The sequence below is a fragment of the Scyliorhinus canicula genome, chromosome 3 (assembly GCF_902713615.1).
Source record: "Scyliorhinus canicula chromosome 3, sScyCan1.1, whole genome shotgun sequence".
In the NCBI taxonomy this organism is placed as follows: domain Eukaryota; kingdom Metazoa; phylum Chordata; class Chondrichthyes; order Carcharhiniformes; family Scyliorhinidae; genus Scyliorhinus; species Scyliorhinus canicula.
The window spans coordinates 145,116,355-145,260,533 of NC_052148.1; positions in this window are offsets into that span (position 1 = coordinate 145,116,355).

Here is a 144,179-nt window from a genome sequence, read left to right on the forward strand (position 1 = left end):
CTGTATTTGGTCAACAGTTATCCAGTTTGATGAAATGTCATTAATCTAAAATGTTGGGTGGAATTTAATGCAATTCACCGTAATGGGTTTCTGACTGGGACGGATAAGTAGGATTCCCAAAAGCAGGCATTGATGGTCGAATTGGACTGGTGCAAATACATCAATGTGGTCAACCCACATCAACGGGGAAGCCGATTTAGACAGCGAAGAAAATTGTTCCATTAATTTGCATGCTGCTGAATGGTAACAGATGTATCTTTGTTGATTAAGCAAGTGGTGATTGGAGATCACGAGCCATTAGATCTCTTCCAAGCGAAAGCTGCTGGTGTTAAAGAGGGGCATGATCGGCCAACTACTTCATTGGGGCCTTCCACAGGAGGATGGAAGGAGCTCTCAAAATTTCAGTCAGAGGTGGAGTGCTAGATAGAACAGTCTGAGGGGCACAGACAAGAGGGGCAATAGCATATGGAATAGTTTAAAGGGCACAGTTAAGAGGGGGAATGCTTGATGAAACAGTCTAAAGGTCAAAGACTGGAGCATCACATCTGGGGGAAGTACCCAGACGCATTCTTTTTTCAACTTAACCTCAGTACAACACAATTTATTTCACGTTGGAGCCGAGGTTGATTCACATTGATTCAGAGAAGCTTGATAAGCCCTCCAAGGCCAGAGCTCCTGGTGTTTCCACCCACCTTCAACACAGGCCTGAGGATTAATGGTATCGGGTTGGAGGGGTGGGTGTTACTTTGCATGGACAGGAGGGTTGAAGGGAGGGAGGGCAGGTTCTGGGGGGGAGGGGGGCCCATGTCAGCAGCGGTGCATCTTTACTGCGTCATCAGTGTGGGAGGTGAGAGGAACATACTGTGCTATTCTCACACTTCACAGGGATGAAGTGCTATGTGCACAGGGGTTTGCGGAGCATAGTGCAATGAAATGACAGCATTAGAATCTGGCTGAGTGAACAAAGTGATGTTCAATACAAAAGCGATATCACAACAGTGATTTATCTCTACTCGTGCCAAGGTTCACTCATGCCAACTGAGGTGTCTATAGTTTCTGACCCTTGCTCACTCCTCCGCTACATTGGGTGCATCCGCAGGATCCACAGATGAGGTTGAGGTGCCCTGCTGCCCACCCTGTTGCCTGAGATGACCTCGGTGGGTCTCCCCTGGGGGCCTGAAACTTGAGGGTCTGGGCCTACTTTTGGGCAGCACCGGTATTGTGGTTCTGCCCTGCTCGGTGTGCAGGACTGGTGGTACTTCACTGACAGGAAGGGGTGTGTCAGATGGGCTGGACATTCCCAGGATTTCCTAAGTGTAGGGCCTTGCGCTGCACTCTTGCTGAACTTCATCCATTCGGGTGTCCATAAGACCAGAAGACATTAGGCCACTCGGCCCATCGAGTCTGCTCTGCTATTCAATCATTGCTGATATTTTTCTCATCCCCATTTTCCTGCCTTCTCCCCATAACCCCTGATCCCCTTATTGATCAAAAACATAGCTATCTCTGTCTTAAAGACACTCAGTGATTTGGCCTCCACAGCCTTCTGCAGCAAAGAGTTCCACAGATGCACCATCCTTTGGCTGAAGGAATTCCTCGTCATCTCTGTTTTAAAGAATCTTCTCTTTAGTCTGATATTGTGTCCTCTGCTTCTAGCTTTTCCTACAAGTGAAAACATCCTCTCCACGTCCACTTTATCCAGGCCACGCAGTATCCTGTAAGTTTCAATAAGATCCTCCCTCATCCTTCTAAACTCCAACGAGTACAGGCTCAGAGTCCTCAACCGTTCCTCATACGACAAATTCTTCATTCCAGGGATCATTCTTGTGAACCTCCTCTTCACCCTTTCTAAGGCCAGCACGTCCTTCCTGACATACGGGGCCCAAAACTGCTCGCAATACTCCAAATGGGGTCCGACCTTATATAGCCTCAAAAGTACATCCCTGATCTTGTATTCTAGTCCTCTCAACATGAATGCTAACATTGCATTCGCCTTCCTAACTGTCGACTGAACCTGCACATTAACCTTAAGAGAATCGTGAACAAGAACTCCCAAGTCCCTTTATGCTTCTGATTTCCTAAGCATCTTCCAATTTAGAAAATAGTCTATGCCTCCATTTCTCCTTCCAAAGTGCATAACCTCACACTTTTCCACATGGTATTCCATCTGCCACTTCTTTGCCCACTCTCCGAGCCTGTCCAAGTCCTTCTGCAGACCGCCTGCTTCCCCAATGCTACCTGCCCCTCTACAGATCTTTGTATCATCTGCAAACTTAGCAACAGTGCCTTCAGTTCCTTCTTCCAGATCATTAATTCATATTGTGAAAAGTTGTGGTCCCAGCACCGACCCATGAGGTACAGCACCATTAACTGGCTGCCATCCTGAAAAAGACCCATTTATCCCCACTCTCTGCCTTCTGCCAGTTAGCCAATCCTCTATCCATGCCAGGATCTTACCCTTAACATCATGGGCTCTTAACTTATTTAACAGTCTCCTATGTGGCACCTTGTCAAAGGCCTTCTGGAAATCTAAATAAATCACGTTCACTGGTTCTTCTTTGTCTAATTTCTTTGTTCCTTCCTCAAAGAACTCCAACAGATTTGTCAGACATGACCTCCCCTTGACGAAGCCGTGCTGACTCAGTCCTATTTTATTATGCACTTCCAAGTACTCCGTGATCTCATCTTTAATAATGGACTCTAAAATCTTACCAATGACCGAAGTCAGGCTAATAGGCCTATAATTTCCTGTCTTCTGCCTCCCTCCTTTCTTAAACAGGGGTGTTACATTAGCCAGTTTCCAGTCCTCTGGGACCCTTCCTTCCTCCAGTGATTCCTGAAAGATCATCACCAATGCCTCCAAAGGGCAGCACGGTCGTCGCACTGCAGCCTCATGGTGCTGTGGTCCTAGGTTCGATCCCGGCTCTGGGTCACTGTCCCTGTGGAGTTTGCACATTCTCCCTGTGTTTGCGTGGGTTTCGCCCCCACAACCCAAAAGATGTGCAGGGTAGGTGGATTGGCCACACTAAATTGCCCCTTAATCGGAAAAATGAATTGGATACTCTGAATTTATATTTTAAAAAAACAATGCCTCCACAATTTCCTGAGCTATCTCTTTTAGAACCCTGAGGTGTAGTCCATCTGGTCCAGGTGATTTATCCACCTTCAGACCGTTCAGTTTCCCCAGAACCTTCCCCTTTGTAATGGTCACTGCACTTACCTCTGGCCTCTGGTTCTCCTAGAGATCTGGCATTCCACTGGGGTCCTGCACCATGAAGACTGATATTCCCCGCCATCCTAAAAATTCAGGCCATTATGTTGAGTCATGTGCAGCCAGCCAACGAGCAACTGGCTGACAGGAATGACAACTGATTAACATAGTGCGGGTGCTTCTTTGGAAAATGGAGTGCCTAAGAAAGGACGTCTGATGGGAAAAGGGCAAGGCGATAAACCAGAAGTCAGTCCCTACCACCAATTTAAAGGCAGGCTGCCCTCTCACTCTGTCCTTAACTTTCTGTCAGCCTTCGGGACTTCAACTGATCAAATATATTAACAGCCAAATGCTGTTACCTTCAACAGCAGCCTTTGATGCTTAGGCACCCTGGACCTGTTTTCAGGCCTTCTCATGTACTTTTATGCCACTCCTGCATACCGGGCATAGCTCACTCCCAACGTTTTCCCGTGTGTCTCCTGTAAAATGGAATAGGTTATGACAAATGACCATCTAATAGGTTTTTAGCTAGTTTAATAGTTCGTTCATTGATCTTCCTGTGAAGGTGGACAGGCTTCCAATACCAGAGCTCGCTCAGCTTTCACATTGTTCGGGAATAGCACAATGACATTAGATTGCCGACCCAATGTCATCAGATCAAATTTTGCATACCGAATTTTACATTGAATATAAATATAAGTCACTAATAAATCCAATGGGAATTTCAAGAGAAACATTTATCCACAGAATGGTTAGCGTGTAGACTCATTACCACAAGAAGTAGTTGAGGCAACTGGCATTTATTAACTTAAGGGAAATTAAATAAATACATGGGGGAGAAATTAATGAAAAGATATTTTGATGGGATGAGATGAAAAAGCGGTGGCTCAAATCAAGCAGAAACACTGGCATGGAATAGCTTGGCCAAAGGGTCTGTTGCTTTACAGTCATTGCAATGTAAAACTATGCAATACAATGTAATCTTTCTTTAATAACACAGAATCCATTGAATCCATATTCATGATGAGAAGTGATTTGAATCATCGTTTTTAGATTAATTTCAGTTGCTTTCAATATTTATGTGTTTCAATGTTTTATTTATAGTGCCTATTTTTGGTCTCCCCAGCAACTATCAAACCCTTTAATAATCTTAAAGACCTCTATCAGGTCACCCCTCAGTCTTCTCTCTTCCAGAGGAAAGAACCCAGCCTGTTTAATCTTTCTTGATGAGTGTAATATCTCTGTTCTGGCATTCTTCTAGTCAAGCTTTCTCGCACCTTCTCCAATGGATCTATATCCTTTTTATACTGTGGAGACCAGAACTGTTCAAAGCATTGAGCAATGTGCCTGACTGTACTATGATAGGCTTTGCTTATGAATTTTATATTAAAGATATATGACATGATTTGTATTTCTATTGCCTATTTCACATCAGAATGCTCCAAAGCATTCTACAATCAATGAAGGGCTTTTGAAGTGTAGTCTCTGTGGGTATACAAGAAATGTGACAGTTAATTTGTGCACATCAAGGTCTCATATGCAGTAATGAAATAATACTCAAATAATCAACTTTAATCATTTTTGTTGAGAGCTATTGGCCGAGACACTGTGGAGGCTCCCCAGAATTTTTTCAGTTGTGTTTTGTAACCATTTGTCGCCGCATGAGATGGCTGATTGGACAGTTTAGCATTTCATCAAGATGGCAGCTTTTCCAAGACTTAGCCCTCTCTCAAAAATAAACTGAAGGGTTAGCCTAGGTTATGCACTCAGCAGTCTCCGAAGTGCATGCTGATTATTTACCACCATTTTGGTAAATTTTGTATCACAGTGTGCAGTTCTCAGGGCTGAAACAGGTGTTGGACACTTTGCGTACGAGGAACCTAATTGTTGCTTGGATCCCCCGACTGCCGGATTAGTTTGACTGACAGCTGAAGTCTGGTAAATTAGGCCTACATGAGAGTTAACAGTTCCTTAAAGGATCAACTGTTGGCCACACCAACTTGGTAAGATTTTAAATATGCTTCCCTGAATATTGGAGGAGATAAGCAGAAGATTTTTTAAAACTCATTCTTGCGTTTAGTTGTGCTTGTGGTATTCATTGACCATCCCTAATTGCCCTTGAAAAGGTGTTGGTGAGCTGACTTCTTGAACTGCTGCAGTCCATGTGGTTCAGCAGCACCCACAGTGCTGTAAGGATTTTGTTCCAGGATTTTGACCGACAGTGAAGGAACGGTGACATAGTTCCAAATCAGAATGATGTGTGGCTCGGTGGGGAACTTGCAGGTGGTGGTGTTCCCATGGGTACGCTGCCCTTGGCCTTCTAGGCGGTAGAGGCAGCAGGTTTAGAAGGTGCTTTCAAAGGAATCTTGAGGAGTTGCTACAGTTGCTGCATAAATGGTACATATTGCTGCCACTGTGTGTCGGTGGTACAGCGAGGTGGTGAATGGGGTTCCAATCAAACAGGTTGCTTTCTCCTGGGCGGTTTTGTGCTTCTTGAGTGTTATTTGAGTTGCATTTATCCAGCCAAATGCAGAGTATTCCATCACACTCTTGATTTGTACCATGTAGATGGTGGACTTCTCCACCCATCCTGTGATTCAAAGAAAGTAGACACTGATTACTTCAAAAGTGACCACAGACACTGCACCCTTATCATCACTACCGTTTTCAGGTCATTACTACCTTGCAGCTCCTATAGCAGTCCTTCCCAGTTGCCATCCTTCTTGACTTATTGGAGAGCCGCTGCAAAGTGACTAGCAGCCAAAGCCTCCATTGTATTTTGCCAGCAGGTTGCCCATTGTTCTCTGCAGCTGACCAGCTCAATGGGAATGAGGCCTTATTTTGTAGGCCGCAAACAAGTTAGTAAAAAGAAAACTGGGTTTATTGCTAATATACATCAGATCCCAGCCACTTCTGCCCTGATTTCGATTTTTATTGTGAACGTGCACCGAGGTATAGGGAAAAGTATTGTTCTGTGCCCGCTTTCCCAAGGAAGCGGGAGGTGTCGACAGAGTCAATGGATGGGAGGCGGGTTCATGTGATGGACTGGGCTGTGTTCGCGACTCTCTTTAGTTTCTTATGGTCTTGGGCTGAGCAATTGCTGTACCAGGCAGTGATGCAGCCAGATAGGATGTTTTCTATGGTGCATCTGTTAAAGTTGGTAAGAGTCAATGTGGACATGCCGAATTTGCTTAGTTTCCAGAAGAAGAATAGGCGCTGTTGTGTTTTCTTGGTCATAGTGCTGATGTGGGTGGACCAGGACTGATTGTTGGTGATGTGTACACCTAGGAATTTGAAGCTGTCAACCATCTCCACCTCAGCACAATTGATGCAGACAGGCTTGTGTACAACACTTCGCTTCCTGAAGTCAATGTCCAGCTCCTTAGTTTTGCTGACATTGAGGGAGAGATTATGGTTATTGCACCATGCCACTAGGTTCTCTATCTCCCGCCTATACTCTGACTCATGTTGTTTGAGATCCAACCCACTGTGCTCGTGTCATCAGCAAACTTGTAGATGGAGTTGGAACTACATTTTGCCACACAGTGATGTGTGTATAAGGAGTATAACAGGGGCTAAGTATGCAGCCTTGCAGTGCCTCAGTATTGAGGACTATTGTGGAGGAGGTGTCATTGTTTATCCTTACTGATTGTGGTCTATGGGCCAGGAAGTCGAGGATCCAGTTGCAGAGGGAGGAGCCAAGTCCTAAGGACGCGATTCTCCGCAAAGGCGGAGAGTCGTGAGGGCTGCCACGAAACCGGCCTCCGCGCCCCCTCCCGGGACCCGATTCTGCTCCCTGGTCGGGGCTAGCATCGCGGCCCCGTGAACTCTGGCATCGCGGGCTTAACAAATTTCGCTAAGCCCGCACGCCAAAGTTAGCGACGGCTGACGCATATGATGACGTCAGCCGCGCATGCACGGATTGGACGACTCCAACCCGCGCATGCGCGGATGACGTCATCCGCGCATATGCGTCAGACCCGCGCATGCGCGGTCCGTAATGCCTCTCAGGACTTATCCTGCGGGGCGGCGGAGGGAGAAAGAGTGCGCGGGAATCGGACCCGCTGCCCGCGATCGGTGCCCACCGATCGCGGGCCCATGCCACCCTTGGCACGGCCGTGGTGCGGCCATGCCAATCGGTGGCATGGTTGTACAGAACGGCACTTTGCGGCCGTTTTCACGAACTGGTATAGCAGGTGTATTAAAAATCGTGAAAACGGCCGTAAAGGCCTTGGAAATCGGCCCATCGGCCAGGGGAGAATCGCTGCTCGCCGTAAAAAAACGGCGAGCAGCGATTCGTGTCGGGAGGCGGGCGTGGGGGGGGGGGGGGGGAGAATAGCGGGAGGGCGTCGGACCAGCGTCGCCGTAAAAATTTGCGCCGCCGCTATTCTCCGCCCCGTCGTGAGTGCGGAGAATCGCGCCCTAAGTTTTGGAGTTTGGATATGAGCTTGTCTGAGATCATGTTGTTGAAGGCGGAGCTGTAGCCAATGAGTCTTATGTCAGAGTCCTTGTTGTCAAGATGTGCCAGGTATGAGTGTAGGGCCAGGGAGGTAGTGTCTGCTGTGGACCAGTTGTGGTGGTATGTGAATTACAGTGGATCAAAGCATTCTGGAAGTATGGAGTTGATGTGTCTCCTGACCGACCTCTCAAAGCACTTCATAATGATAGATGTCAAGCCCACCGGGCAGTCCATACCTAGCTGACTTTATATAAATCTCAGTCATGAATGTCTTCGGGATCCCCGCATGCCCCACCCCGCCGCCCCGAGCAGGGGAGCTTGTATTTGGCGAGACTCATGGAGTCTCATGATTGCTCCAACCCCATGAGTCTCCCGGTTTGCCGAACAAATTCCTTTGAGTAGCCATGTTATTTACGCCGCAGACCAAGTGATCCTGCAGCATTTCAGAAAGAGTAGTTCCGTATTCACAATATTCGGATAGTTTTTGTAGCCTCGTCAGAAACTTGGTTATGAACTATCCTGGGATTCTCCCTGCCATGTTAAAACAGTATCTCTGCACTAAAGCGGACAGTTCAGGGTTGAAGTATTGTTCCACTCGGGTTACCAGTTCTTCAAAAGTCCAGGTGTCTGAAGCTGCTGGATATGTAAGACTTTCTATCACTCTATAAGTATGAGCTCCACTATCTGTCGATCATCACCTGTGATAGAGTTCACCTGGACAAAGTAACGCATGCGTTCCGCATACTGTGTCCAATACTCTGTGCTCGCGTTGAACACCCCTAATCTTCTGAAGGCACTGTTGCAATAGTAAAAAAAAGTTACTCCAACCTTAGTGCAGCAATGAAAATGAGGTGGTTTCTCGTCCGACCGTGTAGCAGCTTTGACAGTAATCCAGTTTCACCCTCATCACCAGTATTGTCGGTCACAAATGAGTCCAAATCAAGTTGGTAAAAAGAAAACTAGGTTTATTGCAAAGCAATTATAGAACATAGAACATAGACCATACAGTGCAGAAGGAGGGCATTCAGCCGATTTAGTCTGCACCGACCCACTTAAGCCCTCACTTCCACCCTATCCCCATAACCCAATAACCACCCTAACCTTTTTGGTCACTAAGGGCAATTTATCATGGCCAATCCACCTAACCTGCACATCTTTGGACTGTGGGAGGAAACCGGAGCACCCGGAGGAAACCCATGCAGACACAGGGAGAACGTGCAGACTCCGCACAGATAGTGACTCAGTGGGGAATCGAACCTGCGACCCTGGCGCTGTGAAGCCACAGTGCTATCCACTGTGCTACCGTGCTGCCCACAATTATGTTTACAATATACATCAGATCCCAGCCGGATCTCCTCTGCCGGTTCCATACCTGGCTGCGTTTATGTGGAACTCAATCATAAATCCCCTTGGGATCCCACCCCCTCTCAGCAGGGCTGCTTGTCTTCGGCGAGATTCACGGGGAGACTGATTGCTCCAAACCTGTAGGTCTCGTAAGGGTTATAACACCACGATTCCAATATTGTGAGTACTTTGTGCCACAATCATTCAGACACAGATATCAATCCCTGAGCTCCATGCAGGTGGGTGTATCCCAATTTTACACCTTTACTATGTATATAAAATTCTGATTTGGAATCAAATACAGCTCTTTTCCATTGCAGAATTCATCATTAACTGCATTCATATAGTCATGCACAGTGGAAGACAAATCCATTCCCTCAGGGGTATGTTTGATTTTGCTGCAGTACAGGTCCTGCTATCTCCTATCATTGATTCGTGGGCAATGACAAACAACTGGAGCAATCTGCATCATCATACTCTTGGTTGTTACCTTATACATTGAGTTGTGACAATAATGCATCCATCCCATGACAATTACTCAGCACTGCGTTCACACTCGCTATCTAATTGTCAAAAGGCAACACTAACGTTTGACAGAAACAATCTCCATCAGAATCATTTCACCCTCTGACCTTCAATTTCTGTTCTTTATGTCACCCTTGCTTATACAAACATCGGATTAACCCTTTTCCTAATAAGAAAGGGATGTTTTTTTGAATACATTTTGGCTTTCCAGGAAGTATCACAGCATGTATTCCATTATGTTCTTTGCCTTAGTTCTTTCCGTGTGGCGACTACATATTAACTAATTTAAAATGGGAAGCAGAATGTTTGCTTCTCTATTGGAGTGCTTATTCTAGTTGTGGAGACATAAGTCACTCAGCTCTATTTACCGGTGTCTAGAGTGAACTTTGGTAGATTTTAACCAAGCTATTTGCTCATTGATGTTTTGTATCTGGAAACAATTAAATTGCCCTGGGCTTATTTGGGGGATCAGCAAAAAATATTTTAAAAACAGGTACCTAATCTACCTGGGCTACAGGAGAGGTATCTAAGTGGCAGGAAGTATGGAGAGGTTGGATGACTAATTAAAATATTTATGTTGCGCTAATTGGAATTAGGGTACCTGACAGTGACATGGAGGCAGAAGCTGCTTGCTTCCCAAAGTAAGCATCACTTTCAGCACCTCAGATCAGAAGGACATTGGACAGTTCCCCCCAGGCCCCTAGAGAAAGCCCTTCTCTCCCCAGGCACAATTGGAAGTCTTTCAATCCTTCCAGCACCAATCTCTAGTTTGCCACAGGTCTCACAACTCCATATATGCCACTCACTCTCAATTACAGGTATTCTCCGCACCCAACATCTCCTGATCACACTACCCACCCAACCTTCATGTTCCTTATCGAAGGCCCATCTCCCGATCTCACAGGCCCCCCTCTCTCTATCCCCACCTCCTGAACACCTGATCACAGGCCTCCATCCTCTCTGCCTTTTGAAGTCCTGATCACATGTTTACCCTCTCTTCCTGTCCCCTGATCACAAAGGGGCTGGTTTAGCACAGGGCTAAATCGCTGGCTTTGAAAGCAGACCAAGGCAGGCCAGCAGCACGATTCAATTCCCGTACCAGTCACCCTGAACAGGCGCCGGAATGTGGCGACTAGGGGCTTTTCACAGCAACTTCATTTGAAGCCTACTCGTGACAATAAGCGATTTTCATTTCATTTCATTTCAAGTCTCACCCTTCCACATCTCCTGATCACATGCCATTCTCTCCTGCCCACCTGGTCACAGGTCTCCCCACACAGCACAATTGTAGATCTTCCATATCTTCCTGATTGCAATCCCATGTTTCTGATATCCAACCAGGATGCGCATTTGGAAGCTAGGTAACGGCCAACAGAGCTACAAGGTATTAATGCAGTCCTGTCATTTAAATCAATTTCTTTTCTCATTGCCTGCCATGTTCAGCTTCACCCACACCTCCCAATTAATATTGAGTCTTTGTCTCTGTCACCTCAAGGAGTTCACAATTATTCTAATGGGGAAGAGAGCAAAGCTTGGGTGGGAGGGGTCTCTGATAATGCTGTCTGCCTTCCTGAGGCAGCGGGAGGTGTATACAGAATCAATGTGGGGGTGGCAAGTTTGTGTGACGCATTGGGCTGAGTTGAGAAGTTTGTGAGAGTCAATGCAGTGTCTGCGTGGGTTTCCTTGGGTGCTCCAGTTTCCTCCCACAAGTCCCGAAATGATAGGTGATTTGGAGATTCTGAATTCTCCGTCTGTGTACCCGAACAGGCGCCAGAATGTGGCGACGAGGGGATTTCCATAGTAACTTCATTGCTCTGTTAATATAAGCCTATTTGTGACAATAAAGAATATTATTATAAAGATTATGGGTGGGATTCTCCGACCCCCCGCCGGGTCAGAGAATCGCCGGGGAGACGGCGTGAATCCTGCCCCCGCCGTCCGCCGAATTCTCCGGCACCAGAGATTCGGTGGAGGCGGGAATCACGCCCCGCCGGTCGGCGGACGCTCGCAGCGCCCCCCTCCCCCCCGGCTGGTTCTTTGCCAGTCCCGCCAGCGTAAATTAGACTAGGTCCCTTACCAACGGGACCTGGCAGCACCGGCGGGCTCCGGGGTCCTGGGGGAACCTGGGCGGCGCAGGGCGATCTGGCCAGAGGGGGTGCACCCACGGTGGCCTGGCCCGCAATTGGTGCGGGCCTCTGCTGTGGGGGCACTCCTTTCCTATGCGTCAGCCATGTCAGTCTCCGTAATGGCTGACGCGTAGGTGAACCCCCCCTGCGCATGGACGGGGATGATGTCAGCAGCCGCTGATGCTCCCGCGCATGTACGGACTCGCGTCGGTCGGCGGAGTCCCTTTGGTCCCGGCTGGTGTGGCACCAAAGGCCTTCCACACCGGCCGGCGGGGCGCAAACCACTCCGGCGCCGGTCTAGCCCCTGAAGATGCCGTGGATTCCGCAACTTTGGGGCGGGCCGACGCAGGAGTGGTTCACGCCACTCCGTCCAGCCGGACCCTCCGTCCTACTATACCAATTTCCAGGGCTATATTCAACAACTTGACATCATTACCTCTTTTTAACCTGGCACAAAGTAATCCTAAAGGCTATCATGTAGTCAGTGGAGATCGATCCACGCTGCTCAACCTCCCAGTTAAGTAAAGGCATTATTTTTATATAATCAAACAAAAACAGGAAATAGAACTTAGAACAGAGAAGGAACCCACATTGTACAGTTTAATTCAGTTAGATAAAAGCAAAATGCTGTGGATGCTGGAAATCTGAAATAAAATATGAAATGCTGGAAAAGCTCAGCAGGTCTAGCGGCATCTGTGGACGGAGAAACAAAGTTAACATATTCAGTCCATATGATTCTTCAGAGCTCAAGAGAGAGAGAGAGAAATGGGATAGATTATATACTGTATAAGAGAGGCTGGGGCAGCTGTAGAAGGTCAGTGATAGGTAGGGACTAGGAGAGATTGCAATAAAGATGTGCAAGACAAGAGCCAACTAATGCCTAAATCCCAATTTAACTTGCCCCCACCCTCTACACGCATACACACACATACATATACATACGTACATACACACGACAGAGAAACATAGAGGGGTGAAAAGAGCTAAAATCAGAAATAAAAGGGAAAAGATTATTTGTTTTAGATGATGCTTTCCACACACTTTTCTTCACAGTCAGCTTGCAGATGAAAATGTTTTGTTTGCAGCCTGTAATGATCTCTGTAAATTCATTAATTCAGATTCTTTGTTGTTTAGAATCATAGAATTTATAGTGTGGAAGGAGACCATTCGGCACATCGAGTCTGCATGGTTCTTGGAAAGAACACCCCACCCCACCACACTATACCCGCAACCCAGCAACCTCACCCAACCTTTTTGGACACCAAGGGCAATTTAGCATGGTCAATCCACCTAATCTGCACATCTTTGCACTGTGGGAGGAAACCGGAGCACCTGGAGGAAACCCATGCAGACACAGGGAGAACGTGTAGACTCTGCATAGACAGTGACCCAAGCCGGGAATTGAACCTGGGACCCTGAAGCTGTGAAGTAACTGTGCTAAACACTGTGTTACCGTGCCACCCATTAGAAATGCAGTACTGATTACTATCCTGGAGAGACACATTACTTCTCTTCAAACCCTGCTTTCAGTTTGTGGTTTGTATTCAGGCCCATCTAGTTTCTGGAAAACAGCCCCCACAGGCTTTCTGGAGAGAGATAGCACTCACACAGCGCCCCAAAAGAAGTTAGGTGGATCTTTTCTCCATGCTACCAGAATCAAAACTGATACCTTGGAACTCTGAAAAGCATACCAGTGGGATAAGATATGAATACCACCTGTTACCGGACAGAGCACAGCCTTTTGAATCAATTCGTTGGCCACCAGCCAATCAATCAAATCGAGTCCCAACCCCATCTCTTGCAGTTGTACCTAAATATATGCAGCTCCATTTTAAATCAGCAAGTGAGCTCTCCTTAAACTTATGGAATCTTCTTCTTGAATTAAAGACACAGGCTGCTTGCCTTAAAGCGACATTCATTGCCCAAAATAAGAATGGGAAAACAAAATAAAGGGGAAATAAGGGGAACAAACAGGAAGAACCCTTATATACTTCCCTCCCTAAAGGAATTAAACTTCAGCCTACGAACGTATCATTATGAGTTAGGCAAGACATAAATCACAAACACACATTGATCCAAATCATCCCCATGATTCAAGTTCCCTTCCTGGTCTCTGCATGGGTAACTAGTCAGCCCTTAAATGTGTGACAAAACATATTCATTGACATTATCCTCCCTGGGAAAACTGAACTGTTTTAACATCGAATTGTTGTAACAATAAACTCCAATGGAATAACCTTACATTCCGTGTAGGCTTCCTTTTCAATGGTGGAATAATTCATTGGCACAGACTTAGATTTTTCTGAAAAATATCCCCATGGCCTCTCTATTCCTGCATCATTATCTTTTCGCAGCACTGCCCCTACCCACAAGACACTGGCATCTGTGGCCATTTTAAATAGTCTGAAGAAGTCAGGGATAGCCAGCCCTGCTTTGCCTACTAACATGGCCTTCAATCTGTGAAAGTCTACTTGGCGTTCTGTGGATCAGAATGTTTTGGCTGATCACAACATGCCCAACATTCACTATATTTCAGTCTCCAACTAAACCAGTCTCTATGATTGTATAAGACAGATGTGGATGTATTGTTTCAGAGTTTCTTATGTCTACATCATTATTTATTTATCTTTTCTATTTAAGGGCCAATTTAACGTGGCCAATCCACCTACTCTACATCTTTGGGTTGTGGGAGTGAGACGCACACAGACACGGGGAGAATGTGCAAACTCCACACGGACAGTGACCCGGGGCCGGGATCGAACCCGTTTCCTTAGCGCCGTGAGACAGCAGTGTTAACCACTGCGCCACCATTCCACTCTTCAACATCATGATTAGTTACAATAGTGCCCCCTGGGGTTCCCCTACATCTCTATCTATGCACTTTCAATATCATTATAATATCTGTCTCATTCTGTGTCTCGTGTAATGCAGTTAGTCTTTCCTGATTGTCCAATGTCTGTTTATCCAAATTTCGAGGGTTTTCTTCAGCCAAACAACAAGCAGTATTGTCAATGCTGAGAGAAATATTTGGCTTATTTTTAATCAATAAACACTCTATGGGCGGCATAGTAGCACAGTGGTTATCATTGTTGTTTCACAGTGCCAGGGTCCCAGATTCGATTCCCGGCTTGGTTCACTGTCTATGCGGAGTCTGTATGTTCTCCCCGTGTCAGCTGTGGGTTTCCACCAGGTACTCCAGTTTCCTCCCGTGAGTCTCAAAATATATGCTGTTAGGTCATTTGGACATTCTGAATTCTCCCTCTATGTACCCGAGCAGGTGCTGGAATGTGGCAACTGAGGGCTTTTCACAGTAACTTCATTGTAGTGTTAATGTAAGCCTACTTGTGACAATAGTAAAGATGACTTTTATTCAATCCCCCAGCTTTACGTTCTCTTGTCTTTCACATGGTTGACTTCAGCAACAGGTGCAGCTGAGGGTTCGATCGTCTCAGAGATGATTGGCTTTATAAGCACCATTCTTTGTGTTACAGTTTTTACCTCCTCATCGGAGTTTTCACAATCACAGCCCTGAGCTCTATTTAGTAATATGGACAGAAACAATTTTTGCTTTTCAGATTTCAATTGCTCTATACTTTCAGAATCAGAGGATGGCACCATGAATATGAATTGGCTCCATCCACCTTCCTCTTGGTTTTAAAAGGAATTGATTACTGATTATTTCACATCGCTTGCTATTTGTTTCTTTTACCTTGAAGAGGCACTGTGGACCTTTATAAGGGCAGTGGGATAATTTGTTATTTGCTTGGTGTCACTTCTCAATGCTTACTTTCCTCATCCTGATTAACTGATGCCATACTATCATGTATATTTTCCTTCAAAGCAGGTATGCTCTGAGACATATTTGCACCTGAAATGATTGGTTTACTGCAAGAGGCTGTTACAAGTTATTTTTTAGAAAAATCCAAGTCATTTTCTTCTTCTTATTTGCTGTCTTTTTTCCTAACTTTGGAAGAATTACATACCATTTGTTTGAGATCAGTTAGTGCCGGGTCTGTTTGTTTTGGTTATCTCTCATTACTTCATAATCAGAACCAAAATCAGATTCAGAACATCATTGCTGTTATTACTATTAGATTCAAACTCAAATTTCTTATGGTCACCTGGCTCTCTACTAGATTTTATCTTTGACAAATCTCTGTGAGGAATCAATCTCACAGAGTTACTTTCATCAGTAGCCAAATCAGATTCACTACCTTGTTATGTGAGTAATGACGCTTAATGTTTCTTTCTTTGAGTCATTCAATGCCCAATGAGTTTTCCTAATTCCCACATGCCCTACCATTAGTATTTCATGTGCTGACTGCAGTACTTACATCACAGTCTCTGTAATCATGGGTGAAGCGACCGCATTCACTCCTGCCAAATCATTGAAAGCAGGCAGCATAATCAAAGACCCCTCCCACCCGGCTTACTCACTCTTCCAACTTCTTCCATCGGGCAGGAAATACAAAAGTCTGAGAACACGCATGAACAGACTCAAAACAGTTTCTTCCCCGCTGTTACCAGATTCCTAAATGACCCTCTTATGCACTGATCTCATTAACACAATACTGTACCCTGTATGCTTCATCCGATGCCGTTGCTTATGTAGTTACATTGTATATGTTGTGTTGCCCTATTATGTATTTTCTTTTATTCCCTTTTCTTCTCATGTACTTAATGATCTGTTGAGCTGCTCTCAGAAAAATACTTTTCACCGTACCTCGGTACAAGTGACAATAAACACATACAATACAATACAATTGTACTTTATACAATGGAATTGGGATATAATCTCCATCTATCCCATTCACTAATACCTTGGGTGAAATTCTCCCATCGGGAGACTAAGTAAATTACGTCACCCGCGTATGTGCAGGTTGGCCGGCGCCAACCCGCGCATTCGCAGTTGCCGTCCCCCCGCGGGCGCCCCGCAAGACATGGAGGATTGATCTTGCGGGGCGGCGGAGGAAAAGAGTGCATCCTTTAGAGACGCCGGCCCGCCAATCGGTGGGCACCGATCGTGGGCCAGACCCCTACTGAGCGCCCCCCTGGTGCTCGATCCTCCCCCCCCAACAGACCGCACAAGCAGCGTTCACGCGCTGTTCACACCGGCAGCTACCAGGTGTGGTTGGCGCCAGCATGAACCCGTCAAATTGGGCAGGCCGCTCGGCCCATCCGGGCCGGAGAATCGCTGCTCGCCTGTTGCAAACGGCGAGTGGCAATTCTCCGAGCGGCCTGTTGTGAAACGCGGCACGCTGTTTTGGGGGGGGGGCAGAATCGCGTGTGGGTGCCAGGGCAGCATGATGGGAATCGCCCAGCATTCCCGCGATTCTCCCACCCGGCATGGGGGTCGGAGAATTTCGCCCCTTAGCTTTCATTGAGCTCTCTGGAGGGAAAACCAAATCTTTCTCCAGTAAGAGAGTTTAAGTAGCACCTTTATCCCTTAAGATAATTAGGGTTTGACTACCTCAGCTGAGGAAAATGGGGTGATCTTCCCCTTAGACAAAAACACAGCATATTTCTCATCTACCTCATTCCCCACATCACCTCCCACAGCAGTGTTTATGAGCGGTTGGCTGTGCTGTTGAATCTCCTGCGGCAGGTCCCACCATGGGGGGTTGGAAAATGCCGGTCACTGTTGCAATGTAGGAAATACAGAAACCAATTTGTGCACAGCAAAGTCTCACGAACCAATAGCTTAATGGTTATCATTACTGATAATAATGCTTTATTCTGGTTTCATTTGTTTTTGTGTTAAATTGAAGTCAAATTCACAGACTACCATGGTGATCTGTAGTCATGACACAATGTTACTAGTACCTCAATCATTATATTATTGCATTCAACTTGAATTCACTGCCTCTTGACTCAGAAACAAGAGTCAGAGACAACTAAATCAAGATGCTCATAGTGAGGTATCAGTGCCTCTATATTTCGAGAAAGGGTTTTATATGCAGATTCAATGGGCGAGATTCTCTCACCCTGGGGCCGGGCCGGGTGCGCCGGTCGGGGGCCGCTCTACTAGGCCCTGCCGGCGATTCTCGGTCCGGGATGGGCCGAGCGGCCATGCTAAAAAAGCCGAGTTCCGCTGGCGCTGTCCACGCGTGCTCTTAGCCGGCGGGTCTTTCAGCGTGGATGCATCTGGGGACGGCCTGGTGGGGGTGCGGGAGGGGGTGGGGGGGGTGACATCAGGGGGGGTCTCCGCTGTGGCCTGGCCCGCGATCGGGGCCTACCAATTGGCAGGCCGGCCTCTTGGGCTGGGGGCCTCTTTTGTTCCGCGCCGGCCCCTGTAGCCCTACGCCATGTTGCATAAGGGCCGGCGCGAAGAAGGGAGCCCCATGCATGCGCGGCAATCGCGCCGGTCCCACTGCGCATACACGGATCGGTGCCTGTCCCGCCGCGCATGCACGGATCCCGCGGCACCCATCTGACGCCGGGATTGACAGCTGGGGCAGCATGGGTCACTCCAGTGTCATGATGGCCCCCTGTAGGGGTCAGAATTGCTGCTCCTGAGGCCATGTTGATGTCAACACAGCCTCCGGATCAGAGAATCCCACCCAATATGTTTTATATGAATGTAGGAAGGAATTGAAGAAAATTACCATTAGCAAAAAATTGTGAATGATGCTCAAAATAATTATCCTAACCAATGACTCACAGACCTAGTCAATCCTCTTTGACATAATGCCCAAATCGCAGATTTTTGCAGTCTTGTTGCTTTCTGGCAAGTTCTGGGATCATGGCAGAAAATGCCATGATACCGAGTGACATCTTTAACTGTAAGTGAGCAAAGATGCTCACTTTGCACGAGTGAGGTTAAACGTGGGTTTCCATGGTGACAGACACTTAAACCCACTAACTGCATGAATGATGAGTTTTGTCTTGTCCGAGTCAGGCTTCTTGGTGCTAATAGGCACATATCCATCTGCTAAAGCCTGCCCTAAGTGCATCTCCTGTCCCCTGAACCATGGTGCTGAAAGGAAATTATAAGAGTGAATGGGCAACAAATTCACACAGGAAGACGGGTCAGTAATCTTGTGTTGAAGTGAATCATTGCAGCCACTAGCTTGAAATCCTTCAGTTCCTTTTCAGCCTGTAACTAGGGTGAAAAGTTCAGACAAAACTGATAGGTTCACAGACTCAAAAGCATGCAAGATGAAAATAAATGAAAGAAAAAGATTGTGAGGTTTATGTGATCATGTCAAGATTTTCATTTCCCCGCTCCCAAATTAAGTAGAATTTTTTAACACCTGGAACATTGACTGGTAGAATTAGCTCAATGACTAATTACATGAATAAACAAATACATGTCAAGATTTTCATTTCCCCGCTCCCAAATTAAGTAGAATTTTTTAACACCTGGAACATTGACTGGTAGAATTAGCTCAATGACTAATTACATGAATAAACAAATACGCACCAAAACAGAGCAACATATCCATTACTTTCATTGTGGATCACAACTGCTGTGACTACCTTTTCTTTAAATAAGATTCATCGGTCTCATTTCTTTCCCTTTATGTCAATGAATTACCTTTCTGGAATCAGAAACACAATACTCCAAGGAAAATGAAGCATTCTAATCACTGGAGAATGAAATAGAATGGTGCCTGAGGAGTTGTTAGAAAATGGTTATCAGGTAGATACAAAAATAGATTACGATCAGTAAATTAATATTAAAAAACCTTCGGCAGGATTCTCCGTTCCTGAGACTAAGGGCTCCGATCGGTGACACCGAAATCGTATATGGTGATCGGCTGGAGAATGCCTTTTTACATTGGAATTGGGGGCGGCGCCATTTTTCTGATGCTCCGCCCCCAACATCACCTAAGACCCTCTCCCAGTGCTCTGCACCCTATGGGCCGAGTCCCCGACGGCGCGGGGCATGTGCCCTCACAACTTTCGGGGACCTTGCGTGGCAGCTGCCGACAGTATCACAGTTGGGGGGGGGGGGGAAAGCCATTCTGCTGGGAGGAGGGGCTTCAGTGTAGGCTGAGGGACTATGGGGGGTGGCCCAGGGGTGGCAAGGGGAGGTTACTGGGGCCAGTTTTTGGCAGTCCGGGTCCACGGGCGGCCGGAGCCATGTCGTACGGCACGGTCGCCACACGCTGCAGCCGTGCAGGTGCGCAGCCATGGACCCGGCCTTCTGCGGCCGTATCCGCCAGGGGCTTAATGTGATGTGGCTGCTGCCCCCCCCCCCACCGGACGGAGGATCAGTGGATCAGTGCAGGGATGGTGCCGACTTTTTGGTCGTAAGACCAGACGGACCCTATGGATATAGCCGCAGAATCGGAGTATCTAGCCCAAAGCGTTGATGCCGGGACAGGATAAGTGGAGTTCTGCAACGGCTGAACAGGTGCCGCACCTGGACCGATTCCCTGACCGTTAAGGGGCTAGCATCGCGCCACATGGAACAAGACGACTTCCAATGAGAAGCGGTGTCTGATTCGGCAGGTTTAGGATTGGAGGCTGCCAAGCTGCAGCCACATACACACTGCGGTCCAACCCCAGGGACTAGCTGCTGTCCAGATGGGTTTCAGGATTCTGGAACGGATGGCCACATCAATTGTGGAGAAGCAGTTGCAGAGCCTGAGACTGCATGAGGGGATGTTGCGAGCATCCAGCATCTGCAGGTGCAGTTGGGGGATTTGAACTGTGTGCAGGAGCAGGAAGTGCCGATCATGCATGCCACCCAGGCCAACACCGCATGGGTGACATCCACGTTGGTGGCCTTTGGGGCAAAGGTCTCAGTCATGGGTCAACATGTCTGAGGCTGTGGCCGAGGCCCAGGACAGTGCTGCCCTATTACAGGCAGCCATGTACACGGGCCACCTGGATATTGCAGCAGTGCTCCAGAGTGTGACCCAGTCATAGCGGACCATAGCTGAGAGCGTCGGCAGGATTGCCCAGGCACTGGCTGACGTGGCACAGAACCAGAAAGAGGTGGTCTAGTCCCAGAGAGGGATGGCAGTCATTGGTGATGTTGCACAGACCCAGAAGGTGATGGCACAGTTGCAGCGTGATGTGGTGCATTCCCAGATGGAGGTAGTCCACTCTCTTAGTCTAGCACTGTGCTGCATGGCCGTGAGCATGCAGACCCTAGTCAAGACGAGAGTGGGCCTCCATAACTGGCAGCACCAGGTGTGGGGAGAGACTCAGGGGTTAGCTCTGCTCACAACCGTATCCCATGGAGTAGCCCAGGGACCATCGGGGGCACCAAGGGAGGAGGATGTAAGGATCTACCCAGGATCCCCATAGGATAATACCACCCTCGACACTCAGTTCTGCTCTTTTTGTGAGGTCGGGCTTTGTGCCATCAGAGGGGTGTCCTTAGATACCGCCATTCAGGATCATGGCTGGGATTCTCCGAAATCCCGGCCGAGTGTTGACGCCGGCATAAACACCGGAGTGGTGGATGCCGGTGTCAACGGACCTCCTGACCCAGTGAATCAGCGGCCCTCAGGGGGCCAGCACAGTGCCGGGGTGCTGCGCGCTGCTCCTGTGTTGTTCCTCGTGTCTTAATAAAGCTCGTAGTCTCAAATGTGGAGAAGATGCTTTATTGTGAATTTGCTCTCTCTTCAGAGCTTAACTTACGGCTACCTCCAATGCTGCCTGTCTGTGTCCTGCTATGAGTTCTGCCTTCCGTGAAGTGTGTCCTCACTTCCTGTCCCGGTGTATTTATAGCTCTCCCGTGCTCCCTCTAGTGTTTGCTCAGTTGTATTGCATCTAGTCAATTCTACGATCACCACAGCTCCGGCATCAAACGGCGGCCTTGCACTGCCGGCGCGAGTGTGCGCATGCGCGTGGCGGCCGTCTCCGCGCCGGCGCATGCGCGTGTTGGCCGTTTCCGCGCCGGCGCCAAATAACATGGCAGAGCCCTACAGTGGGCCCGCGCAGAAGGAGGCAAGCCCCCTCCAGATCGCGGGTGCCTGCTGATCGGTAGCCCCCGATCACTGGCCTGGATGATGTGGAGCCACCCCCTGAAGTCTGATGCCCCCCACACACCCCTCCCCCCCCACCACGATGGCCACCGCGGCTGTGAGTGCAAGCTCCCGCCGGGTGGTACTAGGTTGGAACCACGCCGGTAGGACTCGGCGGCAATTCGGCAGGGCGACCGCGGAGAATCGCCACAGGGGCCCCTTTCAACGGCCCCTGATCGTTCTCACGGGCACAATTGGCGCCGATTCTCCGGTCACCGGAGAATCGTGTCCCGGTGTCAGAGCGGTGTGGCATGAATTTCCCACATCACCGTCGATTCTCTGACACGGAGCGGACTGAGATCATTCGGGCCTATGTGTCACTTGGACAATGCAGAGCTCTTCTGCGTCCAAACCTTAATCTATTTTGCAGATATCAGCATGGTTTCTAAAACATTTAAGGTCATGGTAGCCTCTTCCAATGCCGGCAAAGGAGTTAGGCATGTGGGCAGCAAGAGGGGACTCAAGGCATCTGCATTGGCTATTCATGCTCCAAGGCCATGCTTGACAGTATTCAAATGCTGCCAATAACAAGGCCCAAAATTGGATCCAACATTAGGAGAGGAGTTGCCCAATTCTCTTTCAACTGGCCCAGCAAGATTTTATGGTCTATCACTGTCACAAAATGTTGGCCATAGACATACTTGTGGAATTATTTTACACCTAAAATAACTGCCAAACCCTCCTTCTCAAATTGTGAATAGCATGCTCTGCAGGGTCCTGGACATACAGGCAATGAGTCTTCCCATGCCATCTTCCCAATGATGCAAGAGGACTGCTCCCACCTCATAATGAGAGGTGTTGCATGTCAGTAATAGCTCCTTCTTGGAGTCCAATTGGGCTAGTATATTTGATGACAGCAGTTGCCACTTTACTTTTGTGGAGGCTTCATCCTGTAGAACCTGCCACAACCACTGCAGGTGTCTTTTTTAGCAGCAAACATGGTGTGACAGTAGACAGGCCAAATTTGGGGTGAAATTCCCTGAATAATTTATCAATTCCAGTAAGGATTCCAGTTCTGTCGCATTCCATGGGGTAGGTGTCACCTGAATGGCCTTGACTTTGTCCTCAATTTGGTGTAGGACTTTCTTGTCCATCCAGTACGCTAGGTAAGTTACGTTTCTCATCTGGAATACACATTTTTCACATTTGAGGTATATTCCTATATTTGAAAACCGCCTCAAGACCGCCACCAGGTTTGCGAGATGCTCCTGCTCTGTAGCCCTTGTAATTTATGCATCATCAATGTATACTGCCACCTCAGGTACTCCTTGGAGGATATTCTCCATGACACTCTGGCATGATAAAATATGGCACATGCCAAAAGGCAGCCGTGTATACTTGCATAGGCTCTTATGTGTGTTAATCGTGATATATTCATGGGACGGTTCATCAAGTTTGAGCTGGAGGTAGGCATTGGTCATGTCTAGTTTTGTGAAGGTCTGGCCACCTGTTATTTGCGAAGCATGGTGTAGTGGTCCAGTTTTGAGACCCTGTTGACTGTGAATTTATAATGCCCTCAAAGGCGGTCTAACTTGTTGAGTTTGAAGACAGGCCCCTCCGCAAACTGCACTGGTCTTATTACCCTGACATTTTCCAACCTCTCAAGCTCAGCCTCCACCTTCTTGAGTAATGAGTATGGAACTGGTCACGCTCTGAAATATTTCAGCATGATGTGGAGATGTCGGCGTTGGAATGGGGTGAGCACAGTAAGAAGTCTTACACCACCAGGTTAAAGTCCAACATGTTTGTTTCAAACACTAGCTTTCGGAGCACTGCTCCTTCCTCAGGTGAATGCATGGCATTTAACATTTTTGGCTAAAACTTCAATAGCCCTGTTTTTGATCATTAACATTATAATTTGCTAGAATCTTCTGTCCAGTTCTGTTAGGGTGGGGGTATTAGGAAAATAAAAGTAGTTTTAAGGAATTTGTATTTGTATTGGTAAACATTAGAAATGAGATATAAGGGACAATTTTCTGGCCCCGTTTGCCACATACGGAAATCCCATAACGGCCGCTAACTCTCACGAGAGGGCTATAATGGGATTTGTGCTGGGGAGATCTCAGAATGAGCTCTTCCCACCCCCCAACCAGCGACATCATCAGGTCCACACCCAGTAAGGCCATGAACCTGATTACCATGAATTTAAATAGATTTAAATATGCCAAAATGGTATAACCTCTTCCACCTTCCACTGGTGTGGTGTTACTACTGCTCTGCAGCGGTCAGAATGACTACACCAGGGGATGCAGAAGCCAGTGTAGCCTGCAGTCAGGGCATGGCAGGTAAGTGCCACTTGGTGCACAGGTTAGCATCTCCAGTTTGACACTGCCGGGGGGGGGGGTAGATGCAGAGGGCACGATAGGGGATTACTAATGTGGGGATTGCGGTGATGATGAATGGGGTGGGAGAAGGGGGTATGGGGGGGGGGGGGTGGGGTGGGGGGAGCTGCTGTTGGTTGGTCCTGGTGTCTATGGGAGTGAAGAGGGGGCCAATCTCTCAACTTTGAGATTTGGGAGGCCCTTTAAAAACTGCACACTGGTTTCTGTGAAGCTCTGCTAAGTGTCAGTGGATCTGGAAAGCAAACTTGGCCGCATGCCCGTTTTCACTCAACATCTTTGATATTTTGGGGGAAAATTCCACCCGTAGTTTTAAGTGTGTTTACTTTAATGTTTCTGTGCCTGGCAGGATAAAACTGATAGTTAGATTCATGTTGGACAAAGATGATATTATGTGTGGGAGTTGGTTTCAATTCCAACATGTGATTCTATTGTAATTAGGGAGGGCTACAATGTGAAGAGTAAATAAACGAGCAGTTGTTGCTTAGCAACTGGGGCTTGATAGGTAGAGAAGCTTTTAAGTTTTAATTTGGCTAATTTGATTGCAGTTGGAGATAGGTAGTGAGAGATAAGGCAGCTCTCACAGCTATGTTGGTTGGTTTTAGAAAACGGAGCATCTCTCTCAGTCTTGCTGGAATAAAAGCCACTTTATGGAGTATTGGTGAAGAAAATAGATGCTGGAAATCTAAAGTGCAGTTAGTTAAGGAAACTAGAGCAATGAAGAGAAGTGTCCAAGAAGTCTGGAGGTAATGGAACAGAGGAAACTGGGAACCAGAACAGATTACTATTCAGTAAAGTCACAGAGAGTTGATAGTGGTATTTTCACTGGACTGGTGATCCATGGACCCAGGGTAAAATTTTGAGGACGCGGGTTTGAATCCCATCATGGCACATGGTGGACATTGAATCCAATAAATATCTTGAATTAAAAGTTTAATGATGACCATAAAACCATTGTCGATTGTCGCGCAGTGGTATACGGTTGGGAGGGAGTTGTCCCAGGAGTCCTCAACATAGACTCCAGAAATCTCATGGCTTCAGGTCAAATGTGGGGAAGGGAACTTCCTGCCGATTAGCATGTACAGCTGTTGAGGCACCGGAGTATGGCATTCCGGCGGGCACCTGGTGCCGTGCGCAATTTTGACCTCTCCACTGATTCTCTGCCCATCAACTGACAGAGAATACCCGATTGGCTGCTGAACACTAAAGTTGAATTTTGATTTTGTTTTTTAACCCAGGTCCAATCTATACTGAGTGTGATTCTCCCAATCGCAAAAGAAGTGCTCCCTCCAGCCGGAAAAGCAAAGTGCTTCCTGTAATGATATGTATATGGGTATGCCAGTGAAGGGTTAATTACTACGTCTCAATGTAATTCAAACACTAGAGGGCAACACCAGTTCTCAGTATAAATATCATACCTCAGGGAATGTTGCACAGTTAGCAAAGGAGAGAGACTGATCACAGCACGAGGAGTAGTTTAGATTAGAGAGAGGATGTCATTAGTGACTACTAGATTATAGATTTTTGCTAGACAGATTCAACATTACTTTATTACTAGTTATAACTCAGTAGCATGTGCGAACTTCATTTAATTAATCGTTCTCCTCTAAATTAGTTTTGATTCAATCTAAAGATTGGTGGTTTCTTTGTCATTCAACTCAATGGACCATTCTGGATCACAAAAAAGGCAAAGAACAATGACATATTACCACCAAAGGTAATATAACACTTCCTGCTGGCACCTGGAGTGCTAGTGAGGCGCGATTCACAGCATGCAAGTAGGCAATCACTCTGCCCACGTGAATCTTGCCAGATTCCCGAGCTAAGTGCTTAACTGGAGGCAGGAAAAAGCTTGTTAGCAGGACAAGCTGGAGCAGCTTTTATACACTACCCTCAGCACAGACTCCCATTTCAACCAAAAATATGGCTCACTGTGGACAAGAGGAGGGACATTGTATTCCCCAAGGCGGGCCAAAGACATTAGGCCAATGTCATGAACCAAGCCTGAGATGAGGTGGCAGGTGCAGCAAGTGCAGGCAGCTTGACCAAGAGGACCAGCATGCAAGATCGAAAGAAGATGAATGACTCCTTCGAGCTGCCAGGGTGAGTACACACCTGTGTCCCCCTGACATCATAGAACATAGAACATAGAACGATACAGCGCAGTACAGGCCCTTCGGCTCTCGATGTTGCACCGACATGGAAAAAAACTAAAGGCCATCTAACCTGCACTATGCCCTTATCATCCATATGCTTATCCAATAAATTTTTTAATGCCCTCAATGTTGGCGAGTTAACTACTGTTGCAGGTAGGGCATTCCACGGCCTCACCACTCTTTGCGTAAAAAACCCACCTCTGACCTCTGTCCTATATCTATTACCCCTCAATTTAAGGCTATGTCCCCTCGTGATAGCCACCTCCATCCGCGGGAGAAGGCTCTCGCTGTCCACCCTATCTAACCCTCTGATCATTTTGTATGCTTCTATTAAGTCACCTCTTAACCTTCTTCTCTCTAACGAAAACAACCTCAAGTCCATCAGCCTTTCCTCATAAGATTTTCCCGCCATACCAGGCAACATCCTGGTAAATCTCCTCTGCACCCGTTCCAAAGCTTCCACGTCCTTCCTATAATGAGGCGACCAGAACTGTACGCAATACTCCAAATGCGGCCGTACTAGAGTTTTGTACAACTGCAACATGACCTCATGGCTCCGGAACTCAATCCCTCTACCAATAAAGGCCAACGCACCATAGGCCTTCTTCACAACCCTATCAACCTGGGTGGCAACTTTCAGGGATCTATGTACATGGACACCGAGATCCCTCTGCTCATCCACACTGCCAAGAATTTTACCATTAGCCAAATAGTCCGCATTCCTGTTATTCTTTCCAAAGTGAATCACCTCACACTTCTCCACATTAAACTCCATTTGCCACCTCTCAGCCCAGCTCTGCAGCTTATCTATGTCCCTCTGTAACCTGCAACATCCTTCCGCACTGTCTACAACTCCACCGACTTTAGTGTCGTCTGCAAATTTACTCACCCATCCTTCTGCGCCCTCCTCTAGGTCATTTATAAAAATGACAAACAGCAACGGCCCCAGAATAGATCCTTGTGGTACGCCACTCATAACTGAACTCCATTCTGAACATTTCCCATCAACTACCACTCTCTGTCTTCTTTCAACTAGCCAATTCCTGATCCACATCTCTAAATCACCCTCAATCCCCAGCCTCCGTATTTTCTGCAATAGCCGACCGTGGGGAACCTTATCAAACGCTTTACTGAAATCCATATACACCACATCAACTGCTCTACCCTCGTCTACCTGTTCAGTCACCTTCTCAAAGAACTCGATAAGGTTTGTGAGGCATGACCTACCCTTCACAAAACCATGCTGACTATCCCTAATCATATTATTCCTATCTAGATGATTATAAATCGTATCTTTTATAATCCTCTCCAAGACTTTACCCACCACAGACGTTAGGCTCACCGGCCTATAGTTACCGGGGTTATCTCTACTCCCCTTCTTGAACAAAGGGACCACATTTGCTATCCTCCAGTCCTCTGGCACTATTCCTGTAGCCAATAATGACCTAAAAATCAAAGCCAAAGGCTCAGCAATCTCTCCCCTGGCTTCCCAGAGAATCCTAGGATAAATCCCATCCGGCCCCGGGGACTTATCTATTTTCACCTTGTCCAAAATTGCCAACACTTCTTCCCTACGCACCTCAATGCCATCTATTCTAATAGCCTGAGTCTCAGCATTCTCTTCCACAATATTATCTTTTTCTTGAGTGAATACTGACGAAAAGTATTCATTTAGTATCTCGCTTATCTCCTCAGCCTCCACACACAACTTCCCACCACTGTCCTTGACTGGCCCTACTCTTACCCTAGTCATTCTTTTATTCCTGACATACCTATAGAAAGCTTTTGGGTTTTCCTTGATCCTACCTGCCAAAGACTTCTCATGTCCCCTCCTTGCTCGTCTCAGCTCTCTCTTTAGATCCTTCCTCGCTTCCTTGTAACTATCAAGCGCCCCAACTGAAACTTCACGCCTCATCTTCACATAGGCCTCCTTCTTCCTCTTAACAAGAGATTCCACTTCTTTGGGAAACCACGGTTCCCTCGCTCGACCCCTTCCTCCCTGCCTGACTGGTACGTACTTATCAAGAACATGCAATAGCTGTTCCTTGAACAAGCTCCACATATCCAGTGTGCCCAACGCTTGCAGCCTACTTCTCCAACCAACACATCCTAAGTCATGTCTAATGGCATCATAATTGCCCTTCCCCCAGCTATAACTCTTGCCCTGCGGGGTATACTTATCCCTTTCCATCACTAATGTAAAGGTCAACGAATTGTGGTCACTGTTTCCAAAGTGCTCACCTACCTCCAGATCTAACACCTGGCCTGGTTCATTACCCAAAACCAAATCCAATGTGGCCTCGCCTCTTGTTGGCCTGTCAACATATTGTGTCAGGAAACCCTCCTGCACACATTGTACAAAGAATGACCCATCTAATGTACTCAAACTATATCTTTTCCAGTCAATATTTGGAAAGTTAAAGTCTCCCATAACAACTACCCTGTTACTTTCGCTCTTTTCCAGAATCATCTTCGCCATCCTTTCCTCTACATCCCTCGAACTATTAGGTGGCCTATAGAAAACTCCCAACAGGGTGACCTCTCCTTTCCTGTTTCTAACCTCAGCCCATACTACCTCAGAAGAAGAGTCCCCATCTAGCATCCTTTCCGCCACCGTAATACTGTCCTTGACTAGCAGCGCCACACCTCCCCCTCTTTTGCCCCCTTCTCTGAGCTTACTAAAACACCTAAACCCCGGAACCTGCAACAACCATTCCTGTCCCTGCTCTATCCATGTCTCTGAAATGGCCACAACATCGAAGTCCCAGGTACCAACCCATGCTGCCAGTTCCCCTACCTTATTTCGTATACTCCTGGCATTAAAGTAGACACACTTCAAACCACCTACCTGAACACTGGCACCCTCCTGCGAAGTCAAATCTGTGCTCCTGACCTCTATACTCTCAATCTCCCGTACCCCAAAACTACAATCCAGGTTCCCATGCCCCTACTGAATTATTTTAAACCCCCCCAAAGAGCACTAACAAATCTCCCCCCCAGGATATTGGTGCCCCTCAGGTTCAGATGTAGACCATCCTGTCTATAGAGGTCCCACCTTCCCCAGAAAGAGCCCCAGTTATCCAGAAATCTGAATCCCTCCGGCCTGCACCATCCCTGTAGCCACGTGTTTAATTGCTCTCTCTCCCTATTCCTCGTCTCACTATCACGTGGCACGGGCAACAACCCAGAGATAATAACTCTGTTTGTTCTCGCTCTGAGCTTCCATCCTAGATCCCTAAAGGCCTGCCTGACATCCTTGTCCTCTTTCCTACCTATGTCGTTAGTGCCAATGTGGACTACGACTTGGGGCTGCTCCCCCTCCCCCTTAAGGACCCGGAAAACACGATCCGAGACATCACGTACCCTTGCACCTGGGAGGCAACATACCAAACGTGAGTCTCTCTCGCTCCCACAAAATCTCCTATCTGTGCCCCTGACTATTGAGTCCCCAATTACTAATGTTCTACTCCTTTCCCCCCTTCCCTTCTGAGCAACAGGGACAGACTCCGTGCCAGAGGCCCGTACCCCATGGCTTACCCCCGGTAAGTCGTCCCCCCCACAAGTATCCAAAACGGTATACTTGTTACTCAGGGGAATGACCCTAACCTCTGATAGAAGACCCTAAACCCTTACAACCCTTTAAACCTAACCGCATCTCCCTTAGACCCCCCCCGGGGCCAGGAAACTCCACTGGTTGAATGTATCCCTTATTTGGCAAAAATAGTCAAATGATTAAATGTTGAAATTACAGAGTAATATTAATAACCTCACTGTATAATCTTTAATGATTTCTTTCACCGGAATTATGGTTGAATAAAGATATCTGTACAAATGTTAAATCCCACCTCAATCGTACTTCTCATAACTGTCGTGAAAAACAAGAAAATCTTCTTTGATTTTGATGAATATTGGCAGTTAAGAGCCCAAGCATTTCATTTCATTTCCGATCAAAGAATTTCTGTAAATGAGGAGCTAATGGCTTAAAGAAAGGAAACTGAAAGACGCTTGTTGTATTTGAGAAGCATAGCTGTATAGGGTGCAATGGAAATGTAAGGAAGTGGAGAATGGTGTAAGCTGCCGGGGAAATTAAATAACATGCCCTTTGTTGCTTTTGAAACCAAAATCTCCACAATCTTTGATGACGTGAACAGATTAACACTTTCCTCTTTCAGACTCAATAACAGAACCAGCACATCCTGTAAATGGCAAATGAATTGGTGTCTTTTTGAAAAAAGCCTTATTATGGTCAGCTCCTAGAGGCAGTAATCTTCCTATTCTTGGAAAGAAAACTTTATTTGAATATTTCAGATACAATCTTCATTGTTAGAATGACCAGCCTGAGTACTTAATTTCTTATAAAGAAAGGAAGCGCCCTGATACTCGCAGACAATAAAACAAGCCATTCACTGAAAATTACCCTGAAAACTAAAGTGACTGACTCTGACCCTTTAAATTATTATAAAACACAAAGGAGAATGATTTTTTAATGCTTTACTAAAAAGCTCATTCTCCACATAAGAAACTGGCCTCATTCTCTGTTGAATTACTTCCCATATATTCTCCATGAGTGGCAGGTTGGTAGAACCATAGAATTTACAGTGCAGAAGGAGGCCATTCGGCACATCAAGTCTGCACCAGCCCTTGGAAAGAGCACCCTACCCAAGAGCATGTCTCCACCCCATCTCTGTAACCCAGTAAACCCACCTAACCTTTTAGACATAAAGGGGCAATTAAACATGGCCAATCCACCTAACCTGCACATCTCTGAACTGTGGGAGGAAACCGGAGCACCCGGAGGAAACCCACGCAGATAAGGGGAGAACGTGCAGGCTCCACACAGACAGTCACCTGAGTCCGGAATTTAACCCGGGACCCTGGAGCTGTGAGACAGCTGTGCTAACCACTGTATCACTGTGATCCCCGTAGGATGTCAACTGAGCAGGATGGCAGGTGGATGGAATGACAGGTGAGGTGATGAAAGCTGGGCATTGGTAAATGGGTAGAATAGCAGCTGGGTAGGGTGACAGGTGGAAGGGTGGAAGATGGGTTGGGTGGTAGCTTGATAGGGTGGTTGGTAGGTGGGATGTGTGAGCACGTAAGTGGGTTGAGGCTAGTTAGGTCTTGTTGTGGGTAGTTGGGACGATAGCAGGGAATAGGGTTTGTGGATGCTAGTTGCGGTAAATTGTGGTAGTTGGGAGATCGGGGGTGAGTTAGCCGGCAAGGTGATGAGTTTGAGGGGTTGGGAAGCGTAGTGGGCAGGTGAAGGGGGTTGGTCAGGAGGGTTGAGGTGTAAGTTGAAGTGTCTGTTTTATAGTTACCCAGGAGTTAGACTCGGAAATGCTCTGGTATTTTCCTGGATAATTATTGAGGTGAGAAGCGCAGAACTGTCCGAAGCTTTCAGGTGGAATTCTCCATTTTCTGACACTAAGTGTGGTGGCAGGCGACTCCCACAATGCCTTTCTGATTGGCCAGAATGGCGGGATCTCAGATTCTGCACTTGGAACCTCATTACCTTTGTAAAGGCGTTGGGCGGCACAGTGGTGCAGTGGTTAGCACTGTCGTCGCACAGCGCTGAGGACCTGGGTTCAATCCTGACTCCGGGTCACTGTCTGTGTGGAGTTTTGCACTTTCTCCTCGTGCTTGCATGGGTCTCACACCCCACAACCCAAAGATATGCAGGCTAAATGGATTGACCACGCTAAATTGCCCCTTAATTGGTAAATAAAATAATTAGGTAATTTAAATTTGTTAAAAATAATTATGCAGAGGCATGTTCCGCTCCGAACCTCCTGGCGGGTCAGCAGCTGATTTGTCTGCCCACCTTATGGATGGTACCGGTGCCATATTTAAGCACCAGTCCAGCACACACATTTCACGCCCCCTAGCTCACCTGTCCTCACCAGACTGTGCAGGATGTCAGCAACCCAGGGGGAAAAGGCTAGCAGCCTCAAGAAAAAGTATTTTCTTTGTTTCAAACACCCTCCCCCCCCCACCCCACCCCACCCGAACCCATCACCTGCGAGGTGCCCATGCCCCCCTTGGGCATCTACTCACCACATCTGGAGTCTTTGTGCATCCCTTTCCAGTAGACAATGTGGTATTTCTTTGATCCCCTGATTTGTGATCTTTTTATGCAGCCATGTCAGGGCACAGCTTCCCTCCATCGGCCTTTCCTCTAGATTCCATTGTTTGTTTCTTTATTCACCTCCTTGCTCCTCTTCCTACTCTTGTGAGCCCCTATGTTGCCCAGTTTGACACTGGTGTGGGGCACCAGGGGGGGAGTAAGCACCTGTACTCCCCAATCCCAGGTGCTGTATTGGTCTGACTCGGCGACACATGGTCCATGGGTGCAGCAGTACGATGCTGTCCATGAAGACCAGTTCAGCATGGTTCAGGAGATGGAGAGAATGAACCGGTCTGGCTCAGCGGAGTGATATACAGTGCATCAGGAACAGTACAGCACTATGGCAGAAAAACTTTGTTGCATTCACCTTGAAGTCTCTTGTGAACTGAGATGTAAACCACACTTCAGCAATTGGTTTTTATTTGATGTAATTTCAAGCTGGCATGATGCATGATTGGAAGATCTGACAGGACATCGGCAGACAGCTGTTTTAATGAGCATTCATGGGATGCAAATGGATGTCAATGGCATTAACACCACTAGCCAGCGGGAAGACTGACCTGCGCTGAACTCACCATGGGAAGATTTGTGACATGATTTTACTCCAGTTTGTTTTTGACATTTCTCCCACTAGACGCTCCGCTTCCATCCACTACCAAACCTGCCACAGGCGGGATTGGAGAATTCCACCCTTCAAACCTAACTCAGAGTGAGAAAGCAGTGAATCTCTACATCAAGTCCACACCAACTCTCCAAAAGAGCACCCTACCCAGGACCACTCCCCTGCCCTATCCCTCTAACTCCATAATCCCACCCAACCTTTGGACACTAAGGGGCAATTTATCATGGCCAATTCACCTAGTCAGCACATCTTTGGACTGTGGGAGGAAACCGGAGCACTCGGAGGAAACCCACGCACACACGGGGAGAACATGCAGACACCACACAGACAGTGACCCAAAGCTGGGATTGAACCTAGGTTAGGTCGCTGACGCTGTGAGGCAACCGTGCTAACCACTGTGCCACCATGCCATGAAGTTCACAATTTCTGTGAAATTCCCACTCAGCCACTGTGTTGGGGCTTTCACTGGGTTCACATCTTGGAGAGTGAATTCAGTCTCCAATGATCCGAAGAAGGGAAGATCTGAACAATGTATTATCGCACAATAGGTCACGGATTTTCCATTAGATTGGATGGAAAAGTTCCCAGATTGGAGAATGCATTAATCATCAGAGTTCTAAGCATTATTTTAACATGTTTACTAATCAAATAAAGTTGGAGATCGACACTTTATTAGATTGTATTAATTACTGTTTGCATCTGCTGCTTTTCATGTATGCAGACACCTTAGGATCTTAACCATTGAGGCGCAACAAAAATGGTGTAAAGGAAGGTGATGGTTTTCAGTACATGAAGTAATGCAGTAAATCTGTTCCATTTCATTGTCACTTCTCGCAGAAATTGATCAAAAAGTACGTCAAACTAAACGAGTGTTGCAAAACAAAACATCTGCAAGCTTCAAGTTGGGGAATGAGTGGAGAGTTTTGAGAAATAGTTTTAGAGGAGTACAAAATAGAAATATATTTTTAAAATGCCTTGCAACTAAGGTTTGATTAGCCTTTAAAGATTAAGACACTTTACTCAGTAAAACTGACATTTGAAATATAATCGATCTTAGAAATCTTTCCATCTATGTAATGGAGATTGGGATCCTGAACCGTATGCTGCGTTTACAAACGGTCTTGACCTCCATTCTGCATCATATTTTCTCGACAATCACTGACCCAGGAACCAGTGATATGAAATGAAGGTTAGCAACCATCGGAAACTGACTTTGTGGTTTCAGGATCTCGATATTCACTAAAAATGGGAAGATCTTACAAGTGGATCACATTTCAAATGTAATTTTTGTCAAATAAGATGCTGAATGATAAGTTTCACAGGTACCTAAACCTCTGTCAGGAAGTCATCATTTTCATTATAAAACTCTTTCCTCTTTCTATGCATGTACTCGGATCTGCTATTCCTTTCTCTTCCAGTGATTGAGAACCAAACCCTTGCATTCCTATATTTAGATGGCGAATATTTATTGAATCAATATGTGTTGATAGGAATTATGAGTAGAGTAGGTTCACTCTCCATGACATCAGATTCATCATTTAGATTTACAATTTTTTGAAAATATTTTAATTGGAATTTTAACACTTAATATAAAAACTTTGCAGAACAATATAAAAACAACACAAGTGTCACAAGTTGCCACTGCATCTGTGACAATAGTTCCAGTAATATCATTCCAGTATTTACATTAGTGTGCATCGTACATGCTGAGGAAAAGAGAACATATTATTTACATAGCAGAGAGAGTCACATGGAAAATCCAATTACCAAATGCAGGGAATGAAGAAGGTGATTTGTTTCCCCAGTTCTTCACGTGTGGAAGGGGGCCTGTGCCCCTTCAGGTATCCAAGTGAAGGCCTGTTCCCCCTTTGCTCCTCTGTGTTGCGTGTGTTCCTCCACCGCATCTTCCTTTCTATCCGCCATCCCCCTCCCCAACACACCCCAGCCGCTGGTCTTCAAAGAGGCTGGTAAACGTTTTCCATCTGTAGTGGAATCTCTCCTCGGATCCCCTGAATATGAATTTTATTTTTTCTAGCTTCAAGAATTCCACCAGGTCGGAGAACCAGTCCCAGGCTGTAGGTTGTGCCACCTAATTCCACCCTAGCAGAATTCTTTGCCGAGCAATCAGAGAGGCAAACTGTAGGGCGTCCGCCGCTCTGCCTGTGAGGAGCTCTGGGTGGGCTGACACCCCGAAGACCACCACTACCCTGTATATGGCCTCGAAGAAGGCTGCCCCAGAACTTATTGAGTCAGGGGCAGGGCCAGAACTTGTGGGTATGGTTGGCTGGGCCCCGCTGACACACATGTCCTCCACCTCCGGGAAGAATCCACTCATCCATGTCTTGGTTGGGTGCATCGTCTGCACCACCTTCAGTTGCATAAGGCTGCACAAGAGGAGGTGGAGTTTATCCTGTGCAGCGCCTTGATCCAGAGTCCTCCCCCTATCTCCACGCCCAACTCTTCCCCTCATTTCTATCGCATTTCATCCAGTGGGGTTCTGACCTTTTCTCGAAGTTGTTGGTTTGTGTCGCCACATTTTTCACACCCCCCAACCAACTTGGTACTAGCATCAGGTCTAAAAGGGTGTGTCCGGATAGATTGGGAACGTCTTGGTCTCTTTGGAGAGAAAATCTCACAGCTGCAGGTATTGGCACCATTCCCTTTCGGGAGCAGAAATTCCTCCAATAGTTCCCCAGGGTCACTACCCCACATCCACATACATGCCCTCACCGTCAGTGTCCCTCTATCCTTTTTCCATGTCTTGAATGTGGTGTCAATCCTGTGACCGATGAGGGGCTCGCAGAACACGCTGGTTAAAACCACCGGCTCCCATAGTATAAACAGCTGGAGAATGGCTGGGTCCATGGCCATGCGTGAGCACGGTGATGACTTGCAGCTGTCGCGCAATAATACATGGCGCTGGCCTTGTGTAGACCTGCCCTGCCAAATACTGGCCACCCCTGGCCACTTCCCACCAGCCCCCCCCCCCCCCCCCCCCCCCCCCCCCTCCCCCCAGCACTCACAGAAGCTCCCCCCGGCCAGCTGCACGGCTCCCGCCCGACTGTGGCGGTGCTGGACTCCCACAGGGGAGGTACCATAACACCGTAGCATCTCGGACTCCCCCCTCCAGTCCCGGTACATCTGGTGGGCAGTGGGCAGTGGGCAGAACATGGCTGCACCACGCCACCTGGGACACCCAAGAATCATCCCGACCCATCCAGCCTCAATCGCCCCAGAAGATACCCGCAAACGGAGACCGAGGTCGCAGTGCGGGAATCACAGCAATCTGCCTCCACTCCTGCTGTACCATCTGAGGAACTACCAAAACATAGCATTAGGTCCTGTGAGGTCAGAAAGTTAGACATCGTTCAAATTGGCACGGGTACAGGGCACAATTTAATTATGGGGCTAGGGCACATATCCTTATGTACGTTGTCACTGTTACATATGGCCGTGTCACTCTTCATGGGAGGGGGGTGTCACCCATAAGGCCGTGTCACTCTGCAGAACCAGGGAGCAAAGTGGGTGTTATTAGGGTGCGTAGTAAGATGGCTGCCTTGCACGCCGCGGCAATGGTGGTCTGTGATTGGACAATTTCCATTATACATGGTTGAGGATCTCATCACAACTAGGAGGTCAGAAGATCTACCTCTTATGTTAATTTGTAAACTCTATTGTTACTCAGATCCTTTCAATTTAAAAGAGAGCTGGCACTTATACAAAAGAAAATTAGTGCAGCTGGTGGAAATCTGAAACAAAGAGAGAATGTTTTAGAATTGTTCAGCTCGGGCAGCACCTATGGAGGGAATAAGAGAGATAACGGCTGGATTCTCTGCCCAACGACGCTGAAATCGCGTTTGGCGATGGGGAGGAGAATCCGTTTTGGCGCACAAAATCATGAGTGGCGCTGGTTCTTCAATTCTCCGCCCCCGAAAATCGGCGTATTTGTGGAGTACGCCGCGCTGGGTATACACCACCTCAGGCCATTGCCTGAGGCCTGCCCCGCGATGCTCCGTCTCCGACCAGCCAAATTCCCGACGGTGTGGGATTTGTGTGATCCCACCATCCGTGATCCGTGCGTGGCAGCTGCGGGGGGCCGCCACAGTTGGGGGAGGGCCGATCGGCGGGCAGGGGGTTGGGGGGGGGGGGGGGGGGGGGGGCAATGTGTGCGGACGGTCCAGGCCGCACGAGTGGCTACTGCGGGGCACTATTTTGCTGGTCTGGGTCTGCGGGCTGAGTCCGCCATGGAGCAGGGCAAGGCTGCTGGAGGCCGCCGGCGTGTGCATGCACGGCCTCTGACTCGGAAGTACGGGGGGCCGTATCAGCAGCTAGAGCTGTAAGCTTTACGACAGCTGCCTGCTAGCCCACAGCAAAACAGGGAATCTGTGGCCTTGTGACGCCAGTTTTCCTAGTGTAAAAGATCACAGATTTCCCGACGACATGGGGACTTCGTCCCACAAATGGAGAATCCAGCCCACCATTTCAAAATGGTGACCTATCATCAGAACTGCAAAAAGTTAGAGATATAAGAGTTTCTGAGTAAATACATTGGCATGGACTCATGGAAGGAAGGGAAAAAACACACGATGAAAGGTCTGTTTCAGGTTGGAAGGCAGGAGTGATTAAACGACAAAAAGAGATGATGTTGCAAGGCTTTGTGCTGCTAATTTAAGGTTTGAAACAATGCAGAAAAAATAAGGGACGGGATTCTCCAATAATGAGGCTATGTCCCCATGCCCGTGAAAAAATGCACAAATCACTCTGGACCTACCTAGAGAAAGTCCAGGGTGATTCTCTGAATTGTAGGGGGCGAGTAGGGCCCCGGAGTGCTCCTCGCAGCTCATGGTGCTGACTCGGGGCCCTGCACTTCCGGTCGGGGGTCCGAACATGCGCACGGCGGCGGCCACCCCGCGCGGAATGGCCGATCCACACCGCGGACCGGCACCAAAAACATAGGACCCTGCCCAGATCACGCTGGCCCGCGGATCGGTGGCCCCCGATCGGTAGCCTGGCCGTCCTGAATGATCTCCCCACCCCTCACCAGGGCGGCCGCGGACTGAGTCCGCAGCTACCATGCTGAGTTCCCGCTGGGTGGAACCATGGGAGAACTACCTCGTCGAGAACTCAGCCAGCTGCACTCGGTGAATCGCCATGGGGGCCTTTATCAATGGCCCTGACTGGCGCAGCTCTAGCGCGCACACGTGATTGCTGAGATTCTCTGGGGACCGGAGAATTGCGGGACCGGAGGTTGCACCGAATCTCGGGTTTGATGCCCATTCTCCGCCACCGCGCAGATCGCAATTTCAGTGCAGAGGCTCGGAGAATCCCGCCCAAGGTGTACATAATTGGAAATGTTTGTATAGCAGCCACCTATACATAGAACATAGAACATAGAACAGTACAGCACTTCGGCCCTCGATGTTGTGCCGAGCCATGATCACCCTGCTCAAACCCACGTATCCACCCTATACCCGTAACCCAACAACCCTCCCCTTAACCTTACTTTTTAGGACACTACGGGCAATTTAGCATGGCCAATCCACCTAACCCGCACATCTTTGGACTGTGGGAGGAAACCGGAGCACCCGGAGGAAACCCACGCACACACGGGGAGGACGTGCAGACTCCGCACAGACAGTGACCCAGCCAGGAATCGAAACTGGGACCCTGGAGCTGTGAAGTATTTATGCTAACCACCATGCTACCGTGCTGCCCCTTACTCTCCTTTCTTACTTTCTTACATGAAAGACTGGTTTACAATTGTATTATATACAGTCAATAATATTTAAAATCTATATTAGATTAATTCCTTCATCCAAAGTTTTACATAAAAACATTCTTGGTTGTTCAAATTTATAGTCACAGGATCCACATTTGAATTATTTTTGTAGCTGTGTACAGGAAGCATGGAAGCGTAGAGAAATTCTCACAAGCTTTCAATGTTAAAAAAGCATGAGTTACTCCAATTGTTCCAAATAAAAATCTGACTAATTTTAGTTCACTTTTGATGCTCACAAGTTCATATGAGGCTGTAAACATCCCAATGCTAATATACAGAAACTCTGAGATTGTATACTGTGCGACATTTCAAACAATTTAAGGTCACGTGTACATTTTCCAATATTGCAGCATCATCTCCAAGCAAGATATTAAAGAACCTCTTCAGGAACAGAGGTACTATACTTTGATAAATTATCTTATTTTCTGTAATACTCAGTTTCAGTCAGGCATGTCATGTTGACTGCATCAAATGTGTTTTGTAAATATGATTAGTTGATTTGCGTCAAATATGATTAGTCATAAATTCTGATTGGTTGTCAATTACAGAATATGACTGGTGAGATTACCAAATTCGAAAATGGTCAATTATAATGTAGAACAACTATAGACCTATTGTATATCATAATATGGTAATGTAATAGTTACAATATTGCGCTATAATTCAAAATGGAATCAAATTCTATAAATCTTATAATTTGTGGATTGGTAACAGAAACATTGAGGAAACGTCAGGTTCTGATTAAATCACAAATAGTTTACAAATGTTTTTCCGAGATAGGAATTTGCCATTGCTTCTTTTTCCGGTCCGCATGGAATTCCAGATGAACACTATTTGGCTGATTCTTAATGCTTTCTGAAGTTATCTTGTAAATCACATAGTTGTAAAAACAATTATTGTTAAAGATGACTCAACTTTTCAGGACATCCAGAGGTGGCCAATAAAAGTGACCTTGTCCAGTACCATTCTTATCCAAATACAAGCAATAAAAGAGAGCAAATATTACGTTATGATCCCAGCTGGTGTTACTATTGGACAGTCTGGTCCTAGAGCAGAACCTGGTTTGATAAATCATGGGTTGGATTCTGCATCAGCCGACACCGGAATCAGGAAATGTGATTGGGCAGAGCATCGGTTCTGGCACTGAAATCGCAGCGGGCGTCGATTTCACGCCAAATCACAATTCTTCATCACCCCGACAATGGTCAATGCATTCCAGAACGCACATACAGTAAACACCTTGGCATATCATTAGCAGGCCTGACCCGGTATTCTCCGAGGCACAATGGGCCGAATTCCCAACGGCGCAGTTGACTTGTGCTTTTAAAAATCGTGCAACAGGCGCCATGGCTGCTGAGGGAGAGAGGGGTGTTAGGAAAGTTCCAACATCACCATAGTTTGCTGACAGTCTTGCCGCTGGATAGGGGGCTTCTGCCAGGGCCGGTGGGAGTAGCAGGGGATAGCCAAGGCGTGGGCTGAGTGGTCGGGGTGGACGGGCACGGAACACCATTGCAGCAGCTGGAAAGGTAGCCATGCAGCTGTGCACACCACTGCCTACTATAAACTTAGGGCCATGGGTCAGATGGGTGCCCCCCCCCCCCAGACCAGCCCCCTGGGTGCCCTCTGGCCCCAGCTGACCCAACAGCTGTATGGGCGCGCTCCAGCGCAACCAGTGCCATCTTGTTGGCTGGGATGGTGTGTGTGGGGGAGTGAAATTTGTATATACGGCTGCAGCATGTCGGCCTCCTGAGTGTCAATCATGAATCCAGAGAATCTGGCACCGTTTCTCATTGGAATCAATTGCGTACCATATGGTTCCGGTGCTAGCTCCTTAACAGTCGCCGCATGACGTTTATTTTCTTTTAAAGATGTGGATGAACAGTGCCACAGGAAAGATCATTAAGTTTTAACAAAAAAGGGCAGCACGGTGGCACAGTGGTTAGCACTGCGCCCATGGCGCTGAGGACCCTGGTTCGATCCTGGCCCCAGGTCACTGTCCGTGTGGAGTTTGAACATTCTCCCCATGTCTGCGTGGGATTCACCCCTACAACCCAAAGATGTGCAGGTTAGGTGGATTTTGGGCATGCTAAATTGCCCCTTAATTGGAAAAAATATATTGGGTACTTTAAATTTGTTTAAATTAAAAGTTTGAACAAAAGAATAAACCAATTTGTTTTTAAAACAACAGATGGTAGTTTTGTGGTCATCATTACTGGCTGGCTTACAATTCCAGATGTTTTTATTGAGCTGAATTAAAATTCCATCACTTTGGTGGAATATAAAACAGATGGTCAGGACATACAGAACATACAGTGCAGAAAGAGGCCACCTGACCCATCGAGTCTGCACCAGCTCACTTATGACCTCACTTCCACCCCATCCCCATCCCCGTAACCCAATAACCCCTCCGAACCTTTTTGGACAATGAGGGCAATTTAGCTTGGCCAATCCACCTAACCTGCAAATATTTGGGCTGTGGGAGGAAACCGGAGCACCCGTAGGAAACCCATGCAGACACGGGGAGAACATGCAGACTCCGCACAGACAGTGACCTAGCGGGGAATCAAACCTGGGACCCTGACGCTGTGACGCCACAATGCTAACCACTGTGTTATCGTGCTGCCCATTGGACAGGACCTCTGAATTACCAATCCAGCGACATTATCACTATACCGCACCCTGCCCCCAAGGCGCAGCCTTTTGAATTTTAGTGTAAAGCTTGTCTCGGTGTATAGATTAGAGAAGCAAAGGAAAGAAAATTGCAGTAATTGTTTTGCTTAGGCAAACATGTTCTGGATATTACCATCCATTATAATGCAGCCAGCTGATTGAAAAAATATAACTTCAGGGTAAATATCTTCACCATCAACTTGACTTACAACACAATTCTACGAACTATTACATTTTATAGGGCTTTTAGAGAGTTTTTTGTCCTTTGATATTTCGCAAATGCTTTGATATTGGAAATGCATGAAGCCCTTTCTCCATGCCTGCTTCTAATGTTGGTGTCAAGGACAGCATGGTATCACAAGTGGATAGCACTGTGGCTTCACAGCGTCAGGGTCCCAGGTTCGGTTCCCCGCTGGATCACTGTCTGTGCGGAATCTGCATGTTCTCCCCGTGTCTGCGTGGGTTGCCTCCGGGTGCTCCGGTTTCCTCCCACAGTCCAAAGATGTGCAGGTTAGGTGGATTGGTCATGCTAAATTGCCCTTCGTGAACAAAAAGGTTAGGAGGGGTTATTGGGTTACAGGGATAGGGTGGAAGTGAGGGGTTAAGTGGGTCGGTGCAGACTCGATGGACCGAATAGCTTCCTTCTGCACTGTATGCTCTGTTTTATGTCTCACTTGTTTTGTAGATTGAGTGTTAATTACTTATGAATATGATACCCAAACTATGTTCAGCGATACTTCAAGAAAATAAAGGGATAGATTTGGGATGAGTTATTATTATCTGTGTGTAGCAACATTCTTTTGTTAATACAGCTATGCTATATACTTGAATCTGAGCAATTGTCCCTCTAATTTTAAGTTATTATATTAAACAGGAATCTCAAGTCAAAACTGTAGGATATTATATAGAGAATGCTTGTTAGTGGGTGGGATGAATGAGGGAAGATGCTCATCCTATCGTTATCAAATTAACTGTTAGGTTTAATTCATTGTGAGTCCTATTCACTAAAGCTGTTGGCTCAGAAATGACCAAGTAAGCAAACAAATTGTTGTGATTTAATCTTGTTCTCAGGGATTCAAATCTGTAAACCACAGGTTTTAAGCAGCTGCATAACTTTGATCTGGTGTGGACATCTACAGTCGAACAACGACCTTCAAAACCAGGATTGCTTTCGATGATTTCTATACTTGTTCGACAAAATATATTTAAATCTGAATATGATTGCACCATTTACTAATTTCTTATATTTCATTGCCAAGAATAAAATGCAACAAGCCATCATTGTTACTATTAACTGGAATGAACAAAACAACTATTAAGAATGGCTATTTATATTTCTATGTGTGTAGAATACACAGAATGGGGGTTATAATAGGCAACTCGAATGCAAAACGAACTCCACGTTTAACAACGTAACCTTGAGAAATGAATGTCCACACAGGGTGCATTCACAGCCAGCTGTGACTACAATGCTGAACTGAGTCAAATTTCTCAAAGTAAAAGAAAGTTCTCAACAGGCCAAAGAATTCTTCAATCAGTTCTTCTGTAGAATATTTTCTTAATTACTGTTTTGGGCCATGGAGTTCACCTGCCCCACAACTTTTAATAGATTGTGGTATGGGGAGCACATGACCCACTCTAGGTGTGGTAGAGCAGAAATGGCAAAGTATTTTTTAAAACAAAACAATGTTTATTCTATGAACTCAAGTTAACCTTTTTAAAACATACAGTGAACATCTTAGCAACCATCAATTAAAATACAACCCCCAAAGAATACAACACTAAGTAATCCTTAATAACTTCCCAAACAACATCCAGAAGACAAAAGAAACACCTTTTAACAGAAGCACATTAGGTTTACATTCACTACTGAGAATATGTATAATTCTTAATTCTACTACTGATCAAGAGATAGTCTTTTCATGGCAGAGAGATCAACAGTACACCTGCTCTGTCTGGCTTCAGCTCCAACACTGAAAACAAAACTAAAACACACCCTGCAGCAAACAGCCTAAAATGAAAGTAAAAAGTTGACAGACAGCGCAGCTCGCCCCACACTAAGACATTAAGACATTCTTCAAGTGACATTCTCATGACAATTACATAATGGTTCCTATTCAAATTCTAAGAAATAGTACAGCATACAAGGAGCTGAACTATCCCCTTCTCCAAGGCATAGCAGTCAGAATAGACCTCCACCTGGTCCTCCATCTCATCATAACACATTATCCTAGGTTGGAGATAGTTATTAGTGAATGGGAGGCCTCCAATGGGAATCTGCCATTATGAAAGAAGGAAGTGTTACAGCTGTACAGAACCTGAAGAGATGTAAAGGTAACCTGAAGTGATAGGAAAACTCTGCTGAAGAGGTTTGAATGTATTTATTCAAAGTGTTTAGTTGTATCTATTCAAAGTGTTATCTGAGAGGGTGGACTAGGCGTTGGCTAAATTAGGGAAGATTGTCAGTTCACTTTCTCTTCAGGACCTTTCCGCTGTTACCTGAGGGGTCAGCAATAGGCTTATTCTGATGAACCACTGGAACAGCGGGCATTCGATACACAGCAGGATATTCTCTGAGAAACTGAGATTTGGCACTTTAACCTTACTTATCTGCAATGGACAGAAGCAATTAAGGAGAGATATTAAGACAAAGGCAGGGAGATGGTGGCAGGTCTCAACTCATGCCAATCATTCATTCTCAAATGTGATGCTGCCCAAATTTGGGTGGGATTATGGAGGATAATCCAACCCAGATCAGGGTGAGAAAATATTTCTTGGAATGTCTATCTGCTTTGGATATTTTACAGACTCATCAGGCTTTCTGGTATAGTCACATACTTTCAAGTGTCAGGTTGTTTTGTGTGAAGCAAATTACTTTTGAAAAGGAATGATTGTTGTTGCTATGCACCGCTGTTTATTTGGACAGCTTGCCAACTGATTTAATTCTGTTTGTTCTTATTGTGGATAGTTGGGGATAGTGAGATATTGATGTGGATGATGATCCATGATTGTATTGAATGGTGAAGCAGGCTTGATAGGTTGAATGACTTACTCCTGTTCCTATGTTCCTATTCTCTTTCCAATTTTAAATTCAGTGAAGTTCATCAATATTGGGCAATGGAACCATCTCAGACATTTTATACCCAAGGGATAATTTTACACATCCTTATCGACCAGGCCCCTACGATACTCCCTCATTAATTCACGTGGTGTCAACAGACACTTTTAGGTCAGAAGTATCACAGTATCTATAGAATCCCTACAGTGCTGAAGGATGTCATTCAGACCATCGAACCTGCACCAACAGTCCGAAAGAGCACCCTACATAGGCCCACTCCCCCACCAGAGCCCCATAACCCTGATGTGGAGATACCAGTGTTGGACTGGGGTGAGCACAGGAAGAAGTCTTACAACACCAGGTTAAAGTCCAACAGGTTTGTTTTGAATCACTAGCTTTCGGAGCACTATTCCTTCCTCAGGTGAATGAAGAGGTAGGTTCCAGAAACATATGTAGGAAAATTCATGGGCGGGATTCTCCGCGAACCGGTGGGTTGGGCCACTCCGGCGTCGGGCTGCCCCGAAGGTGCGGAATCTTCCACACCTTCAGGGGCGAGGCTGGCACCGGAGTGTTTGGCGCCATGCCAGCCAGAGGGGAAGGGCTTGGCGCCATGCCAACCAGCGGCGAAGGGCCTCCGCCGGCCGGCGTGGGTTGGCACATGCGCGGGAGTACCAGCGTGTGCTGGCGCCATCCCAGCGAATGCGCAGGGGGTTCTTTTCCGCACCGGCCATGGTGGAGGTTGACAGCGGCTGGTGCGGAGGGAAAGAGTGCAGCCACGGCACAGGCCCGCCCGCGGATCGGTGGGCCCCGATCGCGGGCCAGGCCACCACCACGAGGTTCAAAGCCAAGTACTGATCAATAACTCAATATACCAGTTAGTAAGTTTCAAATCAAAACACATTTACTATACACACAGTCAATCACTACTCATGCATAAAACTCTACTTACTAGACTATCAGTACAACTAAAGGCCTATACTTAGCTTTCAATTGGCCCACCAGGTCAGAGGAACAATGGCCTTTGTCCGGGACTGAGTCTGCTGGCTTCAAAGCTGGTATGGAATAGTAGCTAGGAGCGTCTATCTCGTGGGGGCACCCCCCGCGGGCCAGATCCCCCCCCCCCCCCCCCCCCCCCCCCCCCCGAGGACTCTGCAGGCCAGCCAATTTGCTCCAAAGGGGCCAACCCTTCCCTTTGAGGTACTTTCTAATCTCTTCTTCCCAAACGGGACACTGTCCTACTCTACTGCTGGCCGCTGCGACCACGAATTCCTGCGGGTTCATAAGGCGTTCCATTGCCTTCATTGCCATTTTTCCTATCTGAGTTCTCTTTAAATTTGGAACAAGGGGTAATAAAGCGATGCTGAAAACACAGGTACGGCTTTCACTAATTTCCGGAATACAAACACCCGACAGTTTTTCGCAACAAAATCTATCAGGTTCACCTTATATCCCTGATAGTACGCATGCATTAACACACTTCCGAATTCTGAACTGCTTGAACACTTGTGGTTATTTCTGTTCCCAATTGGATTCTAATTCAAATTTTGGGTTCTCTCGGAGTGGGGGGGCTACTTCTAAGTCGAGTCCTGTCAGAGTTCGCCAATAAATGTTGCTAGGTGTTGCTTTCACTTAATTGCTCTGTTTAATAACCTTTGCTCTAGAGTCGCCAGGTATCTTTCTGATACCACCACGAGGTTCAAAGCCAAGTACTGATCAATAACTCAATATACCAGTTAGTAAGTTTCAAATCAAAACACATTTATTATACACAGTCAATCACTACTCATGCATAAAACTCTACTTACTAGACTATCACTACAACTAAAGGCCTATACTTAGCTTTCAATTGGCCCACCAGGTCAGAGGAACAATGGCCCTTGTCCGGGTCTGAATCTGCTGGCTTCAAAGCTGGTATGGAATAGTAGCTAGGAGCGTCTATCTCATAGCATGCATTGACTGGAGACTTACTTGATTGGTGCAGCTGCTAGGCAGGTCTCTCCTTGCTGAGAGTCACGGTCAAGTGTTCTTTGAGAGCTGCCGAGAGATCCTTCCAAGAGAGCGAACTGAACTTGGGGACTCTACTTTAGAGTCCCCAGGGGTTTCGCGCCCTTGTGGGCGGCCCCGGACCTGGTCCCAATTATTTGGACCCTGTCCCAATCGTTTCAATCGATTTCTCCAATACTGGAGCTGTTCCCTGATCGCTGGGCGGTTCCTATGTGTCCGTTGGCCGTCCTTTGTCCTGGCTCCCGCTGGCGCCGGGGAGTCTGTCTTGGTCCTGATCGCTTCAATGTATCTAATTGTTCCTGGGGATTGCTCATTAATATGTAGATGGCTATTGTTTTTGGTTCTGTCTGGGTGCTGTAAGTCTTAATACACAGGAAACCTTACACCTGCTTGTTTTCCTGTGCCTTGCCAATTTTCCCTGCATTCTTTGCGGGCCTCCATTTTGGAATCGGGAAGTTGCCCCCCCAGGTGGCTACACTGTGGAGCCAGGTCCCGCCGGGAAGGACGTGTTGTGATTTACGCCGGCGGGACCGTCCGAAAACGGGCAGCCACTCGCGGGCCGGAGAATCGCTGGGGGGCGCTGTCAGTGGCCCCCGACTGGCGTGGCACAATTTCCGCCCTCGCCAAAACCGTGGCGCCGGAGAATTCGTCATCCGGCGGGGGCAGGATTCACGCCACCCCCCAACGATTCTTCGACCTGGCGGGGGCGGAGAATCCCGCACTATGTGTTTCTTGAACCTACCTCTTCATTCACCTGAAGAAGGAGCAGTGCTCCGCAAGCTAGTGATTCGAAACAAACCTGTTGGACTTTAACCTGGTGTTGTAAGACTTCTTGCCATAATCCTGCGCATTGATCAATCCACCTAGCCTACACATTTTTGAACTGTGGGAGGACACTAGATCACCCTGAGGAAACACATGCAGAGACAGCGAAAATGCGCAAACTCCACACAGGTAGTCACCCAAGCCTGGAATCAAAGCTGGGTCCCCGGCACTGTGAGGCAGCAGCCCTACCACTGTGCCACCATGCTGCTTATGTGTTAAAGAGAAAAACTCTGCTCTGAATCAATTCAACCAAACTACAACACAGCACTCTCACTCCAATTGAAATTTTAGATAAGTGACTTTCAGCCATATCTTGACCGGTTTTGCTCTTTTCTTTCTGTGAAGAATTTATTTTTTATTATTCATGGGATGCGGGTGCCACTGGATGAAGCACATGTTTATTGCTCATCCCGAATTGCCCTTCAGAAGGTGGTGGTGAGCCGCCATCTGGAACCCCTGCTGTCCATGGAGTGAAAATACTTTCACTGTGCTGCTAGGTTGGGAATTCCAGGGTTTTGACCCAGTGGCAGAGGAAATGTGGCATTTTCCAAATCAGGATGGTGCATGATTTGGGGGGGGGAAACTTGCAGATATCCATCACATGTCAGACTTATGCATTGTTTATGGTGCAAAGGCCCTGAAGTGTTAGAGGATGAATTACTCTTATAGCCATAATATTTATGTAGCTTCTGCAGTTCAGTTTCTGGTCAGTGATAACTTCTCAGAATGTTAATGATTGGTGATTCAGCAATGGTAATGCTATTAGATGTTAAGGGGCAGACAATTGATCAGACTCTCTTTTGTTGTAACTAGTCATTCCTTCATACTTATATGGCACAATTGTTACTCGCTATCAATCCAAACAGTCCAGGCCTTGGCTCATGCAGACAAGGGGTATTTCATTATCTGAGATTTAGAAATGGAACTGGACACTTTACAATCATCAAAAAACATTCCTGTGTTCTGAATCTATGATTGAGGGAAAGGGCATTGATGAAGCAGCTGAGGAGGTTGGGGCTAGGACACTACCCTATGGAATTCTTGCAATGATACCCTGGGGTGAGATGATTGGCCTTCAACAATCATAACCATCTACTTTAGTGCCAAGTACAACTCTAGTCAGTGGCAATATTTTTCCAAATTCCCATTAACTTCAAGATTTCGAGGGTTCCTTGATGTAGTCAATTAAATGCCAGCTTGATTTCAAGGTCAGTCTCTTCACTGGTGGAATTCAATTATTTTGCCCATGTTTGGACCAAGGATGTAATGAGGACAGGAGCTGACTGGCCCTGACAGAACCCAAACCAAGCATCACTGAGCAGGTTATTGTTGACCATGATGTGGAGATGCCAGCATTGAGATGGGGTGAGCACTGTAAGAAATGTTGCAACACCAGGTTAAAGTCCAACAGGTTGGTTTCAAATCACTAGCTTTTGGAGCACTGCTCCTTCCTCAGGTGAATGAAGAGGTGGGTTCCAGAAACATTAATATAGACAAAGTCAAAGATGCAATAATTACAGGGTATTGTTGACTAAGTGCCACTTGGTAGCACTGTCAATGACATATTCCATCACTTTACTAAAGATCAAGAGTAGACGAATGGGGTGATAATTGACTGGATTGGATTCGTCCTGCTTTTTGTGGACAGCATATACCTGGGCAATTTTGCATTTTGTTAGGTGGATGCTAGTGTTGTAGCTGCACTGGAACAGCTTGGTTAGGGGTGTGGAGCACAGGTCTTTAGCAGTACAGTGAGAATGTTGTCAGAGCCCAAAGCATTTGCCATACCCAGTGTGGTCAGTCATTTTCTGATTACGTGGATGGAATCAAATTATGTGAAGACTGGCATCTGTGAATGTAGGGATCACAAGAGGAGGCTGAGATGAACTTCTGGCTGAAAGTTGATGAAAATGCTTCAGCCTTGCCTTTTGCACTGGCATGCTGGTCTCCACCATCATCTAGAGTAGGGCTGCACATGGAGTCTCCCCCAGTTAGTTGTTCAATCGTCCACCACTACATGAGCTGTTTTATTTTCCTTCCAGGATCATTATAACCCCTCCCAGTGAGAATTTCCTCATGTGAAGAGTTTAAAGAATCGGAGGATGAATGGAGCAATGTCAGGAAAGAGAGGGTGCAATGGGAGTGTCCCCATCTGCTGGGACTGACACAATAACATCTGCAGACAGAGGTAAATATACCTCACTTGGTGATGAATTATATAGACGGAGTACACGATTTTGAGTGAAGCTTGGACAATGGTTCTGTTGGCATCACCAATACATATGAAAATGGGACAATTGGCTGTTTCTTCAGAAGTACACCACAGTATAATTATAAGCAATGTTAAATGCAATTATACTTCAAGAACGTCACAAGATGCTCAAAAGCCCGAGTAGCCTGATTGGTCTGACTTTCACAACCAGCAATGATCCTGGAACAACTGTGTTCAATCTGTCCAGATTAGTATAGTGTCAGATGTTTAGCTGTGCTGATGGGGCAGTAAGTCACCAGTTACCATGCAGTTTACGAGTGGCACAAGGTAGGTCAGCTGCAAACACCAACTGTACATTGTGCATTTTAAAACTGCCCAGATTTGATCGAGTTAATTCTGTAATTATGCCGCAGATTCTCCCCTGACAAACAACACTTGTGCTTGTGCCAAAGATGCAAAATAATGCTGCAGTTTTTGCTCATTCTCAAAATAAGCCTTGCAAGCAAGACTCCAAGAAGTCACCTCATGTTAGCCTTGCTTTGCAGCAGCCTCAATTTAACTGCAATTGATCCAAAACTAGGCATAATTCTTCCAACAAAAATCCCTGACTGTGAAAACCAAACTGGCCTCATAAAGTGCACTGTTAAAAAAAATCTTAGAACAAAAGCTCCCGCACAGTGTCAGATGAATGAACGCTTCCAACAAATATTTTCAGAGGCCAACATGAAAAACAACAGAACTGTCTCACAGGGGTTGGTTCCATTGAGTATCATGGAATCAGATACCTTCTGTAGGTAGCTGCTGTAGATCCTCGGAAACACCTCCAGCTTTGAGTTCCCATCGACTGGGAAAAGAATTTTTCCAATAAATATCTCCCATAAACCATTTCCAGTGCTGCCAAAGACTAACATAATGATGACACCCCAAATTAATATGTTCTATAGATTATGAAAAAGAAACAAATAGCTTAATGACCTGAACAACGTGGCAATTAGAGCAAAGCAAATAGATTGGAATCATATAAAGGTAGCATTGTGGATAGCACAATCGCTTCACAACTGCAGGGTCCCAGGTTCGATTCCGGCTTGGGTCACTGTCTGTGCGGAGTCTGCACATCCTCCCCGTGTGTGCGTGGGTTTCCTCCGGGTGCTCCGGTTTCCTCCCACAGTCCAAAGATGTGCAGGTTAGGTGGATTGGCCATGATAACTTGCCCTTAGTGTTGAAAATTGCCCTTAGTGTTGGGTGGGGTTACTGGGTTATGGGAATAGGGTGGAGGTGTTGACCTTGGGTAGGGTGCTCTTTCCAAGAGCCGGTGCAGACGCGATGGGCTGAATGGCCTCCTTCTGCACTGCAAATTCTATGTAAAAACATAAAAGCATTGCAACAAATTAAATCCTTCAACCAAAATCAGCTTCTGACACCAAAAGCCAAACGTGAACAAATGCAAACTGCTTTTGCCTTACTACATCAATGGCATTGCACATATGCAGATCAGTGCTTCCTTCTGTACCATTTTGTCTTCAAGGGCCATGCTATCTGAATCCAAATTTATTGAATTACATCAACACTTGGCATTGTCATGATCAGGTAGGTATAAACTTTGTAGTTATCCTGGAAATAAGCAGTATTGAATATCTGCAGTATTTTATCACAAGGGCTCTTTTGCAGTCACACAATGCCGCCAATTAGTATCCATATTTCAATTCTATGTACGCCAAAATAATCACTCCATCACCTGTCATTTCGATATTTCATGATCATCATACAGTTGTGACAAGATGACACGTTTTTTTAGTAACTGGATTGGTGAAGCACACCCATTTCTAATGTGTCTCAGTATTTCAGGAGCAAGCTTACATTGTCAGAGTCACAAGGCATATTACAAGGCCACAAGCATGGTAATGCTGTCTATCTTTCTCTCTCTGTGTATTTGCCATAGCAGTTAGAAAGGATGACAGTGGAAGTGTTTGCATCTGAGTGTTTAAATAAAATGTCTCCAAAGTGCAAAGACAGCAAAGATCATGGGTGACGGGTATATTAGTTTGTGAGCTGCTGCATTTCAAATGATATGGAGTAAAGCATTCATCCTGGAAATATTCAATACAGTGAAGATGTAAAAATGTATCAGTTGAATTAACATACTACCATCGATTTCTCTCAATCTGATAGCCTGTGCTTATGTAATCATGAAGTTTAATGATTGAGAAGGCAGGTGATTGTTAATGAGGGACATGTCGGTATAGCAGGATGTGTGTTACCATAAGCTTTAGTCACATAATAAAACACTGCAATAAAATTAAAAGATAAACAATATACATCTTCACATCTCAGCTTTTATCGAATATGACTCTGGGGGAATTCACAAACAGTGTGCTTTCCTCAGTGGCACAATCACAGAATGCAGATCTGCGCTGCCCAGCTGTGCATTTATTGTTGCAACACAGTTAATAGCCCACTTACAGCCTGGTGGAACAGTCCACTGCTGCAAAAACCTTATCAAAAGACCAATATTCATCTCTTGCAGCATTAATCGACATTTTCTTTTGCTTGTGAGGAATAACTCGATATTTCTTCGGAAATATGTAATGAGGCCTTAATAGTGATTCAGTATTCAGTCGAAATCTTCATTCATTTTGCCGTGAGATAGCTTTTTATTATTTTGCTGTCATGATAATATTTACTTGAATTCAATGACATTGAATTCAAGTGTTGTTTTTTGTTAATCACTCATTGTTAACGTATGTAAAGGAATATGACAACACCATATGAGCACATTTTCTTTTCCTGCTGTTTCAAAGATCCTCTGTGAAAATTCCCACTATCATTTCCTTCTGATAATGCACTGTAAAGAGAGCTCAGCAAATAGGATTAGAAGCTACGACAATTCATCATTCAAAATTTAATGTAAGCAAAAATAACATTGCAGTCGACATAGCCAGCATTTCTTGTTAACAGCTGAACAGACTGCATCAAGTTCAAAATATAGCCCAAGCCACAGAACTACAAGTGAGTACTAGAGTGCCACCTGCAGGTTCAGACAATTTAAAGATTTTAGAAATTATAATGGAAATTTCAACGAGTAACGCAGAACAGGAAACATTGGAGAACAATTGTTCACAGTGCGAATGAGGACGGATGAGATCAGGGCGAGACAGTGCCAATCAGTGCAAGCAGTACAGTGATTAAAAACTGCCCTTATTTTCTCTAAAATTACTTTTTTGATCTGCTTGGGTCCGTGGAGTCCAGGGGTCATGAGGATAATCAGGCTGGTCTGCTGATTGAACTTCAATGGAAGTGTTATGGGAGAGGCGTTTTCAGAAACTCAAAATGTATCATGGAGTTCAACCAACCTCCCCCTTTAATGTATTGTTGCTTTTGAAGCACACGGCTTGTTCTCCAGGTGGTATTACAATTATGGACATGTGGGTTTTTAAACACAAAACAATGTTTATTCCATGAATTCAATTTAACCTTTTCAATAAATATTGGATCACTCAACACCCCTTACTTCAAAGATAACCCCAAAAATAATGCAACACTAAATAATCCTTCAGTTGTTCCTTTAAACATCCAAGAGACTTAACACCTTTAAACAGAAACACATCAGGTTAAAGACATTACTACGATGAGTTTAAATCACCCTATGAGTTTAAATCATGGCAGAGATCACAGCAGATCCAGCTCACTGCAAACACAGACACACCCAAGCTCTTTTTCTCAAAACTGAAACCAAAAACAGAAGTGAGCTCATCTCAGCTACCCCCCCCCCCCGCCCACCCTCTGACATCACTTCAGTAATATGAGCTGCTACATTTCTTAAAGGTACATTGCTTAAACATCCATTTCTTAAAGGTACTCTCACATGACAGAAGGGAGATTACGTTCGTGTGGGACAGGGGAACATTGATGGGAGACAGGTCATTTATGTGAAGCCTCTGCCATGGCTGGATGTTTTGAGTGTTCTCATTTGTGTATTTGACCCCGACCTTGCCCTCTGCACAGGAGTGGCCCTTTTCCTCGCCTGCAAATTCAAGGGCTCATCCCTCAAATGGGGATTTGGTCTTGAGCTCCAGCATAGCTCTGGTTGGCTGGGCCTGCTCACGCCTGCCGACCAAGTTTGTCCTGCAATGAGAGAGGGGAAGAGTGTAGGCGGGAGTCGGGCCACGTCAGGTGGAGATGGTGTTTGTCATGTGTGGGAGCAGGCACTTAATGGGCATCAGAGCTACTGGAGAGGTTATGGGGGTGTGGGTGACAGTGCATGACAGGACCTCTGACCCCGCGAGGTGGGTGGGAATGAGGTCGCCATGGAGATGTGAGGACTGTGTTAAGGGGTGCTGAGGGAGACATGAGGAAACGGATTTACACTAGCTGCATGAAGAAGGTCAGTCATCTTCTTATGACACTGCAGCCCCTTCCTCATTTGGAATGAACTGGCATTGACAATCACAGCCACAGCCTCCCAGGAAGAGTTGGGTACTTTGCTAGATGACATCTGCTCAACCGAGGGTGGAGGGTTTCTCACATCTGCACGACCCCATCGGGAAGTTTGCAGAGAGCTCCCTCTGTAAAATGTGGTGCATTCTCTCTGGCAGCCATACCCTTGACTGGACTTGCATCAAGTGCTGGGGATGTTGGGGAGGCATTTAAAAGGAGACCCCGACTGAATACAAAGATTAATTTTTCCTGGGGCAAGAGAATCAGTGGCAAGTCACCATGAGCGCAGCATGAATTATGTGGAAAATATAAATTTTGTTAAAAAGGCTGAATATTCAGTGAATTTTCCTGCCGTCAGTGCTGACAGGATTCTCCCTGGTTTTATCAACGGAACTGGCACTTCGAAAAAATATGGCAAGAATCCGACCTCTATGTTTAAGGCTGAAGATGCTTTTATTATAGTTCCCACTCTGCCCTTGCATGAGACTGAGCGATGGACATTGATTTCACTCTGTTGTCGTGTTATGCTTCTTCATGTAGCATAAGATTCTTTCTTGATGTACACTCTGACAAAGGAAGGTTCAGACTTGGAGATAGGTTTCACACATTTATTGAACAGTTAACAATTATCCTACTTGAGTTTGACTCTCCTGCTGATCTTACTGTAGTAACTCAAGCTAGCTAATCAGTCTGCTCTAATCCATGCGGTGGGTGTGATGCTTCTGATCTGCCCCTGTCTTTCTGAGTGTCGCTTGTGGAAAGAGAAAGAGCATGTGTGCCCTGTCCTTTTATATGCATAGCCCCCTTGTGGTAGTGTCACCTCTGGGTGTGTCTTGACTGCCCATTGGTCGTGTCCTATCTTACTGACCTATTGGTTGAATATCTGTGTGAGATGATGTCTCTGGTGCTCCTTCTAGTGTTTATTTAGTCTTAGTGTATTTGCATTAACCCCTTGTGTATTTACAGTGATGCATCTCACCACATCTGTGACATTTGAAGTGTCTGCTCGAGGGGACTGAGTGTGTGATGTCAGACGGATGTACTCATTTTAATGATGCCATCGACTTACCTATGAGGAACTCACTTTGCCCTGAACAGCTGCCTAGTGGTCCTTCATAGAATCGTGCTGTGAAGTTGTGGAATGCAAATCGATATAGAATTCCTTTCATGACTTGTGCACATATGGTTTATGATTCATATAAAGGATTAGCCTTTGTAAGTTCAACAATAATGCTGTGAAAGTGATACTTCAGCACATTTCCTGAGTGCTGAGCAGGATCTATGAAGGAAAGACGGTTTAATTAACTGCAATGTCAATACCGACTAGGCCACATGTCTCCCAAAGGTCAAGGCAATGCAGGATGTCGGTGTGGCAGGCTTCCTATGAATGCATGGTAATGAGTGATTGTTAATAAGCTAGCAATGGTCCTGCTGAGTCCAAAGATGTGCGGGTTAGGTGGATTGGCCATGCTAAATTGCCCGCAGTGTCCTAAAAAGTAAGGTTAAGGGGGAGTTGTTGGGTGACGGGTATAGGGTGGATACGTGGGTTTGAGTAGGGTGATCATTGCTCGGCACAACATCGAGGGCCGAAGGGCCTGTTCTGTGCTGTGCTGTTCTAAATTCTAAATTCTAAATTGAGCAATCAATGGTACGGCCTCCTTCCATTTTCAAGGAAAAAATTTCTAGCCCTTGGCTTCCCCTCCTTTTGTACATCGCATACGAATGCCGCCCCTTGCAGGATGATATAATCCTGGGGTACAAAATGTGGCTGAGCTTTCCCCTCAGATTTGAATGCACATTTACAATGAGGGTCTTAATTAGAGTCAAAAGACCCAAGTCCTAGGATCCACAGTCAGCATTGTGTTGGCTGTCCTTGACAATAATGATTAATATCCAATCCTAGCACTTAGGTTATAACTGTAAGCATGGCGCCTTTAATAATATGACCAGTGCATTGGGACCATGGAGGATTTTAGAACTGCCTTTATTCAGTAGAATATACCCATTCTGACCTCCCTTGCATGGATCAGATGCCAATTAAGACTGTATGCCCTGCATTACTGAAACTTATTGGATTCTCACATGAATGCGCACTATTCGTAATGGAGCTAACCTTGTTCAGTGTGCGTCAGACCATCGAATCCAGCACTCAGCTGAGCCATTTTCTCCATGATTTGAGCACGACAGTGACAGGGTGCCCCTCCAATAAGCAAAAAAACTTTTAGCTTGTTTTTCAAATTGGGCCATTGCAAGGTAAGATTGAAAATGATGATTCTGAACTTCATCTGGGAAACATGTTTCAACCTCCCCCATGACCCAACAAGTCCCACCCATCCTCTTCTATACTCAACCTCCCAATTCCCATTCCTCCCATCACAATCCACCATCTCCCAAAACCCTTGATCATTTTCCATGTTGATATTCCTGTCCTCCTTCCAACCGTTTTAATGTTGCCGTTTGCCAACCTGAGCTTTTCCCTCTTGAGGTCACATATACCCTAACTATTCAGAACCACCCATGAGGCCATCTACCACCCTCCCGTGACTTTCCAGCTACTAGCTGACCGGATCTAGGTGACTGACCAGGCATCTAGTGAGCCATCTGCCTTACAGAAACCATGGCTGGATTCTCCGGTCACAGGCGCGTTCGGCGACGGGCCAGAGAATCTAAATTCCTAACCGAATCGGAGGAGGCGCCGCTTCCACGATGCTCTGCCTCCTCCAAAGCGGCGTGCTCACAAAGTACACCGCACCACATATCCACGGCCTCAGGCCATTGCCTGAGGCCTGTCCCCCGATGCTCCACCCCTGACCGGCTGAGTTCCCGATGGCGTGGGACACGTGTGGTCCCATCCGTCAGGAACTCAGCATGGAGGCTGCGGACTCAGTCCAGTGCTGCCACAGTTGGGGGAGGGCTGATCCTTGGCAGGAGTGGACATGTTCGGGGTTGGGGACACTGTGGTGGGGTGGTCTGGGGCGCGTGAGCTGGCCGAAGGGGGTCTATTTTGCGTGCCGGGTTTGCAAGCGGCATGCGCCATGAAGAACAGCGCGGCCACTGCAGGCCGCCACCATGCGCATGTCCGGCCACGGATCTGGCAATTCTCCGGGCCGTATCGGCAGCTAGAGCGGGGTATCTCCGTTGCCTTCCTGCTAGCCTCCAGCAAAACGGAGAGTCGGTGTACAGCTACCCAGAATGTTGCAGCAGCGCTCTTAAAGGTTGGTGAAAACAGCATCTACTGATCACAAATGAAGTGATCGTTGATGAAGTGATATGCAATCAGAAAACAAACTGTTCTGAATATCCACCGGTGGGGCACTTCATTTGGAGGGGGAATGGGAAATGTAATTCTGGCAAGTTGACCTTTAAATGATCATTTATGAGAAGCAAATGTAGTTCCCACCGTGGCTGAGCAGCGTGAACAGGATATCCCACCGCCGACCAATGGCAGGCCACCTCTGCCATTGTGAAAAGCACAGAGATTTGCGTGGAAAGTCATTGTGAGGTTATTCACTTTGACAGAAAGAGTGGAAAAATAGAAAAATATTTAAATCCATAGACACTGCGGCTGTTGCAGCACAGTAAAAGATAAAACAAGGGAATTTTGAAATAAAGGGTGAAATTCTCTAATTGGAATCTTGGATGTAAAGATAGAGGTAAAGTGAGGGAGATCTTCTTCAAAAGAGAAGTGCTCACTCCGCAAATCTTTTAAACTTAAACGAAAAAATGGATCTTGCAATCAAGCCACCAGAGTCATTCTGTGGGAGCCTCTCTAAAGGGCAGCCTGTGACTGCTCTTCTGTCATGGTAGGGAGGGGAGGCCTGTTAGGTATTCTAGATTTCTGGCCCCCTGCCAAGCTGCTGCCTTGGCCAGGCACCTAAACCGATCCTCATCATCTTCAAGGAATCTGGAGGCTGACTGGAAAATCCCCACCAGCATATTTACTTGGCCTCTATAGCCTCTTCAGGAGCTGTGTTAGCTCCCGCCTCTGCAAAATGACCTGGAGGTGGGATTGTGTTGGGGATTTGACATGCCAGCAGGGCAAGCTATTTGCAGCACCTTTCCTTTCCCTGCTCTAGCCTGGGGCTCAACATCTTGTTTCTTAAGTTTCAATTGACTACAATTCTAGAGTCTTAAATTACTCTAAACTACTTTGGGATCTCTTGAGATTATGAAATACACCATATAAATGCAAGTCTGCCTTTTCTTTTCTGGTAGCCATGATGTGGAGATGCCGGCGTTGGACTGGGGTGAGCACAGAAATGAGTCTTACAACACCAGGTTAAAGTCCAACATGTTTGTTTCAAACACTAGCTTTTGGAGCACTGCACCTTCCTCAGGTGAATCAACTGTTTGAAACAAACATGTTGGACTTTAACCTGGTGTAAGACTTCTTACTGTTTTCTTTTCTGGCAATATAAGTTACAAATTTCAAAATACTTAATTCATTCTGCACTGGTGAAACTTGCTCAGAATAATCCTGCCTTCAATCCTCATTCAATACGAGAACAAGTAAAATGCTCTTTGGAATGGTTCAGGACAGGGGTGCAACTTTTATCATTAAGTCCAAATATTTTTCTGTGGAAAACCCCAAATAATATTTAATACAGAAATGAGCTAATTCAGAGAATAAAAGTTCACTCAACATTAAGTAATAATCACCAGCCTGCATTCTCTCTTCAGTGCTACAATAATAGGTTGAAGAATGTTGGGCTGGATTCTCCCAAAACAAGAGGTACACCAGGATCAGTCTCCAGGGGGCCTCCACAACAGCCAGGCCCGTGATTGGGGGCCACCGATCTGCGGGCGCACGCGATCTGGGGGGGGGGGCCTACCTTCTTCCACGCCGGCCCGCTGTGTGGGTCCGCCATGTTATGCAGACCCGTGGCCAGCAATGCAGGGCCGCGTATCAGCAGCCGGTGCTGCTTGGAGCACTCCGGCATCGTACAGGCCCCCTGTGGGCCATGGAATCGCTGGGCCAAGAGTCTCGTTGATGCCGGCGTGAAACATTCCGGTGTTTACGCCGGCTTCAATACTTCGCTGCCGTTTTGAAGAATCCCAGCCGTGGTGTTTCATGACGGTGTCATCGGCCCACATATGGAGGTATTCAATGGCCCACAAGGAGCTTTCATGGGCGCATTGTGCAACGCCCGATGAACCGGCTGCGACTTCACCAGTTCCGTCATTGACGCGACACCGCGGATGGAGTTAAATATTCTCAACCCCACATACAGCGTCTCAGGCAAGATGGCGGCACGGAGAGCAACGCCGCGATTGTGGGACAGGAAACTAGACACTCTCCTGGTTGCCATGGAGGAGAGGAGGCTGGTGTTATACCCCGGGCTGGGCTGCAGGACAGCAGGCGTGATCGTTCGCCGTGCTTGGGCGGAGGTGGCTGAGGCCGTCAGCGCCATTGGGGTGGTGGCCCGGACAGCAGACCAGTGCAGAAAGAAGCTGCACGACCTCCTCGGGGCAGCCAGGGTGAGTACCCAGCACTGTGCCCTGGCACCAACCCACCTACCCTCCACACACATGAACCCCCCCACCCCAGGGGGACAGTCCCACCCCCACCCTGATCCCCAAGCTAGCTGTAATGGCTGGGTTCTATATGCACCAATGCCAATGGAGACCCAACCCCTGGGCTGAATGCGCCGGGCCGTCCAACACGTTTGGTGTTTGTGTTTGCCCACTTCCCCAGGACATGACCACTCACAACTGGTGGGTGCGGGAGAAGACCTCCACCAAGTGAGACCCCCTGCCTGATTGCGTGCCCCTGGTGACTCATGCGTGCACACCCCTCACCCCACACACATCACCCCACACCCCCTCACCCATCCCCCCATACTCCACACCCCCTCACCACACACCCCACACCCCCTCATCACACATCCCTCACCCCTCCACCCCTCACCCCCTCACCCCACATCCCCTCACCCATCCCCCCCATACTCCACACCCCCTCACCACACACCCCACACCCCCTCACCCCACATCCCTCACCCCTCCCCCCTCCACCCCTCCACCCTTCACCCCACACCCCAGACCCCATTACCCCACACCCCTCACCCCTCCAGCCCTCACCCCATACCCCACACCCCCTCACCACACACGCCACACCCCCTCACCCCACATCCCTCACCCCTTCCCCCTCACCCCTCCAGCACTCCACCCTTCACCCCACACCCCATTACCCCACACCCCTCACAGCAACAGCCCTCATCACCTCACGCCTCACCCCGTCCACCTGTCTGACTATACATGCTGTCTTGTGACTCGCAGGACCAGCCGGCGATGGGCCTGACCCATCCGGGGCACGCCGCCCCCAGCCACTGCCAGGGCCGGTGTCCCCCAGGAACCCAAACACCGGCGGGGAGAGCAGTCGGACACCAGCCCTCTGCCTGAGACTCCCCAGGACACCACGACCCAGGGGACAGAGACACAAGACACCACGACCCATGGGACAGAGACACAAGACACCATGACCCATGGGACAGAGACACATCACACCATGACCCAGGGGACAAAGACAAAAGACACCACGACCCATGGGACAAAGACAAAAGACACCACGACCCATGGGACAAAGACAAAAGACACCACAACCCATGGGACAGAGACACAAGACACCACGACCCATGGGACAGAGACACAAGACACCACGACCCATGGGACAGAGACACATCACACCACGACCCAGGAGACCTCGAACTTCGGGTCCGATGATGACAGTGATTTCCGTCACAGCTGTCTCCTACACCATCCACCATCTCAGGGACTATCACCTCGGTTAGGCAATTTCGTGGAGAGACTTCTGGGATATTCACTGGTGCGCATCACATAGCCATACCAGTACAGCAGGTGGTGCTAGGAGCAGCCGAAGGGCAAGACGGTCGGAGGGCAGCCCCGCCCCAGCAACTAGCTGCTACCCAGACGGGTCCTGAGCTCCAGGAAGATCTATTCCCACCCATAGTTCAGATGCAGTCAGAGAGATCCAGGGAATAGAGGTGCGGATGGCGGCCGGCTTCCAGCACCTGCAGATGCAGGTGGAGGAGTCCAACCGCCTGCAGGAACAGGGGGTGGTGTCGGTCATGCGTGTCACCCAGGCCAAAACCGCACAAGTGGCATCCGCGTTTGAGGCAATGGGGGGGGCGACGAACAATGTCGGACATGAGGCAGTTTTGCAAGTCCTGGAGCATTCTGTGCAGGAGGGGGCCGTGGCGCAGGACAGGGCTGCCCACTCACAGGCAGCCATGTGCCAGAACCAGCTGTAGATTGCACCGGCGCTCCTCAGTGTGGCTCAGTCACAGTAGGCCATGGCTGAAAACATCGGCGCCATTGACCAAGTGCTGGCTGGCATCGCACAGCCCAGAGGGAGGTGGCCCAGTCCCAGAGAGAGGTGGCCCAGTCCCAGATACGGATGGCCCACTCCCTGTGCTCCATGGCCACAAACATACAGACCCTTGTCGATACCAGAGCGGGATCCAGGTAGGACTGGCAGCATTAGGTGTTGGGGGGGCCTCAGGGTTTTGCTCCGCTTGCACCCTCGTCCTATGGAGAAGCCCGGGGGCCATTGGGCTGCCCGAGGGAGGAGGATGTGCTGGGGTCTGTGCCAGTGACACCTTTGTGGAGGTGCTGGAACAGTGCAGCACCTTGGACTCCCCCTTCCTGTCTGTGGTGCATCAGGTGGACAGCAGGCAGAACAGGGCGGCATCCAGCCCAGCCGCCCTAGGAAATGTGCGCTAATGGAGACCCTAGTCGCAGGGCAAGAGTCTCAGCAGTCCATCTCCACTCCTGCTGTACTGTCTGGGGAACCACCTAGGCATCGTGTTGGGGCCCGTAAGGCCAGAAAGCTAAACACCAGCTACGTTAGCATGGGTGCAGGGCACAGTTTAGTTATAGAGGCGAGGGCACAGACTGTATATACCTCTTCACATTAAAGACATATTCACACTGTTGAACACTGCATCTGTGCTCTGTCTGATGGGTGCCCGATGGGTGTGGGGGTGGGCGTTCAGTGATGGCCACTGTGGGTGAGGGGTGGTGGACGAGTGAGGCCTGTCCCCAGCTATTTGACAGGGCCATATTTTGGACTGGCCAGTCCTCATGCAGTGCTCACCTTGGTGAGAGGTGCTACTGTGGGCATGAGTCAGACATTGTCGAACGATGTGGAGCACGGAGCTCATCACAGAGCGTTCTGTCATCATCCTCCATCCCATGGACTAGACCCGTTGTCACTGCCAACCCAGTGCCAACCTCAACACGTTGTGTCGCAGGTATATATAACGGAGGGGGTATGCATGCGGGGGGGTTCAGTGGTGTTGGAGGTGAGGGTGGTCAGTGGTGTGGGAGGTGAGGCTGTCTGGTGGTGAGGGGGTGTGGTATTGTGGTGTCCGTACCCCCCCCTCCCCCACCTAGTTGGTGAAACGTGTGTCCACTAATGAGTCCCATGCTCACTGACCCTGCCGATAGCGTAGTGCGGCCTCCCGTGCCTGGCCAGCCACCATGTCCCACCCATTTTCCCCTTCCCCTCATCCTCCTCATCTGATAAGGCCTGCCCTTGCTCCTCATCCTCCTCCAACACATCACCCCTCTGCTGAGCTATATTGTGGAGGATGCAGCAGACCACAACGATGGTTTTTAGAGTGGATTCACAGGTTGGCATAACATCAAGGGCCGAAGGGCCTGTACTGCATTGTAATGTTGTATGATGTGGCTGACCTTCTTGCCTCATACTGGAGGGCACCTCCAGAGCGGTCCAGGCACCTGAAACGCATCTTCAGCACCCCAAAGCACCTCTCCACCACACCCTTGGTCGAGCAATGGGCATCATTGTAGCGGGTCTCTGCTTTGCTCTGTGGTCTCCGTATAGGCGTCATCAGTCACGGCCACAATCAGGGATCACAGATTGGGCGAACACAAATGAGTCATGCATACTGCCCAGGTATCATCTGTTGGTCACAGTCCACCACGCCATCGGGACAGCAGAATCGCTGAGGCCCCGGAGAATCAGTCGTCAGCGCACTTGAACCGATTCTCCGGAGTGCGCGGCAGGCGCCGTAAATTTGTCGAGTTGGGGGGTGCGGAGAATTCCAAATCGGCACGAAACCGGCGTCAAGCCCGATTTCGGCATCAGAGCCGATTCTCCGGCCAATCGCGTTTCACGATTTCGGCGTGATGGCTCAGAGAATCCAGCCCATGGTCCATTTCAAGATTATTAAAATATTTCAGATTGATCAGGAGGTGTATCATGAGTTTCTTTGTTATGTATGATATCAAATAGCCACCACATGCCAAATAAGCACGAAGGCACAAAGCTGTGATTCTTGTTGTTATTGGGGCCATTTAATACTTCAGATTAAAGTTCGATTGAACTCCAACACATATCATTCAATTACACCTCAAAGGGGTATTTAGAACCTGACACACAGTATCCTTTCAAAACAAAGATTGGTGAGAATTATTATGATTATAATTCCCACAAGCATCCTTACACTTCTGTATTGTTTTAAAGTCACCATTGGGAAATTGAGTGTAAGAATTTCCGGGAACCAGGGAAGATATGTGGGGCAACTAGGCTGTCCCTTTTTCACACATCTATTTACCTTGCTTCTCACTATATCCCCAAATCCCTTCTTTATCTTTTAATGATGCCAATTACACTGCCCACTTCAACGCTATTCCTAGTAAATTACTTCAAATGCCCACAACCCTCTGAGTACAAATGATCCACCTGACTTCATGTATACACTGAGCCTTATAATTTTCAAATTGTACGATTGGTATTTGAAGTCTTTCCTATAATTTGCCTTGATAATTTATGTTAATCTCCTTTATAAACTTCAGTGAGGCCTGAAAGGATTTATGAATCGAACAATGATGGAGTTGGATTAATATAAGTCGTCGCAGTAATTAGGACTGATTACTCAAGAGACCCCTGTCATTTCAGCTGGGACTAAGGCCTGGATAGTGTTGACACTGAATGATTGCCAGAAGCAAGTCATATCCTTCCAGACTGAAGTTAATATATTGGTGGATGTTGGCAAGCAGCAATATGAGGAGGCAGTTCAGAGGTCATTGCCAACCAGACAAATGCTCATTCCTTCGACAGATGCTAAAAATTAAATTAATTCTCTGCCAGCATTTCAGCCACGAATGCTGTATGTCAATTTATGCGAGATAATTTTTCTACCATTAGTTCATAGGATGTTGGCCAGGATTTATTGGCCATCCATAATTGCCTCGACTGTGAGCCACACTCTTAAACTGTTGAAGCCCTTATTGTGCAGGTGCACTAACAGGTCTGTTCAGAAGGGTATTCCAGAATTATGACTCAGCAGCATTCAAAGAACTGTGACAACTTTCCAAAAAGTGATGATGAATGACTTGGAGGGGTACTTGCAGGCGGTGGTGTTCCCATGTGCTTGTTTCCCTTGTCCTTCTCGGTGAAGAGATCATGGGTGAGCTATTATGGCTTTTCACGCTGGTGGGATCTTATGGATTTAATGGGAAATCCCATTTACAGTGGTGGGAGCAGCAGATCCCGCCAGTGGCCAACGGCGGGCTGCCGATAAACACTCCATGGGGGAGGCCAGAGAATCTTGCCTCATGGGTATGGAAAGGAGCGTTGGTGAGTTGCTGCAGAGAATCTTGTAGATGGTACACTGTGCAGTCATGGTGTACCAGTAGTGGAGGGAGTGAATGAAGGTGGGGGATGGGATGCTGATCCAGCTGGCTGCTTTAGCCTCGTGTTGAGCTTCTTGAATATTGTTGGAGCTGTGCTCATGCAGGCAGATGGAAAATATTCCATCACACTCATGAATTCTAGCTTGTCGGCAGTGGACAGTCTTTGAGGAGTCAGGAGGTGAATTACTCCCTGTAGAATATGCAGCCTCTGATTTCCTGATCTCGCCAGTAAATTTATATGGCTGGTCCAGTTATGTTTCTGGTTCTTGGTAACCCACGGATGTTCATGGTGGGGGATTCCATGATGGTACTGCCACTAAGTGTCAAGGGGGGATGTTTAGAATATCTCTCATTGGAGATTGCTATGCCCGTATGAATCTTACTTGTCACTAATTTGCACAAAGCTTTTTTTTTTCTTTTTTTTTTAAATTTAGATTACCCAATTATTTTTTCCAATTAAGGGGCAATTTAGCATGGCCAATCCACCTACTCTGCACATTTTTGGGTTGTGGTGGCGAAACCCACGCAGACACGGGGAGAATGTGCAAACTCCACACAGACAGTGACCCAGAGCCGGGATCGAACCTGGGACCTCAGCGCCGTGAGGCGGTTGTGCTAACCACTAGGCCACCGTGCTGCCCTTAATTTGCACAAAGCTAAATGTTCAGCTCGTGCTTCAGTATCTGAGAAGATGTGAATTGAACTGAACACTTTTCAATCATGAGGCCTCTTCTGGCCTTATGAGAAGGTCATTGATGAATCAGCTGAAGATGGTTGGGCCTGAGGAACTCCTGCAGTTATGTCCTGGGACTGAGATTATTGACCTCCAACAACCAGAATCATCTTTCTTTGCGCTAAGTATGACTCCAACCAGCGGAGAGTTTTCCCCCCCGAAACCCATTGACTTCAATCTGCTCGGGCTCCTTGATGTCGCATAGAGTTAAATGTTACCTGATTTCAAGGATAGTAACTCTCATCTCACATCTGGGGTGAAATTCTCCGACCCCCAGCAGGGTCGGAGAATCGCCTGGGGCCGCCAAAAATCCCGCCCCCGCCGTGGCAGAGATTCTCCGCCACCCGGGAAGTGGCGGCGGCAGGAATCTCGCCACTCTGATCGGAGAGGCCCCTGCGGTGATTCTCCAGCCCGGATGGGCCGAAGTCCCGCCGCTGGGAGGCCTCTCCCACCGCCGAGGTTTGAACCACCTCTGGAATGGCGGGATCAGTGGCGCGAGCGGGCCCCGGGGTCCTGGGGGGGGCGGGGGGCGATCGAACCCCGGGGGGTGCCCCCACGGTGGCCTGGCCCGCGACCCCCACTCAGACTCCGGGCCAGTGCCCTGGGTGCACTATTTTCCTCCGCGGCCGCCACGGCCTCCGCCATGGCGGAAGAGAACCCCACATCGCGCATGCGCCGGCCTGCGAAAGCCTTTCGGCCAGCCCCGCTGCCGGGGGCGCCGGTTTTTTGCGCCAGTCTTCTGGTGCCAACCGCTCCGGTGCGGGACTGGCCCCCAAAGGTGGGGAGAATTCCCCACCTTTGGGGAGGCCCGACCCCTGAGTGGTTGGCGCCACTCCCCTACTCCGGGGCCCTCCGTCACGCTGGGTAGGGGAGAATGCCGCCCCCGGAATTCTTGGCCGGGATTCTCCCTACTGGAGACTAAGTCCCCACCCCAGTGGGAAAATCGGGGTCAACCACTCCGGATCAACAGCCCCCAAAAGTAAGGAATTCTCTGAACATTTGGGGGCAAGGTGGACGCTGGAGGGGTTGGTGCCGCCCCAGCTGGCGCCGAAGGACGCCATGAGTTCGGCATGCGCGGTACGGCCGGCATGATCTCGCGCAAGCAGGGACCGGCCGGCATATTTCCGCGAATGCGCGGGGGGTTCTCTTCTCTGCGCCGACCCCCGGGCAATAATGCGAAGCCCTACAGGGGCCTGGTACGGAGGGAAGAAGTCCCCCCACGGAACAAGCCCACCCGCAGATCAGTAGGCCCCAATCGCGGGCCAGGCCGCAGTGGGGGGGCCCCCCCGGCGTCGGATCCCCCCGCGCACCCCCCCGAGGACCGCCCCCACACACTTACCTGCCAGGTCCCGCCGTGCGTGAGGTGAGTAATTCACGCTGGCGGGACTGGCCAAAACTGGAATCCCACCACCGCCCAAAAAACAGCGCCGGAGAATAGACCAGCCGGCGGGGGGTGGGATTTGTGCCTCTCCCCGGGAATTCTCCGACCCGGTGGGGGGTCAGAGAATCCCGGCCCTTATCTTTGGTGCATGTTGTTCTGCAACAAGATCAGATCAACATTTTTCAGTCCTGCCACATCCTGTCATGAATAGTGGTGGATAATTAAACAACTAATGGATAGAGGAGGCTCCATGAACATCACCAGCTCAATGATGGGATAACCAAGAATGCCAATGCAAAAGAGCCAAGACTGTAATGAGATCTGGAGCAAAGTGATCCTGATGGTACCGAAACTAGGCATCAAGGAGCAAGCTATTGATGAGTAAGTGCCCATTGTTAATTCTGTCGGCAACACCTTCTGCCATTTTAAAGTTGATTGAGAGCAGGCTGATGGAATGGTAATTTGTTAGGTTTAAATTCTCCTTCTTTCTATGATGTGGAGGTGCCGGCGTTGGACTGGGATGAGCACAGTAAGAAGTCTTACAACACCAGGTTAAAGACCAACATGTTTGTTTCAAACACTAACTTTCGGAGCACTGCTCCTTCGTCAGGTGATTCTGGTTGGCAAACTTAGGGCAGCACGGTAGCACAAGTGGATAGCACTGTGGCTTCACAGCGCCAGGGTCCCAGGTTCGATTCCCTGCTGGGTCACTGTCTGTGTGGGGTTTGCACGTTCTCCCCGTTTCTGCGTGGGTTTCCTCTGGGTGCTCCGGTTTCCTCCCACAGTCCAAAGACGTGCATGTTAGGTGGATTAGCCGTGCTAAATTGCCCTTAGTGACCAAAGAAAAAGGTTAGGAGGGGTTGTTGGGTTGCAGGGATAGGGTGGAAGTGAGGGCTTGGATGGAGCGGTGCAGACTTGATGGGCCGAGTGGCCTCCTTCTGCACTGTATGTTCTATAATAAAAAATAAATGGACAGAAAGTGGTGATATAATGCCCCCATTCAGTGGGCAGTCAATCTGCATCTTGGCCTGCCTCTGGTGGAATGTGACAGGGAGCCACCTTGATACACCTTGATAGCTCCTTGATACTTTCCCACTTGACTCCAAGCCTGCTGCTCCAGGGCTGAGAGAATTCTGCTGCATGTCTCAGTAAACTCTGGGCTTGATTGATAAAAAATGTTGCAAATATGCATATGCAAAACAGTGCAGCAACATCTGTTCCCTAAAGTTAAAAAAGGCCAAGACTGATCAAGTTTTGAACATTTTTAGATAAAATTAGCCCATAATTCAAGAACGACCTGGTGATGGATTCTCCGCCGGCAGGGTGCTCCATTTTGCTGGCAGCCAGGGAGTTTCCCGAAGACGTGGGGCTGCCCCACAATGGGAAACCCCATTGACCAGCCGGCATAATGGAGCATCCCACCAACAGGGTGAAACAGAAATGTGGTGGGGTGGAGAATCTAGCCCCTGAATTTTGGTCAGTTTAAACTATTCTGGTTTGAAATAGAGGACACAAAAATGTGGTAGCGAGCGGGAATTACCGCTGGCAAGCGCGGTCGGGCTGAATCAGCTGATGAGCGCCTTCATTTGTGCAGTTAGGCCCAGCGAGGTCGACAACGCAATTCAACTTTAATTGATCCATTGGATGATGCCTCATGGGCTTCTCGCCGTAAATGAAGACTCGCCAGCTGATTCACCGGGACCACGCTCGCCAGCCCCCAGCTAACAAGGTTAAGCACCTAAGCTGCACTTGCTCAGCGAACCCCAGCCAGCTCGCAACAATGGTGCCCAGGAGACCAGCTCCAAGATTGGAAATATAGAAAACAAATGTACTTTGTGAATATCTAAGATTTATCATTGTGCAGCTGTATTGGTTTAAAATCTGTACCTGCACAGCCAACAAAAGCAATCCTTGCTGCTCATTCATTCTGCTCTCTTGAATGGCCCAGCTTGTAAATATCTGCAAGCATGTGCAAGGAACAAACTACGGCTCAATCCTTATGGTACAGCTATATGATGCCAATTGATTTTGTGGGGTAGGCATATCCAAAGGGATTTGAGCCTCAATGTGTACCTCATATCCATTGTTTGGGTCATGCCAATGGTTCAAGCTTGATCAATTCAGTGCAGATAGGTGAGTCGTCTACTGAGACTCAGCTTGGTAACTTGAGAAGCTTCAAACAGTGTTATCCATTGTTGTGATGTATTTTGAACATTTTCAGTGGTTTCTTCAAATGCAGACAGGATTCCAAATGGCATTAAGCTCCTGAGCTGATGCTATTCTGACTGCATAAAACCACTCACTGAAACATTCCTCGGGGGAGATTTTTACTTTGTGAGATAATGTAAACTCGTGCAGCGCGGTGGTTCAGTGGTTAGCACTGCTGCCTCACAGCACCGAGGATCTAGGTTTGATCCTGGCCCCGGGTCACGATAAGGGTGAAGTTTGCACATTCTCCCTGTGTCAGCGTGGGTCTCACTCCCACAACCCAAAAAGATGTGCAGGGTTGATAAGCTAAATTGCCTATTTTTCGGAAAAAAAGAATTGGGTACCCTAAATTTATATTTTAATAAAATGTAAACTCGGGCAAGCAAATCAACCGGTCATTCTTCACAAATTTTAATTTCCGACCAACAGGAGGTACTGGTGAATTGAATGCCTGGAATAAAGTGGGTAAAAGAAGTATGGCTTTTAAAAATAAGAAACTCAGAAACTATTTCCATTTTTCTTTTCAGATTTACAGAAAAGCCAACATTTTGTTTGTCTTTAAACAAAGATTTATTTTGACTTATCAAGATGCAGGAAGTGCTTTACATTGGATATTGCTGCCTCTCAAGTTTTAAAAGTTATTTTATAGCATGTGAATGCATAGCTGATGAGACCAACATTTGTTGTCCATCCCTAATTACCCTTGAGAATGTGGTAGCGAACTGCCTTCTAGAACCGCTAATGTAGGTCCCTGTAATGTAGGTAAGTCCGCAGTGTTGTTAGGAAGGTAGTTCCAGATATTTGACCAAATGACAATGAAGAAATGGTGATGTTCTAAGTCAGCGTGGTGCGTGCTTTGAAGGAGAACACAAGAGGTGCTGGTGGTCCCATGCACCTCCCGTTCTTTTTCTTTGAGGTGGTAGAGGTTGTGTGTTTGGTAGCTTCTGTTGAAGGGGGCTTAGTGAGCTTTTGCACTGTGTCTTGCACATTGTACACACTGCTGCCACTGTGGCTGGGATTTTCTGTGTGATTGGCAAAGTCTGAAAGCAGGTGGAGAGATTGACATTTGACCTGCTGGCAGCAATGGCAGCCTTTCACCCTGTTCAAGCACATATTGGTGGAAAAAATTGAGAGGCATGGGATTATTGTCGAATCAGTGACCTCTGGTTTTCCAGATCATCCTTGATATCTTGCCTTCTGTAATCCGGACGACATCTTTAGAGGATGCCGCTGCACAGAGCTCAAGCTCTGTAAGGAATCGCTTCCAAGGGGAGCAAATATGCTGCTTGAAAATTCAGTGATGCATCTCTCGAGCATCTGCTGGACACAGTGGAGGCCATCACCAAGATCTTTACCCCCATTCTGGGTGAAGAGCCTCATCCAAGGTGACAACAAAATAGGACACCGAGTGCAGAAAGAGGATGAATGATTGATGCTGATCTGCCAGGTAATTTATTCTTACCACTCTCACACACACACAAATCTGTCACACATCCACATGAATCTCACTCACTGCCAGCTCAAGGGATATTACCACTCACTATCTCACAAGCACCTTCATCTCTTCTGTTGGCACTACCCTCATCCCATCCATGGCATCACTTACAATCCAGATATGGCAGGCACCTTGTGGTGAATGTATTCACCATAATGCATGCATAATACCGTAACCCGTGACCTATGACCTGGAAGTGGTGATATGAACTGCTTCCAGGTACTGCACTGGAACCCCGGTATGGCTCCGCCTCTGGCTCCGCCCACACAGGGGCCATATATAGGCCGGCCTCCTGTGGGCGGCATTCATCTGTACTGCTGACTCTGGCTAGGCAAGTCCGTGACTAATAAAGCCTACTGTTCACTCGATCTCTCTGCCTCACTGTGAATTGAAGGTATATCACACCTTGTTTCCATTCTCTCCACCCGTCATGCAGGACATTCTGGCTCATTAGCAAGACGAGAAGACCCAGACTGCGGGTGAATTGCATGAATGGAAGGTCCTGACCGACTTTGAGAATGGAATCATCCAACTGGCTGGCAAGGATGTGAACTCTTCCTGTGCTAATGGTGAGGTTGGCGAATTTCAACCAACTGTGGATCTTGCATTACATCATCCATCAAATAACAATGATTGGAGTCGTGCCTCCTGCACACCCCTGCCATGCATCTGTCCTTTCTTTCACAGGCACGTCTGGGAAGTATCAGTGGGCGCCATGAGCCAGGCCCTCAACACTAGGCCTGAAGACACCTTGGACGAGGAATCTAATTATACACTAATTGAAGACTCTTACCAGTATTCACCCACAATCTCCACCCGCACAGAAAACACATCTCGGTAGGACATGGCTTTAGAGTAAACTCGGGTCACAATCTGGTTAACACGGCACACTGTCTGAACCACAGCAGGTAGAGGCAGGAACATTCTAGGATGCCTGCTGCATTCCTCAGATTGCCTTAAATCCGAGGTTTTAGCACTGCCATGTCATAGAATTAGCGCCAACGCTGGTAGGATAGATGCCGCTGTGGAGACCTTGGTCCAGGATATTGGTCTGCAATCCATTACTGAGTCACTTGCTGGCATCCATCAGTGCCAACGTGAGAGGGGGATGGAACATCTTGCTCACATTGCAGCTGCCCCTTATCCTCAGGCACTCATAGGGTGTTTGAGCAGTTCGGGGTCAGCTGTTTGACACCCCTGAGCCATCCACCCAGAGACTCCCGGAGTGTCTGGACGATCCAGATCCCTTCTTCCTATGAACCCCATCATCTCCAGCTCCAAAGGCCCAGGAGGATGCAATTGCCAACACCAGGACTCCAAAAGAAGCCCTTGGCCGGCCAGGTCTCAGCCCTCAGGAGAACGTCCACCAAGGACATCACAGATAACAGGGCATATGCAGTCAGCCGGCAACCTCCACATCTGCTCTGGAGGTTAGGGGAGAACCAAGATATAATGGCAGAGGTAGAAAGGTGAATAAGATGTAGGAGTGGGTGTTAATAACTTTTACAGAATGTTGATAATTGTAAATACACTCCCAATCATGTCTCCTTCTATAGCTCTTTGTTATGATGAGCAGTGTTCATGTCTTTATCTTGGTTCCAGTACAAAACAATGCCAAGTGTCACAGTCTCTCTCTGTAATGTGTAGCCTCCTGACCACAGTTTCAAAGTCACTCTCCAGCTCAGTGATGCCTGCACCTCGATGTGGATTTGTTTGCCGCAAGTTTATCCTACCAAGGTGTCACAGAATACCGTGATGTTCTCTGCCTGCTCTCAGTCCCTTTAAGGCAAGGCTTCTGCACCACCACCCCATCTCATCATAATTTCTGAGAGGTGAAGGTGTGGTGCTGAGGGGAACAGGTGACACTGCCTGTCAAAGGATCAAGTGCTCTTAACGTCCTTGCACCCACTGTATCTCAGCAGTGTCTCCATGAAATTAGCCTCTTCTCTATCATATGAGCCTTTTCAAGAGCATATGTGCATTGGCTTCATCCAGCCAGGTATCAGGGGCGGCATTCTCCTTTCTGAGGACCAAGTCCCCACGCCGCGGGAAAACCGGCTCCAAGCACTCCAGCATCAACAGCCCCCGAAAGTGGGGAATTCTCCCCACTTTCAGGGGCTAAGTGGACGCCAGAGGCATTGCCGCCGCTCCAGCCGGTGCCAGAGGGGCAGCGTCGAAGGCCCGGCATGATCTCGCGCATGCGCGGAACCGCTGCCGTGGCTCCACGCATGTGCAGACCAGCCGGCATATTCTGGAGCATGCGTTCTCTTCTTTCCGCCGGCCATGGCGGAACCCCACAGGGGCCGGCCTGGAATGAAGAAGTGCCCCCACGGAACAGGCCCGCCCGCTGATCGGTAGGCCCCAAGCGCGGGCCAGGCCACCCCTGGGGTCAGATCCCCCTGCCCCCCACCCCCCGAGGACCACCCCCGCCAACCTACCTGTCAGGTCCCGCTGTGTGGGACCATGTCTAACCCACGCCAGCGGGACTGGCCAAAAACGGATGGCCGCTCGGCCCATCGGGGCCTGGAGAATTGCCGGGGGGGCCGCTGCCAACGGCCCCCAACCGGCGTGGCAGGAACCCTGCCCCGCTGGAGAATACGTCAGCCGGCATTGGGGTGGCAGGGCGGGATTCATACCCACCTCCCCCCCCCCCCCCCCCGGGGATTCTCTGTCCCAGCGGGGGGGGTCGGAGAATCCCTCTGCAGATCTTCCCAGCCGCAATATCTCAGGAGTGTCCTTGCTGCAGCTGGTTATCCCCTCCTGGAATCTTATGGCAATGAGGGCCTCCAGAGGGCTTCAAGTTGATTTTGAAGTCTGTGTCTGAGTGGTTACAACGAGAGGATCAATCATTGGCATTCTCAGGCATTGGTGTTGCTTAAGTGGGCATAGTTGCTCACTAAGCTGATTCCAAGCAAGTCAATTAAACTGATGCTAGCTGGTCTCAGCTGCAGCAGAGTCTGCATTTTTGAACTCGTTCTCTATTTGCATGGCCACTTTCTCTCTCCCCCCCCCATTGCAGTTATGTGTGTAACCTTACACAGTCTTCGCACACACTGGAATCCTCACCCCAAGTTCCCTTCCTTCCCTCTGCTGTCTTGCCCTCTCCCCGCACACTTGAACCCTTGCTCCAAGGTTCCCTTCTTTCAGTCTGTGCTGCCTTAATCCTAGGTCCCCTCAAAGTTTCGGTTTCCAGCTGCACATCTGTTAAAAGCAATTGTAATTCGAAATGTTCTCCATTCATGACGACACAGGAATTAAATTTGCCGTGGGTGGGGTGATTGCGGCATGTGGCTGCAATAATGAGATGCAAATGCATGCTAATGATGTTCCGTGGCGGGAAATGCAGCCTTCCATTGGCAGACATAAAAGTACAGTTTTATGGACCATTGTTAAAGACCTGAAATATTTGAAAACTTGTTTAATACCCAATGGAAAATGCCCCAGTCAAATTGATAATTATGCATCAAATAAAATGTTGATAGTTTTTAAATTTTGTTTGTCAATGGAGACATATATATGGAGAAGCCCGGGAAGCTTAGTCGGTAGAGAATCAGACTTTTAATCTGAGAGTCCAGGATTCCAATCCCTGTCTCGGTGCTGTGTTCAACAAAGTATTTCAACTCTCATGAAGCAATAAGAAGTATATATATATGTATTGCAATTTTAGAATGTTTCAATGGAATATGGTGACATGTAAGGATCTTTGGTGAAATACGTTGTTGGCAGTCACAATCCAGCTTTTCATGAGCTAGGCCCAAAGAACAAAATTGTTCTTTTTTAAAATTAAATCAGCAGTGTCATTGGTGCAGGAATAGGAAGAAAGTCTCACCAGTTTATTGAGAAATTGTTGCTCATCAATCTTGCTGTGAAACCATGTTGAATTTGTACAAGACCAGTTATACTCTTCATTATAGAAAGGACACCAAGACAATGCAAAAGTTGCAGCGAAGATTTGTTCAATTTTTTTCTCAGGTATAAGAGGTTACAATTTTGGTGAGAGTTGTTTTTCGCTACAGTTGAAATATTAAAGGGAGTAGAGAGAAAACAAATAATCTGTGCATCAAATACAAATTGATGACCTTTAATTTTTTTTATCAGTTGAAAATTGTATCTCCACTGATAACATTTGATTAGAAGAAAACCACTTGATGGATCAAATAAGCTGAATCTATGGTAAGACATTCTTGTTTCTGTGAAGACAGAAAGAGGAAGGTTTACTGTGTACCAAATCCACACTATGTCTGACTTGAGAGACCTTGACATCAACATTGGGGGCGATATTCTCCCAAAGGGAGACAAAGTGCCGATGCCGGAGTGAAAACCGGAGTGTTTCACTCCGGCGTCGGAGGCCGCTCCTCGCCCCCTATTCTCTCCCCCCCCCCCCCCCCCCCCCCCGGGGGGGGGGGGGGGGGCTAGGAGCGGTGGCACGTCAATCTCGCGCGTCGGGCCTTGACGCTTGCGTCAAAGTGGCGCCGCCTGAATGACGTGGCTGGCGGCGCCTGAATGATGTCACCCGTGCATGCGCAGGTTGGTCGGCGCCAACCCGTGCATGCGCGGTTGCCGTCTTCCCCTCTGCTGTCCTGAAAGACATGGAGGATTGATCTTGCGGGGCGGCGGAGTGAAAAGAGTGCGTCTTTCAGAGATGCTGGCCCGACAATCGGTGGGCACCGATAGCGAGCCAGATCCCTCCTGAGCACCCCCCTGGTGCTCGATTCTCCCTCCGCCCCCCACAGGCCCCACACACAGTGGTCGCGCGCTGTTCAAGCTGGTAGCAACCAGGTGTGGTTGGCGCTGTCATGAACCGGTCAGGTTCGGCAGGCCGCTCGGCCCATCCGGGCCGGAGATTCGAGCGGCGATTCTCCGAGCGGCCTGTCGCAAAACGGGACACGCCGTTTTGGGGGGGGGGTGGGAGAATCGCTTGCGGGTGCCAGGGCAGAATGGCGTTATTCGCCCGGCACTCCGGCGATTCTCCCACCCGGCGTGGAGTCGGAGAATCGCGCACCGGATGTTTGAAATAGTTAAGTATTTTATTACCAAACTTTTAACATTTTATTTTCCTGAGAAGCATAAAAATCCAAGATAGTTTTATATATAACTTAGCATGCATGACAATACATTAGGTTGCACATCATGTTGGGCTTCAAGACAGGAAATTAACTAAGATACAACTGAATTACTTTAACAAAATTACAAGAGGGCTTTTATCGTAATTTATGGCCAGAATTCTCTACCATTCGCTGGCAGTGGATTCTCTGGTCCTCTGCCAAGAAGCACATGGCTGGGAGGCCAGGAAACCCCACCCTTGCCATCTCTAAAATGCTGGCTGTTTATAATATAATACAATTTAATATTAGCAAAATATCAGCTGCTTTCGGTGTGAGGCATTAGAATTTTGATGTATTTTAGATGGCAAGATGGAGCAATGACGTTTGTGTTCCATTCTTTAAAAAGCCAACTGAGGTGGGAAGTCAAACTGTGATTATGGTTATAATTTTGTCAATCCATGGTTAACAAGGCATTAGATTACATGGGAAGGAACTGAAGAAAAGGAAAAGTATAAGCAAAAGTAACATGTAATCGAGAGTAAAGGTGAATCTGAATTGATAAGCTACACCAGAGAGAATCATTTGGAATATTCAGAGCAATACTGCAAATTAATTCCAGCAGCAAGATGCATAAATACCCAAGCAGCCATTAACATATCAAATCAATGTGTAGCATACCTGTATTTAAAGGCAGAGTAGTGTTTTCTCTGCGATCCTTTAATTCTCATATTTTGTTACATCATTATTTTTCTTCCATTCTTCTCTTCAGTCTTGCAGCACCACAAGGTGATTTTGTACTAATTTTAAAAGGTACCTTTAAATAACAAGAACTGGTATAATATACATCATCTTATGATAACACTGCTAGTGCAGAACTGTATTATCTGAATGTCACATGATGTACTGGGGAGTCAGTGGTGAAATTGTGCTGTCTATTTTCCTCTCTCCTGATTGTAGCAATGGCAAGGGTTCATGACAGTTGAAAGCTTGATAGTAAAAGCTTAAATAATATGTCCACCAGCCTAAAGACAGCAGGGATCGCTTGTGACAGGTATATTAGTTTGTGAACTACATTTCAAATCACATGAAATAAAGCATTGATATTGATAATATTTGGTGTCGTGCCACTGAAAAAGCCTATTAGTTGGCATCACAGAACTTCATAAAGTGTTCTCTTAAATGCAATGTAGGTTGAATGATACTGAAACTTTTATGAGAGTGAACAGCAGTTAACCAGCAATGTTGATTAATGCAAAGTGTTTTTCAAATTATTTGAACCACATCATTAATGCAGAGAAATGTGATAATTTTGAATCATACGGATAATTTTGAACTATTTGAGATGTTTGACATTAAACCCTTTGTCTTTTTAAATAAACTTAGAGTATCCAATCCTTTTTAAGCAATTAAGGCGCAATTAAGCATGGCCAATTCACCTACACTGTACATCTTTGGGTTGTGGGGGTGAGACCCATGCAGACACAGGAAGAATGTGCGAACCCCACAAAGACAGTGCCCCAGGGCTATACCCGGGTCCTAGACACCATGAGGCAGCAGTGCTAACCACTGCGCCACGGTGCTGCCTGAAACCTGTTGTATTAATGTGTCTAGTTGTTGGTTGCTCCAGCACCTTCTTTGTCCCAAGACATACCTTTCTTCATCTGTAGCTTTCCCTGGACAAGTTATAGGGATATGCGGCTATTAATGTATTATTTCCACCAGCATTAGGGAAGTATTATTAAAATGAGGAGTACAATTCTAGGGAGACACTTTCTACCATTTGTTATGTCTTCTTTATATGTGGAATATCATTTATTAATTGGATTTAGTGAGTTTTCAGTTTTAAATTGAAACTAGCTCAGAAGCTGGCAGTAAAATAAAAGAAAAATACATTCTGACACTGAAATTGTACAATTTAAATGGTAAATTAAATTTTTTGAATTTAGGAAATGACCAAAACCTAGTTTATACTATGGGCCAGGCACTGGAGAATGGGGTTCAAATGAGCGGCTAATTTCTTTTTCTTTTTTGGCTGGTGTGGACACAAAGGGTTGAATGGCCTCTTTCTGCACTGTAACATTTTCTATGGTTCTGTATATACCTGCAGCAAGCCAAGAGGTTTATTGCTGCTGTGTTGAGACATCCCGAGTGGTTTCCTGTGCTAGAATACATTGAAATGCCTATTATCTGCAGGGAAAACATCCTCCTAACAGAACACTGCGAACAGACAGCGGGAAACACCCCTACAGACACATGACCTTACACTCATCTGAAATCCCATGGTCCCTACTGGAGCACACTGATGACAGCCCCACCTCTCAATGGCCGCACCTCCTAGTTTACTATAAACATTACCAACCGCATTGGTAATTGACCTTAATGGTGAAGTCCCAGGTCCATGGAAAATCTGGACAACCCTCAACCTCTTGAGGGTGGACCTGGGAAGATGTGACCACTTGCTCCACATGTGGAACATGAGGAACAGCTCAAAATGTGACTGTGGCCATCCAAGTCGGAACATCACCCATGTACTGAACTGCTGCCCTGAGATGTCCATTCCTGGTGGCACTGCAGCCATTCACAATTAAATGAAAAATGAAAATAGCTTATTGTCACGAGTAGGCTTCAATTAAGTTACTGTGAAAAGCCCATAGTCGCCACATTACGGCGCCTGTCCGGGGAGGCTGGTATGGAAATCGAACCGTGCTGCTGGCCTGCTTGGTCTGCTTTAAAAGCCAGCAATTTAGCTGAGTGAGCTAAACCAGGCCCTCAACGCCTCAGCTGAAACTGTTGAATCGATTGTTAACCCGACATCGAAGTATAACTGCTTCCCCAGTAACATGAATGAAAAAAACTTTAAACTGGTGCCCAAGATTACATTGACAGGATTCTTTCTTCAGTAATATTTACAAGCAATCATTCATAGTTATCAGGTGTCTGCATTATGCATTTATTTTATTGGCAATAAGTTCTGTAATCAAATAATTAATGTCAATAAATCGTTAAATTATCAATTCCTCTTTAAATAGGCTACATCACAGTGCAGTCATTGAGCTGCCACTCTGCAACAGATAGGATTAACTGCTTGATCTCCAGCAGATTTTTTAATACAGTGGAAGAATCATCCTCTTTCTGATAGGCATGTAGGTTGTTAGAAATGTTATCTGTACTGCTTCCAGCTGCAACTTCATCAAAAAATAAGTAACTGAATAGTTCACCAGATTTTCTTTTAAGTGACAGTGCGTCATGCTACCTCATATCATCTCTCATCACTACATGAACTTAACAGTGAGTGACACTTTAATTTCACTGGGGAAGCAGTTAGATTAGGGATCAGCTTGGTTGCTCCTGGTCAAAAAAATGAGGGAAGTCTACTTAAGGGTGTAATGAATGAGAGAATGACTACTTAGCTATCTCAACTGCTAAATTCAATGAATTGTGAAGCCATTTTAAGTCAACCCACCCTCAAACTAGGAGTTACTTAATTAAGTGATTTTCTAGTAAAAGCACTACATCCATCTATAGTGAGCGACTTCAATTTGCAAGCGGATAGCTTTCAGGGGAAAGATTGACAGTTTTCTTGTAATCTGCCTCTCGAGTGCATGTACTGGCATCTATTTAAATGGCCTCCTGTGGTGGAGCTTGAATCTCACCAGTCATCAGCTCTTGATTACAAGTAGCTCCTGCTAAACAGCAACACACAGAATTTCAGCAGAATTCAAAAGTGCAAATTACCCTGTAATGGATAAAAAGAGAATGAGTCTTTGGAAAGGTCGTGAGTCTGATCTTAACCAGTAAGTCTTACATTCAGCATCAATTACCTGGTGTCAGGGAAGGGAAGCTGAACTCAGGAGGGAAAACAATCTTTGACAGGAAGGCTGCAAAGGTTCAGTGAGCAGAAAGTCACTGCCTGCTGATCAATTAGAAGTGGAAATCAGAAGCATTTCACAAGGTTTTTCCCCATTCAAAATGCATTCTAACATCAAAACCAAAACAATTTATGCTGAATGTGCTGGTTGCCACTGGAGTTGGTAAATACTGAATGGGAAACAATGAGGACAAAGAAGAAGTTGTGGATATGATGACGCCACAATGAGAGCAGAGATTCCAGAAGCTGAGGAAGCTAAAGGGCGTAGTTGCATTGGAGAATGAGACAAAGGTGTCAACACTGATTAGAAAAAAAATGACTCGGTTTGTTTCTGGGTACCAGGATAACAATACCTGATTACCCCACACCCAATATGGGGTAGACAATATGCAAACTTTGTGCTGTCTGCTCATTAACATAATTGCAGTGTGCAGCCCAGTGCTAATGATTGGCTGAATGCTGAGCAGGGGGCCCAGCCATGAGCATGGTTAACATGCCGCACTTCAAACCTTCACTTATAGGCAGCCTGTGCCTCTTGAAAGGATGTGCACTTAAGGTAAAGCAACTTCTGGAAAGCCTCAGAAAGGTTTGATTGAAGGAAGGAGACTCTAAATGGAACAACAGGTCAGAGCGAGCTCTCGGATTCTCTGCTGTGGGCTGGAAGCCTTAGAGCAAGCCATCAAGAGGAGGAGTGGGCTGATGTTTCCATGGGGTGGGGTGGGGTGGGGTGGGGTGGGGGGTGGTGTTTCATGGTCATCAAGGCACACCCTCCAAAGAGAATTGAGCAATTGGCCTTGGATGTCAATGCCGTGAGAACCTGACTGCAGTGCTAAATATATTTAATGATCACACATGTAAGGCCAAGGTCAGTGAACGCATCTTCAAATGACACCATGTACACACTGCACCACCACAGTGCTCAGTGTACCACTGCCCCATCATTCACCCATCAGATATCAGGAATTATACCTAACATTAAGATTTTCCACTCCACCCTTGCAGACTGAGCAATGTTGTTAACTTCACACCCACCACTTTTAGCTTTCACATTGTTCCAGCTATTCACCTGTGGCAGGTATACCAGTCAAACATATTGCAGCACACTCACCAACATTTTTTTCTCTCTCTCTTGCAGGACAAGGTTGCACATAAACCTAGGGATCAGAAAAGGAGGCCTGCAGGGCATTGCATTTCCTAAGCCCTGTGGTGGAGACACACTCAGCATCACGGGGTCAGTAGTGACTGAAACCACTCAGATGTTTCTTCCTTTACGTCCCTTCTCAAATCCCACCTTACCTTGCCATAATCTATTTCTACCTACTCTTGTCGACCATCTTACTTTGCTATATCTGCTATAATCCTGCTTTCCCTCTCCATCTGCAGTCCTCTGTCGGACAGCAAAGATCTGCCAACAACCAGGCAGTGCAGCCTTACTATCAAGTCCATGCACAAGATGTCTATACAGGCATCTGATGACGAAGCACCATCACCCAATCACAACCACCCAGCTCAGATATTGGCATTGTATGAAAGCTTGAGGGTACCATGATGAACAGCTGGATACAAGTGAGAGCAGCAATGTCAGGGGTATAGGATAGTGTGTGTGTGTGTGTGTGTGTGTCAGCTCATTGGAGAGTGTGGCCACAGACAAATACTGCTGCAGGAGGTTCAGGTGAGAAACATGAGGAGGGCCTGCACGGTAAGCAGCTGGAAAATACACTAAGGTTCTTGGTTCATTAGCAGGCTGCCTGAGTGCATCCTGTCACTGTCAAGGAGCAATGGGGAATTCTATTCCAACTTATCACAGTACTTCATGAAAAACCTAGAACCATTATTTTGAATGTGAGAGGAGTGGCCAGCTACATGACAATACTTGCAGACCCAGTCAGCCATGATATTGTGTCGGGGGACCAATGTTTCTGCTTACACTTCAGCACTAGTAGAAGTCACCCAATGCCTCAGCACTGCTGTGGAAGCTCAAACTGATGATATGAGTTATATGACCATTTCCATGAAAACCCAGATGTTCAGACTGATGTCAGTTTGGCTATGGACCTTCGTACTCAAAGGCAAATTCAGGCTGTCACAGCAGTTCAGTAATCTATGCTCCAGCAGGTTAATAGTATTGCTCTAGTGGGGAAGAACATGTTGTCTTCTCTCAGGATGAAAGCATTTGTGATCCCAGCACAGCCACTCGTAAGCGCCCTTATTCTTTCCTCTCAGCCAGCCAGCCCAGACAGTTTTCGAAAACGCCAAGGTAGTGCACTCTGAAGTTAGGTCCTCAAAGATATCTGCAGTCTCTCCCATTGAAAGTCAGCCATGCTGCAGCCTCTGACTAGCACTAGTATAGCAAAGACATTTGCACTAAGGGAATGTATCGGGTGAATATTTCAATATTGTCCTGACTATTGGAATCGTTGATGGATAAAGTTGTTAATGCTTGTTTTTTTTTATGTTGTCTTATTTTAGGATTTGGGCCAAAAAAACATTGTGATGGTTCATAGCAGAGGGATGGAAAAAGTGGGAAAAGCAGTGCAACATGATGTGGGGGTGACATTTCAGGATAACCAGAGTCAGTGTAGCTGGTCATAGAGGGCCTGTTAACAGCAAATGGGTCCTGGCTACCTCTTCCATTCCACTTCCTCCTCCTCATGGTGAGCAGCCTTCTTGAACCATTATAGTCCATGTGGTTTAGGTACACCCACAGTGCCATTAGAAGAGTGTTCCAGGACATAAACTCAACAATGGTGAATTGATAGCGATATAGTTAAAAATCAGGATGATGTGTGCCTTGGAAAGGAATCTGCAGATACAACCATTTTTTCTGCTGCCCTTGTTTGTCAAGGTGGTAGAGGTCATGGGTTTGGAAGATGCTGTCGAAGGAGTCTTGTTGAGTTGCTGGATGTTATACACTGCTGAGTTTGTGCACGAGTGGTGGTGGAAGTGCATGGGGTGCCAATCAAGTTGGATGCTTTGTCCTGGATGGTGGAGTGTATTCCATTACACTCCTGACTCCTGAGAAAATGGTGGACAGGGTTTGGGGAGTCAGGAGGCGAGTTACTCTGCACAGAATTTCCAGCTTCTGACCTTGTAGCCACCGTATTTATATGGGGTCCATTTAACACATTAACTCAATGGTGTTAAGTATTGGGCAAAATTAAGATTAAAAAATGAAATTAGGTTGAAGTAAAGTAAAAAGGGGAATTTATAAGGGCAGCTGTCTGAAGGGGATTTGATACATGAATTAGCATATATTAATACGAAGCACGCTGGTGTTATCTGCAAGGGTATTCCAACATGGATCACTGGTTCATGGAGATGTATAATTTTGTTTTGTTTTGGTGCGAGGAGACAAGTGACACTACAGTGAGAATAAATAGTTCGCTCAGCATGTAATAATTATTAAAACTATGTTTTCAGTTAAAGAACAGATAAAGAAACACAAATAGGACAACTTTATTCTCACACAATTAAGATATATGAATTGTTAAACACACAGTTTTTATAGAATATACCCCTTGTTATACATAGCTACGATAACTGAACTCTGTAAGACGTCCCCTGTTCCCAAACAACATCCAAGTTAAACAACTAGCTCTATCTACCACACAGTAGAAGGATGATACTTAAATCTAAGAATTGTTTTTTTTCTGGTGCCCCAAAGATATTTTAAAACTGCTGTTACAAAGGTTTTCCGCACCGCCTTGGCTCTAAGACGTAGAAGCTTATTTGCTGTAAACTTGGCCTTCAGGCTTGGTGGCTGGAAACTGGCCTGTCCAGCTGCTGATCCCGGTGTGAACTGGGCGTCGCGGGATCCGCGCATGCGCAGTGGCACCGGCGCCAATGCGCGCATGCTCAGTGGCTCCCTTCAACGCGCTGGCCCCGATGCAACATTGGGCAGGGCGACAGGGCTGGCGCGTAAGAAAGGAGGCCCCCAGCCAGAGAGGTTGGCCCGCCGATTGGTGGGCCCCGATCGTGGGTCAGGCCACATCGGAGGACCTCCCCCCCCCCCCCCCCCCCCCCCACAGGCCGCCCCCCGACCCTTCTATGCTGCATTCCCGCTGGCTGAGAGCAGGTGTGGACGGCGCTGGTGGGACTTGGCTTTTTTACGACAGCCGCTCAGCCCATCCTGGGCCGAGAATCGGCAGGGGAAGGGGCTGCATAGAGCGGCCCCCAACTGGCACCATGACAACCACACTGGCACCAATGGATTCTCCACTCTGTGGAGAATCGCATGCTGGCGTCGGGGCAGCGTGGCGCAATTTGCTCCGGTTGCGGGGATTCTCTGGCTCAGTCCCAGGCTGAGAGAATCCCAACTATCGTCTTCCAAATGGAGATATTGGCCTATAACTGTAGGTGGAAAGAAATGAAGTTCAGAGACTCTGCCATACCATCAGCCATTACTGCATTTCAGTTCAGGTGCTTTGTGTTCATATTCAATGTGTAAATTCTCATAAATGACCTGTTTTCATTGTGCACCTGGAAGGGAGTGCAACAATACCCAATGTTTTCATAACCTGGCATTGGTCAAAGCATGGAAATAATTATGCATTATTCAAAATAGAACCATCTGGTTCATTGATGCAATCCCAACTCCTTCCATCCAGTGCAGATTAAGGCTGTTCTTCGTTGACATGATGCTTTTATTGCTAGTGATTTGCTTGACAAGCTGGTTTTCCAATGGTTCTGCCTCGTGTGGTCCTGATTGTTCCTCTTTCCCTCATGCTGGTTGGCCGTCAAGGTCATCTGGCAATGCACTACATTTTATAAATGGTAAAAATTTGAGCAAATTAAAATATATGAGCAGAACTGCAGCTGTAATTGTACTTCTGAGGCCTTTCATTTGAAACGCTCATATTCTCTTCCCTTTGGGCTGTCAGGGCACCGCGGTACCTGAGTGGTTGCTTCACACGCTCCATGGTCCGGGTTCAATTCCTGCTTGGGTCACTGTCTGTGTGGATTCTGCACGTTCTCCCCGTGTCTGCGTGCGTTTCCTCCACATGTTCCGGTCTACTCCCACCAGTCCCAAAAGACGTGCTTATTTGGTGAATTGAACACTCTGAATTCTCCCTCAGTGTACCCGAACAGGCGCCAAAGTGTGGCGACTGGGAGATTTTCACAATAACTTCATTTTAGTGTTAATGTAAGTTTACTTGTGACACCATTAAAGATTATTATATTTAACCCCCACGGCATGGTGAATTTATTCAGTCAAACCTATTGTCAGTTCAAATCATCAAAAGAGGTTTAGTCACCTATGCTCGCTATTGAAAAAAGTGTCCTTCATCCCAAGAGTATTTAGACTAGAACATACAGTGCAGAAGGAGGCTATTCAGCCCATCGAGTCTGCACCAACCCACTTAAGCTCTCACTTCCTCCCTATCCCTGTAACCCAATAACCCCATCTCACCTTTTTGGTCACTAAGGGCAATTTTACATGGCCAATCCACCTAACCCGCACGTCTTTGGACTGTGGGAGGAAACTTGAACACCCAGAGGAAACCCATGCAGACACGAGGAGAATGTGCAGACTCCATACAGACAGTGACCCAGCGGGGAATCGAACCTGGGACCCTGGCGCTGTGAGGCCACAGTGCTATCCACTTGTGCTACCGTGCTGTGCTTTTTTCTTTCTAACTCACCTATAAGGGGGTCCCCACCCTGCACCCCATTTCATACAGTAAGGGCACCTCCAGGCAATGTCCCTACCAGTCTGACAGTGCCACCTGGGCACCTTGACAATGTTAGGCTGGCACCTATCAGTGCCAGTGTGTCACCCTGCCCAGAAGCTAACCACCCAGGGCTCCTATCCCCTGGGAGAGCCCCTGCAAGTGTCATTCTGCCTGGTCCCCATTTGAGGACCAGTGTTTAATGGCGCTCACCTAAGGTCTCCGAGGTCCTTAGGCGAGTGCCGTTTTGTCTAAGGTCTCCGAGGTCCTTAGGCGAGTGCCGTTTTGTCTAAGGTCTCCGAGGTCCTTAGGCAAACGCCTCAGGAAAGATATCTCAGAATAAAACATACACTTGTTAGGGTCGTGGGTCATTGGGAGTTAGGGTCGTGGGCAGCATAGCAATACAATGGTTAGTACTGTTGCTTCACACATCCAGTGTCCCAGGTTCGATTCCCGGCTTGGGTCACTGTCTGTGTGCAGTCTGCATGTTCTCCCGAGCCTGCGTGGGTTTCATCCGGGTGCTCCAATTTCCTCCCACAAGTCCCGAAGGACGTGCTGTTAGGTGAATTAGACATTCTGAATTCCCCCTCTGTGTACCCAAACAGGTGCCGGAATGTGGTGACTAGGGGATTTTCACAATAACTTGATTGCAGTGTTAATGCAAGCCTACTTGTGACCCCACAACAAAGACTATGGACAGGATATTTAGGTTGCACCTGCCCCGATACTGCAAATTCCCATCCGAGGTCAATGGGCCCCTAAGCGGTCTGTCAAATTTTCCATCCTGCCCGCGACAATTACCATGGTGATTGGGACTGGGAAATTTACCCACATGTAACCACTCGGAGCTATTAGACAAACCATGAACTAACAAGCCCCCACTGTGATAATGTGGTTGTAGAGTCAGTCAGGCAGGACTATTCAGGCGATGATAATCCACAGATGCATATCAGCGGAGAGAGTGAGGTTGCAAGAACTGCTTTTTTTTAAAATGCAGACTTATTAAATTTAAATGGCAGGAGATTTAAATATCTTGAAGGCTTGGCAGTTTTACTGAACACTTCCATTGTTTCATACTCTCACCAATCCCAAAGGGCACCTTACCTTTCCTAAAGGCATTTTAACTCTCCAGGACTTTACCTTTCCTTAGAAGCACCTTACTTCTACCAAAGAGGATCTATCCACCTCTCCAAAAGAGTATCCTACCTCTCCAACTAACTGCCAGATTTAGAACTTTTCCTCAAGTGTCTAAAGATCACAATTCATGTTTATAATGTCCCACTAATGAAAATTGGAATTGTTAGCCCACAGCTGCACTTTTATATATGCAGCTACCCCTGTAAGCCTACCTCTGTCATACCCCCCCCTACCCCCTGGAAAAAATATGGTTCAAAGACAAAACCTCTGGAATTGGGGATTTGGTTCCATTTTGGCTAAGCTTTGGACCCTTTCCATCCCTGTGAAAATTTAAACCTCAATCAAAATATGCCAGCTCTCTCTCGATGCTACACTGGAAACCCAGATTGTTCTTGAATACCTGGAGTGGATAGATTTTATTGTTGGTTGTGGTAGTCCCTTAAACCTAAATAGATACCTAATGCTCACTGAATTCATGCATGAAAAATGGAGCACAACCAAAAGCTGTGGTTGTGAAATATGAAATGGAAGAAAAAATGATTTTTAAAAACAGCTGGCATTAGAAATAATATTTTCAAAATACCTCATAGCACTCATCTGAACTACATCAGCCATTATAGCCATGGAGTAATAGTTCCTATCTTCCAGAATAATGGAAAACACGAGTCAAGGCCAATACTTCTGCTGATGTACTGCAGTAGCTGCCAAATCAGAAATTAGCACTTAAGTCCTAATGGCATGAAACCTTTTTTTTTCAGAAACATTCCTCATTTTTACCTTGGCTATGGAGAAAAAGTTTCTTGGAAAAACACTTTGAAATATGCCATAACATAGTGAGGTGCACTGAACTCCAAGATTAACAACTTCAACTTATATCTATATCATGCCTTTAACATAAAAAGAAAGACCCAATGCTTCTCAGGAGCACTATAAAATCAAATTAGATGTTGAACCACATAAAGCGTGATGCAGGCAAATAGCCAAAAGCTTGGTCAAAGGAGCTTCATAAAGGAGGAAAGCAGAGAGATTTATGGAGGGAATTCTCGAGCTACGAATCCTGACAACTGAAAGGTGCAGTGCCCAGTGGTGGAGCAATTAAAATCAGGGATGTGCAAGAGGGCAGAATTGGAGGAGTGGAGATATCTTGGAGGGTTGTGGGACCGGAGGAGATTGCAGAGATAGGGAGGGGCAAGGCCATGGAATTATTTGAAAACCATTGTGAGGATTTTAAAATCAAAGCATAAAAATGTACAGCCTTGTTACCTATTAAAGTAGAAATTCCTATTCTCGTACAGGGTTCAGCTGAATTTCGTAATGGATTATGGAGTATTGTAAGGTTGCAATAGAAACGCAAGGGCAGGAGTTTTCCAGCCATTCCTGTCATTGGGATATTCCAGTCCCGCTGACGATGAAACCCCGCCGGAGGTTCCTCAAAGGCAGGGGGGTCAATACAACAGAAATCGCCATTGACTAGATCCCGCCATTGCAAAACCCATGCGGGTTGTGGATAATCCCATTACAGGATCATAGAATTCCTATAGTGCAGAAGGAGGCCATTCACCCCATCGGGTCGGCTCTGACGCTCTGAAAGAGCACCCCATCTAGGCCCACTCCCCTGCCCTATCCCCGTACTCCCATAACCAGCTAACCAACATATCTTTGGACCCTAAGGGGCAATTTAGCATGGCCAATTCACCAAAACTGCACTTCTTTGGACTGTGGGAGGAAACCGGATCACCGAGAGAAAACCAAGCAAACATGAGGGGCAAGTGCAAACTCTACATAGACAGTTACCCAAAGCCGGTATTGAACCCGGGACTCTGGTGCTGTGAGGCAGCAGTGCTAACCACTGTTCGACTGTGCCGCCCCTTAAGGTCAGCACCATCATTTGGCTTTTTTTTTGTAGGTTTTCAGGCAATCCTAGTTTATTACTGAAAGGAACTGTAATTACTATATGGCATTGCAGTTGTGAATAGGTGATCATCATAAACAAACATAAAAGCCAGATTTTGGCTAAAAAGACACAGGCTGGAATTCTCAGGCGGCTGCAGTTCAATTTTCCCACCGGCAGCGCACCACCACATATGGCGGTGTGGGGTGGTTACCAAGGGAAATCCCATTAACAATTGGTGGGAAGATAGAATCCCAGCACCAGCGAATGGCGCACGACCAAGAAACATGTGGGTGGGGACTGGAGAATACCCCCTTTGGTGTCTGCCAATGCACATGTTGCCAAATTTTTTAAACATAAATTTAGAGTACACAATTTCTTTTTTCAATTAAGGGGCAATTTAGGGTGGCTAATCCACCTAACCTGCACATCTTTGGGTTGTGGGAGTGAGGTCCATGGAGACATGGAGAGAATGTGCAAACTCCACACAGACTGTGACCTGGGGCCAGGATCGAACCCGGACCTTGGTGCCATGAGGTAGCAGTGCTAACCACTGCACCACTTCCTCCACTACTGGAAAATGTTGCCAGTACGTTATAGCGATGAAAAGAGACCCCATGAATTGTGAATGTGATTCACTGACAAAGTTGTACTACTCCACCATTAGCTCCGATTTTTAATTGCATGAAGATGATGAAATTCTCCCAGCATGCCTGCGGCAGGTTAGTTGGTGGTAGGAAGCAGAGAATCCAGCAAGTCGGAAACGTGCAGGAATAAAAATTATTTGCAATTCTCCCAAAGGAAGGCTAATGGCTGTCTGGTGGCATGAATACTATTTGCATTTCATGAATGCTCATTAAAACAGCTGATTGCTAAAATCGTGTCGGGCCTTCCAATCTTGTGCCACACTGGCAGGTAATTTCATTGACATCAAGCTCGTTTGAAGAAGTGTGATGTGCACAACGTGGACCTTAATTCACTTGTGACTTTGATGTGATACCAAGCCTACCTGCCATAGCAAAACACCGCTCCTGTTGTGCTGTCCCACTCTGCTGGGGCAGACCGGTTTGTGCTCTCCAGCTTCATGCCAAATTGGTCTTTATGGACTGCGCTGTGCTGCAGGATTTATGGACTTTCCACTCCACTGGTCCAAAGATCAACTATGGGTAGGTTGCCAGGTGAGTGGAGCTTTGGAGGGAGTGAGGGGGCATGGGGATGGAACAGCAGAGGCAAGAGGGCAATGTGGAAGGAAGACTGTGTGGGGTGTGGAAGGGTGAGATGGCATGATGGCAGGCAGATGTGCAAGGTGGTGGTTGAGGATGATGAACAATGGAAGACAAAAGGAGGATCAAAGGGAGGGAAACTGGACACTGACAAAGCTGCTTGAAACACTCGCAAGCAATGGGTTCAAAGGGATGCCACATCGTTTACAGGAAGGGAATGTCAGAAGACCTCAGATGGGGTGGGGAAAGGTCCACATGGGGCATGGGTACCTCGCAGGTGATGGGCTCGGAGGAAAGGTGGTTGAATTGAGGTGCAGACCTTTTGAGGCTGCCAGCCTTTTGCCACTGGGTTACGGACATTCTGTCTGGTCTTGTGAGAACAGGTGGGCTGGAGAGAGTGATATGAGTGTGCTGGATTGGTATTTAATGAAGGCATCACGATCTTTGAACCCACCAGCTGACACCAGGCAGACGGAGCAGCTGCTGGCCCACCAAGTGATTTGGAGGCAAAGTCGCCTGTGTATAATTAATTACCTTACCTTCCAAGTGCAGAATCTGGCACAGGATCCTGTCATTTTGGCCAGCAGGAAAGGTGCTGCAGGAGCTACCCACCACCCCACTTTGAAATAAAAATGGAGAATTCTCATTGTACTTGCATGTTGCTTACCCACTAAGCTCATCACAGCTACGTAAGTCTGGTAATTAACAATGTACATATCCTTTCAATAATGTGGTCATGGATAATGAATGTTAATCAATTTATCTTGCCCTGATAGCAAACAATTATAAGAATAGTCTCATTCCTTCAACTTTAGAATGAAATACTGGTGTTGAGAGACCAGTCAAGGTTATAAAAAAAAAACCCTCATAATGTTTCTGAAAACTATCAAAAAAAATTGAAAGCTCTCTATAAAACCTTATGGCAGAACTACTTTTCTTAAAGCAAAAAGTATTCAACATAAGGGTATCATAAATAAAATTCAATTAGTGTAGGAAATTCAGTCAATGTCGCAAAGCAATCAAAAAACTAATAGATTGCTGAGGCAAATGGCCCAACCAGTGGAATATCAGTCCGCAAATAATGCAAGAGATTTGCAATGCACTATTCCCAGAGTTGCTCAATCAATATTGTTGTATAGCCACAAGTATGCCAGTGGTGATATTTTTATAGCTTTACGCACAGAGAAGATTGAAAAGCCTGTGCCAGAATTTGTCCCATCCTGAATCGAGATTGAACGGAGGCAAGAAGCAAGGTGACCAATAGATGGCACGGTGGCACATGGGCGGCATGGTAACAACAATGGGTGGCACGGTAACACAACGGCTAGCACTGTTGCTTCACAGTTCCAGGTTTGATTCCCGGCTTGGGTCACTGTCTGTGTGGAGTCTTCACGTTCTCCCCGTGTCTGGGTGGGTTTCCTCCGGGTGCTCCAGTTTCCTCTCGCAAGTCTCGAAAGACGTGCTGTTAGGTAATTTGGATATTCTTAATTCTCCCTCTGTGTACCCAAACAGGCAGCGGAATGTGGCAACTAGGGGTTTTTCACAGTAACTTCATTACAGTGTTAATTTAAGCCTACTTGTGACAATAAAGATCATTATTATTATTATAACTGTCCCTCAATTTATTGTGCTGTTACATATCTAAGTCCGTTATCTTGTGCCCATAGTGCTGTATGTTATTGGGACTTTAAATTTGCACCCCTTCTCACAGCTCTCTCAGTACCACCCCTCAGCCCCCAAAATCCTATTTCCTTCCTGACCCACCTTCACAGATCTGGTAGAATCCCTCACAAGCACATGAAGACAAGGATGAGGATTTTTAAATGAAAACATTGTTTGACTGGATGTCAATATAGTTCAGCAGGCACAGTCGTGATAGAGGAATGAGGCAAGTGGTGACTTAAGATATACGCTACAGAGTTTTGGATGACCTCAAGTTTACAGAGTATAGGATATGGGAGACCAGCCCATATTGAGATAGTCAAGTCTAGAGCTAACAAAAGCACGGGTGAAGGTTTCAGTAACAGGTGAGTTGAGGCAGAGATGGTGTCAAGCAATGTTATGGAGCTGAAAATAGGTCTTCATGATGGCAGGAAAATTAGGTCCTCAGCTCATCTCTGGATCTAATGTGACGCTAAGGTTATTAACAGACTGGCTTGAATTCAGACTGAGAGGTTGCCAGGGTGAGAGATGGAGCAGGTAGCTTGGAAACAGAATTTGGAGCAGTGGCTGAAAACATTGTTTTCCCAATATTTAATTGGGAGATGTAGATGTCAGATAGGCAATCTGATAATTTAGCAATAATTTGGGGTTATGTGGTGCATTGTACCACATAATGCAATAGCTAACAATAATGTAAATTTCCATATCAGAAATATTCTGCAAACCAGCCTTGCAACGTGACTTGATACAAATGTAACGCCGTCTGAATTAAACCAAATATTGCTTGTAAATTCATGCAGTATTCAGTTTACAATTTAAATTAATTGTTGAAGTGTCAAGACTTTTTGCCGCATGAAACTAATGTGCATATATTGAAAGTTGACATTAGTGACACAGCTTACATGTGTACTGTACTGCTGCACCACTGTCTAAAGAATGAACACTTCATTATCCTATGATCTTGGAAATTGCTACCACCTTGTATATTTATAATCAAATAACATTTTATGCATTTTAAATCCTTGTCACAATGGACTAGATCATCCTGCACACTACTGCAGGTGACTAATGGAAGAAAATTGCATGGTAAGGCCTATTATCCAATTCCTGCTTAGAAGCATATTTCGAGTAGTGTTATACTTTAGCTTCAGTGCCCACCTTATCACTTCCTTGCTGCAGGCAAATGATGGCAGTGAGTTCATTTGTAAAGAGCATTTCAGGAAACGTATTGTGCCAGCCCACAGGCACTTAACGGCTGAACATTTCAAAACACTGAGAACAACCATCATTACGTTTTCAGTATAATTTTAACTTTTTAAAGAAAAAAGTATAGTTAAGTCTTATTTTTTGGTTTCTGCAATTTTATTTCATTCTTATTCTATTATTTCCAAAGAATAATGAAGAGTTTTGAAAATATTTGAATGTAATTTAAAAATTGTTTTCACAATGTCACCTAAAATTTAAATTTTAAATTTGGGCCTGAGGAACTATTGATATCTCCTTTGGGTCTCTCCTGGTCATCTGTTTTGAGGAGGATAAAGAGTACGACTAGAATGCCAACCACACAGATGCCAGACTGAACATTCACCTTACACAAACTCTGTCTTTTACTCACAGAACCTCTCTTCCCTCGCTGCAGATTGAAGTGGGATCACTTGAAGGTGCCCGGTCAACAATGCTTCAGAAAGAAAGAACAGAGGTCTATCTGCAAGGAGACCTGTGCATAACAGTTCCCAAGGTTATTTTCATCTGAGTAGTAGCCAGAATTTCTGTTCAGTGAATAATGACACAAGGATCTCTCTTTAGCAACAAACACAATGCATTTGTTTATTGATGAGTAGCTTTCCCCGACAAAAGGGTTTGGAGACAATTCTGCTACTTTCTGGTGCACATAATCACCCAAAATCATTCTGCAAATATCCTAACAGTGATAAAAACAACCTCTCAGAAAAAGAATCAAACAAACTGCTTACAATTTAAGACCATTAAGGCTCAATATGGTGCCTACTTCTTGTTTTACTTCAGACCCAATTAATTTAATTTTTTTCAGAAGGTCACTGAGGCTTGAATTTTCAAGATGGCGAGTGATCGGATCAGATTGACTGACAGCGCTGGAATGGCCAGAAGATACTGCATTGCCTTGCCTGAGACTAAGTCCTCGGACAGCATTTCAGGTAAGTACCAAGGGTCCCAGGGAGTGAAGGGTAGGAGATATCCTGAGATGTAGTGGAGTGGGGCCGATGTCAGTGTCGGACGGTAGGCCAGAGAAAGGGAGGGCTACAGTTCCCAGGTCCTGATGGTGCCCCCAGTCTGAAGGGGTCTTACGATTGTGGCAACCCCTCTTCTTCTCTGTGATCAAAACACAAACTTTTTCAGTTTCCCACTTTTAGTCATCGGCAACCACCAACCTAAAATTAAAGCTGAGTTGGAAAAGGCCTTTAGACAGGGGATGGACAGGCTTCCAGTCTGAAATCCGATCCACCCCACTGTAAAATTGTATCTGGGTCAAAATGGGCGCCATCCTGGAAGAAATTGGAGGAGAAGGCACGGAAGGGTAGCGTACATTGTGTGGGGGCGAGTATGAAATTCTAGCCGAACAATCTGTGGAGAATGGAATTTGTATGAATATTGTCCATGTACACCTCCAAGAGCCTTTTGGTAAAATTTTGCACAATAAATAATGGTGACAATAAAAGCACATGGAGTTGGAAGCAACCTCATGATATGGGTTGGCAATTGGTTGGGAGCGGGCAGACAGAAAGTAAGAATAAATGGAAAGTTTTCTGATCATGATAAATGACCGCTGTCTCCAACTTGTGTTCCTAGGTTATGCCCTCTATTTTTGAAAAAGTGATTTTTCCACTGACGGAAAATTTTGCAACTTAAACTGAGACAGAGCAAACTGCTTAATTTTAACTGTTTAAAAATACAAAGCAACATTCCAAGGTTAAGATAAGAAACAAGCAAATCACCCTCAGGGGAGTGTGAAGTGAGCGATATTTCTTATAGTCCAGACACCCATCGAAACCTGTAGCTGTCGACGTAAGAGGCTTTAAAAAATGTAAAGTACTGGATATTAAAACAATGGCTGCCATGGACAGGTGGACCCAAAAACTCTTAGAATCACTCAGCGGGTGAAGCATTTCAAGGCAAAACTGCCCAACCACTGGACAAAGATTGCAGATGGCACAGGATAGCCGCTAAGTGGCTTCAGCAGAAGAAACAGGCTGAGGGCTGCTCTCACTTTCTCTTTCTTTATTTTGCAGTAAGCATACCACCTGGCTCGTGCAACCTACCAGCTAACCAGGATCTCATAATTATTGCAAAACCTTGTGCATCTCACCACTTTCAAGAAACAAACTTACTTAAATTGGCTATCGTGCTTAAAATCGATGCCTCAAGGGCAATCAACATCCATTTAACAGTATGTCATTTTACCTTTTTTCGTTCGACTTGAACTCCGCTTATTTCAGATGTGTATGTGTGTGTGTATGGGCCCAAATGATTGCATGAGAACTGAATGCTTGACATTGCAGTTTTACTACTTTTCTTGGGTTTCGTGGTTAATAAATGTGCTATTCCTTTGGTTGAAGAAAACCTTGTTTGATTGGCTCCTTTGCGGAACAGCTTAAATAGTTTTAACTTCCGATTTGGAAAAGCCCTATCCTTCTGAATAAGAACCTAAACCTTTGTGGTGACCAACCAAGGAGGTTGAATAGAGCAGAGCTAGTTTACCCTTTCTCACCTGGATGTAAGACCATTGAAGCATGCAAAGTGACAATCCTTGGAAAGGTTCAAGAAGTATATATTAGCCTTGCAGGTTCACCAGAATGATATCGGGGCTTGAAAGCTTAATTATAAAGACATAACATTTTGTAGTCTTTTTAGTTTAGAAGATTCAGAGATTATCTGGTTGAAATATTTTCTATGGTGAAAGAATTCAAATGGGCAGGTAAACTATTTCCTCTGGTCATGAAATGCAGAACAAAAGGGTTAGGGTTAGGGTTAAAATGAGCCAGACCATTTAGGAGTAAAATTAGGAAGCACCTCGTCACACAAAGGACAGAAATTCTCTCTGCCAAAACACTGGATGCGAGCCCAATTGAAATTTTCAAAACTGACATTCGCATTTTTATTAGGAAAGCACATTAAAGGTATTTGCTTTCATGTGGAATTGAGCTAATAATTTGCGATTTGATTTTTAAAATGTATTTATAGGCATGGCTGATAATGTAGTGCCATTTGAATATGTTAAATCCTTTTCCATAATTATATTCTAATATGATTTCCAGTATTAAATATTCTGAATTCCTAATCCATTTTTTTCATGCAGTTAATTTTTTTAACTCCACAATACTCAGCACATCATCCGGCAGTTGATCATTGAAAAGAAAGGGCCGAGGTCTGAACTAAAAGTTGTGAAGATGGAACAGCTTTACTCCTGCAGAAGGCTATATCCTCAGCATATATTTGTGATTCTGATTCACTGGCATTAAATCGAAGCGAAAATGCATTTGGCAGTGCAGATTTGCTCTTTGTGCTGCCATTTCTTTTTAACACCAAAGGGCTTTGACTCATATTTAGAGTCATTATTAAGTAAGCAGATTAGCTGAAATGTCAACGATCATCAAGCCAGCGTGCTTTGCTTCGAATTTGGCAAATGCTTCACAGCTTAAAGCCTGTAGACAACAGCATGTTCCCTGGTGCCCTCATGGGAAGTTTGTTTGGCTTGCTCCCATTGAGCTGACCTACAAAGGTCATCCAGCTTCGGATAAGAATCCACCCTTCAGTACTCAGTCAGCAGAAAATTGCCAAACGAAAGGTTAACAAAAGTATTTCAGTATTGACAGTAAAACATTTGAACTGGCTTGTCACTTTGGTCAAAAGGGTCAGGAGTTAAGACATCTGTCTCTTCTTTTAAAATACAATCATATTGTAAATTTGGTTTTGATTTCAATTCTGTATTCCTGTTGGACAGACTAACTACTTGCCTTACCCAGACACTGTGCTGGGTGTGTACACCCTCCATTACGAATAGCTTGATTAGGCCTACTAACAAGTTTATCCTGGAAACCAGAAGCTGATTGTTGTCTGCTCTAAGCACCACTTCTAATTGGCAAGATAAGAAAATAGGTTTTGTGCTCTCGCCTTGTCATCTAATGAGGTTTCAGTCATTCTTTGGTAAAGATTCATACTGGGACTAATTTAGAGTTTAAGGAATATAACTTGACAGTAGATAAGCTGCTCAATGAATACCTGGAATAAAGAACAAGAATCGCCTAATTAGGATTTGAGTCAGTTTCCAAATATAAGGGGCGGGATTCTCTGACCCTGAGGCTAAGTGTTGACGCCGTTGTAAATGCTGTCACGTTTTATGATGGTGTCAACAGGCCCCGAGGAGCAGCGACCCTGCACCGCACAGGGGGCCAGCATGGCATTGAAAAGCCTCACGCTGCTCCAGCTACCGATATCGCCGTTAGAACCGGCGGCGCGAATCCGTGCATGCGCGCTATGGCCGGTGAGAGTTTGCACATGCACGCTACGGCTGGCGTGTATTTGCGCATGTGCATTCTCTGCGCCGGCCCAGGCGCAACATGGCGGAGAGCTACAGGGGCCCGGCGCGGAGGAACATAGGCCCGTACAGGATGAGCCTGCCCGCCAATCGGTAGACCCCGATTGCGGGCCAGGCCACTGTGGAGGCCCCCCTGGGGTTGGATACCCCCTCACCCCCACCAGGCCGCCCCGCAACATGAACGCCGAGGTCCCGCCGGGTAGGACCACACCTGAATGCCGCCGGCGGGACTCGGCCGAACCCGGCGGGTACATGATTTGGTACTAGTGCTGCCATTTCAGAGCTCAACACTCCAGCTAATGGCCTCTCTTAACCTCACACAGTTGAACACATGGTCAGCAGCAGGAAGCACTCCTCAAGGGTGCCATTTAAAGTGATCACTGACTACTTACAAGTTTTGGTTGAAAATTGATTTCTCAAGGCTATTGCTGTGACTGATTAATAGTTACTAGAATTGTATAACATTTCTAATTTAAGCAGCGAGTGCTGCGGCAGAGGTTGAGGGACTTTGACCTGTTGCCGTGGAATCTGCACATCTGACTTGAAGGATTCTGCCCTTGGGTGCAGTGGTAGATATTCCTCTTGGACAACATCATGGCTACTTGCCTGACCCAGACACTGGGTGCTGGGTATGTACACCCTCCATTACGAATAGCTTGAATAGAAGCAGAGGCAACACTGCGCAGGTGTAAGAGGAAATGAAGTGAGAGATCAGAACAGGAGGCCATTTCTATCCAGTATGGCAATGGAGAAAAATCCCTGAACTCCAATGGGGAATGTTGGGTGAGAATTCTATTTTCTTTTTCAATTTTACTAATTAAGGGACAATTTGACATGGCCAAACCACCTACCCTGCACATTTTTGGGTTGTGCGGGTAAGACCCATGCACACAGGGGAGAAATGTGCAAACTCCACATGGACAGTGACCCGGGGCCGGGATCAAGCCTGGGACCTCGGCTCTGTGAGACAGCAGTAGAATTCTTTTTCTGAAACGTATTGCATTACCCATTTTCTACTAGGGATGTGGGCTGGTCTACCAGCCTCTTCTGGTGTGACCCATGTGGTGTAACATCTTGAGAAGGCTGGTTGTGCAAACATCATCTTTGAGCATAGAGGGAACTGAAGTGGTGTTTTCAAAACATCAAACAGCCTTACCAGCTGATGCTTTATTCATTTTCCAAACATGGATCACACAGATCCTTTCAATAGATTTGCTTGTTATTTTGCTCTGCTTAATTATTCAACTGTGTAAGGAAATCATCACTCGCATTATGTTAATATCAGGCATCCAACCTACAGGTAAGATAATTTTGAAGATCTTCTTCGTTTACACCAGCATCGGCATTTATTCTGGAGTGTTTCTGGAGGTGCTGTGGAACGTTGTTAGATTCACAGGGAATGTCATGGCACACTTATAAGATGGGAGAGGATTTGGTGACTTGTTCACACACTCGCTGCAACAGAAAAGAGAATTATAGTTGCTGTGGCTCTGGGTCAGCAACATGACAGGGAGTTGGAACAGAGGCTGGAGGGAGGGCAAACTCTATACAAAGCCCTCTTCCAACCTAGAGCTCCATCTTGACATTCACAGGAGGCTGGCTGCCAAGGCAGCCAATGTTCCCAAAATCTTTGCATGCATGTCAATCAATGCTTTCTTGAATACCACCAAATCGGTCTCCTGATATGAGGTGGCAAATGAGCCATCCATTACCCTTCACCTTGAGAATAAAATAAGTTGGAACGAGTTGGGAATATCGATAAGATAGATCTCTATTGAACTAACTGGTTTGAATGGGCAGTACTGAGAGTAACTGCAGATTAGAACTGGAAACCAGTTGATATTCCCAAATGGCCCAGCCCAGCGACATTAACTGCAGCCAGTTGAGTCTCATTGAGATCAGTTGGCTTGTTTAGTGATTCAACTGCAAAAAAACAGTATTGCCAGCACTTCCGATGGGGGATCAGTTGTGATTCCACCTGCTCAGGTAGCTGACTTCAACTGCAGCACTGAGTTTTACTTGAACCAGTTAAATTCTGTTGGAACAAGTTGGCAGGCAAACTAGCACAAGTTGGAATGAAGTAGAGCCAGTCGACATCTAGCTGCTTCAATGACTCTTTGAACTTGAAACCATGCAGTTGAAGTCAAACTGTATAAAGGGGATACGGTGAAGGTGTGGGGCTTAAGTGGGTGCTCTTTCCAAGGGCCAATGCAGACTCGATGGGCTAAATGGCCTCCTTCTGCACTGTTAAATTCTATGATTCTATGAACTGAATTAAGTCAAGTCAAAAGACTCTTGAGTAAATGTGCAAGGCAAAAAGACATCTTCACCCCAAGTTTGCAATCTGTTACAAAGCACAATGATAGTAGTCACCTCATATCAGACTTATAAATGTTACTCACATACAAATGTATTAATGCTGGTTAATTCAACAGTTTGAAGTACTTCAGATTTTTATGATTTTGAGTAGTCACACTCAATTAGGTTCACATAATGATAAAATATAAATTGTTTTAATATTGGAAACCTCTCACTAGAGGAAATAAATCCAAAGAATTTTAATTCTCTTCAAGAAAAATAAAAACGAAAACCATATTTGGATTAACCAGAATAAGTAACCTTTATTTACCATAATATATTGTCAGTCATATGTGGTAACATTCCTACCTTAGAGTGCTGATTGGTGACCCTTCAGTTTGATACAGAGCGATTTCCACGGAATATTAGTAAAAGAAGCTACCTGGAAAATCCACTGAGGTGGAGGATAACAGGAAGTGGGGTCTGGTCAGGGATAGAGACAACAGGGAAGGAGAGAAAGTCTAAGGGCGCGATTCTCCGCACTCACGCCGGTTCGGAGAATAGCGGGCCGCGCATATTTTCACGGCGACACCGGTCCGACGCCCTCCCGCTATTCTCCGAACCCCGCACAAACTACACGTTGGCATTCCCGGCAAAGGCCTCGAAAGCCCCCCCGACACGACCAGAATCGCAACATATTGGCCCCCCGCTATTCTCCGGCCGGATGGGCTGACGTCCCGACGTCATCACGCAATGTTTTCATGCCGGCCAACACACCTGCTTTTCAAGTTCGTCAACCAGTCGTGCTGGCTGACGAGAGTTTCGGGTAGGTGAGCGCACCGCTCAGCGCACTGCTGGAGTCTGGCCACAACGGGGAAGGCATCCCCGAGAACGGGAGGGGGGTCCAGAGTGGGGGGGAGTGGGGGAGACTGAGGGGGGGAGTGGGGGAGACTGAGGGGGGAGTGGGGAGATGGAGAGGGGAGTGGGGGAGACTGAGGGGGGAGTGGGGAGATGGAGAGGGGAGTGGGGGAGACTGACGGGGGAGTGGGGGAGACTGAGGGGGGAGTGGGGGAGACTGAGGGGGGAGTGGGGGAGACTGAGGGGGGAGTGGGGGAGACTGAGGGGGGAGTGGGGGAGACGGAGGGGGGAGTGGGGGAGACGGAGGGGGGAGTGGGGGAGACTGACGGGGGAGTGGGGGAGACTGAGGGGGGAGTGGGGGAGACTGAGGGGGGAGTGGGGGAGACGGAGGGGGGAGTGGGGGAGACTGAAGGGGGGAGTGGGTGAGATGGAGGGGGGGAGTGGGAGTGGGGGGGGAAGGGAGAGAGTGAGCGAGTGACCCGTCCAACCCTATTACAAAATGTCTGCCACCATGCCATGGCGTGCCGGTGACGAGGACACGGCCGCTGGTTGCCCTGTGGCTCACGGACACAGGCTACTGACGCACCCGTGAGGAGGACGTAGTTAACAGCCCGTTGGATGCAGAAAGTGACCTGGGGTTAGGCTGCCCGCGTGTCAGCAGCGCGACCAGGCCACCGGGACACACAGGTATCCTGTGGCAGGCGGCTGCCGAGGTGTCGACTAACCTCCATCTAACATGTCCCGTTTCTCTGCCCCCGACCACCCTTCTGTAGGTTAGCACAATGTTTGAGAACAGAACTGCTATGTTCTGCGCAGTGGTTGGGACCGCTGCACTGCATTTGGCGATGCATCAGCATCCACAGCCACAACCCGCAGTGGATGCAGGGCCAGCTGCAGCAGCAGAGGGAAGGGCCGAGGAGTTGCCAGTCGTCGAGCAGCATGGGGGGGAGGAGGAGGGGGAGGAGGAGAGAGTGAGGGTGCAGCCACAGCACCAGAGGCGACGACCAAGGCCGAGGGTGTACCGTGTCCGGATCTCTTTCCTAACAATGACGGACATCACCTGCAGGAGGAGACTCCGGCTGAGTAGGCGGACGGTGATAAATATCTGTCACCTCATGGCGCTCCTCGCCCCACGTGGAACGGGGGGAGGACACGCGATCCTGGTTGCCATCAAGGTGACGGTCGCTCTTAACTTCTATGCGACCGGCTCCTTCCAGTCTTCGAGCGGGGACCTCTCCGGGATCTCCCAGTCATCGGTCCACAGGTGCATCCGGGATGTGACCGACGCCCTCTATGCCATCGCAGACCGCTACATCACCTTTCCCGAGGACCGAGCAACTCAAGACTCACGAGCTCGTGGATTTGCCAGCGTGGCCGGGATACCGATGGTGCAGGGGGCAATCGATTGTGTTCACGTCCCCATGCGCCCGCCTGCAGGGGACAGGGAGGTGTTCACAAACAGGAGGGGGACATACTCCATGAATATCCAGGTGGTATGCGACCCCTAAATGACGTTCATGAACGTCTGTGCAAGATTCCCAGGGAGTGTTCATGACTCCTACATACTGGCACAGTGGTACATCTCTGCGATGTTTGAGGGACGTCCCCCCTGGCTGAGGGGCTGGTTGCTAGGCGACAGGGGTTATCCGCTGAGGTCTTGGCTGATGACGCCTATACGGAGGCCTCAGACCAATGCGGAAACACGATACAACGAGGCCCATGCAGCAACCAGGGGTGTGGTGGAGCGCTGCCTTGGCCTCCTGAAGATGAGATTCAGGTGCCTGGACCGCTCCGGAGGGGCCCTACAGTACCAGCCCGACAGGGTCGCTCGCATTGTTGTGGTCTGCTGTGCGCTGCACAACATCGCAATGCAGAGGGGAGATGACCTGCTGCAGGAGGCGGAGGGAGAAGCCAGTGGCAGTGGTGCCAGCACAGAGGAGGAGGAGGAGGAGGAGAGGGAGGAGGAGGAGGAGGAGGCTGGCGGAGTGGCGGGCGCAGCACGCAGACACGACCCAGGTGCTGGTGATGTCCAGGAGGCGTCACGACAGACCCGGCGAGGATGGCGGGCACGCAACGCCTTGGTGGCAGCACGGTTCACGCATCGCATGCGACGTCCCCGCTGAACACCAAACCACCACCTGCATCGCTAGTCGTGCAGAGGGTCAACACACAACTGCCACCACCACAGTACCCCCCCCCACCCCCTCTCAGTGTATACTGCTCCACTTCGACATCACCTTTACCACTGGGTCCAGACGGTATGGCACAACATTGATGGCTGTGTCAGCGGGTGTGATCAGTGCCATGTGGAATGATGACAGCCCGCTCTGCGAAGAGCTGTGAGCTCAGAATCGTTAGAGAGAGTCTGACCCATGGCAATAGCTGAACCATCCACCTTGGTGGCTGCTGAGTTTGTCATGGACACTCCATCACGTGCCCGCGTGGGCTAGCTGTGGGAGGGGGTGGGGAGGAAGGGACTGCACGCCCGGCACCGAAGTTTCACCGCTCGTCAACCCCAGCGACACTCGGTCACCATCACGATTCCTGTGGCTGTGGAACAATCACACGGTATTACAAGTAAGGTGGAACAGTGCGTTTAATGTGAACAATAATTTACAGGTGCCCTAGCCCCTACAACTAAACTGTGCCCTTCACCCGTTCCAACTTATTCAGTGTCTCTCTTTGTTGCCTTACGGGCCCTACCACTACGTCTAAGTGATTCCCCAGATGATACAGCAGGAGTGGAGGAGGACTGCTGCGAATCGCCCCCTTCGACTTGTTTCTCCTTCGGCAAGCGTTTCCTGGGGCGACCCGGCCTTGATGGGCCAGGCTGCTCTGCGGGCGTCTCGGGTGACGTTGTGCCACCCTGTTCTGCCTGCTGCCCACCCGATGCACCAGGGATGGGATGGGGGGAGTCCGATAATTCCAGGACGTCCCGTGATGGAGTTAATGGGACGGGCCCCGAAACCTCCTCCTCCCTCGGGGAGCCCGGTGGCCCCCGGGCCTCACTTTGGGACAGAGGTGCGAGCGGGGAGGTGCCCCGTCGCGCCACCAACACCTGGCGCTGCCAGTCCTGGAGGCCTGCAACGGTATCCACCAGGATCCGAATGTTTGCAGAGACGGAGTCCAGGGAGTTAGACATTCCCACCAGGGACTGTGCGATCTCAACCTGTGAGTGCACGACGCCATCCAGCACATGTGTCAGGCGGTTGATGCTCTCCGCGACTGACTGCTGGGACTGTGCCATCGACTTCTGGGACTGTGTCCATCGATTGCTGTGACTGTGCCATGGCGTGCTGCGACTGGGCCATGACCTGCTGAGACTCGGCCAAGGCTCGCAGCGCGCCGGCAATGTCGTGAGCATCCCTGTCCAGGGCCGAGTATGACGCGTGCACATTAAGCCCAACGCCTTGCAGAACCTGACCCATTGCCTCCACCGCGGATGCCACCCGTGTGGTGTCGGCCTGGGTTGCTGCCATGAGCGGCACCACTCCCTGCTCGTGGACGCGGTTCGACTCCTCTAACAGCGTCTGCAGCTGCTGGAAGACAGCCCTCATCCCGTCATTGTGTCCCTGGGTTTCTTGATGCATCGGCTGTGCGGGTGGATTGAGAAACTCCAGGAACTCAGAAAATGTCTGGGAGCCAGCTGCATCCTGGGCCTGGTCTGGCCTCCGCCAGTCCGGGCCCTCGGCTGCTCCGACCTCCACCTGCTGTACCTGCTCATCTGTGATGTGCGACCCAGACTGTGACCCAGGAGCCCCATCCCTAAATAGGCCAGCCGGGGTGAGTGTCTCTGGGATGGTGGATGTTGTGGTAGATAGCTGTGTCGCAAGCTCGAGGTCGTCTTGGGTTGACGCCTCCTCTATGCCATCGGCCCACTGAGAGGCCGCAGGGCATTCGCGGGCCATTTCCCTCTCTTGCTCTCTCGCCGCCCTCTGGGCGTCCTGCTCCACAGATCCGGTTGGGGAAGATGGGACCCCCCACTGATCGGGCACCCTCTGTTGTGCGGCCCTGGGTGAGGTGGGGGCAGATGCCTGTGTCCGCCTGGAGGCAGACGGCCCTGGTCGTTCGGCATCACGTCCTAGGGAAGAGAATGAAACGGGTTATTTAGATACGCTCGGCCGGGCGCTGGACGGTCCCAGTGGGCAGGGTGTGAAGGGACAGAGGATGGGGGAGGTGTCCCAGTGAGCAGAGTGTGAAGGGACAGAGGATGGGGGAGGTGTCCAAGTGGGCAGGGTGTGAAGGGACAGAGGATGGGGGAGGTGTCCAAGTGGGCAGGGTGTGAAGGGACAGAGGATGGGGGAGGTGTTCCAGTGGGCAGGGTGTGTGAAGGGACAGAGGATGGGGGAGGGGGGGTGTTTGTCATGCAGGGTTGTCTCACTTGTTGCAGCTCCGCCAACCTCGCATTGCGCGATCTCCCGGGTGGCAGATCCCCCAACAAGGTCCAGTGCCCTCTGCTCAAACGTGGTGAAGGGGTGCAGGATGGGCGAACCCCCTCCAGTCTTGTTCCGCTCACGGGTGTTGTGAGCGGCCTTGTCCTGTTGGGGGAGGGGGCATAGGTAGATCATTACAATACGGCAGGTATCAGCAGTCCGTTCAGATACTGGCACAGTTTGGGGGTCAAGTTGTAATAAGACCATTGCATCTCTCCACGGGGGCCAGAGCGCTGGGTCTGTGACTACTTTGTGAACCACCCTCAACTCACTCTGCCCCAATCCCCCTCCACCCCCTGTGCCGTGGTGGGGAGGTAGGTGATTAAGTAAAGGGGGGAGGGATGGTTGTGACCCGGGGGCACCCTCTTGGCACTTACCCTGGCAGCCCTGGTGAGGTCGTGCATCTTCGTCCGACATTGCTCTGCAGAGCGAGGGGTCTGCCCCACAGCACTGACAGCAGCAGCCACCTCACGCCAGGCCTGGCGCACCGCACTGGCAGGGTGGCGATGCCCTCTACACGGGCAGATGATGCCCCTCCTCTGCTCGATTGATTCGAGCAGCGTCTCCACGTCAGCCTCAACGAATCGCGGGGCTGCTCTCCTGAGCTCCGACATCCTGACCTACAGTTTCTGTGCTCGCCCGTGCCTTTTTACGGCGTCGGGCGGCGTCACGTGGGCGTGTTCGTATCGTCGCCGCGTTCCGGCGTCATCGCGCACGTGATTGACGCGGCCCTTGTTCCTAGCCCATTTCCCGAACGTGAATATGTCAGGATCTGGGCCGTGTCGGGCCGTCGCAAAAGTCGCCCGTTTTCACGGCCGACTTCGCAATTTTCCGCGGGTGCGGAGAATCGCGCCCTAAGTGTTAAACTGAAAGGCCGGGGGCGAAATTCTCCGACCCCCAGCAGGGTGGGACAATCGCCTGGGGCCGCTGAAAATCCCGCCCCCACCGTGGCAGAGATTCTCCGCCACCCGGGAAGTGGCGGTGGCGGGAATCTTGCCACTCTGATTGGCGAGGCCCCTGCGGTGATTCTCCCGCCCGGATGGGCCGAAGTCCTGCCGCTGGGAGGTCTCTCCCGCCGCCGAGGTTTGAACAACCTCTGTAACGGCGGGATCAGCGGCGCGAGCGGGCCCCGGGGTCCTGGGGGGGGGGGGTGCGGGGGGCGATCGTACCCCGGGGGGTGCCCCCACGGTGGTCTGGCCCGCGATCGGGGCCCCCCGCTCAGACTCCGGGCCAGTGCCCTGGGTGCACTTTCTCCTTCCGTAACCGCCACGGCCTCCGCCATGGCAGAAGCGGAAGAGAAACCCACATCGCGCATGCGCCGGTGGTGACATCACCGGCAGCTGGCCGCTGACGTCACCGCCGGCTCATGCACCGACCGGCGAAAGCCTTTCGGCCAGACCCGCTGCCGGGGGCGCCGTTTTTTTGCACCAGTCTTCTGGTGCCAACCGCTCCGGCGCGGGGCTGGCCCCCAAAGGTGCGGAGAATTCCCCACCTTTAGGGAGGCCCGACCCCGAGTGGTTGGCGCCACGCCCCTACGCCAGGACCCTCCGTCACGCCGGGTAGGGGAGAATCCAGCCCCAGATCAGAAACATCAATACTGAGGAAAATAGTCACCGGAGATCCTTGTGTCAGAGTCTGATTTTACTAACATTTACTGAGCATCTCTCACGCACACACTTCTGCTGCTTTGGCATTATGCCTGTATCCACCAACACATTCTGCCAAGCATTCCTCTCTAAATACAGCATAAAGATGAAATTGTTTCCAAATTAAAACATATTTGAACTTCCAGGATGAACAGGACTATTATGGGAAGTAACAGATTTAAACTAAAAAAGCTAAACAATTTCAAAGTAATTTGAGAATATTTTCTCAACTGCCTCCAACTTCTTTTCTGATTTCCTCTGCTACAGCTTCACATCTTTTTTAACAGTAGTCAGTTTCAGAGCAGTACCATGGGTTTTGCTGGCCTAGTCAACTGTACTGCTGTATGAGAACAAGCAACTCCTGAGTTTCCTTTCTGTTGATGCCACCATCAACGCAAAGAGCCTAATCCTTGCCACGCTCTGCAGGCCTATCGCTACCTCACGGGTTATCCTCACTGCCTGCTCCTGCCGCTTCCCAACACTTGCCTCGCTCTACATGGTACTGAACGCCTCTCTCCCGTTCTCCGGTAATGACTGCCTCCCACTTGCTACTACCAACCCTCCAAACCCCCTTGATGCTTTATGCTCACCATCCTTTTGGCAGCCCCCTCTCTGAGACACCCATTTTCAGCAGGGGCCTGGTAGAGGGACTTCCAAAACGTTGGCGAGCATGAAGCAACATGGGGTTCATTGATAGGGAGATGGGCAGGGGAAGCGGGAGGGAGGGAGGTCTCAAATGCCAGGAAGAGCGGGATCAGCCCTACTAAGGTGGCTAGTGCCAGGAGAATGGGGCAAATACCGGTGATCGTGAGGACTGAGCACCTCAGAGCGGCCGGGAGGCAGTAAAGGTTGCCCGTGAAGTGGCAAGGAGACAGTGAAAGGCCCGCAAAGTGGGAAGGAAAGAGAGAACTAAATGACCCGCAGAGAGGGAAAAAAAGAACGGAGCTGGAGGAGGTCCTGTCAACTTCCCCCAATTAACTTGTTTTATCAAAAATTGCTTTTGGATCAGTGTGTATCCTGCAAGTGCCCCCTTCCCTCCTCCTCACCATACCTGCAAGGCACCTGCAGAGTGTGTTTCATGTTGGGGTGAAGAGCAGGCATTTTTAAAAAATGTTTAATTGAGAGGACAGTGCAAAGGAAATGCATGGAGGAAGAAAAGTATTCTATAATAATTTGACTGTCTACTTCCGAGACTTTGGAGCTATTTAAATAACACTTTTTTAATTCAAGACTCTGATAACATCTTTGTGAGACTATAAAACATTCTGATGAAAGATCGCTCAACTTGAAATGTTTATCTGCACAGATACTTCAACCGAAATTTTCCAGCATTTTATACTTTTTATTTCAGATTTCCAGAACCAGCAATATTTTGCTTTAGATTCCTTAAACGTTTGTCGAATTGTATGTGAATCAAAGAGGACACAAACAATTCCGAATACCCATCTTTGACACGTCCCGGTTTATTTGGGCCCCATCAAATGTCAAAATAATGGGCCACACCGGGGAAATGGATTCCAAGGTCGACTCTGATTTTCAGGCTCACAGGTAGATTTCAAAAATGCGAGGAAGCTTTTTACCAAAGGGGGCGAGAAAATATTTGAATATTCGCACGTTGTCTTTTTTGAAAGAAAGTTTTTATTTGCCTGCAATAATACCTTGAAAGTCTTGGATGAGTAAATTTAAATGCAACATTGTTATATTGAATGTTTCTTGCTACACTGACTCGGATGAAGAGATCAGAAGGAAGGTATGGAATGGCTCAAGGTTCAGCGTGTCCAGGGTTGTGGAGGAAAAGTGTCCAGGATAAATATCTTCTCATTGATTTCCAATGCAAAATGAGGTGTCAAGTTAAAGATAAATGACTTCAAAAAGATCTTCTCTGTGACAGTATTAAGAAGGAGTTTGCCGAAACAAAGGAGGTCGAAGAGCAACAATCACAGAGAGGCTATAGACCACAAGCTACAGGTGGAAATTGTGAAACTGTTACAAATATGTGAGATACAACTGTTACGTTAATGCTGCACAGTACTCCTCGTCCTGTGGCTGATGCAGCTATGTCTAACCAGGAACAGAGGATAGAGCCAATTGGAGTTGCACAAATGACTTCCCAACTCTGATTTATGAATTATGCCAATTATTTGTGTGCAGGTAAGGCGAGGTGATGCACCACCAGCTACATATAAGCAAAGCATGTTGAACATACCTGTCCCCGAGCACCACCCAATTGGAGTCAGCCAGTCATATGGAGCACAAAGAGGCCACTGTGATGTTGTAAACTATAATTGAATCAAGGTATTAATTCTAATAATTAATTTTCAAACATTTGATAATCAATGATAGTTTCAGCAAAAGGTCATGGTAGATGGTGTTAAACATGCTTCTATCATCAATGACTTGTCTTTCAATGAACTACCGAACAACATTAGGTAGTTATTATCTTCTCATTAGTATCCCTATTATCTTCTAATTTTGCGTGAAGTATACTGAGTATGACCCTAATTTTACTTCCAAGTAAAACTGCTAGGTGCCATTGAGAAACCAAGGGGAGTGTGAAATAAAGTGCACTGCCAAAGAACAAATTCACGACTTGTCAATCCTTGGCTATCAGTAACTGGGGTCCAATGAGGTGAAGGGAAGGTTATTTTATTACAGGCGGCACAGACGATAAATCTTTTGCAATGGGAGGTCTGCTTGGAGGCTTCTTGTCACCTGTTTTGAAAGTCCCTGACTAATTTAAATTTAAAATTGTCTCTTACTGAGTGATGGCATGCAGACCCTTTAAGGGGGCGGGTCTGGTGGACCATGTGGCCGACTCAGGGCCAATCGTGCGGGATCACGCAAATCCAGGCCAATAGCGAGTTTGCGCAAGACCCGAACAGCAGGAGCCTGGGCAGTGTAGACCCCAGAGCCGAAGAGACACGGCTCATCCTATTGTGTTCTGTGCCTGTATATATACCAACCTTTGCCTTTCATTAATAAATCTCTTTATTACTACTGGAAACCTCCAGGGTGTTTATCGAGCCACCACATTGACGACAATGTAAAAGGTTCGATTGCAGGGTGGAAGGAAGGAGAAATTGGGTAAAGGAAGAAGAACCAACAAGAGTTGGGAATCATTAAAAGGCAAGTGAAAATGCCGATTATCATTAAACCAGAGCTGTTTGACCAAGGGGCTGAAGATTGGAGCCAGTACATCGAACGGCTCCATCATTTCTTCACCACAAACGGATCACAGTGGAAAACAAGGGGAAGGTGATACTTCTGACATTTATGGGCCCCAAGAAGGAACCTCACGTCCCTGGAGGCACCCAACTCGAAGATCTTTGATCAGACAGTCAGGTTGGTCAAAGAACATTTTGCCCAAAGCCCTCGATTACCCTCCAAAGTTATAAGTTTAGCTCCATGGCTAGTGTCTTTGAAGAGTCCATCTCAGCCTTCATAGCCAGGCTTTGTCAGTTCACTGAGCACTGTGAGTTTGGGACCATGCTTGGTGATATGCAGTGTGGCCGATTCGTTTGTGGAAGGCATAATCTCACTATCCAGAAGCAATTCCTGGATGAAATTAGCATAACATTGGAAAAAGAATCAAGACAACTCAGGAAACAGAATGCACTGAAAAAGGGGCCACTGAGCTCCAAAGCATAGCTGAGAGGGAAGTTAATCAAATATGAGGCGGTATGGTCGTGAGGTGCAAAGCAGGATCAACAGGCACAGCAGAGAACAGAAACGATCCTCAGAACTGGACCAGAGTCAAAGGACCTGGGAAAGAATAGGGCGTTGAATTACGACAGAGGCGGATTGCTGACATTTTGAGGGGGACCTTCCTCAAGAGACCTGTGTTGTTAAGTGTGCTTTACACTTAATTGCTCTGTTTTATAACCTTTGCTCTAGAGTCGCCAGGTATCTTTATGATACCACCACGAGGTTCAAAGCCAAGTGTTGATCAATAACTAAATACACCAGTTAGTAAGTTTCAAATCAAAACACATTTATTATGCGCAGTCAATCACTACTCATGCATAAAACTCTACTTACTAGACTATCTCTAACACTAAAAGGCCTATACTTATCTTTGGAAATGGTCCACCAGGTCAGGGGAACAATGGCCTTTTGTTCGATTCTGAGGCTGCAGGCTTCAAAGCTGGTATGGATTACTAGCTAGGAGCGCCTATCTCGTAGCGTGCGTTGACTGGAGACATACTTGGTTGGTGCAGCTGCTAGGCAGGTCTCTCCTTGTTGAGAGTCACGGTCAAGAGTTCTTTGAGAGCTGCCAAGAAGATCGAACTGAAGTTGGGGACTCTATGTTATAGTCCCCAGGGGTTTTGCGCCCTTTTGGGCGGACCCCGTACCTGGTTCCGATTGATTGGACTAAGTCCCGATCGCTTGGATCGATTTCTCCAATACTGGAGCTGCTCCCTGATCGCTGGGCGGTTCCTATGTGTCCGTTGACCTTCCTTTGTCTTGGCTCCTGCTGGCGCCGAGGAGTCTGGTTTGGTCTTGATTACTCTTAATGTTTCCAATTGTTCCTGGGGATTGCTGATTAATATGCAGATGGTTGCTGGTTTCAGTTCTGTCTGGGTTTCTGCAAGTCCTAATACACAGGAAACCTTGCACCTGCTTGTTTCCCTGTGCCTGGCTGAATTTCCCTGCATTCTTAGCAGGCTTCCATTTTGGAATCGGGAAGTGGCCAACCCAGGTGGCTATACCTGCCATTGTTGAGAGTTTGTATGTTTCTGATGTAACCGTAGGAGTCATATTCAAGCATGTTGTCACGCAAGGCAAAATGCGCCACTGCAAAGAAAAAAGCAACAGCAGCAGCCGTCCTCAGTGCCACTGAACATTGTGCAAGTGCAGAGGAGCTCGAAAGAGGAGACTGTAATGTACCATTTGAATACAATCCAGTTGAACAAGATGGCCTCAATTAAAATTATCCTAAAGGTGAATGGCAAACCTTTGAAAATAGAAGTCAACACTGGGACCTCGGAGACAGTTGTGGGGTAACAGACCTTCAAGTATATCCATGACGGAGCTCAAACATTCAATTTTAGCAGCACCACAACCAAACTTTCTACTTACACCAGAGAAGCCTTGAAAATCCTTGGGACCGCCAACACAGGACATTTTTCACAGTGGACTAGGCCGGATTAAAGGCATCAACGCCCAAATCTATGTCAATCCGGATTACACAGCAGGTCTTTTAGAGCCAGACCAGTTCCTTATGTCCTGCAACAGATGGTTGACGCTGAGCTTAATAGATGAGAAGAACAACCATAATATTGGAAAAAGCGTTTGAGATAACTCAAGTGTGGCAAAAAGGCATCACTGAGCTCCAAAGCATGGCTGAATGGGGAAGTCAAGAGGCGGCACAGTGGCACAGTAGTCAATACCGCTGATTCACAGTTGCAGCGTCCAGGGTTCGATTCTGGCCTAGGGTTATGTGTGGAGTTTGCACGTTCTCCGCATTTCTGCATGTTTCCCTGGGAAACACCATTTTCCCCCCATAGTCCAAAGATGTGTAGGTTAGGTGGATTGGCCATGCTAAATTACCCCTTAGTGTTGAAAGATGTGCAGGTTAGATGGATTGGCCATGATCAATGCACAGGGTTACGGGGATAGGGCAGGGAGTTGGCCTAGGTAGGGTGGTCTTTCGGACGGCCAGTGCAGACTCGATGGCCGAATGGCTTATGTACTGTAGGGATTCTATGAACTGGACATAATCAGGTTGGTTTAGTTTTAGTTTAGTTTTCCAAATGGGCAGCCAATAGTTTTCAAGCTGGATCGTTTCATAAGAATCTGTCGGGACTATAAATTAACCATAAATCAGGCTGCCCAGGTGGATAGTTACCTGGTCTCTTGGATCGAGGACCTCGCACGCCAAGCTGCTGGGAGGTCACACTTACTCTAAATTAGATATCAGCGATGCATGCCTTCAATTAGAATTGGACAAAGAGTCACAGAGGTTTACTATGACCACGATAAATTCTAATAAGGGCCTCTTTCAGTGCAGGATGTCGCCATTTGGTATCACGCCAGCCTGTGCTATTTTCCAGCATATGACAGAAAACCTCCTTCAAGGAATTGCCAAAGTGATGGTCTATCCTGACGGTGTTTTAGTTACCAGCACTACCCTGCAGGGCACATGCAGGAGACGTTAAGAAGGTTTGGCATGCAGGGGTCTACCTCAAATGTGAAAAATGTACATTCCAGATCTCAGAATTAACATATTTAGTTTTTTGCACAGATGCAACAAGGTTACATCCTCTTGAGGAGAAGATCAAGGTTATCCGTGAAATCCCAGTACCCAAGAATGTAAGTGCATTCAAATCCTTCCTCGGCATGGTAAATTTTTATGGAACATTCATTTCATAATTAGACACAACGTTAGCATTGGTACATTAGCTACTAAAGAAACATCAATGGTAGCAATGGAGAGAGCCTCCAGAAGCTTTCTGCTTGGTGCAGCAGGCTTTGCAATCGTCTGGCGCAATTCTCCCCTACCCGGCGGGGCGGGGGGTCCCGGAGTAGCGGTGTGGCACCAACCACTCTGGCGTCGGGCCTCCCCAAAGGTGCGGAATTCACCTTTAGGGGCTAGGCCCCCACCAGAGTGGCTCCCGCTCCGCCGACTGGCGCCAACGGCCTTTGGCGCTACACCGGCCATGTCGGGGCTGGCCGAAAGGCCTTTGCTGGCCGGTGTGAGTCTGCGCATGTGCTGGAGCGTCAGCGGGCGCTGACATCACCACCGGCGCATGCGCGGCAGGGGAGGTCTCTTCCGCCTCCGCCATGGTGGAGGCCGTGGCGGCGGTGGAAGAAAAAGAGTGCCCCCACGGCACTGGCCCACCCGCCGATCAGTGGGCCCTGATCGTGGGCCAGGCCACCATGGGGACACCCCCCGGGGTCCGATCGCCCCGCACCCCCCCCCCAGGAACCCGGGGGCCCGCTCGCGCCGCCAATCCTGCCGGCACAGAGGTGGTTTAAACCACATCAGCGGGATTGGCCTATCAGCAGCGGGTCTTTGGCCCATCGCGAGCCTGAGAATCGCCGCGGGGGACCCGCCGATCGGCGCAGGGGGCTCGCCGACCGGCGCCGCATGATTCCCACTCCCGCCGATTCCCGGGTGGCGGAGAATTCCGGCCACGGCGGGGGTGGGATTTACGCCGGCCCCGGGCGATTTCCCGACCCTGCAGGGGGTCGGTGAATTCCGCCCCTCAAATCATTTAGTTCATTTTGAGCCTGGGAAACCTATTGTGCTGACATGTGTTGTGAGATACAGGCAGTATTATCACACAAGGTGGGAGATGGTTCCAAGCAGCTCATCGCCTTCGCCTCCAGGACACTTTCAGAAGCAGAGTGGAACTATGCTTAAATCGAGAAAGAGGGTTTTGCAGAAGTATATATATTGTGTGACAAAATTCCACCAATATGTGTATGCACGGCAATTTGATATTGTCACCGACCATAAGCCATTACTGGGCCTCTTGAAGGAGGAGGAAAAAGTACCACCAATATCCTCTGCAAGGATACAGCATTGGGCTTTGCTGCTGGTGGCCGACAACTACGCCTACCAGGCATGCAGATTACCAGTGCAGCCCACATTGGGCCAATTCCCCTGGCAAAAGTGCACCACCTCCACCAGTGTCCCAGGAGATCATATTGGCTCTGCATTTCTTAGACACCTTGCCAGTGTCAACTGGCCATGTTTGTAACTGGACCCAGAAAGATTCCTTATTATAGAAAGTAAAGAGGATGATACAGACTGAGTAGTACTGTGAGCAATCCAAGCACTTGAGATCATATGTAAACCACCAGGATGAACTGACCTAATCTTGTGGGGCTCACGAGTCGTTGTTCCACAACCAGCCAGGGGAACTCTCTTACTCGAATTGATAGAGCTCACCCAGAGCAAACAAACATGAATATGTTGGCAAACAGCTATATATGATGACCAGGAATTGATTAAAAAGTCGAACAAATGGTCCAACAATGTAACCCCTGTCAGACTCAAGAATCTCTGCCACCATTGGCTATATTGCAACCTTGGGAATGGCCAGGTCACCTATGGACCCAGGTCCAGGTTGACTATGTGGACCCTTTCTTGGGCAGGATGTTTGTAGTTTTGATGGATGGTGGATGCCCAGTCCAAGTGGTTGTCTATACAGGGGATGGGGACCACAACCTCAGTGGGCATGGTGGACATCTTGCACCAAGTATTCACAATACACGGACTGCCAGAATCCATTATATCTGACAGGGGCACCCCTTTTACAGGGGACAACTTCCAGTCTTTCATTCGAGCTAATGGCATACCCCACACTACGATAGTCCCTTACCATCCTGCATCCAATGTATTGGCTGAAAGGGCCATTTAGACATTTAAAAACGCCATGTGGGAACAGTCTGACAGCACGCTGCACCAAGGGCATGTTAATTTTTTATTGTCGTACAATTCGACAGTCCACATCAACACAGGGGTCACACCTACCCAGATGCTGATGGGCCGTTTTCTCAAAACGCATTTGGATTTACTGTTTCCTAATTTGGCGAGGATGTTAGAGGCATGTCAGGGCTCCCAGAGAAGTCAATGGTTTACGCAGAGGATGTGGAGATGCCGGCGTTGGACTGGGGTGAGCACAGAACAGGGTCCCCCACTTGGAATGATATGTGCTCCTCTGCATAATAAGAAGTCTTACAACACCAGGTTAAAGTCTAACAGGTTTGTTTCAAACACGAGCTTTTGGAGCACTGCTCCTTCCTCACAAGCTTTCGGAGCACTGCTCCTTCCTCACCGAGACTTTAACCTGGTGTTGTAAGACTTCTTATTATGCAGAGGAGCACACATCATTCCAGGTGGGGGACCCTGTTCATAACTTGGGGATGTTATGGTTATCTGGACAGACTGGGCCTGTGTCATACTTTGTGAATATAAATGGGAAGACTGTCAAAAGGCACATTGACCATTGAAGGAACATGGGGTGACTATCCCCAATTCAGAGCAAATGCGTCCCAATGGTGGTGTTGACACGCCTGTGAATGTTCCTGAGCAGAGGAGCTGTAAACCCCCGGATCAACCCTGCCAGCTGCACCTTTGGAGGCTAGTGGGGTCAGTTCTCCTTCTGTTGAGGTAGTGCCTGTTGAGCTAGTGCCTGTTGAGTTATCACTGGCCACTGACAGCTTGAGTATCTGGAAGGATGTTGTGGTGGCTCAAGAACTATATTGGAGGATTCCAGTAATAAATAAGGTTAATTGATGAAAGGCAAAGGCAGTTCGATAAAAGGCACAATTTGTACTTCAGCTCTCTCGTCCACACTGAAAAGGGTCCTGCTACTAGGGCCCTGCACAAAGACCCCATTGGCCACAGATGTCAAGCCTGCACAGCCCCATGATTTGGAGAACCACGCTCCTTTGGGCTCCAGGAGATAGCTTTGTCTCCCAATTGCTCTGCTCCAATTATCTCTGAAATCCTGCCTTGCAAGAGAGTAGTGTGTTGGATGTTGCTATTTCACTAAGGAGATCTTCGCTGAAACCTGTTGCTTGCTGCAATCACAGCTGTAACCTCAGGGCATGGCAGTAGTGCCTCCAGCTCTGAGGGTGATTGTGGCTATCAACCATTATTCATCAAGCTTCTTCAAGGGTGCAGCAGGTGATATCTGAACAACCTTCCATAGGGAAGGTCGCTGAGGCTCTGTATTCCAATAGAGCTAATATTATTTCATTCTCTCTCTTGCCAGAGAGAAACAGGTGGTGTGAGCATGTGGCTTTGCCAGGATATCAGGATTCCCCATGGTGTGGAGTGCGACTGACCGCATGTATGTCACTCTGTGGGCATTGCATGTCAACTCTCAGATTTACCAAACTGAAAGGGATCACGCCTCCCTCAGTGCACAGCTGGTGTGTGACCAGATGGAATGTATCATTCCAGTCAATGCCTAATATCCTGGCAGCAGTCATGATGCCTTCATTCTGCAGCTTTCCTCAGTACAATTTGCATTTGAGCCACCAAGGCTACTGAGCTACAAGGATTAATGTTTGACAACATTATTTATGAATTCCCGATGCAACCCATAAACATGTGGGCAACATGTATACAATGAAAGTTATGCTGCAACAAAAAGTGTTGCAGAGCAGGTCATTGGCGTGCGGAAACAAAACATTCGTTGCCTCAACCACTCTGGGGGAACTCTGCAGTATTTTGCAGTGTGAGTGTCATGAATTTTGTTGATCTGCTACATGCGTGTGTGCAATATCAAAACATTAGAAATGCAGTTGAAGACATTTAAGGCGATTGTTCATAATGCTTAGCAAACATGCTTTCAAGTGAGAAAAAAAGACTGCAGGAGAACAATGCATCCTTTGTTAAGTCAGGCGGTTCAGGATAGTGGGTGAAATTCTCTGCCTTGGGCTGCCGGTAGCGGAGTTCCTGATAAGGTGGAGAATCGAGCGCGTAAAGGAAATTGGGACACCAATCCGTTTCCAATGCTCTGACCACCTGCTGTTGTCGGGATCGAGGTTCGCTCTCCATGCCAGTGGGGGGGATGCAAATGAATCATTAAGACTCATTTGCATCCACTAAGCGGAACAGGCACCATATTCTCATGATTCTTCGGTTCTCTGCGCTGGGAATTACATGGGAAAGAATCACTGCAGCTTTTGACACATGTGGTCATGACCCGGTAGGAAAATCCTTTAAGGGAGTCTCGCCTAAAGTCCATCTGATGGCCACCTATTCCCCTCACAATACAAGACCTGCCCAATCCACCCCCACCAGACCCCCTCCACTGCACCCCACAAGAAACTCCCTAAATAAAGAAACCCCTATAGAGAATCTCTAAATAAGGAGACCCCTACTAACGCAATAAAGAGGCCCCACAGAGACCTCTTAAATAAACAGACCTTTCACAAAGGTTCCTAAATATGGAGACCCTCCCACAGACCCCCAAAAGAGAGGCCCCTGATAGGAAGTACCCCAGAAAAGAGATCCCTGTTAGGAATTGCCCCCCACCCCTAAAGACTGATAAGAATGAAAGACTAATAAGTTTTCAGGGCTTGTCCAAGGATCTTAAATTAAGTGACTGCTAAAATAGGAGATGCATTAGTTTTAATTTTCCAAAATCCTTAGTTTCTGTAAAAGTCCCACCAGATATGAAAAATGTTAAATATAACTCATCTATTATAGAAAGGAAGGGGACAGAGAGTAGGAAACTACAGCCAGTTAGCTTAACACCTGTTAAAGGAAAAATGCTGGAACCTATTTTACGGAGGTCCAATCAGGGCACAAAAAAATCTTAATGCAATCTGGCAGAGTCAACGTGATTTTGTTAAAGTAAAATCTTTGGCTAATTTATTGGAATTCTTTGAGGAAGTAACAATCAACATGGATAAAGGGGAACCTATAGATGTGGACTATTTGAATTTCCAGAAGGCATTTGGTAAAGTGCCAACATCAAAGATTACTGCACATAATAAGAGTTCATGGTGGAGGAGGTAACATAATAGAATGAATAGGGGATTGCTGGCTAAGATGAAGAGAGTAGGGTAAATGGGTCACCTTTGGCTTGACAAGGTGAAACCAGTGGAGTGAAATAGGAATGGGTGCTGGAACGTCAACTATTTACAACCTATATCAATGACTTAGATGAAGTGACCAAATGTATGGTTGCTAAATGTATGGAATGATTGGACCGTATGCAGAACAATACTTTTCATTGTACCTCGGTACACGTGCCAATAAACCCAAATCCAAATCCTAAATGTGCTGACGGCATACAGATAGATAGGTAGGAGAATAATTTGGGAAGAGGACACAAGGATTCTGCATAGTCAGAGATAGGTTAAGTGAGTGGCCAAAAATTTGGAAGAGTAGAAAAGCGGCATGTTATTTAAATGGAGAGAGAATTGCAGAACTCTGCATTGCAGAGGAATCTGGGTGTCCTGGGTCATGAATCACAAAAGTTAATATGCAAGTTCAAGTGATGAGGAAGACAAATGTAATGTTGTTGTTTAAGGGGACTGGAATATAAAAGTAGGAATATTTTGCTTTTGTTCCACATCATGGGCGCGATTCTCCGCACTCACGCCGGTTCGGAGAATAGTGGGCCGCGCATATTTTCACGGCGACGCCGGTCCGACGCCCTCCTGCTATTCTCCGAACCCCGCACAAACTACAAGTCGGCATTCACGGCAAAGGCCTCGAAAGCCCCCCCGACACGTGCAGAATCGCAACTTATTGGCCCCCCCGCTATTCTCCGGCCCGGATGGGCCGAAGTCCCAACGTCATCACGCAATGTTTTCACGCCGGCCAACACACCTGCTTTTCAAGTTCGTCAACCAGTCGTGCTGGCTGACGACAGCTTCGAGTAGGTGAGCGCACCGCTCAGCGCACCGCTCAGCGCACTGCTGGAGTCTGGCCACAACGGGGAAGGCATCCCCGAGAACGGGAGGGGGGTCCAGAGCAGGGGGGAGTGGGGGAGATGGAGGAGGGAGTGGGGGACACGGAGGGGGGAGTGGGGGAGACTGAGGGAGGAGTGGGGGAGATGGAGGGGAGAGTGGGGGAGACTGAGGGGGGAGTGGGGGAGACGGAGGTGGGAGTGGGGGAGACTGAGGAGGGGAGTGGGGGAGACGGAGGGTGGAGTGGGGGAGACTGAGGGGGGAGTGGGGGAGACTGAGGGGGGAGTGGGGGAGACGGAGGGTGGAGTGGGGGAGACGGAGGGTGGAGTGGGGGAGACGGAGGGTGGAGTGGGGGAGACGGAGGGGGGAGTGGGGGAGACTGAGGGGGGGAGTGGGGGAGACGGAGGGGGGAGTGGGGGAGACGGAGGGGGGAGTGGGGGAGACTGAGGGGGGAGTGGGGGAGACTGAGGGGGGAGTGGGGGAGACAGAGGATGGAGTGGGGGAGTGGGGGAGACTGAGGGGGGAGTGGGGGAGGGGGGTAGGGAGAGAGTGAGCGAGTGACTCGTCCAACCCCGTTACAAAATGTCTGCCACCATGCCATGGTGTGCCGGTCACGAGGACAAGGCCGCTGTTTGCCCTGTGGCTTACGGCCACAGGCCACTGACGCACCGGCGAAGAGGACGTAGTTAAGTGACGTGGGGTTAGGCTTCCCGCGTGTCAGCAGCGCGACCAGGCCACTGGGACACACAGGTAGCCCGTGGCAGGCGGCTGCCGAGGTGTCGACTAACCTCCGTCTAACATGTCCCGTTTCTCTGCCCCCACCACCCTTCTGTAGGTTAGCACAATGTCTGTGAACAGAACGACTATGTTCTGCGCAGTGGTTGGGGCCGCTGCACTGCATTTGGAGATGCAGCAGCATCCACAGCCACAACCCGCAGTGGATGCAGGGCCAGCTGCAGCAGCAGAGGGACGGGCCGAGGAGTTGCCAGTCGTCGAGCAGCATGGGGGGGGAGGAGGAGAGAGTGAGGGTGCAGCCACGGCGCCAGAGGCGACGACCAAGGCCAAGGGTGTACCGTGTCCGGGTCTCTTTCCTAACAATGACGGACATCACCTGCAGGAGGAGACTCCGGCTGAGTAGGCGGACGGTGATACATATCTGTCACCTCGTGGCGCTCCTCGCCCCACGTGGAACGGGGGGAGGACACGCGATCCCGGTTGCCAGCAAGGTGACGGTCACTCTTAACTTCTACGCGACCGGCTCCTTCCAGTCTCTGAGCGGGGACCTCTTCGGGATCTCCCAGTCATCGGTCCACAGGTGCATCCGGGATGTGACCGACGCCCTCTTTGCCATCGCGGACCGCTACATCACCTTTCCCGAGGACCGAGCAACTCAAGACTCACGAACTCGTGGATTTGCCAGCGTGGCCGGGATACCGATGGTGCAGGGGGCAATCGATTGTGTTCACGTCCCCATGCGTCCGCCTACAGGGGACAGGGAGGTGTTCACAAACAGGAGGGGGACATACTCCATGAATATCCAGGTGGTATGCGACCCCCACATGACGTTCATGAACGTCTGTGCAAGGTTCCCAGGGAGCGTGCATGACTCCTACATACTGGCGCAGTCGTACATCCCTGCGATGTTTGAGGGACGTCCCCCCCGGCTGAGGGGCTGGTTGCTAGGCGACAGGGGTTATCCGCTGAGGTCTTGGCTGATGACGCCTATACGGAGTCCTCAGACCAATGCGGAAACCTGATACAACGAGGCCCATGCAGCAACCAGGGGTGTGGTAGAGCGCTGCCTTGGCCTCCTGAAGGTGAGATTCAGGTGCCTGGACCGCTCCGGAGGGGCCCTGCAGTACCAGGCCGACAGGGTCGCTCGCATTGTTGTGGTCTGCTGTGCGCTGCACAACATCGCGATGCAGAGGGGAGATGACCTGCTGCAGGAGGCGGAGGGAGAAGCCAGTGGCAGTGGTGCCAGCACAGAGGAGGAGGAGGAGAGGGAGGAGGAGGAGGAGTTGGCTGGCGGAGTGGCGGGCGCAGCACGTAGACACGACCCAGGTGCTGGTGATGTCCAGGAGGCGGCACGACGGACCCGGCGAGGACGGCGGGCACGCGACGTCTTGGTGGCAGCACGGTTCACGCATCGTATGCAACGTCCCCGCTGAACACCAAACCACCACCTGCATCGCTAGTCGTGCAGAGGGTCAACACACAACTTCCACCACCACAACCCCCCCCCACCCCCTCTCAGTGTACCCTGCTCCACTTCGAGATCACCCTTACCACTGGGTCCAGACGGTATGGCACAACATTGATGGCTGTGTCAGCGGGTGTGATCAGTGCCATGTGGAATGATGACAGCCCGCTCTGCGAAGAGCTGTGAGCTCAGAATCGTTAGAGAGAGTCTGACCCATGGCAATAGCTGAATCATCCACCTTGGTGGCCGCTGAGATCGTCACGGACACTCCATCACATGCCCGCGTGGGCTAGCTGTGGGAGGGGGTGGGGGGGAAGGGATAGCACACCCGGCAGCGAAGTTTCACCGCTCGTCAACCCCAGCGACACTCGGTCACCATCACGATTCATGTGGCTGTGGAACAATCACACGGTATTACAAGTAAGGTGGAACAGTGCGTTTAATGTGAACAATAATTTACAGGTGCCCTAGCCCCTACAACTAAACTGTGCCCTTCACCCGTGCCAAATTACTCAGTGTCTCTCTTTGTTGCCTTACTGGCCCTACCACTACGTCTAAGTGATTCCCCAGATGATACAGTAGGAGTGGAGGAGGACTGCTGCGAATCGCCCCCTTCGACTTGTTTCTCCTTCGGCAAGCGTTTCCTGGGGCGACCCGGCCTTGATTGGCCAGGCTGCTCTGCGGGCGTCTTGGGTGACGTTGTGCCACCCTGTTCTGCCTGCTGCCCACCCGATGCACCAGGGATGGGACGGGGGGAGTCCGAGAATTCCGGGACGCCCCGTGGTGGAGTTAATGGGACGGGCCCCGAAACCTCCTCCTCCCTCGGGGAGCCCGGTGGCCCCCGGGCCTCACTTTGGGACAGAGGTGCGAGCGGGGAAGCACCCCGTCGCGCCACCGACACCTGGCGCTGCCAGTCCTGGAGGCCTGCAACGGTATCCACCAGGATCCGAAGGTCTGCAGAGACGGAGTCCAGGGAGTTAGACATTCCCGCCAGGGACTGTGCGATCTCAGCCTGTGAGTGCACGACGCCATCCAGCACATATGTCAGGCGGTTGATGCTCTCCGCGACTGACTGCTGGGACTGTGCCATCGACTGCTGTGACTGCCCGTTCAGATACTGGCACAGTTTGGGGGTCAAGTTGTAATAAGACCATTGCATCTCTCCACGGGGGCCAGAGAGCTGGGTCTGTGACTACTTTGTGAACCACCCTCAACTCACTCTGCCCCAATCCCCCTCCACCCCCCGTGCCGGGGGGGGGGGGAGGTAGGTGATTAAGTAAAGGGGGGAGGGATGGTTGTGACCCGGGGGCACCCTCTTGGCACTTACCCTGGCAGCCCTAGTGAGGTTGTGCATCTTCTTCCGACATTGCTCTGCACAGCGAGGGGTCTGCCCCACAGCACTGACGGCAGCAGCCACCTCACGCCAGGCCTGGCGCACCGCGCTGGCAGGGTGGCAATGCCCTCTACGCGGGCAGATGATGCCCCTCCTCTGCTCGATTGATTCGAGCAGCGTCCCCACGTCAGACACAACGAATCGCGGGGCTGCTCTCCTGAGCTCCGACATCCTGGCCTACAGTTTCTGTGAACTCGCCCGCACCTTTTAACGGCGTCGGGCGGCGTCACGTGGGCGTGTTCGTATCTTCACCGCATTCCGGCGTCATCGCGCACGTGATTGACGTGGCCCCATTCCTAGCCCATTTCCCGGACGTGAATACGTCGGAAAATGGGCCGTGTCAGGCCGTCGCAAAAGTCGGCTGTTTTCACGGCCGACTTTGCGATTTTCCGCGGGTGCGGAGAATCGCGCCCCATATCTTTGTCGGTGTCACTAGTTGACCCAGCATTTATTTCCCCTAATTCTCCCTTCAATTAAGTGGCTTGCTAGGCAGTGAAGATTCAACCACATTGCTGTGGACCTGGAGATGAATGTTGCTGAGACCAGGTGAGGGTGGCAGATCTCCTCCACTATAGGACAATTAACAATGGATTAATGGTCATCATTAAACTTTTAATTCCAGATTTTATTGAATTTACATTTCACCGTCTGCCATGATGGGGTTTGAACCCATGTCCCCAGAGCATTCTCTGTAGTGATATCATAGTTGCATTGTAATTCCCCGACTGACCACGAAGACTCTCACTAGTGTATAAGTGAATGTTAAAGTCAGTGGACCCCTCAGACTGGCGAGAGGAATTCAAATAGAGAGGTTGCTTGTGCATGAGTTTACTGTTTGCTCATCTGTTCTCTTGTATGTAGTTTACTCACACTTAATGTTAATAAATTGTTTATAGCTTTAACTACAAGTGTTCTTGTAATAAATAAAGCCATCCAACAAGAACATTACATGGTAGCAGAGCTGAAGGTGTTAAACACTGAGAAAAAACTATCAGCCTGCCAGAGATTTGAAGATTTTGCAGCTTGCAAGAATTTCATAACATGGAGTTGTTGAAGCCATCAAAGAGTCTCAGCTTTCATGGTAATGTGGACAGCAACTGGCAAGTGTTTAAACAACAATTTAATCTGTTTCTTGTCGCAGTAAATTTAAAAGATCATCAGATTCATGTAAGGCAGCAAAGCTCCGAACAGTGGCAGGGCAAGAAGCAATTCCTGTGTTTAATCCATTTAAATTTGCAAACGATGAAAATAGTAAACATTTTGAAGATTTGGTGCCCATTGCAGAACCAGAAATAATGAAATTTGTGAACGCTATGTGTTTCGATCATGTTTACAGAAGACAGGAGAGTCGACACATCAATTCATCCCTGATTTAAAGTTAAAATCTAAGACCGGTGATTTGTTTGCGGTGGAAACTTCCATGATTCGGGACCAGATTGTGTTTGGTGTGAATGAAAATAAGCTGAGGGAACGGTTGCTGAGGGAATTGGAACTGTCTTTGGAACAAACTGGTAAGATTTGTCAGGCTCGCGAGCAAGCAGCACAGCATTCTGAAATGTTTCTCAGTAATGGTGGTGTCTTCTTGGAGGAGAAAACTCCAGTTGCGGGCCTTTTTCCAAGAAGGCAGGAAACTTTTTTTTTAAAGCGGGAAAGTTCCTGCAGCTCTGTGCGCACCAACAAACAGGTTGAAGATCAGGACGAAGTATTTCTGTGTAAAAGATATTGTCAAAGGCATACATTAAGGCAGTGTCCAGCATTTGGCAAGTTTTGTTTCAGATCCAAAGGAAAAAAATCACTTTGCTCAGAATTGTTACTCTAACCTCAACCCCAGACCAGTCAGCACAGTAGAAGACACAGTCTCCATTAATGAAACATCATTGTTTGTTGGAGCAATAACATAGAAGAATAATTTTTTGGCGACATCAAAAATTCTCCCGTACTTAAAAAAATGCAAACTGATACTCCATTTAAAATAAATGAGGTTGATGAGGACAAATGGCTGCTCCACTTGAAGTGATGAAGATATAGTGATGAACGTTGTCAGAGAGTACATATAGTGATGCAAATTATCAGAGAATAAAACAGTGATGAAGATTGTCAGAGAATACAATAGTGATGAAGATTGTCAGAGAATACATATAGTGATGAAGATTGTCAGAGAATACATATAGTGATAAAGATTGTCAGAGAATCCAACAGGATTATAGATAGGGTGCAAAATTGGGCAGAGAAATGGCAGATGGAATTTAACCCAGACAAATGCGAGGTGATGCATTTTGGTAGATCCAATTCAGGTGGGAGCTTAAAATAAATGGCAGACCATCAGGAGCATAGAGACACAGAGAGATCTGGGTGTGCAAGTCCACTGATCCTTAAAAGTGGCAGCACAGGTGGAAATGATGGTAAAGAAAGCGTATGGCATGCTTGCCTTCATAGGATGACGTATCGAGCATGAAAGCACGAAAATTATGTTACAAATATATAGAACGTTGGTTAGGCCACATTTGGAATACTGTGTCCAATTCTGGTCACCGCACTACCAGAAGGATGTGGAGGCTTTGGAGAGAGTACAGAAAAGGCTTACCCATATGTTGCCTGGTCTGGAGGGTATTAGGTATGAGGAGAGATTGAATCAACTGGTTTTGTTCTCCCCAGAGAGACAGAGGTTGAGGGGCGAGCTGATAGAAGTTTATAAAATAATTAGGGGTATCGATAGGGTGAACAGTTGGAGGCTTTTTCCCAGGGCGGAAATGGCAATTACTAGGGGGTACATGTTCAAGGTGATGGGAGAAAGGTTCAGTGGAGATGTGCAGGGGAAGTTTTTTACACAGAGGGTGGTGGTGGCCTGGAATTATCTGCCAAGTGAAGTGTTTGAGGCAGATATGTTAGTCACCTTTAAGACTTATCTGGATAGGCACATGAACAGATGGGGTATGTGGTTGGTCTAGATGGACATGTGATCAGCGCAGGCTTGGAGGGCCGAAGGGCCAGTTCCTGTGCTGTATTGTTCTTTATTCTTTATTCTTTGTTCTGTGTTCTTTGAACGGTAAAGTGGTCTGATTGAAGTTAGACACTGGTGCCAAAGCCAATTTAATCAGCATTATGATTTTAAAATCTAAAAATTCAGCCGATTAGAAGAAATCACAAAATATCTCTGAAAGATTATAATGGTTCAGTCATCAAATGTTATGGTGCTTGTGACGTGAGCCTGAGTGTGGTGGTGAAGAACACAGTTTATTCCATCCCATTCCATATTGTATCTGAGGGCTTGGATTGATTATTAGCTGATCAGTCCTGTGAAGAATTAGGTCTAGTGCAGTTGGTATCTCGCATCCACAACAGATTGGATCAACACTCCAGCGATTCTGAGAACTTTATCAGCATATTCAGTGATGTGTTCACAGGATTTAGTATACTACCATTCTCTTCCAAGATACAACTCAAAGAGGATGCAAAACCTATGATGCAGGCACCAAGAAGAGTACCTGCACCTCTTTAGGATCACCTCAAAATGAGCTGGACAGAATTACAAAATTAATAGTACTCAGAAAAATGGAAGAACCTAGAGACTGGATAAACCCCATGGTTTGTGTAAAGAACAAGAATGCCGATATTCGCATATGCATGGATCCTAAAGATCTTAACAAGAATATCAAAAGAGGACATTATCAAATAACAAAGCATGAGGAAATCACATCTGAGATGGTTAGTGCACAATTCTTTATGGAACTTGACGCATCTCAATGTTTCTGGCAACTAAGTACAAAATACTGCACTTTCAATCCACCATTTGGGTGATATTGCTTTCTGAGAATGCCGTTTGACATAATTTCGGCATCAGAAATTTTTCACCATGCCATGGAGCATATAATCAAAGGCATTGAAGATGTACATGTGTATGTGGATGATATCATCGTTTGGGGCTCGAGGTTGCTCAAAGTTCTAACGAGCATCAGGAGAAATGGGTTGAAGCTCAACAAGCAAAAGTGCCAATTTGGAGTAATTTTGAAGTCATATTCCGAGGTGACAAGCTTTCATTACATGGCATTGAATCTGACATCACAAAATCCAAGTATTTCTCAATATGCCAAAACCACACCATAAGAAAACCATCTTAAGAGTGATGGACATGATAATGTTTTAGGGAAATTCATTCCAAACCTGTCAGCAAAAACAACACATCTGTGTCATTGCCTGCACAAGACAATGGATTTCACTTGGACTGAGCAACGTAAGGGAGAGAGGCAGAAACTCAAGATTTCACTAACCACCACACCAGTTCTCATATTTCTTGATCCATCTAAGCAGATTAAAACAGATTGGTAAGGAGAAATGTAGGCCCCCTACAGACAGAAACAGAGGAATGCATAATAAGGGACAAAGAAATGGCTGAGCAATTGAATACATACTTTGGTTCTGTCTTCACAAAAGAGGACACAAATCAGATACCAGAAATGTTGGAGAATGAAAGGTTCAGTGAGAGGGAAGAACTGAGGGAGATCAACATTAGTAGAGAAGTGGTGCTGCGAAAATTGATCTGATTGAAGGTGGGTAAATCCCCAGGGCCTGAGAATCTGCATCTCAGAGTGCTTAAGGCGGTGGCTCTGGAAATAGTGGATGAATTGTTGGTCATCTTCTGGGATTCTATGGACTCTGGAACAGTCCCTGCAGATTGGAGGGTAGCTCATGTCACTCCAATATTCAAAAAGGGAGATAGAGAGAAAGCAGGGAATTATAGACCAGTAAGCCTAACACGGTAGTGGGGAAAATTCTTGAATCCATTATCAAGGACTTTATAGCAGAATATTTTGAAAGCAGTGGCAGGATCAGTCAGAGTCAGCATGGATTTATGACGGAAAAATCATGCTTGACAAATCTGTTTGAATTCTTTGAAGGTGTAACCAGTACAGTTGACAGCGGGAGCCAGTCGATGTGGTATATTTGAACTTTCAGAAGGCGTTTGACAAAGTCTTGCATAAGAGATTATTGTGCAAAATTAAAGCGCATCGGACTGGGGTAAGTGTATTGAGGTGGATAGAAAACTGGTTGGCAGAGAGGAAACAAAGTGTAGGAATTAATGGGTCCTTTTCAAATTGGCAGGCAGTAACTAGTGGGATGCCACAGGGATCGGTGCTGGGACCCCAGCTATTCACAATATATATTAATGATTTGGATGAGGGAACAAAATGTAACATCTCAAAGTTTGCAGATGATACCAAGTTGGGTTGGAGGATGAACTGTGATGAGGATGCAGGCATCCAACAGCATGATCTGGACAGGTTGCGCGAGTGGGCAAATCAATGGTAGATACAGTATGATTTGGATAAGTGTGAGGTTATTCACTTTGGAAGCAAAAACAGGAAGGTAGGTTTCTACCTGAATGGTTGTAAATTGGGAGAGGGGAGTGTGCGGCGGCACCTGGGTTTCCTTGTGCACCAGTCGCTGAAGGCAAGCATGCAGGTGCAGCAGGTGGTAATGAAGGCTAATGGTATGTTGGCCTTCATTGCGAGAGGTTTCAAGTACAGAAGCAGGGATGTGTTTTTGCAATTATCCAGGGCCTTGGTGAGTCTGCACCTCGAATATTGTGTGCAGTTTTGATCTCCTTTTCTGAGGAAGGATGTTCTTGCTCTCGAGGGAGTGCAGCGAAGGTTTATCAGACTGATTGCAGGGATGACCAGACTGTTATATGAGGAGAGATTGACTAGGTTAGGATTGTTCTCGCTGGAGTACAGAAGAATGAGGGGGGATCTCATAGAGACTTATAAAATTCTAACAGGACCAGAAAGGGTAGATGCAGGGAAGATGTTCCCAATGATGGGTGTGTCCTGAACCAAGGGTCACAGAGTGAGGATTCAGGGTAAACCATTTCGGACAGAGATGAGGAGATATTTATTCACCCAAAGAGTGGTGAGCCTGTGGAATTTATTACCACAGCAAGTAGTTGATGCTAAAACATTGAATATATTCAGGATGAGGCAAGATATAGCACTTGGGGAGAATGGGATCAAAGGTTATGGGTAGAAAGCAGGATTAGGCTATTGAGTTGGATGATCAGCCATGATTGTGATAAATGGCGGAGCAGGCTCGAAGGGCCAAAAGGCCTCCTCCTGCTCATATCTTCTATGTATCTATGTATGATCCATGATGACAACAGAGCAGAGATACACTTAAATAGATAAAGAATTCCTGGATTTAGTTGTCGGTTTGGAGAATTTCGAGGAATACATCTATGGGCTTCCAACTTTCACAGTTGAGATAGATCATCGTCCTTTGATTAACATCATCAAAAATATCTCAACCAGATGTCTCCACATATTCAGAGGTTGATGATGAAGTTACAACGCTATGACTTCAATCTCATATACACGGCAGGCAAATATTTGTTCTTAGCAGATGCATTATCGAGAGTGCTGATGCAAACCATCGGTGTTGAGATTACTGAGGATGTAGATCTGCATGTTAATCTTATTTCCACATTTCTACCAGTATCAGATGTGAAATTACGTGACATCCATGAAGAGATCAGGAAGGGTCAAACTCTTCAAGAGGTTATGAGGAACATCAACTCACACTGACCCAGAGGTCAATGTATGGAGTTCTGCAATATAAGATCTGAACTCAGTATCATTAATGGTGTGATACTTCATTTGAATGCTATAGTCGTACCTCAATCTCTTCAAAAGAATGTACTAAAGAGGATACACGAAGGACACTATGGGATTGAAAAGTGTAAACGGAGAGCTTGTGGCTCTGTTTACTGGCCAGATATAAACCAGGATATTGAAAGGATAGTCAGTTGTTGTGACACCTGCCAGACACCTGCCAACAAGAGAACCTCTGCAAGCATCTTATTTACCTATGGCACCATGGCAGAAAGTAGCCATTGATTTCTGTCACCTACCAGGGAAAGATCATTTAATGATTGTAGACTATTTTTGAATCTATCCCGAAATGGCTCTGCTGTCAAGCATAACAGCAAGCAGTGTAACACTGAATACCACGTCAAATTTTGTGAGACGCTGAATTCCGCAAATTGTCATGGGTGACAACGTTCCTTGTTTTAACTGTAAAGAGTGGCAACACGTTGCAGACACGTATGACTTCAATCACGTCACGTTGAGTCCATTGCACCCTCAAGCCAATGGAAAAGCTGAAAAAGTTGCCCATATTGTTAAACAATTATTGAAGAAAGCAATGCACAGTCAATCTGATCCATATCTTGCACTATTGAGTAACAGAGTGTCACCATTGTCACATGGTAGATGACCAACAGAGTTACTAATGAATAGAAGGTTGCGTACCACACATCCATATTTGGAAAAGAAGGAAGAGAATGCAGTGGTATTGCAGGAAATGCAAAACATTAAAGAGAAACAAAAGCAGTTATATAAGTGTCAAGCACTTTACTACTTCTGAGCAGTGATGACATTGTGAGAGAAGAAGATTCAGGTCATTGGTTGAAAAAGCCATTGCACTTGAAGAAGTAGCACCTCAATCCTACAATGTACAGACATGAGATGGGTTGGTTTTAAGAAGCTATCATCACGCACACTTGAAAACCACAACATGATGGATGAGGAATCTACATCAGAATCAACACAAGCTGTAGTGTCATATAGATTCAGCAATTCCTGAGCATGAGAAAGTCATGGAGAACACTGAATCTCCAAGTTCTGATCATCAAGGTCAAACTTTGAGAAGATTAACCAGTCGGAAGAAAACCTGATCGACTCAACTTGTAGATTTGGACTATTTGTACACACTATATTTGCTGTTCTTGTGTAATATATAGATATGATAATGTATTAATTTATTCTTTCAAAGGAAAGGGAATGTAGTGATATCATGGTTGTGTTGTAATTCACAGGCTGATCACTAGGAGATTCGTTAGTATATAAGTGAATGTTAAAGTCAGCTAACCCCTCAGACTGGCTAGAGGAAGTCAAAGAGAGAGACTGCTTATGCATGATTTTCCTCTTTTTTCATCTGTTCTCTTGTATATAGTTTACCCACACTTAAAGTTAATAATTTGTTTATTGCGTTAACTACAAGTGTTCTTGTAATGAATAAGGCCATCTGCAAGAACATTACATTCTCCTTGGTCTCTGGATTACTAATCCAGTGACCACACCACTACATCACTGCCTCCGCACTTTTAAAAAATAAATTTAGATTACCCAATTCATTTTTTCCAATTAAGGGGCAATTTAGCGTGGTCAATCCACCTAGCCTGCACATCTTTGGGTTGTGAAGGCGAAACCCACGCAAACACGGGGAGAATGTGCAAACTCCACACAGACAGTGACCCAGAGCCGGGATTGAACCTGGGACATTGGCGCCGTGAGGCAGCAGTGCTACTCACTGCGCCACCATGCTGCCCTTTGCCGCCGCACTTTTGCATTGGAAGTACTGTGTACAGTTTTGGTCTTCTTACATATGTTAGTATATAATTGCATTTGAACTTGTGCAGAGAAGGTTCATTCCATTGATTCTCAGGATGAAGGGGTTGTTTTATGAAGAATAGTTGGACAGTTCCGTCTGTAACAATTGGAATTCAGAATAATGAGGTGATTTTCTTGAAATATATAAGATCCTGAGAGGACTTGACAAGATGGATGAGGAAAGGATGTTTCCCCTTGTGGGAGAGACTAGAACTAGGGCACACAGTTTAAAAATAAGGGGTCTCCCATTTAAGATGCAGATGAAGAGAATTCCTTTCTCTCAGAGGGTCATTAGTCTGAGGAATTCTCTTCCGTGGAGAGCTTTGGAGGCTGTGTCATTGAATTTTTAAGGCTGAATTAGATTGCCAAGGGAGTCAAACGATATAATTGGTATCACAGAATTGTTTAGAGTGTAGAAGGAGGTATTTGGTCCATTGTATCTGCACCAGCTCTCTGAATGAGAAATTCCCTTAGTGCAAATTTCCTGCACTCTCCCCATGACACTGCAAATTCTTCCCTTTTTAGATAAGAGTCTAATTACTTTTTGACTGTTTCGATTGAATCTGCCTCCACAACACTCTCCAACATTGCATTCCAAACCTTAACCACTCGCCACGTGGAAAAAGTGTTTTTCTCATATTGCTTTTGCTTCTTTTGCCAATTACTTAAAATCTCTGCCTTCTCATCATCAATATTTTGACAAGTGGGAACAGATTTTCTCCTATCTACTCTGTCCACAGCCTCATGATTTTAAATTCCTGTATCAAATCTCATCTCAACCTTCTTTTCACCAAGGAATACAGTCCTAACTTCTCTAGTCTATCTATCAGACGTTCCTCACCCTTCAAATCATTCTCATCAATCTTTTGTGCACTCCCTGCTGCCTTCACATCCTTCCTGAAGTGCGGTGACCAGAGCTGGACGCAATCATTTAGCTAAAGCTAAACTTGTGTCTTATACAAGTTCAACATAACCTCTTTACTCTGGGGTGGGGCATGGTGGCACAGTGATGAGCACTGATGCCTCACAGCTCCAGGGTTCCGGGTTCAATTCAGGCCTCGGGTGACTGTCTGTGTGGAGTTTGAACTTTCTCCCCGTACTTGTGTGGGTTTTCTCCCACAGTCCAAAGATGTACAGGTTAGGTGAATTGGCCATGCTGAGTTGCCTCTTGGTGTCGAAAAAGGTTAGGTAGGGTTAGTGGGTTACGGGGATAGCGTGGAGTTGTGGGCTTGGGTGGGGTGCTCTTGGGTGGGGTGCAGATGTGATGGGCTGAATGGCCTCCTTAGGGGGCGGCAAGGCAGCACAGTGGTTAGCACAGTTGCTTCACATCTCCAGGGTCCCAAGTTCGATTCCCAGCTTGGGTCACTGTCTGTGCGGAGCCTGCACGTTCTCCCTGTGTCTGTGTGGGTTTCCTCCGGGTGCTCCGGTTTCCTCCCACAGTCCAAAGATGTGCAGATTAGGTGGATTGGCCATGCTAAATTGTCCTTAGTGTCCAAAAAGGTTGGGTAGGGTTACTGGGTTACGGGGATGGAGTGGGGATGGGCTTAAGTTGGGTTCTCTTTCCAAGGGCCACTGCAGACTTGATCGGCCGAATGGCTTCCTTCTGCACTATAAATTCTGTGATTCTTGTACTCTATGGCCCTATTAATACCCCCCTGGATACTGTATGTCTTTCACTGATTATTATGACATGGCAGATTTTATATTAAAATGAAACATTTATTAAACTAAAAAAGTAAAAAGTACACTTAGATGCAAGAATACCTTGACATAATTAACAGTATTTTTAATTCTCTCTGAACAGATCTTGGCTTCAATCACTCAAGAGCTAAACCTCCCTTTGAATGACAACAGTCCTCATGGATTTTATAAGCTATGTATCCCAGCAACTTTCCAACACAATGCCTGGAGTTCTTAACGGCTTCTCTGAGGGTGACAGAAAACTGCCTCGTCCACATGCCTTGTTTGAGATCTTACCAGCTACCACCACTCACTCAATCTTTTAGTGTATTCTTGAATCAATTGTCCTCCTTTGATCTTACTCCACATTCTTTCCTCTAATCCCTTAGAAATTCCTTTTTCCCAGAATTGAATAACCTTTTTCACTTATGGCTACTCTATTTTAAAAGTAAAACTTTGCTATTTTTTCTCATCTATTTATAATCTTCCAATTGCATGTTCCTTTTTGAAATAAAATAGCCAACTTCAAACCATTTTCTCATATTTGCCATATGTAAATTCTGATGTAAATATTCCTGACAGCCTCAGTTCATCAACAAAGCAAACCACTTGCTTTCACATCTTTCAGTTTGATGTTTGCCCTTTGCAGGCTTTCTGTCTCTAATCCCATTAAACCAGTCACAGCCCACAAGCTTGTTTTCCAGTATATAAAATATGACAGTGGTATTGCAAAAACAAGAAATTTTACAACTCCTTTTTTCCTTACACTGACTCAGTATCTTCCAGCCCAAAAAGCATCCAGTCGTCTTTGGTTCTTTTCACTCAGCTAATTTCCTATCTAGGTTGATACTGTCTCTTTTGTTCCATGAGCTATAACGTTTCTCACAAGTCTGTTGTGCGACACTGTAACAAATGCCTTTTGGAAATCTATGTATTCCACAACAACGGTATTATCAGTCGACTCTGTTACCTCTTCAAAAATCTGCAGCAAGTTAGTTAAATGTGGACTGGAATTCTCTGGCCGTTGGGATTCCCTGTTTCTGCTGCAGCACACTCCTGCTTACGGGTTTCCCGGCAGCATGGTGGAGCTTCAATGGGAAATCCCATTGACGAGCAGCGGGAATACAGAATCCCATCGCCAGCGAAAGTTGCGCTGCCAAGAAATACACGGCCGGGGGACCAGAGAATCCAGCCATGATTTTCCCTGATGAAATAAGTCTGAAGCATGGTGGCACAGTGGTTAGTGCTACTACCTCACAGCGCCAGGGTCCTCGGTTCGATTCTGACCTTGAGTGACTGTGTGGAGTTTGCAAGTTCTCCCCATGTCTGCGTGGGTTTCCTCCAGGTGCTACCATTTCCTCCCACAGTCCAAAGATGTGCAGGTTAGGTGGATTGGCCAATCTAAAATTTCCCCTTAGTGTCTAAAGGTTGGGTGGGGTTACAACGATAGGGTATAGATAGGGTGCTCTTTCAAAGGGTTGGTGTAGACTCGATTGGCCAAATGGCCTCCTTCTGTACTGTAGGGATTTGATGATTCTACAAAATCCATGCAGGTAGACAGGAAGGGAGAGATAAGGCCACACTCAAATCAGCCATGATCCTATCAAAAAGCAGAGCAGGCTTGAGCGATCGAATTGGTGACGTCTGCTCCTGAATCCTATGGCTGGAATTCTCTGCTGTTGGGATTCTCTGTTCCTGTTGGTAGCACCACCTGCGCTCGGGTTATTTGGCTGCATGGGGTGGCTACAATGGGGAATTCCATTGACAAGTGGCAGTAACAGAGAATCACTCTGCCAGTGAACAGCGCGCCACCGAGAAATATGCTGCCTGGGGATGCGAGAATCCAGCCCTACGTATATACCACCATGGATATGGTCCTTGATACCCTCTATACGATGACCACCTCCAGAGGGCACAGTAAGAAGTCTTACAACACCAGGTTCAAGTCCAACAGGTTTGTTTCGAATCACTAGCTTTCGGAGCGCAGCTCCACCTCAGGAGGAAAAGCAAAACAAAACCCTTTTCTTGCCAGAGTGTTCATGAAGGACACATTTGATCTATAGAGCAGCAAACACAATGCAAATTCCGCATTTCTCACTAAACCCATTCCTTTGATCCTCTCTATCACTGACCATCACAGTGGGCGAGATCTTCTGGCTGTTCACACCAGTGAGATCTTCTGGTCCCGCAAATGGGTTTCCTTGCAGTGAGGGGTGGATTCATTGGAAAATCCCATTGACAGCGGTGGGACCAGACGATCCTGCCAACGGCCAACAGCGGGCTATCTTCTGTCACCAAGAAACAACCACAGGGACGTCAGAGAATTTGCTCAGTGTCTATGTGATCTCTGTATATGTAAATACATGATTAGTTAATGTGCCGTCAGTACAGTCAGATGATCACCAGATGGCAACACTAACAGGGACTATATAAGCAAGCTCAAGCAGTTTTCCCGCTCTCCTATTTGTGAGTGTTGTAGTTAGAGGATAGTAGTGTGATCAGCTCAGAGTGTCGTGTATTATATTCATTGTTAATTTAATTCAATCTTAGTTAATTCTACTACTAGTCAAAGTATTAAAGTAAAGAACTAACAAGTATATTATTTTGTTACTCAATAAGTAATTTGTCATCAACTGGAAGACTTCAACTGTTTATTGTCAAGTTAAGAATAACTCGGCAAGACAAATGAGTAGCATATATATTACACCTCAATAATATAACAGTGCCTACTTGGTCACAATATAAAATTAAAACCTAGAATGTACATTCCAAATCAAATTGATAAATTAAATCATTCCATATTGTTTATCAACAAGGAATATTCACCCTTCTGCATTCCCTCAATTCCAGTTTTCTGTTTACCGCCATCTCTACCTCGTGTCCTAAGCAGTCTTATCCAAATGATTACAGCATGACTGATGGAAGGCGGCTGCATTTCGGTGGGGGTAACTGCAGATGGGCTGCAGGATGTCTCAGCTCTGGTCCTAGAAGCCCAGTTTTAGACAGCATCATCTCGGCATCGGCTTCAGCAGTCTGGACTGATTTATCTGATGTGAGGATTAATGTTGCCATTTTGGGAGATCACAACATGTCCATGTGTGGAGTCACTCCCACTCTCCCCAAGCCACGTGTCTGCCATCCCAACACTCTATTGTAGAACAGACTGCTGGACTGCTGTGAGAACCTACCACGGGTACTTGCAGCCACAAGCACAGAAATCTTAGCTTCAATGGTAGCAAGCTGATTTTTGGATTCTGGATGTCTGAATTCCACTGCAGCACACAGGGCCTCAGGTGGCTGCTGTTTGTGCAGCAGCAGTGTAAGCTGGGACATTAACCATCAGACGTTCTTCACGTTTGCAAACACCAGTAAGCTAATGTAGTTGGCCATCACTTCCATGCTGAAAAGTGTAGTGATCTCTGTGTATGTAAATACATGATTGGTTAATGTGCAGTCAGTACAGTCGGTGCTATGTCTTTTCGTCCGACGTCACTTCGTCCAATGACACTTCGTCCACGTCTTTTGGTCCAACGTCTTTTTGTCCGCCCGTCTTTTGGTCCAACGTCTTTTTGTCCGATGATTTTTTTCATGAAAGACTTTTTGTGACTTGTTACGTTTTTTTGTCGGATGATTTTTTTTGTAAAAGACTTTTGGTAACTTGCTTAGTAGCACTCCACTCCACTCCCCACATTAACTTTTTGTAAATAGAAATCTTCTCTAATGCACAAAGCAAGGTACAATATGCAATAAAGGATTTTTATTACCGGTCTCTTTCCTTTAACGAGCCTCGTTAAAGGATAGTTATTATTGTTCTCTTTCCATTAACGAGTCTCGTTAAAGGATATATATTACCGTTCTCTTTCTTAATTCGGGAATTTTAAGTAATTAGTAAACTTTTAGATTTTTTAACTGCATTTTTAGATTTTTTAACTACATTTTTCAACTTGCATTTTACTTGCATTTTATCAATTACTTGCATTGTAGCAATTAAATTCACTTGCTGTATTGTACTTGCATTTTATCAATTAAATGGTTTTATACGGAATTAATTTGTAATTGGATAATTGGACGAAGTGACATTGGACCAAAAGACGGGCGGACAAAAAGACGTTGGACCAAAAGACGTGGACGAAGTGTCGTTGGACGAAGTGACGTCGGACGAAAAGACGCGACACGGTACAGTCAGATGATCGATAGAGGGCAACACTAACAGGAAGTATATAAGCAAGCTGAAGCAGTTTTCCCACTCTCTTTGTGTGTGTTGGAGCTACAGAACAGAAGTGTAGCAAGCTCAGAGTGTAGAGCATTATATTCATTATCAATTTAATTCGATCTTAGTTAATTCGACTACAAGTATTAAAGAAAAGAACTCACAAGTATATTCATTTATTACTCAATAAATAATATGTCATCACTGGAAGACTTTGAGTGTTCATCATCAAGGTTAAGTTTAACTCGCATCACAAATGAGTAACATATATTACTCCCAAGTAATATATCAAAAAGGATGGACTCCAAGCACTGCACAAAACCCTGTGCCAGGTTAGTGTTGAACGTATTTGAGAACCTTAACATTGCATGCAACTTTCTTGCAGGCCTGACAATATATCAAGCACTTTGTTAGCTGTGCAAACCCATCAATCTCCTTCTGCAGCTTGCAAAAAGTGAAGTGTTCAACTTAGTCCTCTACAGCAGAAATTGTATATGGCCTTGCCCCTTGGTCAGCTGGCAGCTTTGTCACCCTTGTCCCTTGTCTGGCTGTAGGCAACTCATGGTGACTCACCGTGTGCAGATATCACCCTTCGGCTTTCTTTTAAATTGAGATGGTGGCAGAAAGTGAGAGTGAATGATGGCATTTCTTCCACAGCATTGTCTGCCTGCACATCCACCACTGTCTGACCAGGTTGTATTTCTTGGCTATCTGCAAGGAGGAGACCAACAAGGTGGGGTTGTGTTGAGGTGTTTGAAAATGCAGCTTGTAAATCAAAAGAAATTTGTGGGACAAAGGAAGAAGTGGGATGTGAGAAGGACAATTATGTCTGAGGATACCACCATATTCTATGGTTTCAGCCCTACCACTGGCCACAGCCTCATTGATGGCTGCCCCTCAATGATGACAACTTTTGTCTCCTCCAGTGGAGTGAAGGCATGCAAGCATGCCTGTAGCCAAACAAGTCATTCCTGCTTACTTTGGTTATGTGCCACCTTGTCTTGTAAGAGAGAGCAAAGTTTGTGAGTCAGTGTGAGGCAATTTGTTTGGCTGAAGTGCTTGGCATGGTAGAATAGTTGACCGTTTATGCAAGCTGTGAGATGAGGCTTGCAGTCAAGCTAAACAAATGAGAATGAGGTGAAGCAATAAATGTTCAGCATGTGTTGTGATTGGCAGAGGTTGTTGGATGCTGCTGGATAGGAGTGTGGTTTGTTGAGAAGTGTGTTTGTTGAGAAGTGTCTAAGGCTAGTGGTTGGTGGGAATTGGCATTTGAAGATGCATTCCCTGACTTGTGCACTTACTTGGGTTCATTGAACCTTTTGTAGCAAGCACAAAGTTGTCAGGGCTTCACTCCTGCATTTGTCTCCATGGCTATCTGGTCCCACTGCCTTTGCAAACTTTGGCTGGTCCCTGTGAATAGCGGACCTCTCTCCTGTCCACCTCCTGCACCAAGGTATTTTGCACGGGCATCGGAGAACCATGGAAGACCCACTCTACCCTGTTGCAGCATAATTCACTCTTCTGTCTGCTCAGACTCACACAGAGCTTCATCATTTTTTCAGTCAGAATATATCTCTCCCTTAACAGGTACAGACTGGCTTTTAGTAGTGTAGGGTGGTTTTGAGTGGGACACATACCTGAGCCATCCACTGAGGTGTGTAACCACTCAACAGCACATTTAGCTTTGGCTGCACCCAGCAATCAATTAGGAGGCGGCACAAAGTATGCATACTCCCTGCATCAGAAACAACAAGCACGGTTTGTGGTCCGCACGCCTGATTTTGATGGCCATCGAATTTTTCAGCCTTTGTTCTTGCAATTCATAGTCTGGTGATTTTAGTAGATTATTTGTTCGTAATCTGGCAGAAGGTTAGTGTTGAGGACAAATGCTCCTTTATGTGCCTATGTGCGGGAGAGTGTTGTCCTATATTTACAATATTTGCAGTCCATGCTTAAATATCCATACAAATGTACAAACACGCTCTTTCAATTTATGCAGGCATGAGAAGCAAAACACTGGTCAGCATCTGAAAAACTAGCAACGGATTGAGAACAGTGCCATCCCATACAACAATTAATGTGTGTAAATGACTGAGACTGGATTTAAACAAGGAATTTGGAATAAGCAAAGCACAAATCTGTAGATCTGAAGACGGGTCCTTGAGCTGAAATGTCAACAGTTCCTCTCTTCACTGATGTCGCCAGACCTGCTGTGTATTTCCATAATTTTCTGTTATTGCAAATTGACTGTATTGACATTTCATTTTGTTAATATTTACAAATAGTTACTTGACTAACTGAAACTTATTTTGGTGAAGAAAAAAAGTAATGCAGCTGCCTGCAGGGGTTAGAACACTGGGCTAAATCGCTGGCTTTGAAAGTAGACCAAGCAGGCCAGCAGCACGGTTCGATTCCCGTAACAGCCTCTCCGAACAGGCGCCGGAATGTGGCGACTAGGGGCTTTTCGCAGTAACTTCGTTGAAGCCTACTCGTGACAATAAGCGATTTTCATTTCATTTTTCATCTACATTTTCTTTGGTTGTGTTGCGATGGGAAGAAGTCTCCTTCAGATGGGCAGTTGGAACATGCATTATAACATATTTTATGAAATCCAGAAATAGCTCTGGATTTCACAGACACCTTCCTCTCTCTGCTGACATTAGTTAAAATAGGTCCCTTGGTGTTTTTGCATGAGTGGGTAAAATAAATAATAAATAAACAAGAGCGAATTGTGTGGGAGACTTGGTAAGTGCATTGTCAGAGCAGGAATGACACAGATTTCTCTTTCGGATAGAAATTCAGGTGAAAGCCATAATCACTGCTTGTGAGCCTTTATAATTCTTCACCTGAGTTTCCTGTGCTTTGTGATACTTCCTGTGATCCACCTCGTGGATCTCCACTGGCCTTGTTTTCCCACTGGAGTGGCCTCAACTGGGGGCCGCACCGTAGGAAAGATGTTGAGGTTCAGGAGAGGGTACAGAAAGATTTAGGAGAATGATCCCAGAGATGCCAGATGGTCTGGAGAAGTGAGCAGTATTATAATAATAATCGCTTATTGTCACAAGTAGGATTCAATGAAGTTACTGTGAAAATCCCCTAGTCGCCACATTCCCGCGCCTGTTCGGGGAGGCCGTTATTGGGATTGAACCCGTGCTGCTGGAATTGTTCTGCATTGCAAGCCAACTGTTTATCCCACTGTGCTAAACCAGCCCCTTCCAGAGTATTGCCCTTGGAGAGGAGAAAGCTAAGATAAAATAATAGGGGCAGGATTCTCCATCCCACCAGTCCCATTTTCAGGCACGGTGTGCCCCCACCGGCAGCATGATCCTTCATTCTGGCAACCAGCCAATGGGATTTCCAATTGAGGCCATCCCATGCCATTGGGAAACCCACGGGCGTGAGTGCACTCCCTGAGAAGCGTGCACACATGTGCATGATCCGGAGGCATTGGTCGCATATGAGTTGAACATTCAGGCAGTGGAACCCCTTTCTGTTAATGAAGGCCACTCCCCGAAGCTCTGGTGGGAACATGGCGACATGCGTGCCATCTATTGCTGCCAGAACCTGGGGCATCATGGCAGTGGTGCTCGGACATTTTGGTGGGCCTGGTCCAGGTCAAAGTTGATAAAGTCTGATGCCTGGACAAGCAGGACATCCATGACCTTAAGGATGCATTTCTAGATTGTAGTTTGGGAAATGGCACACAAGTCCCCGTTCGAGCCCTGGAATGAACTGGTTGCATAGAAAGTCAGAGCTTCAGTGACATTCATGGCCACTGGGAGCATGCCCCACCCTATCCCGGTAACCCAGTAACCCCACCTAACATGTTTTGGACACTAAGGGCAATTTATCATGGCCAACCCACCTAACAGCACATCTTTGGACTGTGGGAGGAAATTGGAGCATCCGAAGGAAACCCACGCAGACACGGGGAGAACATGCAGAGTCCGCACAGACAGTGACCCAAGCCGGGAATCGAACTTGAGACCCTAGAGATGTGAAGCAACTGTGCTAACCACAGGGCTACATGCTGCCCCAAATCTGTAAGGAATTGGAGAAGGAGAGGGACTGACAATAACCGAGGGCTTCCACCCTGGGTCCCCCATATCCCCCAAGACTCCCTACCTTTGCGTGTTCCACCTTCTATCAGAGTGCCATCGACTGAGCCAGTTATGCTGAAAAGCCTCACACTGCACACACTCCCAGCCACAGCAGGAATCCCTGACCCCAGACCCCTTCTGGGAACATTAGGGAGACCGTGCTTTGGTGCCCTCCCCTGATCTACACACTTACCCAATGCTTACGAGGATATCCCCAGTGCTGAACCCCAGCTCGTAAGTGTTTAATTGTTGGCTGCTGCCTCTATGGTGCTGATACTTCTAGATTTCAGGCAAACTGTTTGGCTTCAAAGTTTGCTTGAAATGCAATGCAATGTTCATCGTCTGAGTCACTGTTGGTGTGCCCACGAGAAGCCACTGGAAAATATCTTGTTTATTAAACGGTCAACAATGCCTTTATACAAAAAAAATGAAAACAAATGACTGAACAGTCTATATATCACATTAATCACATTAATGAGTAACCAACAAGGAAAAAGCACCATGCCTTACACACACAAGCACCTTTTCAGTACAGACTCGGCACAAACATAAATCTACAACAATGCATTTATATGAAGAAAACCAAACACACTTTAAACTTTGAACAATCAACAGTACAATAATATCACCAGAAATCTGCAAAAGCATTTCTTCAACACCTTCATCCAGTTGCTCATTTGGATCAGCCATCTTCTCTCTCCCCCTCTCGCAGTTCCTAACAGTAGACTCTCAACAGTGGAAAGTCACATTGGAAAGTTACGCCAATGCACAGTACGCCAGGGAGAGAAAGAGGACAATCATTCCCTTCTCCAGCACTGGTAGCAGGTCACCTTACATCCTTCCTTTCCTCGCTTCAGGCTACAGAAGCAAACGTGGTGGCAGCAAACAAAAACACTGCCCCCAGGCATTAGATACTAAATAGTCAACAATGCAATAAATTCACCAGCAATCTGCAAAACATTTAAAACACCTCCATCAATTTACTCAATTGGACCAATCCACATCTCTCTCCCCCTCCTGCAGCTCAAAAGTGGAAAATCACACTGGAATGTCACACCGATGCACAGCACACCAGAAGTGAGAATGATCACCAATTTCCCTTCTCCAGCGCAGATAACAGTCATCTTCCATTCTTCCTTTCCTTGCTCCAGGCCACAGAAACAAAAGAGGCAGCTGCAAACAAACACACGGCCTCCAGGCAATAAATAGTAAACAGTCAACAATACATTAATGTCACCAGGAACCTGCAAAAGCATTTCTTCAACACTTCCATCAAGTTGCCCATTCAAATCAGTCCGTCTCTCTCTCCCCTTCCCACAGCTCCTAGCAGAAGACTCTCAACGGTGGAAAGTCACACCGGAAAGTCACACTGATGCAGAGCACACCAGAAGAGAGAAAGAGCATCCCTTCTTCAGCACTGGTAATAGGTCATCGTGCAACCTCCCCTTCCTTACTCTGGGTCACAGAAACAAAAGAGGTGACAGCAAACAAACACACAGCCTCCCGGCAGCTGTAGCTGCATTAGGATCAGTCCGCCTCTCTCTCCCCCACCCGCAGCTCCCAGCAGGAGATTCTCAACAGTAAAAAGTCACACCAGAAAGACTCACCGACGCAGAGCATGCAGGTGATGGAGCACCCCTTCCCCTTCCCCAGCGCTTGGCTGCAGGGCATCTTACTTCCTCCCTTTCCTTACCAGGGCACATCCCACACTGGTAGTGATTTTACACTGGGGTGGGCAGGGCCTTAGGAAGAAACCTGCCCTTGCTCCAATTGAGGCTTATAAATGGCCACTTTATGACCAATATAAACTCAATTTATATCCATGAACATACAAATGGTCAGGCCAAGGAAGCCACATGTAAATCTCTCTGCAGGCCCGAGTGGTGTAAATCACTTCAATCACATTCTAAACCGGCAGATATTTAATACAGCTAATTGTAAAAATAAAAGACAAACAGTTGACAGAGCAAACAATGTTTGCGACAACCAAACAAAAGTCATAGTTAAATGTTCAGTCAATTGATTGAATTTGTTATTTTTTTAAAAGCACTGGAAATCAACTGTTCACTGCAGCCAGCGTCACAGATGGCCAACCCTTGAAAATTTGTCAAGCAATTTAAAAAATATATTTATCACCTTGTAATTTAAGAATCTTGGAATAAGGTTATAATTTATTGTTTTATATCTGGGACTAATAAAAATTGTGTCACAAAAAATTCAGGCAGTTTAATAGTTATATCCTTCAGAGTTATCAGGTTTATTTCAATAATGTAGTTCCCACATGGTTGTAAATGAGTTGGCCTCTGCTCTCACTACTTATTCAATCCGTGGGAAGTCTTTATTGCTTCATAAACTCAGCAAAAACACATATGGAGTGATTCTGGCATCTTTCACGCAGACAATACAATCATGATAAAGGGTGAATGTATTTATTTCACTATTTTGTTACCTAAACGTTTGTTTATTGAAAACAAAGTCAGATTTTCTTACCTTTGATTTTTTTGTAATTTGTACATAAATATTTTTGCGTAAAAAACTTATGAACCTGAAACTGAAACTGACGAGTTCCTGCCACAGAAGAGGCTGTGAATTTTACATTTGGAAACCGTCGTCTATGCTCTGTCACTTCCAGATGCAGCTATTCCAATGCTCCCCTGGCCGGCCTCGATCTTCCACTCTTCATAAACTTCAGATGTCATGGTCCACTCATCTCTCTTCCTATTGCTTGCTTCATCGCATTAGCTCCTGGTTTCCCCACAAAGGCCTCCAATTTAAAATTCTCATCCTCATAATTAAATTCTTCCTGATCTCCATATCTTAATAACCCTTTCCAGTCCTACAAACTTTGTTTCTCCAACTCTAGCCTTATGTAATTCCCCATTCCATTCACCTTACCATTGAAGGCCAAGCAGTCAAGAGTCTTCGTCCTGTGACTTTGAAATACTCTCCTTGAAACCTGCTGCCTCTCCACCATGTTGCTCCCTGAACATTCATCTTTTTTATGACTCATCTTAAGCCCACCTCCATGTGCAGAATTTTTAGTCACCCTTCATCCCTTTTTTGACTGAATGTCAATTTTTGTTTGATTATGCGCCTGTGAAGTGCTTGAAATTTTATTTCTGCAAATTATGCAAATTGTTATTGTTGTTATTATTGAGAAGATAATTGGACTGGGTTTGCACAGAATGACAATGAAATCTAATTGAGGATAACGAGACAACAGTAACAATGGGAATGGCAACATTTAATTAAATTGTCCTGAGGTATTCATTACAAGAGATTGACCAGATCTCTTGTAATAAATTTAAGAGAAATGGTTGAAGGCCTTCATTTCCTAAAGCTCTTTCAATGGGTGCACTGGGATGCATTGAGCCTCAGAGAATCATCCTTACTTGCCTTAACACCAAGCTATGGCTGAAATTAAATAAGTTGAAGACATTGGGGTAAATTTTCTGGTCCCATCAGCCACATGAATTCTCAAGGGTGGATTGGACATTTAGATGGACCATTGATAGGTCTGTTGACCTTGGGAGGAAAGTTAATTTCTCAGGGTGTGTAGGGCTAGAAACTCATGCCCAGTTAGATTAAGATAAAGTATATAATAAAAAACCCTGACATTGCATGGAAGTTCCAGCAAGGCATCTCAAATTGGTACATTTAGATCACATTTGGTTTGGAATTCAATTACTTCGCTAACCATCTCCATGTTCTCTTGATTATTTACTGGCTCAGTTGTCTGTTGACCAGGGATGTACTTCTGAGGCTGTATAAGGCTCTAGTCAGACCCCATTTGGAGTACTGTATTGTGAGCAGTTTTGCACCCCGTATCTAAGGAAGAATGTGTTGGCCTTGCAAAGGGTCCAGAGGTGGTTCACAAAAATGATCTCTGGAATTAACAACTTGTCGTATAAGGAACGTTTGAGGACTCTGGGTCTGTACTTGTTGGAGTTTAGAAGGATGAGAGGGGATCTTATTGAAATGTACAAGATACTGCGAGGTCTGGATAGAGTGGACGTGGAGAGGATGTTTCCACTTGTCGGAAAAACTAGAACCATCTCAGACTAAAGGGACGATCCTTTAAAATAGAGATGAGGAGGAATT